General features: G+C 48.0%; 2 protein-coding genes across 7 annotated transcripts in view; both read left to right on the forward strand.

Annotated features, from left to right (window-relative positions):
• The window catches only part of AP1G1 (adaptor related protein complex 1 subunit gamma 1), a 76,078-nt gene extending 45,294 nt beyond the window's left edge, over nt 1–30,784 (forward strand). For 3 of the 6 annotated variants that reach the window (XM_076055006.1, XM_076055007.1, XM_076055002.1), the window contains exons 13-23: nt 1,858–1,912; nt 11,574–11,696; nt 14,709–14,798; nt 15,435–15,559; nt 16,381–16,485; nt 17,559–17,724; nt 20,855–21,017; nt 24,347–24,448; nt 25,806–25,996; nt 27,233–27,331; nt 30,036–30,179. In XM_076055006.1, the coding sequence (XP_075911121.1) occupies nt 1,858–1,912; nt 11,574–11,696; nt 14,709–14,798; nt 15,435–15,559; nt 16,381–16,485; nt 17,559–17,724; nt 20,855–21,017; nt 24,347–24,448; nt 25,806–25,996; nt 27,233–27,331; nt 30,036–30,164 (1,348 nt within the window). In that variant the 3' untranslated portion in view covers nt 30,165–30,179. Of the gene's footprint in view, nt 1–1,857; nt 1,913–11,573; nt 11,697–14,708; nt 14,799–15,434; nt 15,560–16,380; nt 16,486–17,558; nt 17,725–20,854; nt 21,018–24,346; nt 24,449–25,805; nt 25,997–27,232; nt 27,332–30,035; nt 30,180–30,471 lie in introns of those variants that run through there. The other 3 variants (XM_076055005.1, XM_076055003.1, XM_076055004.1) reach the window with 3 other exon arrangements.
• Nucleotides 30,785–39,740: 8,956 nt separating this feature from the next.
• Nucleotides 39,741–121,197, forward strand: LOC142906691 (uncharacterized). The gene is made up of 3 exons (XM_076055015.1): nt 39,741–40,153; nt 113,778–114,991; nt 119,503–121,197. The coding sequence occupies exons 2-3, from the start codon at nt 113,829–113,831 to the stop codon at nt 120,833–120,835; spliced, it is 2,496 nt and encodes an 831-aa protein (XP_075911130.1). The 5' UTR covers nt 39,741–40,153; nt 113,778–113,828; the 3' UTR covers nt 120,836–121,197.
• Nucleotides 121,198–130,231: the final 9,034 nt, after the last annotated feature.

Consider the following 130,231-nt stretch of genomic DNA (forward strand, 5'->3'; position numbering starts at 1 on the left):
TGGACACGGTGAGTGTCTCTTTGTGTGGACACGGTGAGTGTCTCTGTGTGGACACTGTGTGTGTCTCTGTGTGGACACGGTGAGTGTCTCTGTGTAGACACGGTGAGTGTCTCTGTGTAGACACGGTGAGTGTCTCTGTGTAGACACGGTGAGTGTCTCTGTGTAGACACGGTGAGTGTCTACAGAGACACACACACCGTGTCTCTGTGTAGACACGGTGTGAGTGTCTCTGTGTAGACACGGTGAGTGTCTCTGGGTAGACACGGTGAGTGTTTCTGTGTAGACACGGTGAGTGTCTCTGTGTAGACACGGTGTGTGTCTCTGTGTAGACACGGTGTGTGTCTCTGTGTAGACACGGTGAGTGTCTCTGTGTGGACACGGTGAGTGTCTACATAGAGACACACACTGTGTCTCTGTGTAGACACGGTGAGTGTCTGTGTAGACACGGTGAGTGTCTGTGTAGACACGGTGAGTGTCTACATAGAGACACACACCGTGTCTCTGTGTAGACACGGTGATTGTCTCTGTGTAGACACGGTGATTGTCTCTGTGTAGACACGGTGAGTGTCTCTGTGTAGACACGGTGTGTGTCTCTGTGTGGACACGGTGAGTGTCTCTGTGTAGACACGGTGAGTGTCTCTGTGTAGACACGGTGAGTGTCTCTGTGTAGACACGGTGATTGTCTCTGTGTAGACACGGTGAGTGTCTCTGTGTAGACACGGTGAGTGTCTACAGAGACACACACACCGTGTCTCTGTGTAGACACGGTGTGAGTGTCTCTGTGTAGACACGGTGAGTGTCTCTGTGTAGACACGGTGAGTGTGTCTCTGTAGACACGGTGAGTGTCTACAGAGACACACACACCGTGTCTCTGTGTAGACACGGTGTGAGTGTCTCTGTGTAGACACGGTGAGTGTCTCTGTGTAGACACGGTGAGTGTCTCTGTGTGGACACGGTGAGTGTCTCTGTGTGCACACGGTGTGTGTCTCTGTGTGGACACGGTGAGTGTCTCTGTGTGGACACGGTGAGTGTCTCTGTGTGGACACGGTGTGTGTCTCTGTGTGGACACGGTGAGTGTCTCTGTGTGCACACGGTGTGTGTCTCTGTGTGGACACGGTGTGTGTCTCTGTGTGGACACGGTGAGTGTCTCTGTGTAGACACGGTGAGTGTCTCTGTGTAGACACGGTGAGTGTCTCTGTGTAGACACGGTGATTGTCTCTGTGTAGACACGGTGAGTGTCTCTGTGTAGACACGGTGAGTGTCTACAGAGACACACACACCGTGTCTCTGTGTAGACACGGTGTGAGTGTCTCTGTGTAGACACGGTGAGTGTCTCTGTGTAGACACGGTGAGTGTGTCTCTGTAGACACGGTGAGTGTCTACAGAGACACACACACCGTGTCTCTGTGTAGACACGGTGTGAGTGTCTCTGTGTAGACACGGTGAGTGTCTCTGTGTAGACACGGTGAGTGTCTCTGTGTGGACACGGTGAGTGTCTCTGTGTAGACACGGTGAGTGTCTCTGTGTGGACACGGTGAGTGTCTCTGTGTGGACACGGTGAGTGTCTCTGTGTAGACACGGTGAGTGTCTCTGTGTAGACACGGTGAGTGTCTCTGTGTGGACACGGTGAGTGTCTCTGTGTGGACACGGTGAGTGTCTCTGTGTAGACACGGTGAGCGTCTCTCTTGCCCCACTCGTGTAACACCCCTCCCCCCATCACCCCTCCCCCCACCCCTCCCCCCACCCCTCCCCCCACCCCTCCCCCCACCCCTCCCCCCACCCCTCCTTCCACCCCTCCCCCCACACTCCCCCCACCCCTCCCCCCACCCCTCCCCCCACCCCTCCCCCCACCGACAGGTACGCGCCCACCAAACGATGGCACATCGACACAATAATGCGCGTGCTCACCACGGTAAGTGCCTGGCACCACCACAGCCACAGCCACAACCACAGCCAGTTTAACATAACACACACTACTCACACAGAGACCCATAGACTACTCACACAGAGACACATAGACTACTCACACAGAGACCCATAGACTACTCACACAGAGACCCATAGACGACTCACACAGAGACCCATAGATTACTCACACAGAGACCCATAGACTACTCACACAGAGACCCATAGACTACTCGCACAGATACCCATAGACTACTCACACAGAGACACATAGACTACTCACACAGAGACCCATAGACTACTCACACAGAGACCCATAGACTACTCACACAGAGACCCATAGACTACTCACACAGAGACCCATAGACTACTCACACAGAGACCCATAGACTACTCACACAGAGACACATAGACTACTCACACAGAGACACATAGACTACTCACACAGAGACACATAGACTACTCACACAGAGACCCATAGACTACTCACACAGAGACCCATAGACTACTCACACAGAGACACACAGACTCACCACACAGAGACCCATAGACTACTCACACAGAGACCCATAGACTACTCACACAGAGACCCATAGACTACTCACACAGAGACCCATAGACTACTCACACAGAGACACATAGACTACTCACACAGAGACACATAGACTACTCACACAGAGACACATAGACTACTCACACAGAGACCCATAGACTACTCACACAGAGACCCATAGACTACTCACACAGAGACACACAGACTCACCACACAGAGACCCATAGACTACTCACACAGAGACCCATAGACTACTCACACAGAGACCCATAGACTACTCACACAGAGACCCATAGACTACTCACACAGAGACCCATCGACTACTCACACAGAGACCCATAGACTACTCACACAGACACACATAGACTACTCACACAGAGACCCATAGACTACTCACACAGAGACACATAGACTACTCACACAGACCCATAGACTACTCACTACACAGAGACCCATAGACTACTCACACAGAGACCCATAGACTACTCACACAGAGACCCATAGACTACTCACACAGAGACACATAGACTACTCACACAGAGACACATAGACTACTCACACAGAGACCCATAGACTACTCACACAGAGACCCATAGACTACTCACACAGAGACCCATACACTACTCACACAGAGACCCATAGACTACTCACACAGAGACACTACATTCACACAGAGACCCATAGACTCATCACTACACAGAGACCCATAGACTACTCACACAGAGACCCATAGATTACTCACACAGAGACCCATAGACTACTCACACAGAGACCCATAGACTACTCACACAGAGACCCATAGACTACTCACACAGAGACCCATAGACTACTCACACAGAGACCCATAGACTACTCACACAGAGACCCATAGACTACTCACACAGAGACACATAGACTACTCACACAGAGACCCATGGACTACTCACACAGAGACCCATAGACTACTCACACAGAGACCCATAGACTACTCACACAGAGACCCATAGACTACTCACACAGAGACCCATAGACTACTCACATAGAGACCCATAGACTCACACAGAGACCCGTAGACTCACCACACAGAGACCCATAGACTACTCACACAGAGACCCATAGACTACTCACACAGAGACCCATAGACTACTCACACAGAGACCCATAGACTACTCACACAGAGACCCATACACTACTCACACAGAGACCCATAGACTACTCACACAGAGACCCATAGACTACTCACATAGAGACCCATAGACTCACACAGAGACCCGTAGACTCACCACACAGAGACCCATAGACTACTCACACAGAGACCCATAGACTACTCACACAGAGACCCATAGACTACTCACACAGAGACCCATACACTACTCACACAGAGACCCATAGACTACTCACACAGAGACCCATAGACTACTCACACAGAGACCCATAGACTACTCACACAGAGACCCATAGACTACTCACACAGAGACCCATACACTACTCACACAGAGACCCATACACTACTCACACAGAGACCCATAGACTACTCACACAGAGACACATAGACTACTCACACAGAGACACATAGACTACTCACACAGAGACCCATAGACTACTCACACAGAGACCCATACACTACTCACACAGAGACCCATACACTACTCACACAGAGACCCATAGACTACTCACACAGAGACACATAGACTACTCACACAGAGACCCATAGACTACTCACACAGAGACCCATACACTACTCACACAGAGACCCATAGACTACTCACACAGAGACACACACACTACTCACACAGAGACCCATAGACTACTCACACAGAGACACATAGACTACTCACACAGAGACCCATAGACTACTCACACAGAGACCCATAGACTACTCACACAGAGACCCATAGACTACTCACACAGAGACCCATAGACTACTCACACAGAGACCCATAGACTACTCACACAGATACCCATAGACTACTCACACAGAGACCCATACACTACTCACACAGAGACCCATAGACTACTCACACAGAGACACATAGACTACTCACACAGAGACACATAGACTACTCACACAGAGACACATAGACTACTCACACAGAGACACATAGACTCACACAGAGACCCACAGACTACTCACACAGAGACCCATAGACTACTCACACAGAGACCCACAGACTACTCACACAAAGACACATAGACTACTCACACAGAGACACATAGACTACTCACACAGAGACCCATAGACTACTCACACAGAGACACATAGACTACTCACACAGAGACACATAGACTACTCACACAGAGACACATAGACTCACACAGAGACCCATAGACTACTCACACAGAGACCCGTAGACTCACACAGAGACCCATAGACTACTCACACAGAGACCCATAGACTACTCACACAGAGACCCATAGACTACTCACACAGAGACCCATAGACTACTCACATAGAGACCCATAGACTACTCACATAGAGACACATAGACTACTCACACAGAGACCCATAGACTCACACAGAGACCCATAGACTACTCACACAGAGACACATAGACTACTCACACAGAGACACATAGACTACTCACACAGAGACCCATAGACTCACCACACAGAGACCCATAGACTACTCACACAGAGACCCATAGACTACTCACACAGACACACGTAGACTACTCACACAGAGACACGTAGACTACTCACACAGAGACACATAGACTACTCACACAGAGACCCATAGACTACTCACACAGAGACCCATAGACTACTCACACAGAGACCCATAGACTGCTCACAGAGACCCATAGACTACTCACACAGAGACACATACACTACTCACACAGAGACCCATAAACTACTCACACAGAGACCCATAGACTACTCACACAGAGACCCACAGACTACTCACACAGAGACCCATAGACTACTCACACAGAGACACATAGACTACTCACACAGACACCCATAGACTCACACAGAGACACATAGACTACTCACACAGAGACCCATAGACTCACCACACAGAGACACATAGACTACTCACACAGAGACACACAGACTCACTCACATAGAGACACACAGACTACTCACACAGAGACCCATAGACTACTCACACAGAGACCCACAGACTCACTCACACAGAGACCCATAGACTACTCACACAGAGACCCATAGACTACTCACACAGAGACACATAGACTACTCACACAGAGACCCATAGACTACTCACACAGAGACACATAGACTACTCACACAGAGACCCATAGACTACTCACACAGAGACACATAGACTACTCACACAGAGACCCACAGACTCACTCACACAGAGACACATAGACTACTCACACAGAGACCCATAGACTACTCACACAGAGACCCATAGACTACTCACACAGAGACCCATAGACTACTCACACAGAGACCCATAGACTACTCACACAGAGACCCATAGACTACTCACACAGAGACCCATAGACTACTCACATAGAGACCCATAGACTACTCACATAGAGACACATAGACTACTCACACAGAGACCCATAGACTCACACAGAGACACATAGACTACTCACACAGAGACCCATAGACTACTCACACAGAGACACATAGACTACTCACACAGAGACCCATAGACTACTCACACAGAGACCCATAGACTACTCACACAGAGACCCATAGACTACTCACACAGAGACCCATAGACTACTCACACAGAGACCCATAGACTACTCACACAGAGACCCATAGACTACTCACACAGAGACCCATACACTACTCACACAGAGACCCATAGACTACTCACACAGAGACACATAGACTACTCACACAGAGACACATAGACTACTCACACAGAGACACATAGACTACTCACACAGAGACACATAGACTCACACAGAGACCCACAGACTACTCACACAGAGACCCATAGACTACTCACACAGAGACCCACAGACTACTCACACAAAGACACATAGACTACTCACACAGAGACACATAGACTACTCACACAGAGACCCATAGACTACTCACACAGAGACACATAGACTACTCACACAGAGACACATAGACTACTCACACAGAGACACATAGACTCACACAGAGACCCATAGACTACTCACACAGAGACCCGTAGACTCACACAGAGACCCATAGACTACTCACACAGAGACCCATAGACTACTCACACAGAGACCCATAGACTACTCACACAGAGACCCATAGACTACTCACATAGAGACCCATAGACTACTCACATAGAGACACATAGACTACTCACACAGAGACCCATAGACTCACACAGAGACCCATAGACTACTCACACAGAGACACATAGACTACTCACACAGAGACACATAGACTACTCACACAGAGACCCATAGACTCACCACACAGAGACCCATAGACTACTCACACAGAGACCCATAGACTACTCACACAGACACACGTAGACTACTCACACAGAGACACGTAGACTACTCACACAGAGACACATAGACTACTCACACAGAGACCCATAGACTACTCACACAGAGACCCATAGACTACTCACACAGAGACCCATAGACTGCTCACAGAGACCCATAGACTACTCACACAGAGACACATACACTACTCACACAGAGACCCATAAACTACTCACACAGAGACCCATAGACTACTCACACAGAGACCCACAGACTACTCACACAGAGACCCATAGACTACTCACACAGAGACACATAGACTACTCACACAGACACCCATAGACTCACACAGAGACACATAGACTACTCACACAGAGACCCATAGACTCACCACACAGAGACACATAGACTACTCACACAGAGACACACAGACTCACTCACATAGAGACACACAGACTACTCACACAGAGACCCATAGACTACTCACACAGAGACCCACAGACTCACTCACACAGAGACCCATAGACTACTCACACAGAGACCCATAGACTACTCACACAGAGACACATAGACTACTCACACAGAGACCCATAGACTACTCACACAGAGACACATAGACTACTCTCACAGAGACCCATAGACTACTCACACAGAGACACATAGACTACTCACACAGAGACCCACAGACTCACTCACACAGAGACACATAGACTACTCACACAGAGACCCATAGACTACTCACACAGAGACCCATAGACTACTCACACAGAGACCCATAGACTACTCACACAGAGACCCATAGACTACTCACACAGAGACCCATAGACTACTCACACAGAGACCCATAGACTACTCACATAGAGACCCATAGACTACTCACATAGAGACACATAGACTACTCACACAGAGACCCATAGACTCACACAGAGACACATAGACTACTCACACAGAGACCCATAGACTACTCACACAGAGACACATAGACTACTCACACAGAGACCCATAGACTACTCACACAGAGACCCATAGACTACTCACACAGAGACCCGTAGACTACTCACATAGAGACCCATAGACTACTCACACAGAGACACATAGACTACTCACACAGAGACCCATAGACTACTCACACAGAGACACATAGACTACTCACACAGAGACCCATAGACTACTCACACAGAGACCCATAGACTACTCACACAGAGACACATACACTACTCACACAGAGACCCATAGACTACTCACACAGAGACACATAGACTACTCACACAGAGACACATAGACTACTCACACAGAGACCCATAGACTACTCACACAGAGACACATAGACTACTCACACAGAGACCCATAGACTACTCACACAGAGACCCATAGACTACTCACACAGAGACCCATAGACTACTCAAACAGAGACCCATAGACTACTCACACAGACACCCATAGACTACTCACACAGAGACCCATAGACTACTCACACAGAGACCCATAGACTACTCACACAGAGACCCATAGACTACTCACACAGAGACCCATACACTACTCACACAGAGACCCATAGACTACTCACACAGAGACCCATAGACTACTCACATAGAGACCCATAGACTCACACAGAGACCCGTAGACTCACCACACAGAGACCCATAGACTACTCACACAGAGACCCATAGACTACTCACACAGAGGCACATACACTACTCACACAGAGACACGTAGACTACTCACACAGAGACCCACAGACTACTCACACAGAGACCCACAGACTACTCACACAGAGACCCACAGACTACTCACACAGAGACCCATAGACTACTCACACAGAGACACATAGACTACTCACACAGAGACCCATAGACTACTCACACAGAGACCCATAGACTCACCACACAGAGACCCATAGACTACTCACACAGAGACCCATAGACTACTCACATAGAGACCCATAGACTACTCACATAGAGACACATAGACTACTCACACAGAGACCCATAGACTCACACAGAGACACATAGACTACTCACACAGAGACCCATAGACTACTCACACAGAGACACATAGACTACTCACACAGAGACCCATAGACTACTCACACAGAGACCCATAGACTACTCACACAGAGACCCGTAGACTACTCACATAGAGACCCATAGACTACTCACACAGAGACACATAGACTACTCACACAGAGACCCATAGACTACTCACACAGAGACACATAGACTACTCACACAGAGACCCATAGACTACTCACACAGAGACCCATAGACTACTCACACAGAGACACATACACTACTCACACAGAGACCCATAGACTACTCACACAGAGACACATAGACTACTCACACAGAGACACATAGACTACTCACACAGAGACCCATAGACTACTCACACAGAGACACATAGACTACTCACACAGAGACCCATAGACTACTCACACAGAGACCCATAGACTACTCACACAGAGACCCATAGACTACTCACACAGAGACCCATAGACTACTCAAACAGAGACCCATAGACTACTCACACAGACACCCATAGACTACTCACACAGAGACCCATAGACTACTCACACAGAGACCCATAGACTACTCACACAGAGACCCATAGACTACTCACACAGAGACCCATACACTACTCACACAGAGACCCATAGACTACTCACACAGAGACCCATAGACTACTCACATAGAGACCCATAGACTCACACAGAGACCCGTAGACTCACCACACAGAGACCCATAGACTACTCACACAGAGACCCATAGACTACTCACACAGAGGCACATACACTACTCACACAGAGACACGTAGACTACTCACACAGAGACCCACAGACTACTCACACAGAGACCCACAGACTACTCACACAGAGACCCACAGACTACTCACACAGAGACCCATAGACTACTCACACAGAGACACATAGACTACTCACACAGAGACCCATAGACTACTCACACAGAGACCCATAGACTCACCACACAGAGACCCATAGACTACTCACACAGAGACCCATAGACTCACCACACAGAGACCCATAGACTACTCACACAGAGACCCATAGACTACTCACACAGACACATAGAATACTCACACAGAGACCCATAGACTACTCACACAGAGACACACAGACTACTCACACAGAGGCACATACACTACTCACACAGAGACACGTAGACTACTCACACAGAGACCCACAGACTACTCACACAGAGACCCATAGACTACTCACATAGAGACCCACAGACTACTCACACAGAGACCCATAGACTACTCACACAGAGACACATAGACTACTCACACAGAGACCCATAGACTACTCACACAGAGACCCATAGACTCACCACACAGAGACCCATAGACTACTCACACAGAGACCCATAGACTCACCACACAGAGACCCATAGACTACTCACACAGAGACCCATAGACTACTCACACAGACACATAGAATACTCACACAGAGACCCATAGACTACTCACACAGAGACACACAGACTACTCACACAGAGACCCGTAGACTCATCACACAGAGACACATAGACTACTCACACAGAGACCCATAGACTACTCACACAGAGACCCATAGACTACTCACACAGAGACCCATAGACTACTCACACAGACACATAGAATACTCACACAGAGACCCATAGACTACTCACACAGAGACACACAGACTACTCACACAGAGACCCGTAGACTCATCACACAGAGACACATAGACTACTCACACAGAGACCCATAGACTACTCACACAGAGACCCATAGACTACTCACACAGAGACCCATAGTTTGTTTTCCTGTCGGGGCGGTGTTGGCATCGATGGTGGCGGTGGTGATGATTGTGGTGATGACGCTGGCGGTGTTGGTGATGATGCTGGTGATGGTGGTGACGGCGGTGGTTGTGGTGACGGCGGTGGTTGTGGTGACGGTGGTCACGGTGGTGGTGGTGACTGTGGTGATGGTGATGGTGGTGGTGGTGACGGTGGTGGTGACGGTGGTGGTGGTGGTGATGACGGTGGTGGTGGTGGTGGTGACAGTGACGGTGGTGGTGGTGGTGACGGTGGTGGTGACGGTGGTGACGGTGGTGGTGGTGGTGACGGTGGTGGTGGTGGTGACGGTGGTGGTGGTGACGGTGGTGGTGGTGACGGTGGTGGTTGTGGTGACGGTGGTGGCGGTGACGGTGGTGGTGGTGACGGTGGTGGTGGTGACGGTGGTGGTGGTGACGATGGTGATGATGATGATGGTGGTGGTGGTGACGGTGGTGGTGGTGACGGTGGTGGTTGTGGTGACGGTGGTGGCGGTGACGGTGGTGATGATGATGATGGTGGTGGTGGTGACGGTGGTGGTGGTGGCGGCGGTGGTGATGGTTGTGGTGACGACGGTGGTGGTGACGGTGGTGGTGACGGTGGTGACGACGGTGGTGACGACGGTGGTGGTGGTGGTGGTGGTGGTGCTGGTGACGACGGTGGTGGTGGTGGTGGTGACGACGGTGGTGGTGACGGTGGTGGTGACGGTGGTGGGGGTGGTGACGGTGGTGGTGGTGGTGACGGTGGTGATGGTGGTGACGACGGTGGTGGTGGTGGTGGTGACGGTGGTGATGGTGGTGACGACGGTGGTGGTGACGGTGGTGGTGACGGTGGTGGTGGTGACGGTGGTGGTGGTGACGGTGGTGGTGACGGTGGTGGTGGTGGTGACGACGGTGACGGTGGTGGTGTGTGCGTGTGCAGGCCGGGAGCTACGTGCGTGACGACGCTGTCCCCAACCTCATCCAGCTGATCACCAACACCACGCAGCTGCACTCCTACACAGTGCAGCGCCTCTTCAAGGCCATGCAGGAAGACATCTCACAGGTGGTGCCTCCTCCTCATCGTCATCATCAGCCACCTCCTCCACCTCATCCTCCATCTCATCGTCATCATCAGCCACCTCCTCCACCTCCTCCTCATCGTCATCATCAGCCACCTCCTCCACCTCATCCTCCATCTCATCGTCATCATCAGCCACCTCCTCCACCTCCTCCTCCTCCTCATCGTCATCATCAGCCACCTCCTCCACCTCATCCTCCATCTCATCGTCATCATCAGCCACCTCCTCCACCTCCTCCTCCTCCTCCTCATCGTCATCATCAGCCACCTCCTCCACCTCATCCTCCATCTCATCGTCATCATCAGCCACCTCCTCCACCTCCTCCTCCTCCTCATCGTCATCATCAGCCACCTCCTCCACCTCATCCTCCATCTCATCGTCATCATCAGCCACCTCCTCCTCCTCCTCATCATCAGCCACCTCCTCCACCTCATCCTCCATCTCATCGTCATAACCAGCCACCTCCTCTACCTCATCGTCATCATCATCCTCCTACCTCCCAATCATCCTCCTCCATCTCATCGTCATCATCAGCCACCTCCTCTACCTCATCCTCCATCTCATCGTCATAACCAGCCACCTTCTCTACCTCATCGTCATCATAATCCTCCTACCTCCCAATCATCCTCCTCCATCTCATCGTCATCATCAGCCACCTCCTCCACCTCATCCTCCATCTCATCGTCATCAGCCACCTCCTCTACCTCATCGTCATCATCATCCTCCTACCTCCCAATCATCCTCCTCCATCTCATCGTCATCATCAGCCACCTCCTCCACCTCATCCTCCATCTCATCGTCATCAGCCACCTCCTCTACCTCATCGTCATCATCATCCTCCTACCTCCCAATCATCCTCCTCCATCTCATCGTCATCATCAGCCACCTCCTCCACCTCATCCTCCATCTCATCATCATCAGCCACCTCCTCTACCTCATTGTCATCATCAGCCACCACCTCCACCTCATCCTCCATCTCATCGTCATCAGCCACCTCCTCTACCTCATCATCATCATCATCCTCCTACCTCCCAATCATCCTCCTCCATCTCATCGTCATCATCAGCCACCTCCTCTACCTCATCGTCATCATCATCCTCCTACCTCCCAATCATCCTCCTCCATCTCATCGTCATCATCAGCCACCTCCTCTACCTCATCGTCATCATCAGCCACCTCCTCTACCTCATCGTCATCATCATCCTCCTATCTCCCAATCATCCTCCTCCATCTCATCGTCATCATCAGCCACCTCCTCTACCTCATCGTCATCATCATCCTCCTACCTCCCAATCATCCTCCATCTCATCGTCATCATCAGCCACCTCCTCTACCTCATCGTCATCATCATCCTCCTATCTCCCAATCATCCTCCTCCATCTCATCGTCATCATCAGCCACCTCCTCTGCCTCATCGTCATCATCATCCTCCTACCTCCCAATCATCCTCCTCCATCTCATCGTCATCATCAGCCACCTCCTCTACCTCATCGTCATCATCATCCTATCTCCCAATCATCCTCCTCCATCTCATCGTCATCATCAGCCACCTCCTCTACCTCATCGTCATCATTATCCTCCTACCTCCCAATCATCCTCCTCCATCTCATCGTCATCATCAGCCACCTCCTCTACCTCATCGTCATCATCATCCTCCTATCTCCCAATCATCCTCCTCCATCTCATCGTCATCATCAGCCACCTCCTCTACCTCATCGTCATCATCATCCTCCTACCTCCCAATCATCCTCCTCCATCTCATCGTCATCATCAGCCACCTCCTCTACCTCATCGTCATCATCATCCTATCTCCCAATCATCCTCCTCCATCTCATCGTCATCATCAGCCACCTCCTCTGCCTCATCGTCATCATCATCCTCCTACCTCCCAATCATCCTCCTCCATCTCATCGTCATCATCAGCCACCTCCTCTACCTCATCGTCATCATCATCCTCCTACCTCCCAATCATCCTCCTCCATCTCATCGTCATCATCAGCCACCTCCTCTACCTCATCGTCATCATCATCCTCCTATCTCCCAATCATCCTCCTCCATCTCATCGTCATCATCAGCCACCTCCTCTACCTCATCGTCATCATCATCCTCCTACCTCCCAATCATCCTCCTCCATCTCATCGTCATCATCAGCCACCTCCTCTGCCTCATCGTCATCATCATCCTCCTACCTCCCAATCATCCTCCTCCATCTCATCGTCATCATCAGCCACCTCCTCTACCTCATCGTCATCATCATCCTATCTCCCAATCATCCTCCTCCATCTCATCGTCATCATCAGCCACCTCCTCTACCTCATCGTCATCATTATCCTCCTACCTCCCAATCATCCTCCTCCATCTCATCGTCATCATCAGCCACCTCCTCTACCTCATCGTCATCATCATCCTCCTACCTCCCAATCATCCTCCTCCATCTCATCGTCATCATCAGCCACCTCCTCTACCTCATCGTCATCATCATCCTCCTACCTCCCAATCATCCTCCTCCCTTTGCCCCCCCACTGTGCACCCCACTCTACCCCCCCCCCCGCTGTGCTTGTTTGTAGTGCTCACACCCCCACCCGTGTCCCCCCCCCCCACGTGTCCCCCCCCCCCACGTGACCCCCCACCCCACATGTCACCCCACCCCACGTGACCCCCCACACGTCCCCCCACCCCCACCCCACGTGTCCCCCCACCCCCACCCCACGTGACCCCCCACACGTCCCCCCACCCCCACCCCACGTGTCCCCCCACCCCCACCCCACGTGACCCCCCACACGTCCCCCCACCCCCACCCCACGTGTCCCCCCACCCCCACCCCACGTGACCCCCCACTCGTCCCCCCACCCCCACCCCACGTGACCCCCCACACGTCCCCCCACCCCCACCCCACGTGTCCCCCCACCCCTCGTGTCCCCCCACCCCTCGTGTCCCCCCACCCCACGTGACCCCCCACATGTCCCCCCACCCCCTTCCCACGTGTCCCCCCCCAGCCCCCGCTGGTGCAGGTGGCTGCGTGGTGCGTGGGTGAGTACGGAGACCTGCTACTGTCGGGACACTGCGAGGAGGAGGAGCCTATAGAGGTGGGTGGAGCCACTCACACGGGGGGAGGGGCCTATATAGGTGGGTGGAGCCACTCACACGGGGGGAGGGGCCTATATAGGTGGGTGGAGCCACTCACACGGGGGGAGGGGCCTATAGAGTTTTGTGGAGCCACTCACACGGGGGGAGGAGCCTATAGAGGTGGGTGGAGCCACTCACACGGGGGGAGGGGCCTACAGAGTTTTGTGGAGCCACTCACACCGGGGGAGGGGCCTACAGAGGTGGGTGGAGCCACTAACACGGGGGGAGGGGCCTATAGAGTTTTGTGGACCCACTCACACGGGGGGAGGGGCCTATAGAGGTGGGTGGAGCCACTCACACGGGGGAGGGGCCTATATAGGTGGGTGGAGCCACTCACACGGGGGGAGGGGCCTATAGAGTTTTGTGGAGCCACTCATACCGGGGGAGGGGCCTACAGAGGTGGGTGGAGCCACGCAGAGGCAGCGAGAGTGGCCACTCTCAGTGGGAGGGGCCACGCGCAGGCATAGGGGCCACGCGCAGGGGGAGGGGCCACGCGCAGGGGGAGGGGCCACGCGCAGGGGGAGGGGCCACGCGCAGGGGGAGGGGCCACGCCCGTCCTAGCGACGCCCCCCATCGTCGTCGTCACCGTGACGCAGGTGTCGGAGGACGAGGTGCTGGACGTGCTGGAGGGGGTGCTGCAGTCCAACGTCTCCACATCCATCACCCGCGGCTACGCCCTCACCGCCACCATGAAGCTGAGCACGCGGTTCTCCAGTACCAAGTGACTCGCTCAGTACACTCACTACTACACTCACTCACTACTACACTCACTAGTACACTCACTAGTACACTCACTCACTAGTACACTCACTAGTACACTCACTCACTGGTACACTCACTAGTACACTCACTAGTACGCTCACTACTACACTCACTCACTGGTACACTCACTAGTACACTCACTAGTACACTCACTCACTAGTACACTCACTCACTAGTACACTCACTCACTAGTACACTCACTCACTAGTACACTCACTCACTAGTACACTCACTAGTACACTCACTAGTACACTCACTCACTAGTACACTCACTAGTACACTCGCTCACTGGTACACTCACTAGTACACTCACTCACTAGTACACTCACTAGTACACTCGCTCACTGGTACACTCACTAGTACACTCACTAGTACACTCACTAGTACACTCGCTCACTAGTACACTCACTAGTACACTCACTCACTAGTGAGTGTGTGTGTGTGCGTTTGTGTGACCGTACGTGTGTGTGTGTGACCGTACGTGTGTGTCTGCGTTCGTGTGCGTACGTGTGTGTGCGTGTGTGTGACCGTACGTGTGTGTGTGTGTGTGCGTGCGTGTCTGTGTGTGACGTACGTGTGTGTGTGTGACCGTACGTGTGTGTGTGTATGACCGTACGTGTGTGTGTATGACCGTACGTGTGTGTGTGTGACGTACGTGTGTGTGTGACGTGCGTGTGTATGTGTGTGACGTACGTGTGTGTGTGTGTGTGACGTACGTGTGTGTGTGACGTGCGTGTGTGTGTGTGTGACGTACGTGTGTGTGTGTGTGCGTGCATGCAGTCGTATCCGCAAGGTGGTGTCTATCTACGGCAGCAGCATCGACATGGAGTTGCAACAGCGTGCAGTCGAGTACACCACGCTCTTCCACAAGTTCGACTACATGCGGTGAGTCGTGCGGGCGAGCGGGCGGGAGGGCGAGTGGGCGAGTGGGCGAGTGGGCGGGCGGGAGGGCGAGTGGGCGAGTGGGCGGGCAGGTGGGTGAGTGAGTCCACCACGCTCTTCCACAAGTTCGACTACATGCGGTGAGTCGTGCGGGTGGGCGAGTCCACCAAGCTCTTCCACAAGGTCGACTACATGCGGTGAGTCGTGCGGGTGGGCGAGTCCACCAAGCTCTTCCACCAGGTCGACTACATGCGGTGAGTCGTGCGGGTGGGCGAGTCCACCAAGCTCTTCCACCAGGTCGACTACATGCGGTGAGTCGTGCGGGTGGGCGAGTCCACCAAGCTCTTCCACCAGGTCGACTACATGCGGTGAGTCGTGCGGGTGAGCGGGCGGGAGGGCGAGCGGGTGGGCGAGCGAGTCCACCACGCTCTTCCACAAGGTCGACCACATGCGGTGAGTCGTACAGGCGAGCGGGCGTGCGAGGGTGTAGAGAGGAGGAGGCTCGTGAAGGACGCTACTGGGCAGTGCCAGGCTAGGTGCACGTTGAGGCCACTGGGCAGCAGCAATGGCCGGAGGGTGGCAGAGGAGCGTCGCCGCTCACAACAACGAGCGGAGCGCCGGGCGGATACAACGCAGCGACCAGTTGGCACAGTGGGGGGCACGCGTGGTGGTGCACCTAGCCTGGCACAGCAGCAGTCAACCCGTGGCACCTGCTGGGTCTGTCCCCTGACCTCCTCCTCCTGCACCTAGCCTGGCACAGGCATGCGTGGTGATGTCACCTCCACTTGGTGGCGAAACAGCAGCTGTTGCCGTAGCCCGCGGTGTGACGCGGTGTGACGCGGTGTGACGCGGTGTGACGCGGTGTGACGCGGTGTGACGCGGTGTGCGCACCGCGGTGACGTCCGGCGTTGTTGGCGGTGGTGACGGCGGTGGCGGTGGCCGTGGTGTTGGTGGCTGTGGTGGCTTTGTTGACGGTGGCGGTGGTGGCGGTGGTGGCGGTGGTGGCGGTGGTGGTGGTGGTGGCCGTGGTTGTGGTGGTGGCTTGTTTGACGGCGGCGGTGGCTGCGGCGGTGCAGGCCGGCACTGCTGGAGCGCATGCCGGTGATGGAGAGGGCCACGGCCAACGGGCCCACGGACGCCAACGGCGAGACCAATGGCGACGCCGAACACGGCGAGCGCAAGAAAGCCGACCCGGCGGCGTCCGGCGTTCCACCCGCCTCCTCCTCCTCCTCCTCCTCGGAGGTGCCACACTCACTCAGTCACTCACTCAGTCACTCACACACTCACTCACTCATACACACATACACACACTCATACACTCAGTCACTCACTCATACACACACTCAGTCACTCACTCAGTCACTCACTCAGTCACTCACACACTCACTCACTCATACACACATACACACACTCATACACTCAGTCACTCACTCATACACACACTCAGTCACTCACTCAGTCACTCACTCAGTCACTCACTCAGTCACTCCTCACACACTCATACACACACTCATACACTCAGTCACTCACACATACACACACTCAGTCACTCACTCAGTCACTCACTCAGTCACTCACTCAGTCACTCACTCAGTCACTCACTCAGTCACTCCTCACACACTCATACACTCACTCAGTCACTCCTCATACACTCAGTCACTCACTCAGTCACTCACTCAGTCACTCCTCATACACTCAGTCACTCCTCACACACTCATACACTCACTCAGTCACTCAGTCACTCCTCATACACTCACACACTCACACACTCACTCAGTCACTCCTCATACACTCACACACTCACACACTCACTCAGTCACTCCTCATACACTCACACACTCACACACTCACTCAGTCACTCCTCATACACTCACACACTCACACACTCACTCAGTCACTCACTCATACACTCACACAGTCACTCCTCACACACTCACACACTCACACACTCACTCAGTCACTCCTCATACACTCATACACTCACACACACACTCATACACTCAGTCACTCACTCAGTCACTCACTCAGTCACTCCTCATACACTCACACACTCACTCAGTCACTCCTCATACACTCACTCAGTCACTCCTCACACACTCATACACTCACACACTCACTCAGTCACTCCACACACTCATACACTCACACACTCACTCAGTCACTCCTCACTCAGTCACTCCTCACTCAGTCACTCCTCACTCAGTCACTCCTCACTCAGTCACTCACTCAGTCACTCCTCACACACTCACACACTCATACACTCACTCAGTCACTCCTCACACTCATTCACTCACTCACACACTCACTCATACACTCACTCACACACTCATACACTCACTCACTCGTACACTCACTCACTCATACACTCACTCACACACTCACACAGTCACACAATCACTCCTCACACACTCATTCACTCACACACTCACTCAGACAGTCACTCACACACTCACACACGCACTCATACACTCGCACACTCACACACTCACTCCTCACACACTCACTCAGTCAATCCGTCACTCACAAACTCACTCGCACACAAACTCACTCACACACTCACAAACTAACAGACTCACTCACACTCACTCGCACACTCACACACTCGCTCACACACTCACTCACACACTCCTCGCACACTCACTCAGTCACTCCGTCACTCACAAATTCACTCGCACACAAACTCACTCACACACTCACTCACAAACTAACAGACTCACACTCACACACTCACTCACACACTCACACAGTCACTCACGCCACTCACACACTCACTCAGTCACTCCTCATACACTCACACACTCACACACTCACTCAGTCACTCCTCATACACTCACACACTCACACACTCACTCAGTCACTCACTCATACACTCACACAGTCACTCCTCACACACTCACACACTCACACACTCACTCAGTCACTCCTCATACACTCATACACTCACACACACACTCATACACTCAGTCACTCACTCAGTCACTCACTCAGTCACTCCTCATACACTCACACACTCACTCAGTCACTCCTCATACACTCACTCAGTCACTCCTCACACACTCATACACTCACACACTCACTCAGTCACTCCACACACTCATACACTCACACACTCACTCAGTCACTCCTCACTCAGTCACTCCTCACTCAGTCACTCCTCACTCAGTCACTCCTCACTCAGTCACTCACTCAGTCACTCCTCACACACTCACACACTCATACACTCACTCAGTCACTCCTCACACTCATTCACTCACTCACACACTCACTCATACACTCACTCACACACTCATACACTCACTCACTCGTACACTCACTCACTCATACACTCACTCACACACTCACACAGTCACACAATCACTCCTCACACACTCATTCACTCACACACTCACTCAGACAGTCACTCACACACTCACACACGCACTCATACACTCGCACACTCACACACTCACTCCTCACACACTCACTCAGTCAATCCGTCACTCACAAACTCACTCGCACACAAACTCACTCACACACTCACAAACTAACAGACTCACTCACACTCACTCGCACACTCACACACTCGCTCACACACTCACTCACACACTCCTCGCACACTCACTCAGTCACTCCGTCACTCACAAATTCACTCGCACACAAACTCACTCACACACTCACTCACAAACTAACAGACTCACACTCACACACTCACTCACACACTCACACAGTCACTCACGCCACTCAAGCACTCACACAGTCACTCACTCACACAGTCACTCACGCCACTCACACACTCACAAACTAACAGACTCACTCACACACTCACTCACACACTCGCTCACACACTCACACCACACACTCACTCACACCACTCACACAGTCACTCACTCACACAGTCACTCACGCCACTCACACACTCACACACTCACTCTGACACTCACAAACTCACTCGCACACAAACTCACACACTTACTCTCATTCACACAGTCACACACTCTCATTCACTCACTCACTCACACAGGCCGTGGGTAGCGATGGTGAGTGGTGGTGGTGGTAATGGCGGCAGTGTTGGTAGCTGTGGTGGTGGTAGTGGTGATAGCGGTGCGGGTAGTGGTGGTGGTGGTAGTAGTTGTGGTGGTAGTGATGGTGGTGGTGATGGTAGTGGTGGTGATGGTAGTGGTGGTGGTAGTAGTGGTGGTAGTGATAGTGGTAATGATGGTAGTAGTAGTGATGGTGGTAGTGATGGTAGTGATGATAGTGATGGTAGTGATGGTAGTAGTAGTGGTGATGGGTAATTACCCACAATTCCGTGCGCATCAATGCGTGCCCCCCCCCCCCTTAAACCACCGCCTCCCCCTTCCCCCACCCCCCCCACCTACCCTGGTTGCCCCAGGTGACGGATCTGCTCGACCTATTGGGGGGCAGCACCACGCCCGGCCCCCCACTCCCAAACTCCTCCCTCCCCTCGAAGCAGCCCCTCCCCTCGGTGGCGGCGGCAGGAGGCGGTGGTGGCGGTGGCGGTGACCTCCTCAACCTCCTCGGACTCGACATCTCTGGTACGCACGCCGGCCGGTGTGTCAGTGGTGGTGTGTCAGTGGTGGTGTGTCAGTGGTGGTGTGTCAGTGTGATAGTGTGTCAGTGGTGGTGTGAGTGTGATGGTGTGTCAGTGAGTGTGATGGTGTGTGAGTGATGGTGTGTCAGTGATGGTGTGTCACTGATGGTGTGTCAGTGATGGTGTGTCAGTGATGGTGTGTCAGTGGTGGTGTGAGTGTGATGGTGTGTCAGTGATGGTGTGTCAGTGATGGTGTGTCACTGATGGTGTGTCAGTGGTGGTGTGTCAGTGGTGGTGTGAGTGTGATAGTGTGTCAGTGGTGGTGTGAGTGTGATGGTGTGTCAGTGAGTGTGATGGTGTGAGTGTGATGGTGTGTGAGTGATGGTGTGTCACTGATGGTGTGTCAGTGGTGGTGTGTCAGTGGTGGTGTGTCAGTGATGGTGTGTCAGTGATGGTGTGTCAGTGGTGGTGTGAGTGTGATGGTGTGTCAGTGGTGGTGTGTCAGTGGTGGTGTGAGTGTGATGGTGTGTGAGTGGTGGTGTGTCAGTGATGGTGTGTCAGTGATGGTGTGTCAGTGGTGGTGTGAGTGTGATGGTGTGTGAGTGGTGGTGTGTCAGTGATGGTGTGTCAGTGATGGTGTGTCAGTGGTGGTGTGAGTGTGATGGTGTGTCAGTGGTGGTGTGTCAGTGATGGTGTGTCAGTGGTGGTGTGTCAGTGGTGGTGTGAGTGTGATGGTGTGTCAGTGGTGGTGTGTCAGTGATGGTGTGTCAGTGGTGGTGTGTCAGTGAGTGTGATGGTGTGTCAGTGATGGTGTGTCAGTGATGGTGTGTCAGTGGTGGTGTGTGAGTGGTGGTGTGTCAGTGGTGGTGTGTCAGTGTAATAGTGTCAGTGGTGGTGTGAGTGTGATGGTGTGTCAGTGAGTGTGATGGTGTGAGTGTGATGGTGTGTGAGTGATGGTGTGTCAGTGATGGTGTGTCACTGATGGTGTGTCAGTGATGGTGTGTCAGTGTGATGGTGTGAGTGTGATGGTGTGTCAGTGTGATAGTGTGTCAGTGAGTGTGATGGTGTGTCAGTGATGGTGTGTCAGTTTTGGTGTGTCAGTGATGGTGTGTGAGTGGTGGTGTGTCAGTGATAGTGTGTCAGTGATGGTGTGTCAGTGATGGTGTGTCAGTGATGGTGTGTGAGTGGTGGTGTGTCAGTGTGATAGTGTGTCAGTGAGTGTGATGGTGTGTCAGTGGTGGTGTGTCAGTGGTGGTGTGTCAGTGATGGTGTGTCAGTGATGGTGTGTCAGTGAGTGTGATGGTGTGTCAGTGAGTGTGATGGTGTGTCAGTGTGATGGTGTGTCAGTGTGATGGTGTGTCAGTGAGTGTGATGGTGTGTCAGTGTGATGGTGTGTCAGTGTGATGGTGTGAGTGTGATGGTGTGAGTATGATGGTGTGTCAGTGAGTGTGCTGGTGTGTCAGTGGTGGTGTGTCAGTGGTGGTGTGTCAGTGATGGTGTGTCAGTGAGTGTGATGGTGTGTCAGTGATGGTGTGAGTGTGATTGTGAGTGATGGTGTGAGTGAGTGATGGTGTGAGTGTGAGTGAGTGATGGTGTGAGTGAGTGATGGTGTGAGTGAGTGATGGTGTCAGTGTGAGTGAGTGATGGTGTGAGTGAGTGATGGTGTGAGTGATGGTGTGAGTGAGTGATGGTGTGAGTGAGTGATGGTGTGAGTGTGAGTGAGTGATGGTGTGAGTGAGTGATGGTGTGAGTGTGATGGTGTGAGTGAGTGATGGTGTGAGTGTGAGTGAGTGATGGTGTGAGTGTGAGTGAGTGATGGTGTGAGTGTGAGTGAGTGATGGTGTGAGTGAGTGATGGTGTGAGTGTGATGGTGTGAGTGAGTGATGGTGTGAGTGTGAGTGAGTGTGGTGTGAGTGTGAGTGAGTGTGGTGTGAGTGTGAGTGAGTGAGTAATAGTGTGAGTGTGAGTGAGTGATGGTGTGAGTGTGATAGTGTGAGTGAGCGATGGTGTGAGTGTGAGTGAGTGTGAGTGAGTGATGGTGTGAGTGAGTGATGGTGTGAGTGTGAGTGAGTGATGGTGTGAGTGAGTGATGGTGTGAGTGAGTGATGGTGTGAGTGTGAGTGAGTGATGGTGTGAGTGTGAGTGAGTGATGGTGTGAGTGTGAGTGAGTGATGGTGTGAGTGAGTGATGGTGTGAGTGTGATGGTGTGAGTGTGATGGTGTGAGTGAGTGATGGTGTGAGTGTGAGTGAGTGATGGTGTGAGTGTGAGTGAGTGATGGTGTGAGTGTGGTGTGAGTGAGTGAGTAATAGTGTGAGTGTGAGTGAGTGATGGTGTGAGTGTGATGGTGTGAGTGTGAGTGAGCGATGGTGTGAGTGTGAGTGAGTGTGAGTGAGTGAGTGTAATGGTGTGAGTGATGCTGTGGATGGTATGAGTGAGTGATGGTGTGAGTGAGTGAGTGTGATGGTTTGGGTGTGAGTGAGTGAGGGTGTGAGTGAGTGTGTGTGATTGTGATGATGTGAGTGTGAGTGAGTGTGTGAGTGATGGTGTGAGAGTGAGTGAGTGTGATGGTGTGAGTGATGCTGTGGATGGTATGAGTGAGTGATGGTGTGAGTGAGTGAGTGTGAGGGTGTGAGTGACTGAGTGTGATGGTGTGTGTGTGTGAGTGATAGTGAGTGGTAGTGATGGTGAGTGTGTGAGTGATGGTGAGTGTGTGAGTGATAGTGTGTGAGTGTGACTGAGTGATGGTGTGAGTGATAGTGAGTGATAGTGAGTGGTAGTGATGGTGAGTGTGTGAGTGATGGTGAGTGTGTGAGTGATGGTGAGTGTGTGAGTGATAGTGTGTGAGTGAGTGTGATGGTGTGTGTGAGTGATAGTGAGTGGTAGTGATGGTGAGTGTGTGAATGATGGTGAGTGTGTGAGTGATAGTGTGTGAGTGTGACTGAGTGATGCTGTGAGTGTGTGAGTGATAGTGAGTGAATGATGGTGAGTGTATGAGTGATGGTGAGTGTGTGAGTGATGGTGAGTGTGTGAGTGATGGTGTGTGAGTGATGGTGAGTGTGTGAGTGATAGTGTGTGAGTGAGTGTGATGGTGTGTGTGAGTGATGGTGTGTGAGTGATGGTGAGTGTGTGAGTGATGGTGTGTGAGTGATGGTGAGTGTGTGAGTGATGGTGAGAGTGTGAGTGATGGTGAGTGTGTGAGTGATAGTGAGTGAATGATGGTGTGAGTGTTTGTAGCGAGTTGCAGCTACTGCTGCTACTCGCTACTAACAGCACTTGCCCCTACGCCTTGTTAAGGCTACACGGGACACCTTTGTCTGTGTGTGGGGGTGCAGGCCCCCCCCCAGTGTCCACGCTGCAGGGACCCCCTCCTGCGTTTCTTCTCGACAGCCTGGGGCCCGTAGCCAGCGAGACGCCCTTCAACAACGCCCTGCATGGTGAGACACTCGCTCACTCGCTCGCTCACTCGCTCGCTCACTCGCTCACTCGCTCACTCGCTCACTCTCTGTCGCTCACTCAGTCACTCACTCAGTCGCTCACTCGCTCGCTCGCTCGCTCACTCAGTCGCTCACTCGCTCACTCACTTTCTGTCGCTCACTCACTCTGTCACTCAGTCGCTCACTCGCTCACTTACTCTCGCTCACTCGCTCGCTCACTCGCTCACTCACTCAAGTCGCTCACTTACTCTGTCGCTCACTCACTCGCTCGCTCACTCGCTCACTCGCTCACTCACTCAGTCGCTCACTCGCTCACTTACTCTGTCGCTCACTCACTCGCTCACTCTCTGTCGCTCACTCGCTCACTCAGTCACTCACTCAGTCGCTCACTCGCTCGCTCGCTCGCTCACTCAGTCGCTCACTCGCTCACTCACTTTCTGTCGCTCACTCACTCTGTCACTCAGTCGCTCACTCGCTCACTTACTCTCGCTCACTCGCTCGCTCACTCGCTCACTCACTCAAGTCGCTCACTTACTCTGTCGCTCACTCACTCGCTCGCTCACTCGCTCACTCGCTCACTCACTCAGTCGCTCACTCGCTCACTTACTCTGTCGCTCACTCACTCGCTCACTCTCTGTCGCTCACTCGCTCACTCAGTCACTCACTCAGTCGCTCACTCGCTCGCTCGCTCGCTCACTCAGTCGCTCACTCGCTCACTCACTTTCTGTCGCTCACTCACTCTGTCACTCAGTCGCTCACTCGCTCACTTACTCTCGCTCACTCGCTCGCTCACTCGCTCACTCACTCAAGTCGCTCACTTACTCTGTCGCTCACTCACTCGCTCGCTCACTCGCTCACTCGCTCACTCACTCAGTCGCTCACTCGCTCACTTACTCTGTCGCTCACTCACTCGCTCACTCACTCAGTCGCTCACTCGCTCACTCGCTCACTCACTCTGTCGCTCACTTACTCTGTCGCTCACTCACTCACTCAGTCACTCACTCGCTCACTCACTCAGTCACTCACTCACTCATCCACTCACTCTGCCACTACGCCACTGTACACTACGCTACTGTACACTACGCCACTGTACACTACACCACTGTACACCACGCCACTGTACACTACTCCACTGTACACCACGCCACTGTACACTACTCCACTGTACACCGCACTACTGCACACTGCACTACTGTACACCGCACTACTGTACACTACACTGCACTACTGTACACTACTTCCACCCCCCGCCCCTCCCCTCGGTCCCCTCCACCCCCCCACCCCCTGCCCCCCTCCACCCCTCCCCCCCTCCCCCCCGCCCCTCCCCCCGCCCCTCCCCCCGCCCCTCCCCCCGTAGTAGGAGGTGGTGGTGGTGTAGGCGTCGCCATCCCCACGATGGTGGCGTTTGAGAAGGGCGGCCTCCGTGTGGAGTTTGCGTTTGAGAGGGGGGCCCCGGCGGGGGGGGGGCTCACCACCATCTCCCTGCGCGCCACCAACTCCAGCGACGCCGACATGGGAGACTTTGTCTTCCAGGCAGCCGTGCCCAAGGTGACGGTGGTGACGGTGGTGGTGGTAGTGAGGGTGGTGGTGGTGGTGGTGATGGTGGTGGTGGTGGTGACGGTGGTGGTGGTGGTGGCGGTGGTGACGGTGGTGGTGGTGGTGGTGACGGTGGTGGTGGTGGTGGTGGTGGTGACGGTGGTGGTGGTGGTGACGGTGGTGGTGGTGGCGGTGACGGTGGTGGTGGTGATGGTGGTGGTGACGGTGGTGGTGGTGATGGTGGTGGTGGTGACGGTGGTGGTGGTGGTGGTGACGGTGGTGGTGGTGGTGACGGTGGTGGTGGTGATGGTGGTGGTGGTGGTGACGGTGGTGGTGGTGACGGTGGTGGTGGTGGTGACGGTGGTGACGGTGGTGGTGGTGGTGGTGGTGGCGGTGATGGTGGTGGTGATGGTGGTGGTGGCGGTGACGGTGGTGGTGTGGTGGTGGTGATGGTGGTGATGGTGATGGTGGTGTGGTGGTGGTGGTGGTGATGGTGGTGGTGGTGGTGGTAGTGGTGGCGGTGGTGGTGGTGATGGTGGTGATGGTGGTGGTGGTGATGGTGGTGATGGTGGTGGTGGTGATGGTGGTGATGGTGGTGATGGTGGTGATGGTGATAGTGGTGATGGTGGTGATGGTGATAGTGGTGATGGTGGTGACGGTGGTGACGGTGGTGACGGTGGCGGTGGTGATGGTGGTGGTGGTGGTGATGGTGGTGGTAGTGGTGGCGGTGGTGGTGGTGATGGTGGTGGTGGTGATGGTGGTGATGGTGGTGATGGTGATGGTGGTGGTAGTGGTGGTGGTGGAGTGGTGGTGGTGGGTTAGTGGTGCTGTGTCTCCGTGTGTGTGTCCGTGTGTGTCTGTGTGTGCGTGTGTGTCTGTGTGTGTGAGTCTCTGTGTGTGAGTGTCTGTGTGCGTGTGTCTGTGTGTGACTGTGTGTGACTGTGTGCGTGTGTGACTGTGTGTGTGTATGTATGCGTGTGTTTGACTCTATGTGTGTGTATGTGTGTGACTGACTATGTGTGTGTGACTGTGTGTATGTATGACTGTGTGTGTGACTGTGTATGTGTGTGTTACTGTGTGTGTATGTGTATGTGTCTGTGTGTGTGTCTGTGTGTGTGTGACTGTGTGTGTATGTGTGACTGTGTGTAAGTGTGACTGTATGTGTGTGTGTGTGACTGTATGTGTGTGTGTGACTGTGTGTGTGTGTGACTGTGTGTGTATGTGTGTATGTGTCTGTGTGTGTGTCAGACGTTCCAGCTCCAGCTGCTGTCTCCCAGCAGCAGCTCGGTGCCAGCGCACGGAGCTGGCACCGTGACCCAGCTCATGCGAGTCCTCAACCCCAACAAGGTGCCAGCCTCTCACTCACTCACCACTCGCCCTCACCATTCACTCACCCTCACCACTCACCACTCACTAACCCAGCTCATGCGAGTCCTCAACCCCAACAAGGTGCCAGCCTCACCCTCACCACTCACCCTCACCATTCACTCACCACTCACCCTCACCACTCACCCTCACCATTCACTCACCACTCACTCACCACTCACTCACCACGCACTCACCACTCACTAACCCAGCTCATGCGAGTACTCAACCCCAACAAGGTGCCAGCCTCACCCTCACTCACCACTCACCACTCTCACTCACCACTCACTCACCACTCACACTCACCACCCACTCACCACTCACTCACCACTCACACTCACCACGCACTCACCACTCACCACTCACTAACCCAGCTCATGCGAGTACTCAACCCCAACAAGGTGCCAGCCTCTCACTCACTCACTCACCACTCACTCACCACTCACTCACACTCACCCTCACCACTCACCCTCACCACTCACCACTCACCCTCACCACCCACTCACCACTCACCCAGCTCATGCGAGTCCTCAACCCCAACAAGGTGCCAGCCTCACCCTCACCACTCACCCTCACCATTCACTCACCACTCACCCTCACCACTCACTCACCACGCACTCACCACTCACCACTCACTAACCCAGCTCATGCGAGTACTCAACCCCAACAAGGTGCCAGCCTCACCCTCACTCACCACTCACTCACCACTCACACTCACCACCCACTCACCACTCACTCACCACTCACACTCACCACGCACTCACCACTCACCACTCACTAACCCAGCTCATGCGAGTACTCAACCCCAACAAGGTGCCAGCCTCTCACTCACTCACTCACCACTCACTCACCACTCACTCACACTCACCCTCACCACTCACCCTCACCACTCACCACTCACCCTCACCACCCACTCACCACTCACCCAGCTCATGCGAGTCCTCAACCCCAACAAGGTGCCAGCCTCACCCTCACCACTCACCCTCACCACTCACTCACCACTCACTCACCACTCACCCAGCTCATGCGAGTCCTCAACCCCAACAAGGTGCCAGCCTCACCACTCACCACTCACTCACCAGTCACCACTCACCACTCACTCACCAGTCACCACTCACTCACCAGTCACCACTCACCACTCACTCACCAGTCACCACTCACTCACCACTCACCCAGCTCATGCGAGTACTCAACCCCAACAAGGTGCCAGCCTCACCACTCACTCACCAGTCACCACTCACCACTCACTCACCACTCACCACACACTCACCACTCACTCACCACTCACCCAGCTCAGGCGAGTACTCAACCCCAACAAGGTGCCAGCCTCTCCCTCACCACTCACCCTCACCACTCACTCACCACTCACTCACCACTCACTCACCACTCGCTCACCACTCACCCAGCTCATGCGTGTACTCAACCCCAACAAGGTGCCAGCCTCACCACTCACCCTCACCACTCACCACTCACTCACCACTCACTCACCAGTCACTCACCACTCACACTCACCACCCACTCACCACTCACTAACCCAGCTCATGCGTGTACCCAACCCCAACAAGGTGCCAGCCTCACCCTCACCACTCACCACCCACTCACCACTCACACTCACCCTCACCACTCACTCACCACTCACTCACCACTCACTCACCACTCACTCACCACTCACCCAGCTCATGCGAGTCCTCAACCCCAACAAGGTGCCAGCCTCACCCTCACCACTCACTCACCACTCACCACTCACTCACCACTCACCCTCACCACTCACTCACCACTCACCACTCACTCACCACTCACTCACCACTCACTCACCACTCACACTCACCACTCACACTCACCACTCACACTCACCACTCACACTCACCACTCACCACTCACTCACCACTCACACTCACCACTCACCACTCACACTCACCACTCACTCACCACTCACACTCACCACTCATCCTCACCACCCACTCACCACTCACTCACCACTCACCACTCACCACCCACTCACCACTCACACTCACCACTCACTCACCACCCACTCACCACTCACTCATCACTCACCACCCACTCACCACTCACCCAGCTCATGCGAGTACTCAACCCCAACAAGGTGCCAGCCTCACCACTCACTCACACTCACCACTCACTCACCACTCACTCACACTCACCACTCACACTCACCACTCACACTCACCACTCACACTCACCACTCACACTCACCACTCACTCACTCACACTCACCACTCACACTCACCACTCACACTCACCACTCACACTCACCACTCACACTCACCACTCACACTCACTCACCACTCACTCACCACTCACTCACCACCCCCTCACCCTCACCACCCACTCACCACCCTACACGCACCGTGGTGCCAGCTGTTGTTGATGGTTGTTGTAGTTGTTGTTGTTGATTGTTGTTGTGGTTGTTGATGGTTGTTGTTGATGGTTGTTGTTGTTTCAGCACCAGCTGCGTATACGTATAAAGCTCTCCTACACGTGCTGTGGTACCAGCTGTTGTTGTTGTGGTTGTTGTTGTGGTTGTTGTTGTGGTTGTTGTGGTTGTTTTTGTTGATGTTTGTTGTTGTTTCAGCACCAGCTGCGTATAAAGCTCTCCTACACGCACCGTGGTACAAGCTGTTGCCGTTGTTGTTGTTGTTGTTGATGTTTGTTGTTGTTGTTTCAGCACCAGCTGCGTATGCGTATAAAGCTCTCCTACACGCACCGTGGTACCAGCTGTTGTTGTTGTTGTGGTTGTTGCTGTGGTTGTTGTTGGTTGTTGTTGTTGGTTGTTGTTGTTGGTTGTTGTTGTTGATGGTTGTTGTTTGTTGATGGTTGTTCTTGTTGTTGTTTCAGCACCAGCTGCGTATGCGTATAAAGCTCTCCTACACACACCGTGGTACCAGCTGTTGTTGTTGTTGATGGTTGTTGTTGTTGTTTATGGTTGTTTGTTGTTGTGGTTGTTGTTTGTTGTTGTTTATGGTTGTTGTTGTTTCAGCACCAGCTGCGTATGTGTATAAAGCTCTCCTACATACACCGTGGTACAAGCTGTTGTTGTTGTTGTTGGTTGTTGTTGTGGTTGTTGTTGCTGTTGTTGTTGATGTTTGTTGTTGTTGTTTCAGCACCAGCTGCGTATGCGTATAAAGCTCTCCTACACGCACCGTGGTGCCAGCGTGACGGAGCAGGGGGAAGTCAACAACTTCCCTCCGCAGACCTACCAGTGACTCGCTACCACCACGGCAACAACAGCAGCAGCAGCAGCGGCAACAACAACAACATCAACAACAACATCGTCAACAACGTCAGCAACCACAACAGCAACAACGTCAACAACAGCAACAACGTCAACAACGTCAACAACATGCACATCAACAACGTCAACAACATGCACATCAACAACGTCAACAACATGCACATCAACAACAACAACCACTACGTCAACAACAAGCATCAACGTCAACAACAACCATGACAACCACGTCAACACCAACCACGTCAACAACATCAACAACAACAACGTCAACAACGTCAACAACATGCACATCAACGACGTCAACAACATGCACATCAACAACAACAACCACTACGTCAACAAACAAGCAACAACGTCAACAACAACCATGACAACCACGTCAACAACAACCACGTCAACAACGTCAACAACCACCACAACAACAACGTCAACAACAAGCATCTACCACAACAACAACGTCAACAACAACAAGCATCTACAGCGACAACAACGTCAACAACATCACGGCTACAACAACAACAACGTCAACAACATCACCGCTACAACAACAACAAGCATCTACCACAACAACAACGTCAACAACAACAAGCATCTACAGCGACAACAACGTCAACAACATCACGGCTACAACAACAACAACATCACCGCTACAACAACAACAAGCATCAACGTCAACAACAACGTCAACAACAAGCATCTACAACAACAACGTCAACAACACGCATCTACCGCTACAACGTCAACAACATCACCACCACCAACAACGTCAACAACAAGCATCTACCACAACAACAACGTCAACAACAACAAGCATCTACAACAACAACGTCAACAACAACAAGCATCTACAACAACAACGTCAACAACACGCATCTACCGCTACAACAACGTCAACAACATCACCACCACAACAACAACGTCAACAACAAGCATCTACCACAACAACAACGTCAACAACAACAAGCATCTACAACAACAACGTCAACAACACCATCACCGCTACAACAACAACGTCAACAACACCATCACCGCTACAACATCAACAAGCATCTACAACAACAACAACGTCAACAACACCATCACCGCTACAACAGCAGCTGCAACCGGAGAAGTGGGGGGGGGGGCGTGGTCATAGTGGGGGGCGTGGTCATGGTGGGAGGGGGGCGTGGTCATAGTGGGGGCGTGGTCATAGTGGGGGTGGGAGGGGGCGTGGTAATAGTGGGGGTGGTAGAGGTGGGCGTGGTCATAGTGGGGGCGTGGTCATACTGGGGGGCGTGGTCATAGTGGGGGTGGTAGTGGTGGGGGTGGGCGTGGTCATAGTGGGGGGCGTGGTCATAGGGGGGTGGGAGTGGGAGGGGGCGTGGTAATAGTGGGGTGGTAGTGGGGGGGGTGGTAGTGGGGGTGGGTGTGGTAGTGGGGGGGCGTGGTAGTGGGGGGGGCGTGGTAGTAGTGGGGGGAGTGGACAGGCACGTGGGTTGATGTTGCGATGCAACGACCTTGCAATAGAGAGGTTACCCCCCTCTCTCTCTCTCTCGTTGTTGTTGTTGTTGGTTGTTGACGAAGGGGGTGGGGTGGGCGATGTTGATTTTGGGGGGCCGGGGCTTACAGCGACTACGTAACCACGGAAACGGGCGGGCGGGTGAGCAGGTGGGTGAGCAGGCGGGTGAGCAGGCGGGTGAGCGTACAATCGGTGGGTGAGTGGTGGGTGAGCGTACGACTGGGTGGGTGAGTGTTAGGTGAGCGGGTGGGTGAGTGAGTGAGTGAGCAGGCGAGTGAGTGAGCGGGTGAGTGAGTGAGTGAGCGAGTGGGTGAGTGAGTGAGCAGGCGAGTGAGTGAGCAGGTGAGTGAGTGTGTGTGTGGCGTGAGTGTGTGAGTGTGTGTTGGTGTGTGTGGTGTGTGTGTGTGGCGTGAGTGTGTGAGTGTCCGTGTGTGTGTGGGGAGCACGTGGTTGTGAACCCAACTGCACCAGCTCACCAGGGTTGCGCCTAGGTCCACTCGGCCTCAAACGACGAACCCCGTGGCGGAACGTTGGCCAGTGGCGGAGACTCACCCAGCACTCACCACTCACTCACCCACTTACTCACCCACTCACCACTCACCCACTCACTCGCCCACTCACTCACTCGCCACTCACCCACTCACTCAGTCACCCACTCACTCGCCCACTCACTCACTCGCCCACTCACTCACCCACTCACTCACCCACTCACTCACCCACTCACTCACCCACTCACCACTCACTCAATCACCTACTCACTCACCCACCACTCACTCACTCACCCACTCACTCACCACTCACCACCCACTCACCCACCCACCACTCACTCACCCACCCACCACTCACTCACCCACCCACCACTCACCCACCCCTCACTCACCCACCACTCACTCACCCACCACTCACCCACCACTCACTCACCCACCACTCACCCACCACTCACTCACCACTCACCCACTCACCACTCACCTACCCAGTCACTCACTCACCCACTCACCCAGTCACCCACCCACTCACCACTCACCAACCACTCACCCACTCACTCACCCACTCACCCACCCACCCACTCACTACTCACCCACCACTCACCCACCACTCACCCACCACTCACTTACTCACTCACCCACCCACTCACCACTCACCCACCCACTCACCCACCCATGCACTCACCCATCCATGCACTCACCCATCCATGCACTCACCCATCCATGCACTCACCTACTCACCCACCCACCCATGCATTCACCCACCACTCGCTCACCACTCGCTCACCACTCACTCACCACTCGCTCACCACTCGCTCACCACTCACCACTCGCTCACCACTCACCCACACCACTCACCACCGACCGTCCATCTGCTACTCGCTCGCTAGCAGCACTTGCCCCTACAGGCTGTTAGAGGCTGCACGGGGGAGCTTTGTCTGTGTGTCTATAGGCACTGCTGCTGCTACTCGCTAGCAGCACTTGCCCCTACAACCTGTTAGAGGCTACACGGGGGACCTTTGTTTGTCTAGGGGACTGCGGCTACTTCGCCACTAGCAGCAGGCTACACCAGGGGAGTCATCTTTGTCGTGTATGTGGTGTGTGTGGTGTTGGTGTGTGTGTGGTGTGTGTGTGGTGTGTGTGTACGTGTGTGTGTGTGGTGTGTGTGGTGCGTGTGGTGTTGGTGTGTGTGGTGTGCGTGTGTGGTGTGTATATGTGGTGTGTATATGTGGTGTGTGTGGGGTGTATATGTGGTGTGTGTGGTGTATCGTGTGTGTGTGTGGTATGTGTGGTGTGTGTGGTGTGTGTGGTTGATGTATATGTGTGGTTGGTGTGTGTGATGTATGTTTTGTGTGGTGTGTGTTTGTGGGGTGTGTGGTGTATGTGTGGTGTGTTGTGTATGTGTGGTCTGTGTGTTGTATGTGGTGTGGTGTGTGTGTGTGGGTGGTGTGTGTGATGTGTGTGTGTGGGTGTGTGTGGTGTGTGTGGTGTATGTGGTGTGTGTATGTGATGCGTGTGGTGTGTGTTGTGTATGTGTTGTGTGTGTGTGGTGTGTGTGTTGTGTGTGTGTGGTGTATGTGGTGTGTGTGGTGTATGTGGTGTGTGTATGTGGTGTGTGTATGTGGTGTATGTATGTGATGTTTGTGGTGTGTGTGGTGTGTGTGGTGTATGTGGTGTGTGTATGTGATGTGTGTGTGTGGTGTGTGTGTGTGTGGTGTGTGTGTGTGGTGTGTGTGTGTGGTGTGTGTGTGTGGTGTGTGTGTGTGGTGTGTGTGTGTGTGTGGTGTGTGTTGTGTGTGTGTGGTGTGTGTGTTGTGTGGTGTGGTGTGTGTGGTGTATGTGTGGTGTGTATGGTGTATGTGGTGTGTGTGTGGTGTATGTGTTGTGTGTGTGTTGTGTGTGTGTGTGTGGTGTATGTGGTGTGTGTATGTGATGTGTGTGGTGTGTGTATGTGATGTGTGTGGTGTGTGTGTGTTGTGTGTATGTGGTGTGTGTGTGGTGTATGTGATGTGTGTGTGTGTGGTGTGTGTATGTGATGTGTGTGGTGTGTGTATGTGGTGTGTGTGTGTATGTGGTGTGTGTGTGTATGTGGTGTGTGTGTGGTGTATGTTGTGTGTATGTGATGTGTGTTGTGTGGTGTGATCGTAACGTCTCGCTTTAGGAAGGGGCGGGGGGGAGGCTTTAATGGGTGGTTGGAGAATATAATAAAATAATAATGATTAAAATAATCGATGGTAAATTAATAGAACGATATATGTGTGTGTGTGTGCACCCGTGTGCGGATAAGGAAATTAAAAGAAGAATAATTGATGTTGAAAAGTTAATGATTTGTAAAAAAAAACCGCGCTCGGATAATGTTCGGTGTATGGGTCTCGGGGTGGGGTGAGGGGGGAGGTTTTTGAGTTTGACAGAACCATTAAAAGATCTCTTTGAACAAGAAAAGGTTAACGAGGTGCAGTAGAGACTTTCAGGAGCGGCTCTGGCGCGTGTGTGTGCGGTAAAAACCAGTGGGCACGGTGCCGCTGCGGTGATGGCGAGCGATTTCCTTGGGAGGGGGGGGGGGGGAATTTCTCACCCACCCACTAACTCTCCCACTCACCCACTAACGCACCCACTCACCCACCCACTCTCCCACTCACCCATTCACCCACCCACTCACTCGCCCACTCACCCATTCACCCACCCACTCACTCGCCCACTCAACCATTCACCCACTCACCCAATCAATCACCACTCACCCACCCAATCACCACTCACTCGCCCACTCACCCAATCAATCACCACTCACTCGCCCACTCACCCAATCAATCACCACTCACCCACCCAATCACCACTCGCCCACTCACCTAATCAATCACCACTCACCCACCCAATCACCACTCACTCGCCCACTCACCCAATCAATCACCACTCACCCACCCAATCACCACTCACTCGCCCACTCACCCAATCAATCACCACTCACCCACCCAATCACCACTCGCCCACTCACCCACTTCCCCACTCACCCAATCAATCACCACTCACCCACCCAATCACCACTCACTCGCCCACTCACCCACTCGCCCACTCACCCATCCACCCACCCAATCACCACTCACCCATCCATTCACCCACCCACTCGCCCACTCAACCACCCACCCACTCACTCGCCCACTCACCCATTCACCCATCCACTCACTAGCCCATTCACCCATTCACCCATCCACTCACTCGCCCACTCACCCATTCACCCACCCAATCACCACTCACCCATCCGTTCACCCACCCACTCGCCCACTCACCCACTCAATCACCACTCACCCACCCAATCACTCGCCCACTCACCACTCACTCGCCCACTCACCCACCCAATCACCACTCACCCACCCAATCATCACTCACCCATTCATTCACCCACCCACTCACCCATTCACCCACCCACTCACCACTCACCCATTCACCCACCCACCCACTCGCCCACTCACCCATTCACCCACCCACTCGCCCATTCACCCACCCACTCGCCCACTCACTCGGCCACTCACCCATTCACCCACCCATTCACCCGGCCATTCACCCGCCCACTCGCCCACTCACCCATTCACCCACCCACTCACTCGCCCACTCACCCATTCACCCACGCACTCACCCACCCATTCACGCAACCACCCATTCACGCACCCACTCAACCACCCATTCACGCACCCACTCAACCACCCATTCATGCATCCACTCACCCATTCACGCACCCACTCACCCATTCACGCACCCACCCACTCACCAACCCATTCACACATCCACTCACCCACTCACCCACTCTGTTACTCACCCACTCACCTACTCTGTTACTCACCCACTCACCGACTCACCAACTCTGTTACTCACCCACCCAGTCACCTACTCATCCACTCTGTTACTCACCCACCCAGTCACCTCACCCATTCTGTTACCCACCCACCCAGTCACCTACTCACCCACTCTGTTACTCACCCACCCAGTCACCTACTCACCCACCCAGTCACCCACTCACCCACTCTGTTACTCACCCACCCAGTCACCTACTCACCCACCCACTCACCTACTCACCCACCCACTCACCTACTCACCCACCCAGTCACCTACTCACCCACCCACTCACCTACTCACCCACCCAGTCACCTACTCACCCACCCAGTCACCTACTCACCCACTCTGTTACTCACCCACCCACTCACCTACTCACCCACTCTGTTACTCACCCACTCACCGACTCACCCACTCTGTTACTCACCCACCCAGTCACCTACTCACCCACTCTGTTACTCACCCACCCACTCACCTACTCACCCACTCTGTTACTCACCCACCCAGTCACCTACTCACCCACTCTGTTACTCACCGACTCACCCACTCTGTTACTCACCCACCCAGTCACCTACTCACCCACTCTGTTACTCACCCACCCACTCACCTACTCACCCACTCTGTTACTCACCCACCCAGTCACCTACTCACCCACTCTGTTACTCACCCACTCACCGACTCACCCACTCTGTTACTCACCCACCCAGTCACCTACTCATCCACTCTGTTACTCACCCACCCAGTCACCTACTCACCCACCCAGTCACCTACTCACCCACTCTGTTACTCACCCACCCACTCACCTACTCACCCACTCTGTTACTCACCCACCCAGTCACCTACTCACCCACTCTGTTACTCACCCACTCACCGACTCACCCACTCTGTTACCCACCCAGTCACCTACTCACCCACTCTGTTACTCACCCAGTTACCTACTCACCCACTCTGTTAATCACCCACCCAGTCACCTACTCATCCACTCTGTTACTCACCCACCCAGTCACCTACTCACCCACTCTGTTACTCACCCACCCACTCACCTACTCACCCACTCTGTTACTCACCCACCCAGTCACCTACTCACCCACTCTGTTACTCACCCACCCACTCACCTACTCACCCACTCTGTTACTCACCCACCCATTCACCTACTCACCCACTCTGTTAGTCACCCACCCACTCACCTACTCACACACCAACCCCCAACCTCCCTTGTTGGTGCCGGACGGTACCGCTCTGGTGGATGAAAGCATTTGGGTGGGTGGAAGGGCCAATTCCATTCGGCTTTTCCCCTCATGGCGTTTGTAGCCACCAAAGCGGCCAATGGAAATGCGAGGGGCTGGTAACCCCGTCCACCTTCAATTAATTACCACAAAACCACGTGTTAAAAATCTAACTAAGCTTGTGCCGGAGGCCCCGGTGGGGGACAGGCGTCTATGACGTCTCCTGGCCTAACCCTTATTTGGCAACTTCGCGTGGCCACGTGGAATGTTCGAACGCTCGCTGCGGAGGAGGAGAGGCTGCCGCGCCTCTTGTCAGGAGCTGGACCGGTACCGCCTGGATCCCTGCGGGCATTCAGGAGGTCCCGTGGACCGGCTCCGGCTCCTGCCACCACGAGGGGTGGACAGTCCTCTACTGTGGGGCAGCAGACTGCCAAACCGCAGGGAGTGGAATCTTTGATTTTAAGCTTTTGTGACTGAACGAATTCACACTCTGCGGGTCTCCGGGTGAAGTCATCGCGTGGCAGGTGTGAGCAATCACAGGTGGCGACGCAGCAATCGACAACAACCACAGCATGAAAAGACTCCCAGTGAGCCGGGTACTGTCGCTGGGTCCACTATCTACCCCCCCCCCCCACCACCTCTCTCTCCCCCCTGCATCTGAGGCCTGCTATGTCACGGCAGAGATCTCGATCATCACCTGATGACGATTGCTGTGCGTTGCGATCGGAACGTCGTGGTCTGTGATTGTAGTGCCTACTAACTACCGTGATGACTTTACCCGGAGAGCCACAGAACACGGGAGTGGCTCTTCTCCTGAACAAAAATCATGAAGGGAGCGTGCGTGGGCGGTGAGGTGTGGGAAGCTGTAAGCCCCAGGCTACTTTGGGCTCCCCTTCCCATCAACCAGAAGTGAGGAGAGTGGTGGTCGTGGTTATGCCCCCACCGAAGACGGACATCGGTCAAGATCGAATCGGCATGCTCCACTTGGGATCCTGACGATGATCGATTCGCGTGACATTCTCCAACCACTGGAGGCTGCTACATATGGCCGGCATCAGGTCCCCCTATGCAACATGGCCGTCTCGACGTCCCCCTATGCAACATAGCCGTCTGTCTCCCAATACAGCAGCCATCTCCCTATGCAACATGGCCGCCACGACGTCGTCCCCCACATGCACCATGGCCGCCACGACATCCCTCCCTTCTCCATGCAACATGGCCCTCTCCTTATGCAAAATGGCCGCCATGACGCGCGCTCCCCCCATGCAACATGGCCGTCACGACGTCCCCCCCCCCACGCAACATGACCGCCTCGCCGTACCCCATGCAACATGGCCGCCATGATGTCGTCGTCCCCCTGCAACACGGTCGTCTCCCCATGCAACATGGCCGTCTCGACGTCCCCCTATGCAACGTAGCCATCTCCCTATGCAACATGGCCGCCACGAAGTCCGCCGATGCAACGTTGCCATCCCCTATGCAACATGGCCGCCACGATGTCCCTCCCATGTAACATGGCCATCTCGCCGTCTCCCTATGCAACATGGCCGCCACGAAGTCCGCCGATGCAACGTTGCCATCCCCTATGCAACATGGCCGCCACGATGTCCCTCCCATGTAACATGGCCATCTCGCCGTCTCCCTATGCAACATGGCCGCCACGACGTCCCTCCCTTCTCCATGTAACATGGCCCTCTCCTTATGCAAAATGGCCGCCATTTCGCTTCCCCCCCCCCATGCAACATGGCCGCCACGACGTTCCCCCCCCCCCCACGCAACATGACCGTCTCGCCGTACCCCATGCAACATGGCCGCCACAACGTCAACCCCCCCCCCCCCTGCAACATGGTCATCTCCCTATGCAACATGGCCGCCACGACGTCCCCCCCATGTAACATGGCCATCTCGCCGTCTCCCTATGTAACATGGCCGCCACGAAGTCCGCCGATGCGACATTGCCATCCCCTATGCACCATAGCCGCCACGACATGCCTCCCTTCTCCATGCAACATGGCCCTCTCCTTATGCAAATGGACGCCATGACGCTTCCCCCCCATGCAACATGGCCGCCACAACGTCCCCCCCCCCTGCAACATGGTCATCTCCCCATGCAAACATGGCCGTCTCGACGTCCCCCTATGTAACATGGCCGCCACAAAGTCCCCCGATGCAACATGGCAATCTCCCTATGCAACATGGCCGCCGCGACGTCCCCCCTATGTAACATGGCCATCTCGCCGTCTCCCTATGTAACATGGCCGCCACGACGTCCCCCCCCATGTAACATGGCCATCTCGCCGTCTCCCTATGTAACATGGCCGCCACGACGCTTCCTTCCCCCATCTCATTCTCCCCCACGGTCTCCTTGCAATGGCGGCGGCCGCCGCTCCCCTTTGTGTCTGCAGCGCGCGACGTGAGCACGGGGGTTGGTGGAGCACCAGCTGAGTGGTGGTGGTGGAGCACCAGCTGAGTGGTGGTGGTGGAGCACCAGCTGAGTGGTGGAGCACCAGCTGAGTGGTGAGTGGTGGGGGTGGAGCACCAGCTGAGTGGTGGGGGTGGTGGTGGAGCACCAGCTGAGTGGTGGTGAGTGATGGTTGGTGAGTGGTGGTGGTGGTGGTGAGTGGTGGTGGGGGTTGGTGAGTGGTGGTGGGGGTTGGTGAGTGGTGGTGGTGGTGAGTGGTGGTGGGGGTTGGTGAGTGGTGGTGGTGAGTGGTGGTGAGTGGTGGTGGTGGGGGTGGGTGGAGCACCAGCTGAGTGGTGGTGGTGGTGAGTGGTGGTGGGGGTGGTGGTGGTGAGTGGTGGTGGGGGTTGGTGAGTGGTGGTAAGTGGTGGTGAGTGGTGGTGGGGGTGGATGGATCACCAGCTGAGTGTTGAGAAAGAAAATCTAGAAAGTTGTTCTCTCTGATGTGGACCAATCAGCTTCACAGACGATGCATCATCACAGACCACCACTACCACTCACCACCACAGGTCACCAACCACAACCACCAGCACCACAACCACCACTACCACCACTCACCACCACCACAGGTCACCCACCACAACCACCACAGGTCACCCACCACAACCACCACAGGTCACCCACCACAACCACCACCACCACAACCACCACCACAGGTCACCAACCACCACCACCACAGGTCACCAACCACCACATCCACCACCACCACAACCACCACTCACCACCACAGGTCACCCACCACAACCACCACCACAACCACCACCACTCACCACCACCACAGGTCACCAGCCACCACCACAACCACTCACCACCACTCACCACCACCCACCACCACCACTCACCACCACAGGTCACCAACCACCACCACAGGTCACGTGTTTTATCGCCAGAGAGGGTAAACACAGCCCTAATTCTTAGATTCTCTTAAGTATCGACCTTGATGGGGCTGGCCTCGTCCCCCTCTAGGTCCACTCGGCCTCAACTGAGTAAACTTGCTGGTGCGGGGATGGTGTCCTGTGGTAGCAGCAATGCCGGATGATACTCGTAGCACAAATAGCTGCTGCTACACGTGTAGCGACTGTAGTAGTAGCTACACGTGTAGCTGTAGCTGCACGTGTAGCTGTAGCTGCACGTGTAGCAGTCGCTACACGTGTAGTTGTAGCTACACTGTGTGTGTGAACACACACACACTGTGAACACACACTATGAACACACACACACACTGAACACACAGACACTGTGAACACACACACTGTGAACACACACACACTGTGAACACACACACTATGAACACACACACTATGAACACACACACACTATGAACACACACACACACTATGAACACACACACACTATGAACACACACACACACTGTGAACACACACACTGTGAACACACACACTCTGAACACACACTGTGAACACACACACACTGTGAACACACACACACACTGTGAACACACACACACACTGTGAACACACACACACTATGAACACACACACACTATGAACACACACACTATGAACACACACACACACTATGAACACACACACACACACTATGAACACACACACACTATGAACACACACACTATGAACACACACACTATGAACACACACACACACTGTGAACACACACACACACTATGAACACACACACTATGAACACACACTGTGAACACACACACACTGTGAACACACACACTATGAACACACACACTATGAACACACACACACTATGAACACACACACACACTATGAACACACACACACTATGAACACACACACACACTGTGAACACACACACTGTGAACACACACACTCTGAACACACACTGTGAACACACACACACTGTGAACACACACACACACTGTGAACACACACACACACTGTGAACACACACACACTATGAACACACACACACTATGAACACACACACTATGAACACACACACACTATGAACACACACACTATGAACACACACACACACTATGAACACACACACTATGAACACACACACTGTGAACACACACACACACTATGAACACACACACTATGAACACACACTGTGAACACACACACTATGAACACACTGTGAACACACACACACTATGAACACACTGAACACACACACACTATGAACACACTATGAACACACACACACTATGAACACACATACACTGTGAACACACACACACTATGAACACACACACACTATGAACACACACACACACTGTGAACACACACGCTGTGAACACACACACTGTGAACACACACTATGAACACACTGTGAACACACACACACTATGAACACACTGTGAACACACACACACTATGAACACACTATGAACACACACACACTATGAACACACACACACTATGAACACACATACACTGTGAACACACACACACACTATGAACACACACACACTGTGAACACACACTATGAACACACACTGAACACACACAATATGAACACACATACACTGTGAACACACACACACTATGAACACACACACACTATGAACACACACACGTGTAGTAGTAGCTACTACTGCACGTGTAGCAGTAGCTACTACTACTACTGCACGTGGAGTAGTAGCTACTACTACACGTGCAGTAGTAGCTACTACTACACGTGCAGTAGTAGCTACTGCTACACGTGCAGTGATTTAATGATTTAATATTTAAGCGTGTTTAAAACAAATCTGGGGCCCCTTTATAACATCCGCTGCAGGCCCCCGATTAATCCGGCAGGGGTTATCGGTGTTGGTGGCTGAGGAGCGGCAGGGTCAGAGATGGGCGGCAAGTCGCCGCCTCTACGCTCACGGCCACCACCGGAGTTGGATTCCCGCTCACGGCCACCCACAACGGCGGTCGTCTGAACCTGCAAACCTTCACCACCACCACCTTCACCACCACCACCTTCACCACCACCACCACCTCCACCACCACCTCCACCACCACCTCCAGCTGCGTCGACTGGAGAGGGCCCAACGAAACTGAATTCACGGTTTCAGCCAAAAACCGGAGCCAGACCCAAAGTTAGAAATGGACATTCGGTCAAAACCGGAACCAGACCCAAAGTTAGAAATGGACTTTCGACCGAAAAATAAACGATGCCGAAAGTTAGAAATGGACTTTCGACCGAAACCGGAACGATACCGAAAGTTAGAAATGGACTTTCGGCTGAAACCGAAACCAGACCGAAAGTTAGAAATGGACTTTCAGCCAAAACCGGAACCGGACCCAAAGTTAGAAATGGACTTTCGACCGAAAACTAAACGATGCCGAAAGTTAGAAATGGACTTTCAACCGAAACCGGAACGATGCCGAAAGTTGGAAATGGACTTTCGGCTGAAATTGAAACCAGACCAAAAGTTAGAAATGGACTTTCGACCGAAAAATAAAAGATGCCGAAAGTTAGAAATGGACTTTCAACCGGAACCAGACCCAAAGTTAGAAATGGACTTTCAGCCAAAACCGGAACCGGACCCAAAGTTAGAAATGGACTTTCGACCGAAAACTAAATGATGCCGAAAGTTAGAAATGGACTTTCAACCGAAACCGGAACGATGCCGAAAGTTAGAAATGGACTTTCGGCTGAAACCGAAACCAGACCAAAAGTTAGAAATGGACTTTCGACCGAAAAATAAAAGATGCCGAAAGTTAGAAATGGACTTTCAACCGGAACCAGACCCAAAGTTAGAAATGGACTTTCGGTCAAAACCGGAACCAGACCGAAAGTTAGAAATGGACTTTCGGCCGAAACCGAAACCAGACCCAAAGTTAGAAATGGACTTTCGACCAAAAACTAAACGATGCCGAAAGTTAGAAATGGACTTTCGACCAAAACCGAAAGCAGACCGAAAGTTAGAAATGGACTTTCGACCGAAACCAGAACGATGCCGAAAGTTAGAAATGGACTTTCGATTGAAACCGAAACCAGACCGAAAGTTAGAAATGGACTTTCGACCGAAACCGGAACGATGCCGAAAGTTAGAAATGGACTTTTGACCGAAACCAAAACCAGACCGAAAGTTAGAAATGGACTTTCAACCGAAACCGGAACGATGCCGAAAGTTAGAAATGGACTTTCGACCGAAACCGAACCCCGACCGAAAGTTAGAAATGGACTTTCAGCCAAAACCAGAACCAGACCCAAAGTTAGAAATGGACTTTCAACCGAAACCGGAACGATGCCGAAAGTTAGAAATGGACTTTCGGCTGAAACCGGAACCAGACCCAAAGTTAGAAATGGACTTTCAACCGAAACCGGAACGATGCCGAAAGTTAGAAATGGACTTTTGACCGAAACCAAAACCAGACCGAAAGTTAGAAATGGACTTTCAACCGAAACCGGAACGATGCCGAAAGTTAGAAATGGACTTTCGACCGAAACCGAACCCCGACCGAAAGTTAGAAATGGACTTTAGACCGAAACCGAAACCAGGCCGAAAGTTAGAAATGGACTTTCAATAGAAAACTAAACCAGACCGAAAGTTAGAAATGGACTTTCGACCGAAACTGGAACGATGCCAAAAGTTAGAAATGGACTTTCGACCGAAAACTAAACAATGCCGAAAGTTAGAAATGGACTTTCGACCGAAAACGAAACCAGACTGAAAGTTAGAAATGGACTTTCGACCGAACCGAAACCAAACCGAAAGTTAGAAATGGACTTTTGGCCAAAACCGGAACCAGACCGAAAGTTAGAAATGGACTTTCGACTGAAACCGAAACCAGACCCAAAGTTAGAAATGGACTTTCGGCTGAAACCGGAACGATGCCAGAGGTTAGAAATGGACTTTCGGCCAAAACCGGAACCAGACCGAAAGTTAGAAATGGACTTTCGACTGAAAACTAAACGATGCCGAAAGTTAGAAATGGACTTTCGAATGAAACCGAAGCCCGACCGAAAGTTAGAAATGGACTTTCGAACAAAACCGAAACCAAACCGAAAGTTAGAAATGGACTTTCAACCGAAACCAGAACGATGCCGAAAGTTAGAAATGGACTTTCCACTGAAACCGAAACCAGACCCAAAGTTAGAAATGGACTTTCAACCGAAACCGGAATGATGCCGAAAGTTAGAAATGGACTTTCGACCGAAACCGGAACGATGCCGAAAGTTGAAAATGGACTTTCGACCGAAACCGAAACCAGACCGAAAGTTTGAAATGGACTTTCGACCGAAAACTAAACAATGCCGAATGTTAGAAATGGACTTTCAGCCAAAACCGGAATGGGACCCACAGTGAGAAATGGACTTTCAACCGAAACCGGAACGATTCCGAAAGTTAGAAATGGACTTTCAACCGAAACCGGAACGATGCCGAAAGTTAGAAATGGACTTTCGACTGAAACCGAAACCAGCCCGAAAGTTAGAAATGGACTTTCAACCGAAACCGGAACGATGGCAAAAGTTAGAAATGGACTTTCAACCGAAACCGAAACCAGACCGAAAGTTAGAAATGGACTTTCAGCCAAAACCGGAACCAGACCGAAAGTTAGAAATGGACTTTCAACCGAAACCGGAACGATGCCGAAAGTTAGAAATGGACTTTCGGCTGAAACCGAAACCAGACCAAAAGTTAGAAATGGACTTTTGACCGAAAACTAAACGATGCCGAAAGTTAGAAATGGACTTTCAGCCAAAACCAGAACCAGACCCAAAGTTAGAAATGGATTTTCAACCGAAACCGGAACGATGCCGAAAGTTAGAAATGGACTTTCGGCTGAAACCGGAACCAGACCCAAAGTTAGAAATGGACTTTCAACCGAAACCGGAACGATGCCGAAAGTTAGAAATGGACTTTTGACCGAAACCAAAACCAGACCGAAAGTTAGAAATGGACTTTCAACCGAAACCGGAACGATGCCGAAAGTTAGAAATGGACTTTCGACCGAAACCGAACCCCGACCGAAAGTTAGAAATGGACTTTAGACCGAAACCGAAACCAGGCCGAAAGTTAGAAATGGACTTTCAATAGAAAACTAAACCAGACCGAAAGTTAGAAATGGACTTTCGACCGAAACTGGAACGATGCCAAAAGTTAGAAATGGACTTTCGACCGAAAACTAAACAATGCCGAAAGTTAGAAATGGACTTTCGACCGAAAACGAAACCAGACTGAAAGTTAGAAATGGACTTTCGACCGAACCGAAACCAAACCGAAAGTTAGAAATGGACTTTTGGCCAAAACCGGAACCAGACCGAAAGTTAGAAATGGACTTTCGACTGAAACCGAAACCAGACCCAAAGTTAGAAATGGACTTTCGGCTGAAACCGGAACGATGCCAGAGGTTAGAAATGGACTTTCGGCCAAAACCGGAACCAGACCGAAAGTTAGAAATGGACTTTCGACTGAAAACTAAACGATGCCGAAAGTTAGAAATGGACTTTCGAATGAAACCGAAGCCCGACCGAAAGTTAGAAATGGACTTTCGAACAAAACCGAAACCAAACCGAAAGTTAGAAATGGACTTTCAACCGAAACCAGAACGAGGCCGAAAGTTAGAAATGGACTTTCCACTGAAACCGAAACCAGACCCAAAGTTAGAAATGGACTTTCAACCGAAACCGGAACGATGCCGAAAGTTAGAAATGGACTTTCGACCGAAACCGAACCCCGACCGAAAGTTAGAAATGGACTTTAGACCGAAACCGAAACCAGGCCGAAAGTTAGAAATGGACTTTCAATAGAAAACTAAACCAGACCGAAAGTTAGAAATGGAATTTCGACCGAAACTGGAACGATGCCAAAAGTTAGAAATGGACTTTCGACCGAAAACTAAACAATGCCGAAAGTTAGAAATGGACTTTCGACCGAAAACGAAACCAGACTGAAAGTTAGAAATTGACTTTCGACCGAACCGAAACCAAACCGAAAGTTAGAAATGGACTTTTGGCCAAAACCGGAACCAGACCGAAAGTTAGAAATGGACTTTCGACTGAAACCGAAACCAGACCCAAAGTTAGAAATGGACTTTCGGCTGAAACCGGAACGATGCCAAAGGTTAGAAATGGACTTTCGGCCAAAACCGGAACCAGACCGAAAGTTAGAAATGGACTTTCGACTGAAAACTAAACGATGCCGAAAGTTAGAAATGGACTTTCGAATGAAACCGAAGCCCGACCGAAAGTTAGAAATGGACTTTCGAACAAAACCGAAACCAAACCGAAAGTTAGAAATGGACTTTCAACCGAAACCAGAACGATGCCGAAAGTTAGAAATGGACTTTCCACTGAAACCGAAACCAGACCCAAAGTTAGAAATAGACTTTCAACCGAAACCGGAACGATGCCGAAAGTTAGAAATGGACTTTCGACCGAAACCGGAACGATGCCGAAAGTTGGAAATGGACTTTCGACCGAAACCGAAACCAGACCGAAAGTTTGAAATGGACTTTCGACCGAAAACTAAACAATGCCGAATGTTAGAAATGGACTTTCAGCCAAAACCGGAACGAGACCCAAAGTGAGAAATGGACTTTCAACCGAAACCGGAACGATTCCGAAAGTTAGAAATGGACTTTCAACCGAAACCGGAATGATGCCGAAAGTTAGAAATGGACTTTCGACTGAAACCGAAACCAGACCGAAAGTTAGAAATGGACTTTCAACCGAAACCGGAACGATGGCAAAAGTTAGAAATGGACTTTCAACCGAAACCGAAACCAGACTGAAAGTTAGAAATGGACTTTAAGCCAAAACCGGAACCAGACCGAAAGTTAGAAATGGTCTTTCAACCGAAACCGGAACGATGCCGAAAGTTAGAAATGGACTTTCGGCTGAAACCGAAACCAGACCAAAAGTTAGAAATGGACTTTTGACCGAAAACTAAACGATGCCGAAAGTTAGAAATGGACTTTCAGCCAAAACCAGAACCAGACCCAAAGTTAGAAATGGACTTTCAACCGAAACCGGAACGATGCCGAAAGTTATAAATGGACTTTCGACTGAAACCGAAACCAGACCCAAAGTTAGAAATGGACTTTCGGCTGAAACCGGAACGATGCCAAAGGTTAGAAATGGACTTTCGGCCAAAACCGGAACCAGACCAAAAGTTAGAAATGGACTTTCGACTGAAAACTAAACGATGCCGAAAGTTAGAAATGGACTTTCGAATGAAACCGAAGCCCGACCGAAAGTTAGAAATGGACTTTCGAACAAAACCGAAACCAAACCGAAAGTTAGAAATGGACTTTCAACCGAAACCAGAACGAGGCCGAAAGTTAGAAATGGACTTTCCACTGAAACCGAAACCAGACCCAAAGTTAGAAATGGACTTTCAACCGAAACCGGAACGATGCCGAAAGTTAGAAATGGACTTTCGACCGAAACCGAACCCCGACCGAAAGTTAGAAATGGACTTTAGACCGAAACCGAAACCAGGCCGAAAGTTAGAAATTGACTTTCAATAGAAAACTAAACCAGACCGAAAGTTAGAAATGGACTTTCGACCGAAACTGGAACGATGCCAAAAGTTAGAAATGGACTTTCGACCGAAAACTAAACAATGCCGAAAGTTAGAAATGGACTTTCGACCGAAAACGAAACCAGACTGAAAGTTAGAAATGGACTTTCGACCGAACCGAAACCAAACCGAAAGTTAGAAATGGACTTTTGGCCAAAACCGGAACCAGACCGAAAGTTAGAAATGGACTTTCGACTGAAACCGAAACCAGACCCAAAGTTAGAAATGGACTTTCGGCTGAAACCGGAACGATGCCAAAGGTTAGAAATGGACTTTCGGCCAAAACCGGAACCAGACCGAAAGTTAGAAATGGACTTTCGACTGAAAACTAAACGATGCCGAAAGTTAGAAATGGACTTTCGAATGAAACCGAAGCCCGACCGAAAGTTAGAAATGGACTTTCGAACAAAACCGAAACCAAACCGAAAGTTAGAAATGGACTTTCAACCGAAACCAGAACGATGCCGAAAGTTAGAAATGGACTTTCCACTGAAACCGAAACCAGACCCAAAGTTAGAAATAGACTTTCAACCGAAACCGGAACGATGCCGAAAGTTAGAAATGGACTTTCGACCGAAACCGGAACGATGCCGAAAGTTGGAAATGGACTTTCGACCGAAACCGAAACCAGACCGAAAGTTTGAAATGGACTTTCGACCGAAAACTAAACAATGCCGAATGTTAGAAATGGACTTTCAGCCAAAACCGGAACGAGACCCAAAGTGAGAAATGGACTTTCAACCGAAACCGGAACGATTCCGAAAGTTAGAAATGGACTTTCAACCGAAACCGGAACGATGCCGAAAGTTAGAAATGGACTTTCGACTGAAACTGAAACCAGACCGAAAGTTAGAAATGGACTTTCAACCGAAACCGGAACGATGCCGAAAGTTAGAAATGGACTTTCGGCTGAAACCGAAACCAGACCAAAAGTTAGAAATGGACTTTCGACCGAAAAATAAAAGATGCCGAAAGTTAGAAATGGACTTTCAACCGGAACCAGACCCAAAGTTAGAAATGGACTTTCGGTCAAAACCGGAACCAGACCGAAAGTTAGAAATGGACTTTCGGCCGAAACCGAAACCAGACCCAAAGTTAGAAATGGACTTTCGACCAAAATCTAAACGATGCCGAAAGTTAGAAATGGACTTTCGACCAAAACCGAAAGCAGACCGAAAGTTAGAAATGGACTTTCGACCGAAACCAGAACGATGCCGAAAGTTAGAAATGGACTTTCGAATGAAACCGAAACCAGACCGAAAGTTAGAAATGGACTTTCGACCGAAACCGGAACGATGCCGAAAGTTAGAAATGGACTTTTGACCGAAACCAAAACCAGACCGAAAGTTAGAAATGGACTTTCAACCGAAACCGGAACGATGCCGAAAGTTAGAAATGGACTTTCGACCGAAACCGAACCCCGACCGAAAGTTAGAAATGGACTTTCAGCCAAAACCAGAACCAGACCCAAAGTTAGAAATGGACTTTCAACCGAAACCGGAACGATGCCGAAAGTTAGAAATGGACTTTCGGCTGAAACCGGAACCAGACCCAAAGTTAGAAATGGACTTTCAACCGAAACCGGAACGATGCCGAAAGTTAGAAATGGACTTTTGACCGAAACCAAAACCAGACCGAAAGTTAGAAATGGACTTTCAACCGAAACCGGAACGATGCCGAAAGTTAGAAATGGACTTTCGACCGAAACCGAACCCCGACCGAAAGTTAGAAATGGACTTTAGACCGAAACCGAAACCAGGCCGAAAGTTAGAAATGGACTTTCAATAGAAAACTAAACCAGACCGAAAGTTAGAAATGGACTTTCGACCGAAACTGGAACGATGCCAAAAGTTAGAAATGGACTTTCGACCGAAAACTAAACAATGCCGAAAGTTAGAAATGGACTTTCGACCGAAAACGAAACCAGACTGAAAGTTAGAAATGGACTTTCGACCGAACCGAAACCAAACCGAAAGTTAGAAATGGACTTTTGGCCAAAACCGGAACCAGACCGAAAGTTAGAAATGGACTTTCGACTGAAACCGAAACCAGACCCAAAGTTAGAAATGGACTTTCGGCTGAAACCGGAACGATGCCAGAGGTTAGAAATGGACTTTCGGCCAAAACCGGAACCAGACCGAAAGTTAGAAATGGACTTTCGACTGAAAACTAAACGATGCCGAAAGTTAGAAATGGACTTTCGAATGAAACCGAAGCCCGACCGAAAGTTAGAAATGGACTTTCGGCTGAAACCGGAACGATGCCAGAGGTTAGAAATGGACTTTCGGCCAAAACCGGAACCAGACCGAAAGTTAGAAATGGACTTTCGACTGAAAACTAAACGATGCCGAAAGTTAGAAATGGACTTTCGAATGAAACCGAAGCCCGACCGAAAGTTAGAAATGGACTTTCGAACAAAACCGAAACCAAACCGAAAGTTAGAAATGGACTTTCAACCGAAACCAGAACGATGCCGAAAGTTAGAAATGGACTTTCCACTGAAACCGAAACCAGACCCAAAGTTAGAAATGGACTTTCAACCGAAACCGGAATGATGCCGAAAGTTAGAAATGGACTTTCGACCGAAACCGGAACGATGCCGAAAGTTGAAAATGGACTTTCGACCGAAACCGAAACCAGACCGAAAGTTTGAAATGGACTTTCGACCGAAAACTAAACAATGCCGAATGTTAGAAATGGACTTTCAGCCAAAACCGGAATGGGACCCACAGTGAGAAATGGACTTTCAACCGAAACCGGAACGATTCCGAAAGTTAGAAATGGACTTTCAACCGAAACCGGAACGATGCCGAAAGTTAGAAATGGACTTTCGACTGAAACCGAAACCAGCCCGAAAGTTAGAAATGGACTTTCAACCGAAACCGGAACGATGGCAAAAGTTAGAAATGGACTTTCAACCGAAACCGAAACCAGACCGAAAGTTAGAAATGGACTTTCAGCCAAAACCGGAACCAGACCGAAAGTTAGAAATGGACTTTCAACCGAAACCGGAACGATGCCGAAAGTTAGAAATGGACTTTCGGCTGAAACCGAAACCAGACCAAAAGTTAGAAATGGACTTTTGACCGAAAACTAAACGATGCCGAAAGTTAGAAATGGACTTTCAGCCAAAACCAGAACCAGACCCAAAGTTAGAAATGGATTTTCAACCGAAACCGGAACGATGCCGAAAGTTAGAAATGGACTTTCGGCTGAAACCGGAACCAGACCCAAAGTTAGAAATGGACTTTCAACCGAAACCGGAACGATGCCGAAAGTTAGAAATGGACTTTTGACCGAAACCAAAACCAGACCGAAAGTTAGAAATGGACTTTCAACCGAAACCGGAACGATGCCGAAAGTTAGAAATGGACTTTCGACCGAAACCGAACCCCGACCGAAAGTTAGAAATGGACTTTAGACCGAAACCGAAACCAGGCCGAAAGTTAGAAATGGACTTTCAATAGAAAACTAAACCAGACCGAAAGTTAGAAATGGACTTTCGACCGAAACTGGAACGATGCCAAAAGTTAGAAATGGACTTTCGACCGAAAACTAAACAATGCCGAAAGTTAGAAATGGACTTTCGACCGAAAACGAAACCAGACTGAAAGTTAGAAATGGACTTTCGACCGAACCGAAACCAAACCGAAAGTTAGAAATGGACTTTTGGCCAAAACCGGAACCAGACCGAAAGTTAGAAATGGACTTTCGACTGAAACCGAAACCAGACCCAAAGTTAGAAATGGACTTTCGGCTGAAACCGGAACGATGCCAGAGGTTAGAAATGGACTTTCGGCCAAAACCGGAACCAGACCGAAAGTTAGAAATGGACTTTCGACTGAAAACTAAACGATGCCGAAAGTTAGAAATGGACTTTCGAATGAAACCGAAGCCCGACCGAAAGTTAGAAATGGACTTTCGAACAAAACCGAAACCAAACCGAAAGTTAGAAATGGACTTTCAACCGAAACCAGAACGATGCCGAAAGTTAGAAATGGACTTTCCACTGAAACCGAAACCAGACCCAAAGTTAGAAATGGACTTTCAACCGAAACCGGAATGATGCCGAAAGTTAGAAATGGACTTTCGACCGAAACCGGAACGATGCCGAAAGTTGAAAATGGACTTTCGACCGAAACCGAAACCAGACCGAAAGTTAGAAATGGACTTTCGACCGAAACTGGAACGATGCCAAAAGTTAGAAATGGACTTTCGACCGAAAACTAAACAATGCCGAAAGTTAGAAATGGACTTTCGACCGAAAACGAAACCAGACTGAAAGTTAGAAATGGACTTTCGACCGAACCGAAACCAAACCGAAAGTTAGAAATGGACTTTTGGCCAAAACCGGAACCAGACCGAAAGTTAGAAATGGACTTTCGACTGAAACCGAAACCAGACCCAAAGTTAGAAATGGACTTTCGGCTGAAACCGGAACGATGCCAGAGGTTAGAAATGGACTTTCGGCCAAAACCGGAACCAGACCGAAAGTTAGAAATGGACTTTCGACTGAAAACTAAACGATGCCGAAACTTAGAAATGGACTTTCGAATGAAACCGAAGCCCGACCGAAAGTTAGAAATGGACTTTCGAACAAAACCGAAACCAAACCGAAAGTTAGAAATGGACTTTCAACCGAAACCAGAACGAGGCCGAAAGTTAGAAATGGACTTTCCACTGAAACCGAAACCAGACCCAAAGTTAGAAATGGACTTTCAACCGAAACCGGAACGATGCCGAAAGTTAGAAATGGACTTTCGACCGAAACCGAACCCCGACCGAAAGTTAGAAATGGACTTTAGACCGAAACCGAAACCAGGCCGAAAGTTAGAAATTGACTTTCAATAGAAAACTAAACCAGACCGAAAGTTAGAAATGGACTTTCGACCGAAACTGGAACGATGCCAAAAGTTAGAAATGGACTTTCGACCGAAAACTAAACAATGCCGAAAGTTAGAAATGGACTTTCGACCGAAAACGAAACCAGACTGAAAGTTAGAAATGGACTTTCGACCGAACCGAAACCAAACCGAAAGTTAGAAATGGACTTTTGGCCAAAACCGGAACCAGACCGAAAGTTAGAAATGGACTTTCGACTGAAACCGAAACCAGACCCAAAGTTAGAAATGGACTTTCGGCTGAAACCGGAACGATGCCAAAGGTTAGAAATGGACTTTCGGCCAAAACCGGAACCAGACCGAAAGTTAGAAATGGACTTTCGACTGAAAACTAAACGATGCCGAAAGTTAGAAATGGACTTTCGAATGAAACCGAAGCCCGACCGAAAGTTAGAAATGGACTTTCGAACAAAACCGAAACCAAACCGAAAGTTAGAAATGGACTTTCAACCGAAACCAGAACGATGCCGAAAGTTAGAAATGGACTTTCCACTGAAACCGAAACCAGACCCAAAGTTAGAAATAGACTTTCAACCGAAACCGGAACGATGCCGAAAGTTAGAAATGGACTTTCGACCGAAACCGGAACGATGCCGAAAGTTGGAAATGGACTTTCGACCGAAACCGAAACCAGACCGAAAGTTTGAAATGGACTTTCGACCGAAAACTAAACAATGCCGAATGTTAGAAATGGACTTTCAGCCAAAACCGGAACGAGACCCAAAGTGAGAAATGGACTTTCAACCGAAACCGGAACGATTCCGAAAGTTAGAAATGGACTTTCAACCGAAACCGGAACGATGCCGAAAGTTAGAAATGGACTTTCGACTGAAACTGAAACCAGACCGAAAGTTAGAAATGGACTTTCAACCGAAACCGGAACGATGCCGAAAGTTAGAAATGGACTTTCGGCTGAAACCGAAACCAGACCAAAAGTTAGAAATGGACATTCGACCGAAAAATAAAAGATGCCGAAAGTTAGAAATGGACTTTCAACCGGAACCAGACCCAAAGTTAGAAATGGACTTTCGGTCAAAACCGGAACCAGACCGAAAGTTAGAAATGGACTTTCGGCCGAAACCGAAACCAGACCCAAAGTTAGAAATGGACTTTCGACCAAAAACTAAACGATGCCGAAAGTTAGAAATGGACTTTCGACCAAAACCGAAAGCAGACCGAAAGTTAGAAATGGACTTTCGACCGAAACCAGAACGATGCCGAAAGTTAGAAATGGACTTTCGAATGAAACCGAAACCAGACCGAAAGTTAGAAATGGACTTTCGACCGAAACCGGAACGATGCCGAAAGTTAGAAATGGACTTTTGACCGAAACCAAAACCAGACCGAAAGTTAGAAATGGACTTTCAACCGAAACCGGAACGATGCCGAAAGTTAGAAATGGACTTTCGACCGAAACCGAACCCCGACCGAAAGTTAGAAATGGACTTTCAGCCAAAACCAGAACCAGACCCAAAGTTAGAAATTGACTTTCAACCGAAACCGGAACGATGCCGAAAGTTAGAAATGGACTTTCGGCTGAAACCGGAACCAGACCCAAAGTTAGAAATGGACTTTCAACCGAAACCGGAACGATGCCGAAAGTTAGAAATGGACTTTTGACCGAAACCAAAACCAGACCGAAAGTTAGAAATGGACTTTCAACCGAAACCGGAACGATGCCGAAAGTTAGAAATGGACTTTCGACCGAAACCGAACCCCGACCGAAAGTTAGAAATGGACTTTAGACCGAAACCGAAACCAGGCCGAAAGTTAGAAATGGACTTTCAATAGAAAACTAAACCAGACCGAAAGTTAGAAATGGACTTTCGACCGAAACTGGAACGATGCCAAAAGTTAGAAATGGACTTTCGACCGAAAACTAAACAATGCCGAAAGTTAGAAATGGACTTTCGACCAAAAACGAAACCAGACTGAAAGTTAGAAATGGACTTTCGACCGAACCGAAACCAAACCGAAAGTTAGAAATGGACTTTTGGCCAAAACCGGAACCAGACCGAAAGTTAGAAATGGACTTTCGACTGAAACCGAAACCAGACCCAAAGTTAGAAATGGACTTTCGGCTGAAACCGGAACGATGCCAGAGGTTAGAAATGGACTTTCGGCCAAAACCGGAACCAGACCGAAAGTTAGAAATGGACTTTCGACTGAAAACTAAACGATGCCGAAAGTTAGAAATGGACTTTCGAATGAAACCGAAGCCCGACCGAAAGTTAGAAATGGACTTTCGAACAAAACCGAAACCAAACCGAAAGTTAGAAATGGACTTTCAACCGAAACCAGAACGATGCCGAAAGTTAGAAATGGACTTTCCACTGAAACCGAAACCAGACCCAAAGTTAGAAATGGACTTTCAACCGAAACCGGAATGATGCCGAAAGTTAGAAATGGACTTTCGACCGAAACCGGAACGATGCCGAAAGTTGAAAATGGACTTTCGACCGAAACCGAAACCAGACCGAAAGTTTGAAATGGACTTTCGACCGAAAACTAAACAATGCCGAATGTTAGAAATGGACTTTCAGCCAAAACCGGAATGGGACCCACAGTGAGAAATGGACTTTCAACCGAAACCGGAACGATTCCGAAAGTTAGAAATGGACTTTCAACCGAAACCGGAACGATGCCGAAAGTTAGAAATGGACTTTCGACTGAAACCGAAACCAGCCCGAAAGTTAGAAATGGACTTTCAACCGAAACCGGAACGATGGCAAAAGTTAGAAATGGACTTTCAACCGAAACCGAAACCAGACCGAAAGTTAGAAATGGACTTTCAGCCAAAACCGGAACCAGACCGAAAGTTAGAAATGGACTTTCAACCGAAACCGGAACGATGCCGAAAGTTAGAAATGGACTTTCGGCTGAAACCGAAACCAGACAAAAAGTTAGAAATGGACTTTTGACCGAAAACTAAACGATGCCGAAAGTTAGAAATGGACTTTCAGCCAAAACCAGAACCAGACCCAAAGTTAGAAATGGATTTTCAACCGAAACCGGAACGATGCCGAAAGTTAGAAATGGACTTTCGGCTGAAACCGGAACCAGACCCAAAGTTAGAAATGGACTTTCAACCGAAACCGGAACGATGCCGAAAGTTAGAAATGGACTTTTGACCGAAACCAAAACCAGACCGAAAGTTAGAAATGGACTTTCAACCGAAACCGGAACGATGCCGAAAGTTAGAAATGGACTTTCGACCGAAACCGAACCCCGACCGAAAGTTAGAAATGGACTTTAGACCGAAACCGAAACCAGGCCGAAAGTTAGAAATGGACTTTCAATAGAAAACTAAACCAGACCGAAAGTTAGAAATGGACTTTCGACCGAAACTGGAACGATGCCAAAAGTTAGAAATGGACTTTCGACCGAAAACTAAACAATGCCGAAAGTTAGAAATGGACTTTCGACCGAAAACGAAACCAGACTGAAAGTTAGAAATGGACTTTCGACCGAACCGAAACCAAACCGAAAGTTAGAAATGGACTTTTGGCCAAAACCGGAACCAGACCGAAAGTTAGAAATGGACTTTCGACTGAAACCGAAACCAGACCCAAAGTTAGAAATGGACTTTCGGCTGAAACCGGAACGATGCCAGAGGTTAGAAATGGACTTTCGGCCAAAACCGGAACCAGACCGAAAGTTAGAAATGGACTTTCGACTGAAAACTAAACGATGCCGAAACTTAGAAATGGACTTTCGAATGAAACCGAAGCCCGACCGAAAGTTAGAAATGGACTTTCGAACAAAACCGAAACCAAACCGAAAGTTAGAAATGGACTTTCAACCGAAACCAGAACGAGGCCGAAAGTTAGAAATGGACTTTCCACTGAAACCGAAACCAGACCCAAAGTTAGAAATGGACTTTCAACCGAAACCGGAACGATGCCGAAAGTTAGAAATGGACTTTCGACCGAAACCGAACCCCGACCGAAAGTTAGAAATGGACTTTAGACCGAAACCGAAACCAGGCCGAAAGTTAGAAATGGACTTTCAATAGAAAACTAAACCAGACCGAAAGTTAGAAATGGACTTTCGACCGAAACTGGAACGATGCCAAAAGTTAGAAATGGACTTTCGACCGAAAACTAAACAATGCCGAAAGTTAGAAATGGACTTTCGACCGAAAACGAAACCAGACTGAAAGTTAGAAATGGACTTTCGACCGAACCGAAACCAAACCGAAAGTTAGAAATGGACTTTTGGCCAAAACCGGAACCAGACCGAAAGTTAGAAATGGACTTTCGGCTGAAACCGGAACGATGCCAAAGGTTAGAAATGGACTTTCGGCCAAAACCGGAACCAGACCGAAAGTTAGAAATGGACTTTCGACTGAAAACTAAACGATGCCGAAAGTTAGAAATGGACTTTCGAATGAAACCGAAGCCCGACCGAAAGTTAGAAATGGACTTTCGAACAAAACCGAAACCAAACCGAAAGTTAGAAATGGACTTTCAACCGAAACCAGAACGATGCCGAAAGTTAGAAATGGACTTTCCACTGAAACCGAAACCAGACCCAAAGTTAGAAATAGACTTTCAACCGAAACCGGAACGATGCCGAAAGTTAGAAATGGACTTTCGACCGAAACCGGAACGATGCCGAAAGTTGGAAATGGACTTTCGACCGAAACCGAAACCAGACCGAAAGTTTGAAATGGACTTTCGACCGAAAACTAAACAATGCCGAATGTTAGAAATGGACTTTCAGCCAAAACCGGAACGAGACCCAAAGTGAGAAATGGACTTTCAACCGAAACCGGAACGATTCCGAAAGTTAGAAATGGACTTTCAACCGAAACCGGAACGATGCCGAAAGTTAGAAATGGACTTTCGACTGAAACCGAAACCAGACCGAAAGTTAGAAATGGACTTTCAACCGAAACTGGAACGATGGCAAAAGTTAGAAATGGACTTTCAACCGAAACCGAAACCAGACTGAAAGTTAGAAATGGACTTTAAGCCAAAACCGGAACCAGACCGAAACTTAGAAATGGTCTTTCAACCGAAACCGGAACGATGCCGAAAGTTAGAAATGGACTTTCGGCTGAAACCGAAACCAGACCAAAAGTTAGAAATGGACTTTTGACCGAAAACTAAACGATGCCGAAAGTTAGAAATGGACTTTCAGCCAAAACCAGAACCAGACCCAAAGTTAGAAATGGACTTTCAACCGAAACCGGAACGATGCCGAAAGTTATAAATGGACTTTCGACTGAAACCGAAACCAGACCCAAAGTTAGAAATGGACTTTCGGCTGAAACCGGAACGATGCCAAAGGTTAGAAATGGACTTTCGGCCAAAACCGGAACCAGACCGAAAGTTAGAAATGGACTTTCGACTGAAAACTAAACGATGCCGAAAGTTAGAAATGGACTTTCGAATGAAACCGAAGCCCGACCGAAAGTTAGAAATGGACTTTCGAACAAAACCGAAACCAAACCGAAAGTTAGAAATGGACTTTCAACCGAAACCAGAACGAGGCCGAAAGTTAGAAATGGACTTTCCACTGAAACCGAAACCAGACCCAAAGTTAGAAATGGACTTTCAACCGAAACCGGAACGATGCCGAAAGTTAGAAATGGACTTTCGACCGAAACCGAACCCCGACCGAAAGTTAGAAATGGACTTTAGACCGAAACCGAAACCAGGCCGAAAGTTAGAAATTGACTTTCAATAGAAAACTAAACCAGACCGAAAGTTAGAAATGGACTTTCGACCGAAACTGGAACGATGCCAAAAGTTAGAAATGGACTTTCGACCGAAAACTAAACAATGCCGAAAGTTAGAAATGGACTTTCGACCGAAAACGAAACCAGACTGAAAGTTAGAAATGGACTTTCGACCGAACCGAAACCAAACCGAAAGTTAGAAATGGACTTTTGGCCAAAACCGGAACCAGACCGAAAGTTAGAAATGGACTTTCGACTGAAACCGAAACCAGACCCAAAGTTAGAAATGGACTTTCGGCTGAAACCGGAACGATGCCAAAGGTTAGAAATGGACTTTCGGCCAAAACCGGAACCAGACCGAAAGTTAGAAATGGACTTTCGACTGAAAACTAAACGATGCCGAAAGTTAGAAATGGACTTTCGAATGAAACCGAAGCCCGACCGAAAGTTAGAAATGGACTTTCGAACAAAACCGAAACCAAACCGAAAGTTAGAAATGGACTTTCAACCGAAACCAGAACGATGCCGAAAGTTAGAAATGGACTTTCCACTGAAACCGAAACCAGACCCAAAGTTAGAAATAGACTTTCAACCGAAACCGGAACGATGCCGAAAGTTGGAAATGGACTTTCGACCGAAACCGAAACCAGACCGAAAGTTTGAAATGGACTTTCGACCGAAAACTAAACAATGCCGAATGTTAGAAATGGACTTTCAGCCAAAACCGGAACGAGACCCAAAGTGAGAAATGGACTTTCAACCGAAACCGGAACGATTCCGAAAGTTAGAAATGGACTTTCAACCGAAACCGGAACGATGCCGAAAGTTAGAAATGGACTTTCGACTGAAACTGAAACCAGACCGAAAGTTAGAAATGGACTTTCAACCGAAACCGGAACGATGGCAAAAGTTAGAAATGGACTTTCAACCGAAACCGAAACCAGACTGGAAGTTAGAAATGGACTTTAAGCCAAAACCGGAACCAGACCGAAAGTTAGAAATGGACTTTCAACCGAAACCGGAACGATGCCGAAAGTTAGAAATGGACTTTCGGCTGAAACCGAAACCAGACCAAAAGTTAGAAATGGACTTTTGACCGAAAACTAAACGATGCCGAAAGTTAGAAATGGACTTTCAGCCAAAACCAGAACCAGACCCAAAGTTAGAAATGGACTTTCAACCGAAACCGGAACGATGCCGAAAGTTAGAAATGGACTTTCGGCTGAAACCGGAACCAGCCCCAAGGTTAGAAATGGACTTTCAACCGAAACCGGAACGATGCCGAAAGTTAGAAATGGACTTTTGACCGAAACCAAAACCAGACCGAAAGTTAGAAATGGACTTTCAACCGAAACCGGAACGATGCCGAAAGTTATAAATGGACTTTCGACCGAAACCGAACCCCGACCGAAAGTTAGAAATGGACTTTAGACCGAAACCGAAACCAGGCCGAAAGTTAGAAATGGACTTTCAATAGAAAACTAAACCAGACCGAAAGTTAGAAATGGACTTTCGACCGAAACTGGAACGATGCCAAAAGTTAGAAATGGACTTTCGACCGAAAACTAAACAATGCCGAAAGTTAGAAATGGACTTTCGACCGAAAACGAAACCAGACTGAAAGTTAGAAATGGACTTTCGACCGAACCGAAACCAAAACGAAAGTTAGAAATGGACTTTTGGCCAAAACCGGAACCAGACCGAAAGTTAGAAATGGACTTTCGACTGAAACCGAAACCAGACCCAAAGTTAGAAATGGACTTTCGGCTGAAACCGGAACGATGCCAGAGGTTAGAAATGGACTTTCGGCCAAAACCGGAACCAGACCGAAAGTTAGAAATGGACTTTCGACTGAAAACTAAACGATGCCGAAAGTTAGAAATGGACTTTCGAATGAAACCGAAGCCCGACCGAAAGTTAGAAATGGACTTTCGAACAAAACCGAAACCAAACCGAAAGTTAGAAATGGACTTTCAACCGAAACCAGAACGATGCCGAAAGTTAGAAATGGACTTTCCACTGAAACCGAAACCAGACCCAAAGTTAGAAATGGACTTTCAACCGAAACCGAAACCAGACTGGAAGTTAGAAATGGACTTTAAGCCAAAACCGGAACCAGACCGAAAGTTAGAAATGGACTTTCAACCGAAACCGGAACGATGCCGAAAGTTAGAAATGGACTTTCGGCTGAAACCGAAACCAGACCAAAAGTTAGAAATGGACTTTTGACCGAAAACTAAACGATGCCGAAAGTTAGAAATGGACTTTCAGCCAAAACCAGAACCAGACCCAAAGTTAGAAATGGACTTTCAACCGAAACCGGAACGATGCCGAAAGTTAGAAATGGACTTTCGGCTGAAACCGGAACCAGACCGAAAGTTAGAAATGGACTTTCAACCGAAACCGGAACGATGCCGAAAGTTAGAAATGGACTTTCGACCGAAACCGAACCCCGACCGAAAGTTAGAAATGGACTTTAGACCGAAACCGAAACCAGGCCGAAAGTTAGAAATGGACTTTCAATAGAAAACTAAACCAGACCGAAAGTTAGAAATGGACTTTCGACCGAAACTGGAACGATGCCAAAAGTTAGAAATGGACTTTCGACCGAAAACTAAACAATGCCGAAAGTTAGAAATGGACTTTCGACCGAAAACGAAACCAGACTGAAAGTTAGAAATGGACTTTCGACCGAACCGAAACCAAAACGAAAGTTAGAAATGTACTTTTGGCCAAAACCGGAACCAGACCGAAAGTTAGAAATGGACTTTCGACTGAAACCGAAACCAGACCCAAAGTTAGAAATGGACTTTCGGCTGAAACCGGAACGATGCCAGAGGTTAGAAATGGACTTTCGGCCAAAACCGGAACCAGACCGAAAGTTAGAAATGGACTTTCGACTGAAAACTAAACGATGCCGAAAGTTAGAAATGGACTTTCGAATGAAACCGAAGCCCGACCGAAAGTTAGAAATGGACTTTCGAACAAAACCGAAACCAAACCGAAAGTTAGAAATGGACTTTCAACCGAAACCAGAACGATGCCGAAAGTTAGAAATGGACTTTCCACTGAAACCGAAACCAGACCCAAAGTTAGAAATAGACTTTCAACCGAAACCGGAACGATGCCGAAAGTTAGAAATGGACTTTCGACCGAAACCGGAACGATGCCGAAAGTTGGAAATGGACTTTCGACCGAAACCGAAACCAGACCGAAAGTTTGAAATGGACTTTCGACCGAAAACTAAACAATGCCGAATGTTAGAAATGGACTTTCAGCCAAAACCGGAACGAGACCCAAAGTGAGAAATGGACTTTCAACCGAAACCGGAACGATTCCGAAAGTTAGAAATGGACTTTCAACCGAAACCGGAACGATGCCGAAAGTTAGAAATGGACTTTCGACTGAAACCGAAACCAGACCGAAAGTTAGAAATGGACTTTCAACCGAAACTGGAACGATGGCAAAAGTTAGAAATGGACTTTCAACCGAAACCGAAACCAGACTGAAAGTTAGAAATGGACTTTAAGCCAAAACCGGAACCAGACCGAAACTTAGAAATGGTCTTTCAACCGAAACCGGAACGATGCCGAAAGTTAGAAATGGACTTTCGGCTGAAACCGAAACCAGACCAAAAGTTAGAAATGGACTTTTGACCGAAAACTAAACGATGCCGAAAGTTAGAAATGGACTTTCAGCCAAAACCAGAACCAGACCCAAAGTTAGAAATGGACTTTCAACCGAAACCGGAACGATGCCGAAAGTTATAAATGGACTTTCGACTGAAACCGAAACCAGACCCAAAGTTAGAAATGGACTTTCGGCTGAAACCGGAACGATGCCAAAGGTTAGAAATGGACTTTCGGCCAAAACCGGAACCAGACCGAAAGTTAGAAATGGACTTTCGACTGAAAACTAAACGATGCCGAAAGTTAGAAATGGACTTTCGAATGAAACCGAAGCCCGACCGAAAGTTAGAAATGGACTTTCGAACAAAACCGAAACCAAACCGAAAGTTAGAAATGGACTTTCAACCGAAACCAGAACGAGGCCGAAAGTTAGAAATGGACTTTCCACTGAAACCGAAACCAGACCCAAAGTTAGAAATGGACTTTCAACCGAAACCGGAACGATGCCGAAAGTTAGAAATGGACTTTCGACCGAAACCGAACCCCGACCGAAAGTTAGAAATGGACTTTAGACCGAAACCGAAACCAGGCCGAAAGTTAGAAATTGACTTTCAATAGAAAACTAAACCAGACCGAAAGTTAGAAATGGACTTTCGACCGAAACTGGAACGATGCCAAAAGTTAGAAATGGACTTTCGACCGAAAACTAAACAATGCCGAAAGTTAGAAATGGACTTTCGACCGAAAACGAAACCAGACTGAAAGTTAGAAATGGACTTTCGACCGAACCGAAACCAAACCGAAAGTTAGAAATGGACTTTTGGCCAAAACCGGAACCAGACCGAAAGTTAGAAATGGACTTTCGACTGAAACCGAAACCAGACCCAAAGTTAGAAATGGACTTTCGGCTGAAACCGGAACGATGCCAAAGGTTAGAAATGGACTTTTGGCCAAAACCGGAACCAGACCGAAAGTTAGAAATGGACTTTCGACTGAAAACTAAACGATGCCGAAAGTTAGAAATGGACTTTCGAATGAAACCGAAGCCCGACCGAAAGTTAGAAATGGACTTTCGAACAAAACCGAAACCAAACCGAAAGTTAGAAATGGACTTTCAACCGAAACCAGAACGATGCCGAAAGTTAGAAATGGACTTTCCACTGAAACCGAAACCAGACCCAAAGTTAGAAATAGACTTTCAACCGAAACCGGAACGATGCCGAAAGTTGGAAATGGACTTTCGACCGAAACCGAAACCAGACCGAAAGTTTGAAATGGACTTTCGACCGAAAACTAAACAATGCCGAATGTTAGAAATGGACTTTCAGCCAAAACCGGAACGAGACCCAAAGTGAGAAATGGACTTTCAACCGAAACCGGAACGATTCCGAAAGTTAGAAATGGACTTTCAACCGAAACCGGAACGATGCCGAAAGTTAGAAATGGACTTTCGACTGAAACTGAAACCAGACCGAAAGTTAGAAATGGACTTTCAACCGAAACCGGAACGATGGCAAAAGTTAGAAATGGACTTTCAACCGAAACCGAAACCAGACTGGAAGTTAGAAATGGACTTTAAGCCAAAACCGGAACCAGACCGAAAGTTAGAAATGGACTTTCAACCGAAACCGGAACGATGCCGAAAGTTAGAAATGGACTTTCGGCTGAAACCGAAACCAGACCAAAAGTTAGAAATGGACTTTTGACCGAAAACTAAACGATGCCGAAAGTTAGAAATGGACTTTCAGCCAAAACCAGAACCAGACCCAAAGTTAGAAATGGACTTTCAACCGAAACCGGAACGATGCCGAAAGTTAGAAATGGACTTTCGGCTGAAACCGGAACCAGCCCCAAGGTTAGAAATGGACTTTCAACCGAAACCGGAACGATGCCGAAAGTTAGAAATGGACTTTTGACCGAAACCAAAACCAGACCGAAAGTTAGAAATGGACTTTCAACCGAAACCGGAACGATGCCGAAAGTTAGAAATGGACTTTCGACCGAAACCGAACCCCGACCGAAAGTTAGAAATGGACTTTAGACCGAAACCGAAACCAGGCCGAAAGTTAGAAATGGACTTTCAATAGAAAACTAAACCAGACCGAAAGTTAGAAATGGACTTTCGACCGAAACTGGAACGATGCCAAAAGTTAGAAATGGACTTTCGACCGAAAACTAAACAATGCCGAAAGTTAGAAATGGACTTTCGACCGAAAACGAAACCAGACCGAAAGTTAGAAATGGACTTTCGACTGAAACCGAAACCAGACCCAAAGTTAGAAATGGACTTTCGGCTGAAACCGGAACGATGCCAGAGGTTAGAAATGGACTTTCGGCCAAAACCGGAACCAGACCGAAAGTTAGAAATGGACTTTCGACTGAAAACTAAACGATGCCGAAAGTTAGAAATGGACTTTCGAATGAAACCGAAGCCCGACCGAAAGTTAGAAATGGACTTTCGAACAAAACCGAAACCAAACCGAAAGTTAGAAATGGACTTTCAACCGAAACCAGAACGATGCCGAAAGTTAGAAATGGACTTTCCACTGAAACCGAAACCAGACCCAAAGTTAGAAATGGACTTTCAACCGAAACCGAAACCAGACTGGAAGTTAGAAATGGACTTTAAGCCAAAACCGGAACCAGACCGAAAGTTAGAAATGGACTTTCAACCGAAACCGGAACGATGCCGAAAGTTAGAAATGGACTTTCGGCTGAAACCGAAACCAGACCAAAAGTTAGAAATGGACTTTTGACCGAAAACTAAACGATGCCGAAAGTTAGAAATGGACTTTCAGCCAAAACCAGAACCAGACCCAAAGTTAGAAATGGACTTTCAACCGAAACCGGAACGATGCCGAAAGTTAGAAATGGACTTTCGGCTGAAACCGGAACCAGCCCCAAGGTTAGAAATGGACTTTCAACCGAAACCGGAACGATGCCGAAAGTTAGAAATGGACTTTTGACCGAAACCAAAACCAGACCGAAAGTTAGAAATGGACTTTCAACCGAAACCGGAACGATGCCGAAAGTTAGAAATGGACTTTCGACCGAAACCGAACCCCGACCGAAAGTTAGAAATGGACTTTAGACCGAAACCGAAACCAGGCCGAAAGTTAGAAATGGACTTTCAATAGAAAACTAAACCAGACCGAAAGTTAGAAATGGACTTTCGACCGAAACTGGAACGATGCCAAAAGTTAGAAATGGACTTTCGACCGAAAACTAAACAATGCCGAAAGTTAGAAATGGACTTTCGACCAAAAACGAAACCAGACTGAAAGTTAGAAATGGACTTTCGACCGAACCGAAACCAAACCGAAAGTTAGAAATGGACTTTTGGCCAAAACCGGAACCAGACCGAAAGTTAGAAATGGACTTTCGACTGAAACCGAAACCAGACCCAAAGTTAGAAATGGACTTTCGGCTGAAACCGGAACGATGCCAGAGGTTAGAAATGGACTTTCGGCCAAAACCGGAACCAGACCGAAAGTTAGAAATGGACTTTCGACTGAAAACTAAACGATGCCGAAAGTTAGAAATGGACTTTCGAATGAAACCGAAGCCCGACCGAAAGTTAGAAATGGACTTTCGAACAAAACCGAAACCAAACCGAAAGTTAGAAATGGACTTTCAACCGAAACCAGAACGATGCCGAAAGTTAGAAATGGACTTTCCACTGAAACCGAAACCAGACCCAAAGTTAGAAATGGACTTTCAACCGAAACCGGAATGATGCCGAAAGTTAGAAATGGACTTTCGACCGAAACCGGAACGATGCCGAAAGTTGAAAATGGACTTTCGACCGAAACCGAAACCAGACCGAAAGTTTGAAATGGACTTTCGACCGAAAACTAAACAATGCCGAATGTTAGAAATGGACTTTCAGCCAAAACCGGAATGGGACCCACAGTGAGAAATGGACTTTCAACCGAAACCGGAACGATTCCGAAAGTTAGAAATGGACTTTCAACCGAAACCGGAACGATGCCGAAAGTTAGAAATGGACTTTCGACTGAAACCGAAACCAGCCCGAAAGTTAGAAATGGACTTTCAACCGAAACCGGAACGATGGCAAAAGTTAGAAATGGACTTTCAACCGAAACCGAAACCAGACCGAAAGTTAGAAATGGACTTTCAGCCAAAACCGGAACCAGACCGAAAGTTAGAAATGGACTTTCAACCGAAACCGGAACGATGCCGAAAGTTAGAAATGGACTTTCGGCTGAAACCGAAACCAGACCAAAAGTTAGAAATGGACTTTTGACCGAAAACTAAACGATGCCGAAAGTTAGAAATGGACTTTCAGCCAAAACCAGAACCAGACCCAAAGTTAGAAATGGATTTTCAACCGAAACCGGAACGATGCCGAAAGTTAGAAATGGACTTTCGGCTGAAACCGGAACCAGACCCAAAGTTAGAAATGGACTTTCAACCGAAACCGGAACGATGCCGAAAGTTAGAAATGGACTTTTGACCGAAACCAAAACCAGACCGAAAGTTAGAAATGGACTTTCAACCGAAACCGGAACGATGCCGAAAGTTAGAAATGGACTTTCGACCGAAACCGAACCCCGACCGAAAGTTAGAAATGGACTTTAGACCGAAACCGAAACCAGGCCGAAAGTTAGAAATGGACTTTCAATAGAAAACTAAACCAGACCGAAAGTTAGAAATGGACTTTCGACCGAAACTGGAACGATGCCAAAAGTTAGAAATGGACTTTCGACCGAAAACTAAACAATGCCGAAAGTTAGAAATGGACTTTCGACCGAAAACGAAACCAGACTGAAAGTTAGAAATGGACTTTCGACCGAACCGAAACCAAACCGAAAGTTAGAAATGGACTTTTGGCCAAAACCGGAACCAGACCGAAAGTTAGAAATGGACTTTCGACTGAAACCGAAACCAGACCCAAAGTTAGAAATGGACTTTCGGCTGAAACCGGAACGATGCCAGAGGTTAGAAATGGACTTTCGGCCAAAACCGGAACCAGACCGAAAGTTAGAAATGGACTTTCGACTGAAAACTAAACGATGCCGAAACTTAGAAATGGACTTTCGAATGAAACCGAAGCCCGACCGAAAGTTAGAAATGGACTTTCGAACAAAACCGAAACCAAACCGAAAGTTAGAAATGGACTTTCAACCGAAACCAGAACGAGGCCGAAAGTTAGAAATGGACTTTCCACTGAAACCGAAACCAGACCCAAAGTTAGAAATGGACTTTCAACCGAAACCGGAACGATGCCGAAAGTTAGAAATGGACTTTCGACCGAAACCGAACCCCGACCGAAAGTTAGAAATGGACTTTAGACCGAAACCGAAACCAGGCCGAAAGTTAGAAATGGACTTTCAATAGAAAACTAAACCAGACCGAAAGTTAGAAATGGACTTTCGACCGAAACTGGAACGATGCCAAAAGTTAGAAATGGACTTTCGACCGAAAACTAAACAATGCCGAAAGTTAGAAATGGACTTTCGACCGAAAACGAAACCAGACTGAAAGTTAGAAATGGACTTTCGACCGAACCGAAACCAAACCGAAAGTTAGAAATGGACTTTTGGCCAAAACCGGAACCAGACCGAAAGTTAGAAATGGACTTTCGGCTGAAACCGGAACGATGCCAAAGGTTAGAAATGGACTTTCGGCCAAAACCGGAACCAGACCGAAAGTTAGAAATGGACTTTCGACTGAAAACTAAACGATGCCGAAAGTTAGAAATGGACTTTCGAATGAAACCGAAGCCCGACCGAAAGTTAGAAATGGACTTTCGAACAAAACCGAAACCAAACCGAAAGTTAGAAATGGACTTTCAACCGAAACCAGAACGATGCCGAAAGTTAGAAATGGACTTTCCACTGAAACCGAAACCAGACCCAAAGTTAGAAATAGACTTTCAACCGAAACCGGAACGATGCCGAAAGTTAGAAATGGACTTTCGACCGAAACCGGAACGATGCCGAAAGTTGGAAATGGACTTTCGACCGAAACCGAAACCAGACCGAAAGTTTGAAATGGACTTTCGACCGAAAACTAAACAATGCCGAATGTTAGAAATGGACTTTCAGCCAAAACCGGAACGAGACCCAAAGTGAGAAATGGACTTTCAACCGAAACCGGAACGATTCCGAAAGTTAGAAATGGACTTTCAACCGAAACCGGAACGATGCCGAAAGTTAGAAATGGACTTTCGACTGAAACCGAAACCAGACCGAAAGTTAGAAATGGACTTTCAACCGAAACTGGAACGATGGCAAAAGTTAGAAATGGACTTTCAACCGAAACCGAAACCAGACTGAAAGTTAGAAATGGACTTTAAGCCAAAACCGGAACCAGACCGAAACTTAGAAATGGTCTTTCAACCGAAACCGGAACGATGCCGAAAGTTAGAAATGGACTTTCGGCTGAAACCGAAACCAGACCAAAAGTTAGAAATGGACTTTTGACCGAAAACTAAACGATGCCGAAAGTTAGAAATGGACTTTCAGCCAAAACCAGAACCAGACCCAAAGTTAGAAATGGACTTTCAACCGAAACCGGAACGATGCCGAAAGTTATAAATGGACTTTCGACTGAAACCGAAACCAGACCCAAAGTTAGAAATGGACTTTCGGCTGAAACCGGAACGATGCCAAAGGTTAGAAATGGACTTTCGGCCAAAACCGGAACCAGACCGAAAGTTAGAAATGGACTTTCGACTGAAAACTAAACGATGCCGAAAGTTAGAAATGGACTTTCGAATGAAACCGAAGCCCGACCGAAAGTTAGAAATGGACTTTCGAACAAAACCGAAACCAAACCGAAAGTTAGAAATGGACTTTCAACCGAAACCAGAACGAGGCCGAAAGTTAGAAATGGACTTTCCACTGAAACCGAAACCAGACCCAAAGTTAGAAATGGACTTTCAACCGAAACCGGAACGATGCCGAAAGTTAGAAATGGACTTTCGACCGAAACCGAACCCCGACCGAAAGTTAGAAATGGACTTTAGACCGAAACCGAAACCAGGCCGAAAGTTAGAAATTGACTTTCAATAGAAAACTAAACCAGACCGAAAGTTAGAAATGGACTTTCGACCGAAACTGGAACGATGCCAAAAGTTAGAAATGGACTTTCGACCGAAAACTAAACAATGCCGAAAGTTAGAAATGGACTTTCGACCGAAAACGAAACCAGACTGAAAGTTAGAAATGGACTTTCGACCGAACCGAAACCAAACCGAAAGTTAGAAATGGACTTTTGGCCAAAACCGGAACCAGACCGAAAGTTAGAAATGGACTTTCGACTGAAACCGAAACCAGACCCAAAGTTAGAAATGGACTTTCGGCTGAAACCGGAACGATGCCAAAGGTTAGAAATGGACTTTCGGCCAAAACCGGAACCAGACCGAAAGTTAGAAATGGACTTTCGACTGAAAACTAAACGATGCCGAAAGTTAGAAATGGACTTTCGAATGAAACCGAAGCCCGACCGAAAGTTAGAAATGGACTTTCGAACAAAACCGAAACCAAACCGAAAGTTAGAAATGGACTTTCAACCGAAACCAGAACGATGCCGAAAGTTAGAAATGGACTTTCCACTGAAACCGAAACCAGACCCAAAGTTAGAAATAGACTTTCAACCGAAACCGGAACGATGCCGAAAGTTGGAAATGGACTTTCGACCGAAACCGAAACCAGACCGAAAGTTTGAAATGGACTTTCGACCGAAAACTAAACAATGCCGAATGTTAGAAATGGACTTTCAGCCAAAACCGGAACGAGACCCAAAGTGAGAAATGGACTTTCAACCGAAACCGGAACGATTCCGAAAGTTAGAAATGGACTTTCAACCGAAACCGGAACGATGCCGAAAGTTAGAAATGGACTTTCGACTGAAACTGAAACCAGACCGAAAGTTAGAAATGGACTTTCAACCGAAACCGGAACGATGGCAAAAGTTAGAAATGGACTTTCAACCGAAACCGAAACCAGACTGGAAGTTAGAAATGGACTTTAAGCCAAAACCGGAACCAGACCGAAAGTTAGAAATGGACTTTCAACCGAAACCGGAACGATGCCGAAAGTTAGAAATGGACTTTCGGCTGAAACCGAAACCAGACCAAAAGTTAGAAATGGACTTTTGACCGAAAACTAAACGATGCCGAAAGTTAGAAATGGACTTTCAGCCAAAACCAGAACCAGACCCAAAGTTAGAAATGGACTTTCAACCGAAACCGGAACGATGCCGAAAGTTAGAAATGGACTTTCGGCTGAAACCGGAACCAGCCCCAAGGTTAGAAATGGACTTTCAACCGAAACCGGAACGATGCCGAAAGTTAGAAATGGACTTTTGACCGAAACCAAAACCAGACCGAAAGTTAGAAATGGACTTTCAACCGAAACCGGAACGATGCCGAAAGTTATAAATGGACTTTCGACCGAAACCGAACCCCGACCGAAAGTTAGAAATGGACTTTAGACCGAAACCGAAACCAGGCCGAAAGTTAGAAATGGACTTTCAATAGAAAACTAAACCAGACCGAAAGTTAGAAATGGACTTTCGACCGAAACTGGAACGATGCCAAAAGTTAGAAATGGACTTTCGACCGAAAACTAAACAATGCCGAAAGTTAGAAATGGACTTTCGACCGAAAACGAAACCAGACTGAAAGTTAGAAATGGACTTTCGACCGAACCGAAACCAAAACGAAAGTTAGAAATGGACTTTTGGCCAAAACCGGAACCAGACCGAAAGTTAGAAATGGACTTTCGACTGAAACCGAAACCAGACCCAAAGTTAGAAATGGACTTTCGGCTGAAACCGGAACGATGCCAGAGGTTAGAAATGGACTTTCGGCCAAAACCGGAACCAGACCGAAAGTTAGAAATGGACTTTCGACTGAAAACTAAACGATGCCGAAAGTTAGAAATGGACTTTCGAATGAAACCGAAGCCCGACCGAAAGTTAGAAATGGACTTTCGAACAAAACCGAAACCAAACCGAAAGTTAGAAATGGACTTTCAACCGAAACCAGAACGATGCCGAAAGTTAGAAATGGACTTTCCACTGAAACCGAAACCAGACCCAAAGTTAGAAATGGACTTTCAACCGAAACCGAAACCAGACTGGAAGTTAGAAATGGACTTTAAGCCAAAACCGGAACCAGACCGAAAGTTAGAAATGGACTTTCAACCGAAACCGGAACGATGCCGAAAGTTAGAAATGGACTTTCGGCTGAAACCGAAACCAGACCAAAAGTTAGAAATGGACTTTTGACCGAAAACTAAACGATGCCGAAAGTTAGAAATGGACTTTCAGCCAAAACCAGAACCAGACCCAAAGTTAGAAATGGACTTTCAACCGAAACCGGAACGATGCCGAAAGTTAGAAATGGACTTTCGGCTGAAACCGGAACCAGACCGAAAGTTAGAAATGGACTTTCAACCGAAACCGGAACGATGCCGAAAGTTAGAAATGGACTTTCGACCGAAACCGAACCCCGACCGAAAGTTAGAAATGGACTTTAGACCGAAACCGAAACCAGGCCGAAAGTTAGAAATGGACTTTCAATAGAAAACTAAACCAGACCGAAAGTTAGAAATGGACTTTCGACCGAAACTGGAACGATGCCAAAAGTTAGAAATGGACTTTCGACCGAAAACTAAACAATGCCGAAAGTTAGAAATGGACTTTCGACCGAAAACGAAACCAGACTGAAAGTTAGAAATGGACTTTCGACCGAACCGAAACCAAAACGAAAGTTAGAAATGGACTTTTGGCCAAAACCGGAACCAGACCGAAAGTTAGAAATGGACTTTCGACTGAAACCGAAACCAGACCCAAAGTTAGAAATGGACTTTCGGCTGAAACCGGAACGATGCCAGAGGTTAGAAATGGACTTTCGGCCAAAACCGGAACCAGACCGAAAGTTAGAAATGGACTTTCGACTGAAAACTAAACGATGCCGAAAGTTAGAAATGGACTTTCGAATGAAACCGAAGCCCGACCGAAAGTTAGAAATGGACTTTCGAACAAAACCGAAACCAAACCGAAAGTTAGAAATGGACTTTCAACCGAAACCAGAACGATGCCGAAAGTTAGAAATGGACTTTCCACTGAAACCGAAACCAGACCCAAAGTTAGAAATAGACTTTCAACCGAAACCGGAACGATGCCGAAAGTTAGAAATGGACTTTCGACCGAAACCGGAACGATGCCGAAAGTTGGAAATGGACTTTCGACCGAAACCGAAACCAGACCGAAAGTTTGAAATGGACTTTCGACCGAAAACTAAACAATGCCGAATGTTAGAAATGGACTTTCAGCCAAAACCGGAACGAGACCCAAAGTGAGAAATGGACTTTCAACCGAAACCGGAACGATTCCGAAAGTTAGAAATGGACTTTCAACCGAAACCGGAACGATGCCGAAAGTTAGAAATGGACTTTCGACTGAAACCGAAACCAGACCGAAAGTTAGAAATGGACTTTCAACCGAAACTGGAACGATGGCAAAAGTTAGAAATGGACTTTCAACCGAAACCGAAACCAGACTGAAAGTTAGAAATGGACTTTAAGCCAAAACCGGAACCAGACCGAAACTTAGAAATGGTCTTTCAACCGAAACCGGAACGATGCCGAAAGTTAGAAATGGACTTTCGGCTGAAACCGAAACCAGACCAAAAGTTAGAAATGGACTTTTGACCGAAAACTAAACGATGCCGAAAGTTAGAAATGGACTTTCAGCCAAAACCAGAACCAGACCCAAAGTTAGAAATGGACTTTCAACCGAAACCGGAACGATGCCGAAAGTTATAAATGGACTTTCGACTGAAACCGAAACCAGACCCAAAGTTAGAAATGGACTTTCGGCTGAAACCGGAACGATGCCAAAGGTTAGAAATGGACTTTCGGCCAAAACCGGAACCAGACCGAAAGTTAGAAATGGACTTTCGACTGAAAACTAAACGATGCCGAAAGTTAGAAATGGACTTTCGAATGAAACCGAAGCCCGACCGAAAGTTAGAAATGGACTTTCGAACAAAACCGAAACCAAACCGAAAGTTAGAAATGGACTTTCAACCGAAACCAGAACGAGGCCGAAAGTTAGAAATGGACTTTCCACTGAAACCGAAACCAGACCCAAAGTTAGAAATGGACTTTCAACCGAAACCGGAACGATGCCGAAAGTTAGAAATGGACTTTCGACCGAAACCGAACCCCGACCGAAAGTTAGAAATGGACTTTAGACCGAAACCGAAACCAGGCCGAAAGTTAGAAATTGACTTTCAATAGAAAACTAAACCAGACCGAAAGTTAGAAATGGACTTTCGACCGAAACTGGAACGATGCCAAAAGTTAGAAATGGACTTTCGACCGAAAACTAAACAATGCCGAAAGTTAGAAATGGACTTTCGACCGAAAACGAAACCAGACTGAAAGTTAGAAATGGACTTTCGACCGAACCGAAACCAAACCGAAAGTTAGAAATGGACTTTTGGCCAAAACCGGAACCAGACCGAAAGTTAGAAATGGACTTTCGACTGAAACCGAAACCAGACCCAAAGTTAGAAATGGACTTTCGGCTGAAACCGGAACGATGCCAAAGGTTAGAAATGGACTTTTGGCCAAAACCGGAACCAGACCGAAAGTTAGAAATGGACTTTCGACTGAAAACTAAACGATGCCGAAAGTTAGAAATGGACTTTCGAATGAAACCGAAGCCCGACCGAAAGTTAGAAATGGACTTTCGAACAAAACCGAAACCAAACCGAAAGTTAGAAATGGACTTTCAACCGAAACCAGAACGATGCCGAAAGTTAGAAATGGACTTTCCACTGAAACCGAAACCAGACCCAAAGTTAGAAATAGACTTTCAACCGAAACCGGAACGATGCCGAAAGTTGGAAATGGACTTTCGACCGAAACCGAAACCAGACCGAAAGTTTGAAATGGACTTTCGACCGAAAACTAAACAATGCCGAATGTTAGAAATGGACTTTCAGCCAAAACCGGAACGAGACCCAAAGTGAGAAATGGACTTTCAACCGAAACCGGAACGATTCCGAAAGTTAGAAATGGACTTTCAACCGAAACCGGAACGATGCCGAAAGTTAGAAATGGACTTTCGACTGAAACTGAAACCAGACCGAAAGTTAGAAATGGACTTTCAACCGAAACCGGAACGATGGCAAAAGTTAGAAATGGACTTTCAACCGAAACCGAAACCAGACTGGAAGTTAGAAATGGACTTTAAGCCAAAACCGGAACCAGACCGAAAGTTAGAAATGGACTTTCAACCGAAACCGGAACGATGCCGAAAGTTAGAAATGGACTTTCGGCTGAAACCGAAACCAGACCAAAAGTTAGAAATGGACTTTTGACCGAAAACTAAACGATGCCGAAAGTTAGAAATGGACTTTCAGCCAAAACCAGAACCAGACCCAAAGTTAGAAATGGACTTTCAACCGAAACCGGAACGATGCCGAAAGTTAGAAATGGACTTTCGGCTGAAACCGGAACCAGCCCCAAGGTTAGAAATGGACTTTCAACCGAAACCGGAACGATGCCGAAAGTTAGAAATGGACTTTTGACCGAAACCAAAACCAGACCGAAAGTTAGAAATGGACTTTCAACCGAAACCGGAACGATGCCGAAAGTTAGAAATGGACTTTCGACCGAAACCGAACCCCGACCGAAAGTTAGAAATGGACTTTAGACCGAAACCGAAACCAGGCCGAAAGTTAGAAATGGACTTTCAATAGAAAACTAAACCAGACCGAAAGTTAGAAATGGACTTTCGACCGAAACTGGAACGATGCCAAAAGTTAGAAATGGACTTTCGACCGAAAACTAAACAATGCCGAAAGTTAGAAATGGACTTTCGACCGAAAACGAAACCAGACCGAAAGTTAGAAATGGACTTTCGACTGAAACCGAAACCAGACCCAAAGTTAGAAATGGACTTTCGGCTGAAACCGGAACGATGCCAGAGGTTAGAAATGGACTTTCGGCCAAAACCGGAACCAGACCGAAAGTTAGAAATGGACTTTCGACTGAAAACTAAACGATGCCGAAAGTTAGAAATGGACTTTCGAATGAAACCGAAGCCCGACCGAAAGTTAGAAATGGACTTTCGAACAAAACCGAAACCAAACCGAAAGTTAGAAATGGACTTTCAACCGAAACCAGAACGATGCCGAAAGTTAGAAATGGACTTTCCACTGAAACCGAAACCAGACCCAAAGTTAGAAATGGACTTTCAACCGAAACCGAAACCAGACTGGAAGTTAGAAATGGACTTTAAGCCAAAACCGGAACCAGACCGAAAGTTAGAAATGGACTTTCAACCGAAACCGGAACGATGCCGAAAGTTAGAAATGGACTTTCGGCTGAAACCGAAACCAGACCAAAAGTTAGAAATGGACTTTTGACCGAAAACTAAACGATGCCGAAAGTTAGAAATGGACTTTCAGCCAAAACCAGAACCAGACCCAAAGTTAGAAATGGACTTTCAACCGAAACCGGAACGATGCCGAAAGTTAGAAATGGACTTTCGGCTGAAACCGGAACCAGCCCCAAGGTTAGAAATGGACTTTCAACCGAAACCGGAACGATGCCGAAAGTTAGAAATGGACTTTTGACCGAAACCAAAACCAGACCGAAAGTTAGAAATGGACTTTCAACCGAAACCGGAACGATGCCGAAAGTTAGAAATGGACTTTCGACCGAAACCGAACCCCGACCGAAAGTTAGAAATGGACTTTAGACCGAAACCGAAACCAGGCCGAAAGTTAGAAATGGACTTTCAATAGAAAACTAAACCAGACCGAAAGTTAGAAATGGACTTTCGACCGAAACTGGAACGATGCCAAAAGTTAGAAATGGACTTTCGACCGAAAACTAAACAATGCCGAAAGTTAGAAATGGACTTTCGACCGAAAACGAAACCAGACTGAAAGTTAGAAATGGACTTTCGACCGAACCGAAACCAAAACGAAAGTTAGAAATGGACTTTTGGCCAAAACCGGAACCAGACCGAAAGTTAGAAATGGACTTTCGACTGAAACCGAAACCAGACCCAAAGTTAGAAATGGACTTTCGGCTGAAACCGGAACGATGCCAGAGGTTAGAAATGGACTTTCGGCCAAAACCGGAACCAGACCGAAAGTTAGAAATGGACTTTCGACTGAAAACTAAACGATGCCGAAAGTTAGAAATGGACTTTCGAATGAAACCGAAGCCCGACCGAAAGTTAGAAATGGACTTTCGAACAAAACCGAAACCAAACCGAAAGTTAGAAATGGACTTTCAACCGAAACCAGAACGATGCCGAAAGTTAGAAATGGACTTTCCACTGAAACCGAAACCAGACCCAAAGTTAGAAATGGACTTTCAACCGAAACCGGAATGATGCCGAAAGTTAGAAATGGACTTTCGACCGAAACCGGAACGATGCCGAAAGTTGGAAATGGACTTTCGACCGAAACCGAAACCAGACCGAAAGTTTGAAATGGACTTTCGACCGGAAACTAAACAATGCCGAATGTTAGAAATGGACTTTCAGCCAAAACCGGAACGGGACCCACAGTGAGAAATGGACTTTCAACCGAAACCAGAACGATTCCGAAAGTTAGAAATGGACTTTCAACCGAAACCGGAACGATGCCGAAAGTTAGAAATGGACTTTCGACTGAAACCGAAACCAGACCGAAAGTTAGAAATGGACTTTCAACCGAAACCGGAACGATGGCAAAAGTTAGAAATGGACTTTCAACCGAAACCGAAACCAGACCGAAAGTTAGAAATGGACTTTCAGCCAAAACCGGAACCAGACCGAAAGTTAGAAATGGACTTTCAACCGAAACCGGAACGATGCCGAAAGTTAGAAATGGACTTTCGGCTGAAACCGAAACCAGACCAAAAGTTAGAAATGGACTTTTGACCGAAAACTAAACGATGCCGAAAGTTAGAAATGGACTTTCAGCCAAAACCAGAACCAGACCCAAAGTTAGAAATGGACTTTCAACCAAAACCGAAACCAGGCCGAAAGTTAGAAATGGACTTTCAATAGAAAACTAAACCAGACCGAAAGTTAGAAATGGACTTTCGACCGAAACTGGAACGATGCCAAAAGTTAGAAATGGACTTTCGACCGAAAACTAAACAATGCCGAAAGTTAGAAATGGACTTTCGACCGAAAACGAAACCAGACTGAAAGTTAGAAATGGACTTTCGACCGAACCGAAACCAAACCGAAAGTTAGAAATGGACTTTTGGCCAAAACCGGAACCAGACCGAAAGTTAGAAATGGACTTTCGACTGAAACCGAAACCAGACCCAAAGTTAGAAATGGACTTTCGGCTGAAACCGGAACGATGCCAGAGGTTAGAAATGGACTTTCGGCCAAAACCGGAACCAGACCGAAAGTTAGAAATGGACTTTCGACTGAAAACTAAACGATGCCGAAAGTTAGAAATGGACTTTCGAATGAAACCGAAGCCCGACCGAAAGTTTGAAATGGACTTTCGACCGAAAACTAAACAATGCCGAATGTTAGAAATGGACTTTCAGCCAAAACCGGAACGAGACCCAAAGTGAGAAATGGACTTTCAACCGAAACCGGAACGATTCCGAAAGTTAGAAATGGACTTTCAACCGAAACCGGAATGATGCCGAAAGTTAGAAATGGACTTTCGACCGAAACCGGAACGATGCCGAAAGTTGAAAATGGACTTTCGACCGAAACCGAAACCAGACCGAAAGTTTGAAATGGACTTTCGACCGAAAACTAAACAATGCCGAATGTTAGAAATGGACTTTCAGCCAAAACCGGAATGGGACCCACAGTGAGAAATGGACTTTCAACCGAAACCGGAACGATTCCGAAAGTTAGAAATGGACTTTCAACCGAAACCGGAACGATGCCGAAAGTTAGAAATGGACTTTCGACTGAAACCGAAACCAGCCCGAAAGTTAGAAATGGACTTTCAACCGAAACCGGAACGATGGCAAAAGTTAGAAATGGACTTTCAACCGAAACCGAAACCAGACCGAAAGTTAGAAATGGACTTTCAGCCAAAACCGGAACCAGACCGAAAGTTAGAAATGGACTTTCAACCGAAACCGGAACGATGCCGAAAGTTAGAAATGGACTTTCGGCTGAAACCGAAACCAGACCAAAAGTTAGAAATGGACTTTTGACCGAAAACTAAACGATGCCGAAAGTTGGAAATGGACTTTCAGCCAAAACCAGAACCAGACCCAAAGTTAGAAATGGATTTTCAACCGAAACCGGAACGATGCCGAAAGTTAGAAATGGACTTTCGGCTGAAACCGGAACCAGACCCAAAGTTAGAAATGGACTTTCAACCGAAACCGGAACGATGCCGAAAGTTAGAAATGGACTTTTGACCGAAACCAAAACCAGACCGAAAGTTAGAAATGGACTTTCAACCGAAACCGGAACGATGCCGAAAGTTAGAAATGGACTTTCGACCGAAACCGAACCCCGACCGAAAGTTAGAAATGGACTTTAGACCGAAACCGAAACCAGGCCGAAAGTTAGAAATGGACTTTCAATAGAAAACTAAACCAGACCGAAAGTTAGAAATGGACTTTCGACCGAAACTGGAACGATGCCAAAAGTTAGAAATGGACTTTCGACCGAAAACTAAACAATGCCGAAAGTTAGAAATGGACTTTCGACCGAAAACGAAACCAGACTGAAAGTTAGAAATGGACTTTCGACCGAACCGAAACCAAACCGAAAGTTAGAAATGGACTTTTGGCCAAAACCGGAACCAGACCGAAAGTTAGAAATGGACTTTCGACTGAAACCGAAACCAGACCCAAAGTTAGAAATGGACTTTCGGCTGAAACCGGAACGATGCCAGAGGTTAGAAATGGACTTTCGGCCAAAACCGGAACCAGACCGAAAGTTAGAAATGGACTTTCGACTGAAAACTAAACGATGCCGAAACTTAGAAATGGACTTTCGAATGAAACCGAAGCCCGACCGAAAGTTAGAAATGGACTTTCGAACAAAACCGAAACCAAACCGAAAGTTAGAAATGGACTTTCAACCGAAACCAGAACGAGGCCGAAAGTTAGAAATGGACTTTCCACTGAAACCGAAACCAGACCCAAAGTTAGAAATGGACTTTCAACCGAAACCGGAACGATGCCGAAAGTTAGAAATGGACTTTCGACCGAAACCGAACCCCGACCGAAAGTTAGAAATGGACTTTAGACCGAAACCGAAACCAGGCCGAAAGTTAGAAATGGACTTTCAATAGAAAACTAAACCAGACCGAAAGTTAGAAATGGACTTTCGACCGAAACTGGAACGATGCCAAAAGTTAGAAATGGACTTTCGACCGAAAACTAAACAATGCCGAAAGTTAGAAATGGACTTTCGACCGAAAACGAAACCAGACTGAAAGTTAGAAATGGACTTTCGACCGAACCGAAACCAAACCGAAAGTTAGAAATGGACTTTTGGCCAAAACCGGAACCAGACGGAAAGTTAGAAATGGACTTTCGACTGAAACCGAAACCAGACCCAAAGTTAGAAATGGACTTTCGGCTGAAACCGGAACGATGCCAAAGGTTAGAAATGGACTTTCGGCCAAAACCGGAACCAGACCGAAAGTTAGAAATGGACTTTCGACTGAAAACTAAACGATGCCGAAAGTTAGAAATGGACTTTCGAATGAAACCGAAGCCCGACCGAAAGTTAGAAATGGACTTTCGAACAAAACCGAAACCAAACCGAAAGTTAGAAATGGACTTTCAACCGAAACCAGAACGATGCCGAAAGTTAGAAATGGACTTTCCACTGAAACCGAAACCAGACCCAAAGTTAGAAATAGACTTTCAACCGAAACCGGAACGATGCCGAAAGTTAGAAATGGACTTTCGACCGAAACCGGAACGATGCCGAAAGTTGGAAATGGACTTTCGACCGAAACCGAAACCAGACCGAAAGTTTGAAATGGACTTTCGACCGAAAACTAAACAATGCCGAATGTTAGAAATGGACTTTCAGCCAAAACCGGAACGAGACCCAAAGTGAGAAATGGACTTTCAACCGAAACCGGAACGATTCCGAAAGTTAGAAATGGACTTTCAACCGAAACCGGAACGATGCCGAAAGTTAGAAATGGACTTTCGACTGAAACCGAAACCAGACCGAAAGTTAGAAATGGACTTTCAACCGAAACTGGAACGATGGCAAAAGTTAGAAATGGACTTTCAACCGAAACCGAAACCAGACTGAAAGTTAGAAATGGACTTTAAGCCAAAACCGGAACCAGACCGAAACTTAGAAATGGTCTTTCAACCGAAACCGGAACGATGCCGAAAGTTAGAAATGGACTTTCGGCTGAAACCGAAACCAGACCAAAAGTTAGAAATGGACTTTTGACCGAAAACTAAACGATGCCGAAAGTTAGAAATGGACTTTCAGCCAAAACCAGAACCAGACCCAAAGTTAGAAATGGACTTTCAACCGAAACCGGAACGATGCCGAAAGTTATAAATGGACTTTCGACTGAAACCGAAACCAGACCCAAAGTTAGAAATGGACTTTCGGCTGAAACCGGAACGATGCCAAAGGTTAGAAATGGACTTTCGGCCAAAACCGGAACCAGACCGAAAGTTAGAAATGGACTTTCGACTGAAAACTAAACGATGCCGAAAGTTAGAAATGGACTTTCGAATGAAACCGAAGCCCGACCGAAAGTTAGAAATGGACTTTCGAACAAAACCGAAACCAAACCGAAAGTTAGAAATGGACTTTCAACCGAAACCAGAACGAGGCCGAAAGTTAGAAATGGACTTTCCACTGAAACCGAAACCAGACCCAAAGTTAGAAATGGACTTTCAACCGAAACCGGAACGATGCCGAAAGTTAGAAATGGACTTTCGACCGAAACCGAACCCCGACCGAAAGTTAGAAATGGACTTTAGACCGAAACCGAAACCAGGCCGAAAGTTAGAAATTGACTTTCAATAGAAAACTAAACCAGACCGAAAGTTAGAAATGGACTTTCGACCGAAACTGGAACGATGCCAAAAGTTAGAAATGGACTTTCGACCGAAAACTAAACAATGCCGAAAGTTAGAAATGGACTTTCGACCGAAAACGAAACCAGACTGAAAGTTAGAAATGGACTTTCGACCGAACCGAAACCAAACCGAAAGTTAGAAATGGACTTTTGGCCAAAACCGGAACCAGACCGAAAGTTAGAAATGGACTTTCGACTGAAACCGAAACCAGACCCAAAGTTAGAAATGGACTTTCGGCTGAAACCGGAACGATGCCAAAGGTTAGAAATGGACTTTCGGCCAAAACCGGAACCAGACCGAAAGTTAGAAATGGACTTTCGACTGAAAACTAAACGATGCCGAAAGTTAGAAATGGACTTTCGAATGAAACCGAAGCCCGACCGAAAGTTAGAAATGGACTTTCGAACAAAACCGAAACCAAACCGAAAGTTAGAAATGGACTTTCAACCGAAACCAGAACGATGCCGAAAGTTAGAAATGGACTTTCCACTGAAACCGAAACCAGACCCAAAGTTAGAAATAGACTTTCAACCGAAACCGGAACGATGCCGAAAGTTGGAAATGGACTTTCGACCGAAACCGAAACCAGACCGAAAGTTTGAAATGGACTTTCGACCGAAAACTAAACAATGCCGAATGTTAGAAATGGACTTTCAGCCAAAACCGGAACGAGACCCAAAGTGAGAAATGGACTTTCAACCGAAACCGGAACGATTCCGAAAGTTAGAAATGGACTTTCAACCGAAACCGGAACGATGCCGAAAGTTAGAAATGGACTTTCGACTGAAACTGAAACCAGACCGAAAGTTAGAAATGGACTTTCAACCGAAACCGGAACGATGGCAAAAGTTAGAAATGGACTTTCAACCGAAACCGAAACCAGACTGGAAGTTAGAAATGGACTTTAAGCCAAAACCGGAACCAGACCGAAAGTTAGAAATGGACTTTCAACCGAAACCGGAACGATGCCGAAAGTTAGAAATGGACTTTCGGCTGAAACCGAAACCAGACCAAAAGTTAGAAATGGACTTTTGACCGAAAACTAAACGATGCCGAAAGTTAGAAATGGACTTTCAGCCAAAACCAGAACCAGACCCAAAGTTAGAAATGGACTTTCAACCGAAACCGGAACGATGCCGAAAGTTAGAAATGGACTTTCGGCTGAAACCGGAACCAGCCCCAAGGTTAGAAATGGACTTTCAACCGAAACCGGAACGATGCCGAAAGTTAGAAATGGACTTTTGACCCAAACCAAAACCAGACCGAAAGTTAGAAATGGACTTTCAACCGAAACCGGAACGATGCCGAAAGTTAGAAATGGACTTTCGACCGAAACCGAACCCCGACCGAAAGTTAGAAATGGACTTTAGACCGAAACCGAAACCAGGCCGAAAGTTAGAAATGGACTTTCAATAGAAAACTAAACCAGACCGAAAGTTAGAAATGGACTTTCGACCGAAACTGGAACGATGCCAAAAGTTAGAAATGGACTTTCGACCGAAAACTAAACAATGCCGAAAGTTAGAAATGGACTTTCGACCGAAAACGAAACCAGACTGAAAGTTAGAAATGGACTTTCGACCGAACCGAAACCAAAACGAAAGTTAGAAATGGACTTTTGGCCAAAACCGGAACCAGACCGAAAGTTAGAAATGGACTTTCGACTGAAACCGAAACCAGACCCAAAGTTAGAAATGGACTTTCGGCTGAAACCGGAACGATGCCAGAGGTTAGAAATGGACTTTCGGCCAAAACCGGAACCAGACCGAAAGTTAGAAATGGACTTTCGACTGAAAACTAAACGATGCCGAAAGTTAGAAATGGACTTTCGAATGAAACCGAAGCCCGACCGAAAGTTAGAAATGGACTTTCGAACAAAACCGAAACCAAACCGAAAGTTAGAAATGGACTTTCAACCGAAACCAGAACGATGCCGAAAGTTAGAAATGGACTTTCCACTGAAACCGAAACCAGACCCAAAGTTAGAAATGGACTTTCAACCGAAACCGGAATGATGCCGAAAGTTAGAAATGGACTTTCGACCGAAACCGGAACGATGCCGAAAGTTGGAAATGGACTTTCGACCGAAACCGAAACCAGACCGAAAGCTTGAAATGGACTTTCGACCGGAAACTAAACAATGCCGAATGTTAGAAATGGACTTTCAGCCAAAACCGGAACGGGACCCACAGTGAGAAATGGACTTTCAACCGAAACCAGAACGATTCCGAAAGTTAGAAATGGACTTTCAACCGAAACCGGAACGATGCCGAAAGTTAGAAATGGACTTTCGACTGAAACCGAAACCAGACCGAAAGTTAGAAATGGACTTTCAACCGAAACCGGAACGATGGCAAAAGTTAGAAATGGACTTTCAACCGAAACCGAAACCAGACCGAAAGTTAGAAATGGACTTTCAGCCAAAACCGGAACCAGACCGAAAGTTAGAAATGGACTTTCAACCGAAACCGGAACGATGCCGAAAGTTAGAAATGGACTTTCGGCTGAAACCGAAACCAGACCAAAAGTTAGAAATGGACTTTTGACCGAAAACTAAACGATGCCGAAAGTTAGAAATGGACTTTCAGCCAAAACCAGAACCAGACCCAAAGTTAGAAATGGACTTTCAACCGAAACCGGAACGATGCCGAAAGTTAGAAATGGACTTTCGGCTGAAACCGGAACCAGCCCCAAGGTTAGAAATGGACTTTCAACCGAAACCGGAACGATGCCGAAAGTTAGAAATGGACTTTTGACCGAAACCAAAACCAGACCGAAAGTTAGAAATGGACTTTCAACCGAAACCGGAACGATGCCGAAAGTTAGAAATGGACTTTCGACCGAAACCGAACCCCGACCGAAAGTTAGAAATGGACTTTAGACCGAAACCGAAACCAGGCCGAAAGTTAGAAATGGACTTTCAATAGAAAACTAAACCAGACCGAAAGTTAGAAATGGACTTTCGACCGAAAACTAAACAATGCCGAAAGTTAGAAATGGACTTTCGACCGAAAACGAAACCAGACTGAAAGTTAGAAATGGACTTTCGACCGAACCGAAACCAAAACGAAAGTTAGAAATGGACTTTTGGCCAAAACCGGAACCAGACCGAAAGTTAGAAATGGACTTTCGACTGAAACCGAAACCAGACCCAAAGTTAGAAATGGACTTTCGGCTGAAACCGGAACGATGCCAGAGGTTAGAAATGGACTTTCGGCCAAAACCGGAACCAGACCGAAAGTTAGAAATGGACTTTCGACTGAAAACTAAACGATGCCGAAAGTTAGAAATGGACTTTCGAATGAAACCGAAGCCCGACCGAAAGTTAGAAATGGACTTTCGAACAAAACCGAAACCAAACCGAAAGTTAGAAATGGACTTTCAACCGAAACCAGAACGATGCCGAAAGTTAGAAATGGACTTTCCACTGAAACCGAAACCAGACCCAAAGTTAGAAATGGACTTTCAACCGAAACCGGAATGATGCCGAAAGTTAGAAATGGACTTTCGACCGAAACCGGAACGATGCCGAAAGTTGGAAATGGACTTTCGACCGAAACCGAAACCAGACCGAAAGTTTGAAATGGACTTTCGACCGGAAACTAAACAATGCCGAATGTTAGAAATGGACTTTCAGCCAAAACCGGAACGGGACCCACAGTGAGAAATGGACTTTCAACCGAAACCAGAACGATTCCGAAAGTTAGAAATGGACTTTCAACCGAAACCGGAACGATGCCGAAAGTTAGAAATGGACTTTCGACTGAAACCGAAACCAGACCGAAAGTTAGAAATGGACTTTCAACCGAAACCGGAACGATGGCAAAAGTTAGAAATGGACTTTCAACCGAAACCGAAACCAGACCGAAAGTTAGAAATGGACTTTCAGCCAAAACCGGAACCAGACCGAAAGTTAGAAATGGACTTTCAACCGAAACCGGAACGATGCCGAAAGTTAGAAATGGACTTTCGGCTGAAACCGAAACCAGACCAAAAGTTAGAAATGGACTTTTGACCGAAAACTAAACGATGCCGAAAGTTAGAAATGGACTTTCAGCCAAAACCAGAACCAGACCCAAAGTTAGAAATGGACTTTCAACCGAAACCGGAACGATGCCGAAAGTTAGAAATGGACTTTCGGCTGAAACCGGAACCAGACCCAAAGTTAGAAATGGACTTTCAACCGAAACCGGAACGATGCCGAAAGTTAGAAATGGACTTTTGACCGAAACCAAAACCAGACCGAAAGTTAGAAATGGACTTTCAACCGAAACCGGAACGATGCCGAAAGTTAGAAATGGACTTTCGACCGAAACCGAACCCCGACCGAAAGTTAGAAATGGACTTTAGACCGAAACCGAAACCAGGCCGAAAGTTAGAAATGGACTTTCAATAGAAAACTAAACCAGACCGAAAGTTAGAAATGGACTTTCGACCGAAACTGGAACGATGCCAAAAGTTAGAAATGGACTTTCGACCGAAAACTAAACAATGCCGAAAGTTAGAAATGGACTTTCGTCCGAAAACGAAACCAGACTGAAAGTTAGAAATGGACTTTCGACCGAACCGAAACCAAACCGAAAGTTAGAAATGGACTTTTGGCCAAAACCGGAACCAGACCGAAAGTTAGAAATGGACTTTCGACTGAAACCGAAACCAGACCCAAAGTTAGAAATGGACTTTCGGCTGAAACCGGAACGATGCCAGAGGTTAGAAATGGACTTTCGGCCAAAACCGGAACCAGACCGAAAGTTAGAAATGGACTTTCGACTGAAAACTAAACGATGCCGAAAGTTAGAAATGGACTTTCGAATGAAACCGAAGCCCGACCGAAAGTTAGAAATGGACTTTCGAACAAAACCGAAACCAAACCGAAAGTTAGAAATGGACTTTCAACCGAAACCAGAACGATGCCGAAAGTTAGAAATGGACTTTCCACTGAAACCGAAACCAGACCCAAAGTTAGAAATGGACTTTCAACCGAAACCGGAATGATGCCGAAAGTTAGAAATGGACTTTCGACCGAAACCGGAACGATGCCGAAAGTTGGAAATGGACTTTCGACCGAAACCGAAACCAGACCGAAAGTTTGAAATGGACTTTCGACCGGAAACTAAACAATGCCGAATGTTAGAAATGGACTTTCAGCCAAAACCGGAACGGGACCCACAGTGAGAAATGGACTTTCAACCGAAACCAGAACGATTCCGAAAGTTAGAAATGGACTTTCAACCGAAACCGGAACGATGCCGAAAGTTAGAAATGGACTTTCGACTGAAACCGAAACCAGACCGAAAGTTAGAAATGGACTTTCAACCGAAACCGGAACGATGGCAAAAGTTAGAAATGGACTTTCAACCGAAACCGAAACCAGACCGAAAGTTAGAAATGGACTTTCAGCCAAAACCGGAACCAGACCGAAAGTTAGAAATGGACTTTCAACCGAAACCGGAACGATGCCGAAAGTTAGAAATGGACTTTCGGCTGAAACCGAAACCAGACCAAAAGTTAGAAATGGACTTTTGACCGAAAACTAAACGATGCCGAAAGTTAGAAATGGACTTTCAGCCAAAACCAGAACCAGACCCAAAGTTAGAAATGGACTTTCAACCGAAACCGGAACGATGCCGAAAGTTAGAAATGGACTTTCGGCTGAAACCGGAACCAGACCCAAAGTTAGAAATGGACTTTCAACCGAAACCGGAACGATGCCGAAAGTTAGAAATGGACTTTTGACCGAAACCAAAACCAGACTGAAAGTTAGAAATGGACTTTCAACCGAAACCGGAACGATGCCGAAAGTTAGAAATGGACTTTCGACCGAAACCGAACCCCGACCGAAAGTTAGAAATGGACTTTAGACCGAAACCGAAACCAGGCCGAAAGTTAGAAATGGACTTTCAATAGAAAACTAAACCAGACCGAAAGTTAGAAATGGACTTTCGACCGAAACTGGAACGATGCCAAAAGTTAGAAATGGACTTTCGACCGAAAACTAAACAATGCCGAAAGTTAGAAATGGACTTTCGACCGAAAACGAAACCAGACTGAAAGTTAGAAATGGACTTTCGACCGAACCGAAACCAAACCGAAAGTTAGAAATGGACTTTTGGCCAAAACCGGAACCAGACCGAAAGTTAGAAATGGACTTTCGACTGAAACCGAAACCAGACCCAAAGTTAGAAATGGACTTTCGGCTGAAACCGGAACGATGCCAGAGGTTAGAAATGGACTTTCGGCCAAAACCGGAACCAGACCGAAAGTTAGAAATCGACTTTCGACTGAAAACTAAACGATGCCGAAAGTTAGAAATGGACTTTCGAATGAAACCGAAGCCCGACCGAAAGTTAGAAATGGACTTTCGAACAAAACCGAAACCAAACCGAAAGTTAGAAATGGACTTTCAACCGAAACCAGAACGAGGCCGAAAGTTAGAAATGGACTTTCCACTGAAACTGAAACCAGACCCAAAGTTAGAAATGGACTTTCAACCGAAACCGGAACGATGCCGAAAGTTAGAAATGGACTTTCGACCGAAACCGAACCCCGACCGAAAGTTAGAAATGGACTTTAGACCGAAACCGAAACCAGGCCGAAAGTTAGAAATGGACTTTCAATAGAAAACTAAACCAGACCGAAAGTTAGAAATGGACTTTCGACCGAAACTGGAACGATGCCAAAAGTTAGAAATGGACTTTCGACCGAAAACTAAACAATGCCGAAAGTTAGAAATGGACTTTCGACCGAAAACGAAACCAGACTGAAAGTTAGAAATGGACTTTCGACCGAACCGAAACCAAACCGAAAGTTAGAAATGGACTTTTGGCCAAAACCGGAACCAGACCGAAAGTTAGAAATGGACTTTCGGCTGAAACCGGAACGATGCCAGAGGTTAGAAATGGACTTTCGGCCAAAACCGGAACCAGACCGAAAGTTAGAAATGGACTTTCGACTGAAAACTAAACGATGCCGAAAGTTAGAAATGGACTTTCGAATGAAACCGAAGCCCGACCGAAAGTTAGAAATGGACTTTCGAACAAAACTGAAACCAAACCGAAAGTTAGAAATGGACTTTCAACCGAAACCAGAACGAGGCCGAAAGTTAGAAATGGACTTTCCACTGAAACCGAAACCAGACCCAAAGTTAGAAATGGACTTTCAACCGAAACCGGAACGATGCCGAAAGTTAGAAATGGACTTTCGACCGAAACCGAACCCCGACCGAAAGTTAGAAATGGACTTTAGACCGAAACCGAAACCAGGCCGAAAGTTAGAAATGGACTTTCAATAGAAAACTAAACCAGACCGAAAGTTAGAAATGGACTTTCGACCGAAACTGGAACGATGCCGAAAGTTAGAAATGGACTTTCGAATGAAACCGAAGCCCGACCGAAAGTTAGAAATGGACTTTCGAACAAAACTGAAACCAAACCGAAAGTTAGAAATGGACTTTCAACCGAAACCAGAACGAGGCCGAAAGTTAGAAATGGACTTTCCACTGAAACCGAAACCAGACCCAAAGTTAGAAATGGACTTTCAACCGAAACCGGAACGATGCCGAAAGTTAGAAATGGACTTTCGACCGAAACCGAACCCCGACCGAAAGTTAGAAATGGACTTTAGACCGAAACCGAAACCAGGCCGAAAGTTAGAAATGGACTTTCAATAGAAAACTAAACCAGACCGAAAGTTAGAAATGGACTTTCGACCGAAACTGGAACGATGCCAAAAGTTAGAAATGGACTTTCGACCGAAAACTAAACAATGCCGAAAGTTAGAAATGGACTTTCGGCCGAAAACGAAACCAGACTGAAAGTTAGAAATGGACTTTCGACCGAACCGAAACCAAACCGAAAGTTAGAAATGGACTTTTGGCCAAAACCGGAACCAGACCGAAAGTTAGAAATGGACTTTCGACTGAAACCGAAACCAGACCCAAAGTTAGAAATGGACTTTCGGCTGAAACCGGAACGATGCCAAAGGTTAGAAATGGACTTTCGGCCAAAACCGGAACCAGACCGAAAGTTAGAAATGGACTTTCGACTGAAAACTAAACGATGCCGAAAGTTAGAAATGGACTTTCGAATGAAACCGAAGCCCGACCGAAAGTTAGAAATGGACTTTCGAACAAAACCGAAACCAAACCGAAAGTTAGAAATGGACTTTCAACCGAAACCAGAACGATGCCTAAAGTTAGAAATGGACTTTCCACTGAAACTGAAACCAGACCCAAAGTTAGAAATAGACTTTCAACCGAAACCGGAACGATGCCGAAAGTTAGAAATGGACTTTCGACCGAAACCGGAACGATGCCGAAAGTTGGAAATGGACTTTCGACCGAAACCGAAACCAGACCGAAAGTTTGAAATGGACTTTCGACCGAAAACTAAACAATGCCGAATGTTAGAAATGGACTTTCAGCCAAAACCGGAACGAGACCCAAAGTGAGAAATGGACTTTCAACCGAAACCGGAACGATTCCGAAAGTTAGAAATGGACTTTCAACCGAAACCGGAACGATGCCGAAAGTTAGAAATGGACTTTCGACTGAAACCGAAACCAGACCGAAAGTTAGAAATGGACTTTCAACCGAAACCGGGACGATGGCAAAAGTTAGAAATGGACTTTCAACCGAAACCGAAACCAGACCGAAAGTTAGAAATGGACTTTCAGCCAAAATCGGAACCAGACCGAAAGTTAGAAATGGACTTTCAACCGAAACGGAACGATGCCGAAAGTTAGAAATGGACTTTCGGCTGAAACCGAAACCAGACCAAAAGTTAGAAATGGACTTTTGACCGAAAACTAAACGATGCCGAAAGTTAGAAATGGACTTTCAGCCAAAACCAGAACCAGACCCAAAGTTAGAAATGGACTTTCAACCGAAACCGGAACGATGCCGAAAGTTAGAAATGGACTTTCGGCTGAAACCGGAACCAGCCCCAAGGTTAGAAATGGACTTTCAACCGAAACCGGAACGATGCCGAAAGTTAGAAATGGACTTTTGACCGAAACCAAAACCAGACCGAAAGTTAGAAATGGACTTTCAACCGAAACCGGAACGATGCCGAAAGTTAGAAATGGACTTTCGACCGAAACCAAACCCCGACCGAAAGTTAGAAATGGACTTTAGACCGAAACCGAAACCAGGCCGAAAGTTAGAAATGGACTTTCAATAGAAAACTAAACCAGACCGAAAGTTAGAAATGGACTTTCGACCGAAACTGGAACGATGCCAAAAGTTAGAAATGGACTTTTGACCGAAAACTAAACAATGCCGAAAGTTAGAAATGGACTTTCGACCGAAAACGAAACCAGACTGAAAGTTAGAAATGGACTTTCGACCGAACCGAAACCAAACCGAAAGTTAGAAATGGACTTTTGGCCAAAACCGGAACCAGACCGAAAGTTAGAAATGGACTTTCGACTGAAACCGAAACCAGACCCAAAGTTAGAAATGGACTTTCGGCTGAAACCGGAACGATGCCAGAGGTTAGAAATGGACTTTCGGCCAAAACCGGAACCAGACCGAAAGTTAGAAATGGACTTTCGACTGAAAACTAAACGATGCCGAAAGTTAGAAATGGACTTTCGAATGAAACCGAAGCCCGACCGAAAGTTAGAAATGGACTTTCGAACAAAACCGAAACCAAACCGAAAGTTAGAAATGGACTTTCAACCGAAACCAGAACGATGCCGAAAGTTAGAAATGGACTTTCCACTGAAACCGAAACCAGACCCAAAGTTAGAAATGGACTTTCAACCGAAACCGGAATGATGCCGAAAGTTAGAAATGGACTTTCGACCGAAACCGGAACGATGCCGAAAGTTGGAAATGGACTTTCGACCGAAACCGAAACCAGACCGAAAGTTTGAAATGGACTTTCGACCGAAAACTAAACAATGCCGAATGTTAGAAATGGACTTTCAGCCAAAACCGGAACGAGACCCAAAGTGAGAAATGGACTTTCAACCGAAACTGGAACAATTCCGAAAGTTAGAAATGGAGTTTCAACCGAAACCGGAACGATGCCGAAAGTTAGAAATGGACTTTCGACTGAAACCGAAACCAGACCGAAAGTTAGAAATGGACTTTCAATCGAAAACTAAACGATGCCGAAAGTTAGAAATGGACTTTCAACCGAAAACTAAGCGATGCCGAAAGCTAGAAATGGACTTTCGACCCAAACCCAAACCAAACCGAAAGTTAGAAATGGACTTTCGACCGAAAACTAAACTATGTCGAAAGTTAGAAATGGACTTTCGACCGAAACCGAAAGCAGACCGAAAGTTAGAAATGGACATTCGACCGAAAACTAAACGATGCCGAAAGTTAGAAATAGACTTTCAGCCAAAACCGGAACCAGACCCAAAGTTAGAAATGGACTTTCAACCGAAACCGGAACGATGCCGAAAGGTAGAAATGGACTTTCGGCTGAAACCGGAACCAGACCCAACGTTAGAAACGGACTTTCGAACTAAACCGAACCCCGACCGAAAGTTAGAAATGGACTTTAGACCGAAACCGAAACCAGGCCGAAAGTTAGAAATGGACTTTCGACCGAAACCGAAACCAGACCGAAAGTTAGAAATGGACATTCGACCGAAAGCTAAACGATGCCGAAAGTTAGAAATGGACTTTTGGCTGAAACTGAAACCAGACCGAAAGTTAGAAATGGACTTTGGAACTAAACCGGAACGATGCCGAAAGTTAGAAATGGACTTTCGACCGAAACCGAAACCAGACCGAAAGTTAGAAATGGACATTCGACCAAAAACTAAACGATGCCGAAAGTTAGAAATGGACTTTCGGCTGAAACCGGAACCAGACCCAAAGTTATAAATGGACTTTCGACCGAAACCGGAACGATGCCGAAAGTTAGAAATGTACTTTCAACCCAAACCGAAACCAGACCGAAAGTTAGAAATTGACTTTCGAACTAAACCGGAACAATGCCGAAAGTTAGAAATGGACTTTCAGCCAAAACCGGAACCAGACCCAAAGTTAGAAATGGACTTTTGGCCAAAACCGGAACGATGCCGAAAGTTAGAAATGGACTTTCGGCTGAAACCGGAACCAGACCCAAAGATAGAAATAGACTTTCAACCGAAACCGGAACGATGCCGAAAGTTAGAAATGGACTTTTGACCGAAACCGGAACGATGCCGAAAGTTAGAAATGGACTTTCAACCGAAACCGGAACGATGCCGAAAGTTAGAAATGGACTTTTGAATGAAACCGGAAACACACCCAAAGTTAGAAATGGACTTTCAACCGAAACCGGAACGATGCCGAAAGTTAGAAATGGACTTTCGACCGAAAACTAAACGATGCCGAAAGTTAGAAATGGACTTTCGACTGAAACCGAAACCAGACCGAAAGTTAGAAATGGACTTTTGACCGAAACCGGAACGATGCCGAAAGTTAGAAATGGACTTTCGACTGAAACCGAAACCAGACCGAAAGTTAGAAATGGACATTCGACCGAAAACTAAACGATGCTGAAAGTTAGAAATGGACTTTCGGCTGAAACCGAAACCAGACGGAAAGTTAGAAATGGACTTTCGACCGAAAACTAAACGATGCCGAAAGTTAGAAATGGACTTTCAGCCAAAACCGGAACCAGACCCAAAGTTAGAAATGGACTTTCAACCGAAACCGGAACAATGCCGAAAGTTAGAAATGGACTTTCGGCTGAAACCGGAACCAGACCCAAAGTTGGAAATGGACTTTCGACCGAAATCAGAAACAGACCGAAAGTTAGAAATGGACTTTCGATCGAAAACTAAACGATGCCGAAAGTTAGAAATGGACTTTCGACTGATACTGAAACCCGACCGAAAGTTAGAAATGGACTTTCGACCGAAACCGGAACGATGCCGAAAGTTAGAAATGGACTTTCGACCGAAACCGAAACCCGACCGAAAGTTAGAAATGGACATTCGACCGAAAGCTAAACGATGCCGAAAGTTAGAAATGGACTTTCGGCTGAAACTGAAACCAGACCGAAAGTTAGAAATGGACTTTGGAACTAAACCGGAACGATGCCGAAAGTTAGAAATGGACTTTCGACCGAAACCGGAACGATGCCGAAAGTTAGAAATGGACTTTCGGCTGAAACCGGAACCAGACCCAAAGTTAGAAATGGACCTTCAACCGAAACCGGAACGATGCCGAAAGTTAGAAATGGACTTTCGACCGAAAACTAAACGATGCCGAAAGTTAGAAATGGACTTTCGACTGAAACCGAAACCAGACCGAAAGTTAGAAATGGACTTTTGACCGAAACCGGAACGATGCCGAAAGTTAGAAATGGACTTTCGACTGAAACCGAAACCAGACCGAAAGTTAGAAATGGACATTCCACCGAAAACTAAACGATGCTGAAAGTTAGAAATGGACTCTCGGCTGAAACCGAAACCAGACGGAAAGTTATAAATGGACTTTCGACCGAAAACTAAACGATGCCGAAAGTTAGAAATGGACTTTCAGCCAAAACCGGAACCAGACCCAAAGTTAGAAATGGACTTTCAACTGAAACCGGAACGATGCCGAAAGTTAGAAATTGACTTTCGGCTGAAACCGGAACCAGACCCAAAGTTAGAAATGGACTTTCAACCGAAACCGGAACGATGCCGAAAGTTAGAAATGGACTTTCGACCGAAACCAGACCCAAAGTTAGAAATGGACTTTCGACTGAAACCGGAACGATGCCGAAAGTTAAAAATGGACTTTTGACCGAAACCGAAACCAGGACGAAAGTTAGAAATAGACTTTCAACCGAAAACTAAACGATGCCTTAAGTTAGAAATGGACTTTCGACTGAAACCGAAACCAGACCGAAAGTTAGAAATGGACTTTCGACCGAAAACTAAACGATGCCGAAAGTTAGAAATGGACTTTCGACCGAAAACTAAACGATGCCGAAAGTTAGAAATGGACTTTCGACCGAAAACTAAACGATGCCAAAAGTTAGAAATGGACTTTCGACCGAAACCCAAACCAAACCGAAAGTTAGAAATGGACTTTCGACCGAAACCGGAACGATGCCTAAAGTTAGAAATGGACTTTCGGCTGAAACCGAAACCAGACGAAAAGTTAGAAATGGACTTTCGACCGAAAACTAAACGATGCCGAAAGTTAGGAATGGACTTTCGACCAAAAACTAAACGATGCCGAAAGTTAGAAATGGACTTTCGTCCGAAACCGAAACCAGACCGAAAGTTAGAAATGGACATTCGACCGAAAATTAAACGATGCCGAAAGTTAGAAATGGACTTTCGGCTGAAACCGAAACCAGACGGAAAGTTAGAAATGGACTTTCGACCGAAAACTAAATGATGCCGAAAGTTAGAAATGGACTTTCGGCTGAAACCGAAACCAGACGAAAAGTTAGAAATGGACTTTCGACCGAAAACTAAACGATGCCGAAAGTTAGAAATGGACTTTCAGCCAAAACCGGAACCAGACCCAAAGTTAGAAATGGACTTTCAACCGAAACCGGAACGATGCCGAAAGTTAGAAATGGACTTTCGGCTGAAACCGGAACCAGACCCAAAGTTAGAAATGGACTTTCAACCGAAACCGGAACGATGCCGAAAGTTAGAAATGGACTTTCGACCGAAACCAGACCCAAAGTTAGAAATGGACTTTCGACTGGAACCGGAACGATGCCGAAAGTTAAAAATGGACTTTTGACCGAAACCGAAACCAGGACGAAAGTTAGAAATAGACTTTCAACCGAAAACTAAACGATGCCGAAAGTTAGAAATGGACTTTCAACTGAAACCGAAACCAAACCGAAAGTTAGAAATGGACTTTCGACCGAAAACTAAACGATGCCGAAAGTTAGAAATGGACTTTCGACCGATAACTAAACGATGCCAAAAGTTAGAAATGGACTTTCGACCGAAACCCAAACCAAACCGAAAGTTAGAAATGGACTTTCGACCGAAAACTAAACGATGCCGAAAGTTAGAAATGGACTTTCGACCGAAACAGAAACCAGACCGAAAGTTAGAAATGGACATTTGACCGAAAGCTAAACGATGCCGAAAGTTAGAAATGGACTTTTGGCTGAAACCGAACCAGACGGAAAGTTAGAAATGGACTTTCGACCGAAAACTAAACGATGCCGAATGTTAGAAATGGACTTTCAGCCAAAACCGGAACCAGACCCAAAGTTAGAAATGGACTTTTGGCCAAAACCGGAACGATGCCGAAAGTTAGAAATGGACTTTCGGCTGAAACCGGAACCAGACCCAAAGATAGAAATAGACTTTCAACCGAAACCGGAACGATGCCGAAAGTTAGAAATGGACTTTTGACCGAAACCGGAACGATGCCGAAAGTTAGAAATGGACTTTCAACCGAAACCGGAACGATGCCGAAAGTTAGAAATGGACTTTTGAATGAAACCGGAACCAGACCCAAAGTTAGAAATGGACTTTCAACCGAAACCGGAACGATGCCGAAAGTTAGAAATGAACTTTCGACCGAAAACTAAACGATGCCGAAAGTTAGAAATGGACTTTCGACTGAAACCGAAACCAGACCGAAAGTTAGAAATGGACTTTTGACCGAAACCGGAACGATGCCGAAAGTTAGAAATGGACTTTCGACTGAAACCGAAACCAGACCGAAAGTTAGAAATGGACATTCGACCGAAAACTAAACGATGCTGAAAGTTAGAAATGGACTCTCGGCTGAAACCGAAACCAGACGGAAAGTTATAAATGGACTTTCGACCGAAAACTAAACGATGCCGAAAGTTAGAAATGGACTTTCAGCCAAAACCGGAACCAGACCCAAAGTTAGAAATGGACTTTCAACTGAAACCGGAACGATGCCGAAAGTTAGAAATTGACTTTCGGCTGAAACCGGAACCAGACCCAAAGTTAGAAATGGACTTTCAACCGAAACCGGAACGATGCCGAAAGTTAGAAATGGACTTTCGACCGAAACCAGACCCAAAGTTAGAAATGGACTTTTGACCGAAACCGGAACGATGCCGAAAGTTAGAAATAGACTTTCAACCGAAAACTAAACGATGCCTTAAGTTAGAAATGGACTTTCGACTGAAACCGAAACCAGACCGAAAGTTAGAAATGGACTTTCGACCGAAAACTAAACGATGCCGAAAGTTAGAAATGGACTTTCGACCGAAAACTAAACGATGCCGAAAGTTAGAAATGGACTTTCGACCGAAAACTAAACGATGCCAAAAGTTAGAAATGGACTTTCGACCGAAACCCAAACCAAACCGAAAGTTAGAAATGGACTTTCGACCGAAACCGGAACGATGCCTAAAGTTAGAAATGGACTTTCGGCTGAAACCGAAACCAGACGAAAAGTTAGAAATGGACTTTCGACCGAAAACTAAACGATGCCGAAAGTTAGGAATGGACTTTCGACCAAAAACTAAACGATGCCGAAAGTTAGAAATGGACTTTCGTCCGAAACCGAAACCAGACCGAAAGTTAGAAATGGACATTCGACCGAAAATTAAACGATGCCGAAAGTTAGAAATGGACTTTCGGCTGAAACCGAAACCAGACGGAAAGTTAGAAATGGACTTTCGACCGAAAACTAAACGATGCCGAAAGTTAGAAATGGACTTTCGGCTGAAACCGAAACCAGACGAAAAGTTAGAAATGGACTTTCGACCGAAAACTAAACGATGCCGAAAGTTAGAAATGGACTTTCAGCCAAAACCGGAACCAGACCCAAAGTTAGAAATGGACTTTCAACCGAAACCGGAACGATGCCGAAAGTTAGAAATGGACTTTCGGCTGAAACCGGAACCAGACCCAAAGTTAGAAATGGACTTTCAACCGAAACCGGAACGATGCCGAAAGTTAGAAATGGACTTTCGACCGAAACCAGACCCAAAGTTAGAAATGGACTTTCGACTGGAACCGGAACGATGCCGAAAGTTAAAAATGGACTTTTGACCGAAACCGAAACCAGGACGAAAGTTAGAAATAGACTTTCAACCGAAAACTAAACGATGCCGAAAGTTAGAAATGGACTTTCAACTGAAACCGAAACCAGACCGAAAGTTAGAAATGGACTTTCGACCGAAAACTAAACGATGCCGAAAGTTAGAAATGGACTTTTGACCGATAACTAAACGATGCCAAAAGTTAGAAATGGACTTTCGACCGAAACCGAAACCAAACCGAAAGTTAGAAATGGACTTTCGACCGAAAACTAAACGATGCCGAAAGTTAGAAATGGACTTTCGACCGAAACCGAAACCAGACCGAAAGTTAGAAATGGACATTTGACCGAAAGCTAAACGATGCCGAAAGTTAGAAATGGACTTTTGGCTGAAACCGAACCAGACGGAAAGTTAGAAATGGACTTTCGACCCAAAACTAAACGATGCCGAATGTTAGAAATGGACTTTCAGCCAAAACCGGAACCAGACCCAAAGTTAGAAATGGACTTTCAACCGAAACCGAAACGAAGCCGAAAGTTAGAAATGGACTTTCGGCTGAAACCGGAACCAGACCCAAAGTTATAAATGGACTTTCGACCGAAACCGGAACGATGCCGAAAGTTAGAAATGGACTTTCGACCAAAACCGAAACCAGACCGAAAGTTAGAAATTGACTTTCAACCGAAACCGGAACGATGCCGAAAGTTAGAAATGGACTTTCGACCGAAACCGAAACCAGACCGAAAGTTAGAAATGGACTTTCAACCGAAACTGAAACCAGACCGAAAGTTAGAAATGGACTTTCAGCCGAAACCGGAACCAGACCCAAAGTTAGAAATGGACTTTCAACTGAAACCGGAACGATGCCGAAAGTTAGAAATGGACTTTCGGCTGAAACCGAAACCAGACGGAAAGTTATAAATGGACTTTCGACTGAAAACTAAACGATGCCGAAAGTTAGAAATGGACTTTCAGCCAAAACCGGAACCAGACCCAAAGTTAGAAATGGACTTTCAACCGAAACCGGAACGATGCCGAAAGTTAGAAATTGACTTTCGGCTGAAACCGGAACCAGACCCAAAGTTAGAAATGGACTTTCAACCGAAACCGGATCGATGCCGAAAGTTAGAAATGGACTTTTAGCCGAAACCGGAACCAGACCCAAAGTTAGAAATGGACTTTCAACTGAAACCGGAACGATGCCGAAAGTTAGAAATGGACTTTCGGCTGAAACCGAAACCAGACGGAAAGTTATAAATGGACTTTCGACTGAAAACTAAACGATGCCGAAAGTTAGAAATGGACTTTCAGCCAAAACCGGAACCAGACCCAAAGTTAGAAATGGACTTTCAACCGAAACCGGAACGATGCCGAAAGTTAGAAATTGACTTTCGGCTGAAACCGGAACCAGACCCAAAGTTAGAAATGGACTTTCAACCGAAACCGGAACGATGCCGAAAGTTAGAAATGGACTTTCGACCGAAACCAGACCCAAAGTTAGAAATGGACTTTCGACTGAAACCGGAACGATGCCGAAAGTTAAAAATGGACTTTTGACCGAAACCGAAACCAGGACGAAAGTTAGAAATAGACTTTCAACCGAAAACTAAACGATGCCGAAAGTTAGAAATGGACTTTCGACCGAAACCGAAACCAGACCGAAAGTTAGAAATGGACTTTCGACCGAAAACTAAACGATGCCGAAAGTTAGAAATGGACTTTCGACCGAAAACTAAACGATGCCAAAAGTTAGAAATGGACTTTCGACCGAAACCCAAACCAAACCGAAAGTTAGAAATGGACTTTCGACCGAAACCGGAACGATGCCTAAAGTTAGAAATGGACTTTCGGCTGAAACCGAAACCAGACGAAAAGTTAGAAATGGACTTTCGACCGAAAACTAAACGATGCCGAAAGTTAGAAATGGACTTTCGTCCGAAACCGAAACCAGACCGAAAGTTAGAAATGGACATTCGACCGAAAATTAAACGATGCCGAAAGTTAGAAATGGACTTTCGGCTGAAACCGAAACCAGACGGAAAGTTAGAAATGGACTTTCGACCGAAAACTAAACGATGCCAAAAGTTAGAAATGGACTTTCGACCGAAACCCAAACCAAACCGAAAGTTAGAAATGGACTTCCGACCGAAACCGGAACGATGCCTAAAGTTAGAAATGGACTTTCGGCTGAAACCGAAACCAGACGAAAAGTTAGAAATGGACTTTCGACCGAAAACTAAACGATGCCGAAAGTTTGAAATGGACTTTCGGCCAAAAACTAAACGATGCCGAAAGTTAGAAATGGTCTTTCGTCCGAAACCGAAACCAGACCGAAAGTTAGAAATGGACATTCGACCGAAAATTAAACGATGCCGAAAGTTAGAAATGGACTTTCGGCTGAAACCGAAACCAGACGGAAAGTTAGAAATGGACTTTCGACCGAAAACTAAACGATGCCGAAAGTTAGAAATGGACTTTCGGCTGAAACCGAAACCAGACGAAAAGTTAGAAATGGACTTTCGACCGAAAACTAAACGATGCCGAAAGTTAGAAATGGACTTTCAGCCAAAACCGGAACCAGACCCAAAGTTAGAAATGGACTTTCAACCGAAACCGGAACGATGCCGAAAGTTAGAAATGGACTTTCGGCTGAAACCGGAACCAGACCCAAAGTTAGAAATGGACTTTCAACCGAAACCGGAACGATGCCGAAAGTTAGAAATGGACTTTCGACCGAAACCAGACCCAAAGTTAGAAATGGACTTTCGACTGGAACCGGAACGATGCCGAAAGTTAAAAATGGACTTTTGACCGAAACCGAAACCAGGACAAAAGTTAGAAATAGACTTTCAACCGAAAACTAAACGATGCCGAAAGTTAGAAATGGACTTTCAACTGAAATCGAAACCAGACCGAAAGTTAGAAATGGACTTTCGACCGAAAACTAAACGATGCCGAAAGTTAGAAATGGACTTTCGCCCGATAACTAAACGATGCCAAAAGTTAGAAATGGACTTTCGACCGAAACCCAAACCAAACCGAAAGTTAGAAATGGACTTTCGACCGAAAACTAAACGATGCCGAAAGTTAGAAATGGACTTTCGACCGAAACCGAAACCAGACCGAAAGTTAGAAATGGACATTCGACCGAAAGCTAAACGATGCCGAAAGTTAGAAATGGACTTTTGGCTGAAACCGAACCAGACGGAAAGTTAGAAATGGACTTTCGACCGAAAACTAAACGATGCCGAATGTTAGAAATGGACTTTCAGCCAAAACCGGAACCAGACCCAAAGTTAGAAATGGACTTTCAACCGAAACCGAAACGATGCCGAAAGTTAGAAATGGACTTTCGGCTGAAACCGGAACCAGACCCAAAGTTATAAATGAACTTTCGACCGAAACCGGAACGATGCCGAAAGTTAGAAATGGACTTTCGACCAAAACCGAAACCAGACCGAAAGTTAGAAATTGACTTTCAACCGAAACCGGAACGATGCCGAAAGTTAGAAATGGACTTTCGACCGAAACCGAAACCAGACCGAAAGTTAGAAATGGACTTTCAACCGAAACTGAAACCAGACCGAAAGTTAGAAATGGACTTTCAGCCGAAACCGGAACCAGACCCAAAGTTAGAAATGGACTTTCAACTGAAACCGGAACGATGCCGAAAGTTAGAAATGGACTTTCGGCTGAAACCGAAATCAGACGGAAAGTTATAAATGGACTTTCGACCGAAAACTAAACGATGCCGAAAGTTAGAAATGGACTTTCGACCGAAAACTAAACGATGCCAAAAGTTAGAAATGGACTTTCGACCGAAACCCAAACCAAACCGAAAGTTAGAAATGGACTTTCGACCGAAACCGGAACGATGCCTAAAGTTAGAAATGGACTTTCGGCTGAAACCGAAACCAGACGAAAAGTTAGAAATGGACTTTCGACCGAAAACTAAACGATGCCGAAAGTTAGAAATGGACTTTCGTCCGAAACCGAAACCAGACCGAAAGTTAGAAATGGACATTCGACCGAAAATTAAACGATGCCGAAAGTTAGAAATGGACTTTCGGCTGAAACCGAAACCAGACGGAAAGTTAGAAATGGACTTTCGACCGAAAACTAAACGATGCCAAAAGTTAGAAATGGACTTTCGACCGAAACCCAAACCAAACCGAAAGTTAGAAATGGACTTCCGACCGAAACCGGAACGATGCCTAAAGTTAGAAATGGACTTTCGGCTGAAACCGAAACCAGACGAAAAGTTAGAAATGGACTTTCGACCGAAAACTAAACGATGCCGAAAGTTTGAAATGGACTTTCGGCCAAAAACTAAACGATGCCGAAAGTTAGAAATGGTCTTTCGTCCGAAACCGAAACCAGACCGAAAGTTAGAAATGGACATTCGACCGAAAATTAAACGATGCCGAAAGTTAGAAATGGACTTTCGGCTGAAACCGAAACCAGACGGAAAGTTAGAAATGGACTTTCGACCGAAAACTAAACGATGCCGAAAGTTAGAAATGGACTTTCGGCTGAAACCGAAACCAGACGAAAAGTTAGAAATGGACTTTCGACCGAAAACTAAACGATGCCGAAAGTTAGAAATGGACTTTCAGCCAAAACCGGAACCAGACCCAAAGTTAGAAATGGACTTTCAACCGAAACCGGAACGATGCCGAAAGTTAGAAATGGACTTTCGGCTGAAACCGGAACCAGACCCAAAGTTAGAAATGGACTTTCAACCGAAACCGGAACGATGCCGAAAGTTAGAAATGGACTTTCGACCGAAACCAGACCCAAAGTTAGAAATGGACTTTCGACTGGAACCGGAACGATGCCGAAAGTTAAAAATGGACTTTTGACCGAAACCGAAACCAGGACAAAAGTTAGAAATAGACTTTCAACCGAAAACTAAACGATGCCGAAAGTTAGAAATGGACTTTCAACTGAAATCGAAACCAGACCGAAAGTTAGAAATGGACTTTCGACCGAAAACTAAACGATGCCGAAAGTTAGAAATGGACTTTCGCCCGATAACTAAACGATGCCAAAAGTTAGAAATGGACTTTCGACCGAAACCCAAACCAAACCGAAAGTTAGAAATGGACTTTCGACCGAAAACTAAACGATGCCGAAAGTTAGAAATGGACTTTCGACCGAAACCGAAACCAGACCGAAAGTTAGAAATGGACATTCGACCGAAAGCTAAACGATGCCGAAAGTTAGAAATGGACTTTTGGCTGAAACCGAACCAGACGGAAAGTTAGAAATGGACTTTCGACCGAAAACTAAACGATGCCGAATGTTAGAAATGGACTTTCAGCCAAAACCGGAACCAGACCCAAAGTTAGAAATGGACTTTCAACCGAAACCGAAACGATGCCGAAAGTTAGAAATGGACTTTCGGCTGAAACCGGAACCAGACCCAAAGTTATAAATGAACTTTCGACCGAAACCGGAACGATGCCGAAAGTTAGAAATGGACTTTCGACCAAAACCGAAACCAGACCGAAAGTTAGAAATTGACTTTCAACCGAAACCGGAACGATGCCGAAAGTTAGAAATGGACTTTCGACCGAAACCGAAACCAGACCGAAAGTTAGAAATGGACTTTCAACCGAAACTGAAACCAGACCGAAAGTTAGAAATGGACTTTCAGCCGAAACCGGAACCAGACCCAAAGTTAGAAATGGACTTTCAACTGAAACCGGAACGATGCCGAAAGTTAGAAATGGACTTTCGGCTGAAACCGAAATCAGACGGAAAGTTATAAATGGACTTTCGACCGAAAACTAAACGATGCCGAAAGTTAGAAATGGACTTTCAGCCAAAACCGGAACCAGACCCAAAGTTAGAAATGGACTTTCAACCGAAACCGGAACGATGCCGAAAGTTAGAAATTGACTTTCGGCTGAAACCGGAACCAGACCCAAAGTTAGAAATGGACTTTCAACCGAAACCGGAACGATGCCGAAAGTTAGAAATGGACTTTCGACCGAAACCAGACCCAAAGTTAGAAATGGACTTTCGACTGAAACCGGAACGATGCCGAAAGTTAAAAATGGACTTTTGACCGAAACCGAAACCAGGACGAAAGTTAGAAATAGACTTTCAACCGAAAACTAAACGATGCCGAAAGTTAGAAATGGACTTTCGACTGAAACCGAAACCAGACCGAAAGTTAGAAATGGACTTTCGACCGAAAACTAAACGATGCCGAAAGTTAGAAATGGACTTTCGACCGAAAACTAAACGATGCCAAAAGTTAGAAATGGACTTTCGACCGAAACCCAAACCAAACCGAAAGTTAGAAATGGACTTTCGACCGAAACCGGAACGATGCCTAAAGTTAGAAATGGACTTTCGGCTGAAACCGAAACCAGACGAAAAGTTAGAAATGGACTTTCGACTGAAAACTAAACGATGCTGAAAGTTAGAAATGGACTTTCGACAAAAAACTAAACGATGCCGAAAGTTAGAAATGGACTTTCGTCCGAAACCGAAACCAGACCGAAAGTTAGAAATGGACATTCGACCGAAAATTAAATGATGCCGAAAGTTAGAAATGGACTTTCGGCTGAAACCGAAACCAGACGGAAAGTTAGAAATGGACTTTCGACCGAAAACTAAACGATGCCGAAAGTTAGAAATGGACTTTCGGCTGAAACCGAAACCAGACGGAAAGTTAGAAATGGACTTTCGACCGAAAACTAAACGATGCCGAAAGTTAGAAATGGACTTTCGGCTGAAACCGAAACCAGACGAAAAGTTAGAAATGGACTTTCGACCGAAAACTAAACGATGCCGAAAGTTAGAAATGGACTTTCAGCCAAAACCGGAACCAGACCCAAAGTTAGAAATGGACTTTCAACCGAAACCGGAACGATGCCGAAAGTTAGAAATGGACTTTCGGCTGAAACCGGAACCAGACCCAAAGTTAGAAATGGACTTTCAACCGAAACCGGAACGATGCCGAAAGTTAGAAATGGACTTTCGACCGAAACCAGACCCAAAGTTAGAAATGGACTTTCGACTGGAACCGGAACGATGCCGAAAGTTAAAAATGGACTTTTGACCGAAACCGAAACCAGGACAAAAGTTAGAAATAGACTTTCAACCGAAAACTAAACGATGCCGAAAGTTAGAAATGGACTTTCAACTGAAACCGAAACCAGACCGAAAGTTAGAAATGGACTTTCGACCGAAAACTAAACGATGCCGAAAGTTAGAAATGGACTTTCGCCCGATAACTAAACGATGCCAAAAGTTAGAAATGGACTTTCGACCGAAACCCAAACCAAACCGAAAGTTAGAAATGGACTTTCGACCGAAAACTAAACGATGCCGAAAGTTAGAAATGGACTTTCGACCGAAACCGAAACCAGACCGAAAGTTAGAAATGGACATTCGACCGAAAGCTAAACGATGCCGAAAGTTAGAAATGGACTTTTGGCTGAAACCGAACCAGACGGAAAGTTAGAAATGGACTTTCGACCGAAAACTAAACGATGCCGAATGTTAGAAATGGACTTTCAGCCAAAACCGGAACCAGACCCAAAGTTAGAAATGGACTTTCAACCGAAACCGAAACGATGCCGAAAGTTAGAAATGGACTTTCGGCTGAAACCGGAACCAGACCCAAAGTTATAAATGAACTTTCGACCGAAACCGGAACGATGCCGAAAGTTAGAAATGGACTTTCGACCAAAACCGAAACCAGACCGAAAGTTAGAAATTGACTTTCAACCGAAACCGGAACGATGCCGAAAGTTAGAAATGGACTTTCGACCGAAACCGAAACCAGACCGAAAGTTAGAAATGGACTTTCAACCGAAACTGAAACCAGACCGAAAGTTAGAAATGGACTTTCAGCCGAAACCGGAACCAGACCCAAAGTTAGAAATGGACTTTCAACTGAAACCGGAACGATGCCGAAAGTTAGAAATGGACTTTCGGCTGAAACCGAAACCAGACGGAAAGTTATAAATGGACTTTCAACCGAAACCGGAACGATGCCGAAAGTTAGAAATTGACTTTCGGCTGAAACCGGAACCAGACCCAAAGTTAGAAATGGACTTTCAACCGAAACCGGAACGATGCCGAAAGTTAGAAATGGACTTTCGACCGAAACCAGACCCAAAGTTAGAAATGGACTTTCGACTGAAACCGGAACGATGCCGAAAGTTAAAAATGGACTTTTGACCGAAACCGAAACCAGGACGAAAGTTAGAAATAGACTTTCAACCGAAAACTAAACGATGCCGAAAGTTAGAAATGGACTTTCGACTGAAACCGAAACCAGACCGAAAGTTAGAAATGGACTTTCGACCGAAAACTAAACGATGCCGAAAGTTAGAAATGGACTTTCGACTGAAAACTAAACGATGCCAAAAGTTAGAAATGGACTTTCGACCGAAACCCAAACCAAACCGAAAGTTAGAAATGGACTTTCGACCGAAACCGGAACGATGCCTAAAGTTAGAAATGGACTTTCGGCTGAAACCGAAACCAGACGAAAAGTTAGAAATGGACTTTCGACTGAAAACTAAACGATGCTGAAAGTTAGAAATGGACTTTCGACCAAAAACTAAACGATGCCGAAAGTTAGAAATGGACTTTCGGCTGAAACCGAAACCAGACGAAAAGTTAGAAATGGACTTTCGACCGAAAACTAAACGATGCCGAAAGTTAGAAATGGACTTTCGACCGAAAACTAAACGATGCCAAAAGTTAGAAATGGACTTTCGACCGAAACCCAAACCAAACCGAAAGTTAGAAATGGACTTTCGACCGAAACCGGAACGATGCCTAAAGTTAGAAATGGACTTTCGGCTGAAACCGAAACCAGACGAAAAGTTAGAAATGGACTTTCGACTGAAAACTAAACGATGCTGAAAGTTAGAAATGAACTTTCGACCAAAAACTAAACGATGCCGAAAGTTAGAAATAGACTTTCGTCCGAAACCGAAACCAGACCGAAAGTTAGAAATGGACATTCGACCGAAAATTAAATGATGCCGAAAGTTAGAAATGGACTTTCGGCTGAAACCGAAACCAGACGGAAAGTTAGAAATGGACTTTCGACCGAAAACTAAACGATGCCGAAAGTTAGAAATGGACTTTCGGCTGAAACCGAAACCAGACGGAAAGTTAGAAATGGACTTTCGACCGAAAACTAAACGATGCCGAAAGTTAGAAATGGACTTTCGGCTGAAACCGAAACCAGACGAAAAGTTAGAAATGGACTTTCGACCGAAAACTAAACGATGCCGAAAGTTAGAAATGGACTTTCAGCCAAAACCGGAACCAGACCCAAAGTTAGAAATGGACTTTCAACCGAAACCGGAACGATGCCGAAAGTTAGAAATGGACTTTCGGCTGAAACCGGAACCAGACCCAAAGTTAGAAATGGACTTTCAACCGAAACCGGAACGATGCCGAAAGTTAGAAATGGACTTTCGACCGAAACCAGACCCAAAGTTAGAAATGGACTTTCGACTGGAACCGGAACGATGCCGAAAGTTAAAAATGGACTTTTGACCGAAACCGAAACCAGGACAAAAGTTAGAAATAGACTTTCAACCGAAAACTAAACGATGCCGAAAGTTAGAAATGGACTTTCAACTGAAACCGAAACCAGACCGAAAGTTAGAAATGGACTTTCGACCGAAAACTAAACGATGCCGAAAGTTAGAAATGGACTTTCGCCCGATAACTAAACGATGCCAAAAGTTAGAAATGGACTTTCGACCGAAACCCAAACCAAACCGAAAGTTAGAAATGGACTTTCGACCGAAAACTAAACGATGCCGAAAGTTAGAAATGGACTTTCGACCGAAACCGAAACCAGACCGAAAGTTAGAAATGGACATTCGACCGAAAGCTAAACGATGCCGAAAGTTAGAAATGGACTTTTGGCTGAAACCGAACCAGACGGAAAGTTAGAAATGGACTTTCGACCGAAAACTAAACGATGCCGAATGTTAGAAATGGACTTTCAGCCAAAACCGGAACCAGACCCAAAGTTAGAAATGGACTTTCAACCGAAACCGAAACGATGCCGAAAGTTAGAAATGGACTTTCGGCTGAAACCGGAACCAGACCCAAAGTTATAAATGAACTTTCGACCGAAACCGGAACGATGCCGAAAGTTAGAAATGGACTTTCGACCAAAACCGAAACCAGACCGAAAGTTAGAAATTGACTTTCAACCGAAACCGGAACGATGCCGAAAGTTAGAAATGGACTTTCGACCGAAACCGAAACCAGACCGAAAGTTAGAAATGGACTTTCAACCGAAACTGAAACCAGACCGAAAGTTAGAAATGGACTTTCAGCCGAAACCGGAACCAGACCCAAAGTTAGAAATGGACTTTCAACTGAAACCGGAACGATGCCGAAAGTTAGAAATGGACTTTCGGCTGAAACCGAAACCAGACGGAAAGTTATAAATGGACTTTCAACCGAAACCGGAACGATGCCGAAAGTTAGAAATTGACTTTCGGCTGAAACCGGAACCAGACCCAAAGTTAGAAATGGACTTTCAACCGAAACCGGAACGATGCCGAAAGTTAGAAATGGACTTTCGACCGAAACCAGACCCAAAGTTAGAAATGGACTTTCGACTGAAACCGGAACGATGCCGAAAGTTAAAAATGGACTTTTGACCGAAACCGAAACCAGGACGAAAGTTAGAAATAGACTTTCAACCGAAAACTAAACGATGCCGAAAGTTAGAAATGGACTTTCGACTGAAACCGAAACCAGACCGAAAGTTAGAAATGGACTTTCGACCGAAAACTAAACGATGCCGAAAGTTAGAAATGGACTTTCGACCGAAAACTAAACGATGCCAAAAGTTAGAAATGGACTTTCGACCGAAACCCAAACCAAACCGAAAGTTAGAAATGGACTTTCGACCGAAACCGGAACGATGCCTAAAGTTAGAAATGGACTTTCGGCTGAAACCGAAACCAGACGAAAAGTTAGAAATGGACTTTCGACTGAAAACTAAACGATGCTGAAAGTTAGAAATGGACTTTCGACCAAAAACTAAACGATGCCGAAAGTTAGAAATGGACTTTCGTCCGAAACCGAAACCAGACCGAAAGTTAGAAATGGACATTCGACCGAAAATTAAATGATGCCGAAAGTTAGAAATGGACTTTCGGCTGAAACCGAAACCAGACGGAAAGTTAGAAATGGACTTTCGACCGAAAACTAAACGATGCCGAAAGTTAGAAATGGACTTTCGGCTGAAACCGAAACCAGACGAAAAGTTAGAAATGGACTTTCGACCGAAAACTAAACGATGCCGAAAGTTAGAAATGGACTTTCAGCCAAAACCGGAACCAGAACCAAAGTTAGAAATGGACTTTCAACCAAAACCAGAACAATGCCGAAAGTTAGAAATGGACTTTCGGCTGAAACCGGAACCAGACCCAAAGTTAGAAATGGACTTTCAACCGAAACCGGAACGATGCCGAAAGTTAGAAATGGACTTTCGACCGAAACCAGACCCAATGTTAGAAATGGACTTTCGACTGGAACCGGAACGATGCCGAAAGTTAAAAATGGACTTTTGACCGAAACCGAAACCAGGACGAAAGTTAGAAATAGACTTTCAACCGAAAACTAAACGATGCCGAAAGTTAGAAATGGACTTTCAACTGAAACCGAAACCAGACCGAAAGTTAGAAATGGACTTTCGACCGAAAACTAAACGATGCCGAAAGTTAGAAATGGACTTTCGACCGAAAACTAAACGATGCTAAAAGTTAGAAATGGACTTTCGACCGAAACCCAAACCAAACCGAAAGTTAGAAATGGACTTTTTCGACCAAAAACTAAACGATGCCGAAAGTTAGAAATGGACTTTCGACCGAAACCGAAACCAGACCGAAAGTTAGAAATGGACATTTGACCGAAAGCTAAACGATGCCGAAAGTTAGAAATGGACTTTCGGCTGAAACCGAACCAGACGGAAAGTTAGAAATGGACTTTCGACCGAAAACTAAACGATGCCGAATGTTAGAAATGGACTTTCTGCCAAAACCGGAACCAGACCCAAAGTTAAAAATGGACTTTCAACCGAAACCGAAACGATGCCGAAAGTTAGAAATGGACTTTCGGCTGAAACCGGAACCAGACCCAAAGTTATAAATGGACTTTCGACCGAAACCGGAACGATGCCGAAAGTTAGAAATGGACTTTCAACCAAAACCGAAACCAGACCGAAAGTTAGAAATTGACTTTCAACCAAAACCGGAACGATGCCGAAAGTTAGAAATGGACTTTCGACCGAAACCGAAACCAGACCGAAAGTTAGAAATGGACTTTCAACCGAAACTGAAACCAGACCGAAAGTTAGAAATGGACTTTCAACCGAAACCGAAACCAGACCCAAAGTTAGAAATGAACTTTCAACTGAAACCGGAACGATGCCGAAAGTTAGAAATGGACTTTCGGCTGAAACCGAAACCAGACGGAAAGTTAGAAATGGACTTTCGACCGAAAACTAAACGATGCCGAAAGTTAGAAATGGACTTTCAGCCAAAACCGGAACCAGACCCAAAGTTAGAAATGGACTTTCAACTGAAACCGGAACGATGCCGAAAGTTAGAAATGGACTTTCGGCTGAAACCGGAACCAAACCCAAAGTTAGAAATGGACTTTCAACCGAAACCGGAACGATGCCGAAAGTTAGAAATGGACTTTCGACCGAAACCAGACCCAAAGTTAGAAATGGACTTTCGACTGGAACCGGAACGATGCCGAAAGTTAAAAATGGACTTTTGACCGAAACCGAAACCAGGACGAAAGTTAGAAATAGACTTTCAACCGAAAACTAAACGATGCCGAAAGTTAGAAATGGACTTTCAACTGAAACCGAAACCAGACCGAAAGTTAGAAATGGACTTTCGACCGAAAACTAAACGATGCCGAAAGTTAGAAATGGACTTTCGACCGAAAACTAAACGATGCTAAAAGTTAGAAATGGACTTTCGACCGAAACCCAAACCAAACCGAAAGTTAGAAATGGACTTTTTCGACCGAAAACTAAACGATGCCGAAAGTTAGAAATGGACTTTCGACCGAAACCGAAACCAGACCGAAAGTTAGAAATGGACATTTGACCGAAAGCTAAACGATGCCGAAAGTTAGAAATGGACTTTCGGCTGAAACCGAACCAGACGGAAAGTTAGAAATGGACTTTCGACCGAAACCGATACGATGCCGAAAGTTAGAAATGGACTTTCGGCTGAAACCGGAACCAGACCCAAAGTTAAAAATGGACTTTCGACCGAAACCGGAACGATGCCGAAAGTTAGAAATGGACTTTCGACCAAAACCGAAACCAGACCGAAAGTTAGAAATTGACTTTCAACCAAAACCGGAACGATGCCGAAAGTTAGAAATGGACTTTCGACCGAAACCGAAACCAGACCGAAAGTTAGAAATGGACTTTCAACCGAAACTGAAACCAGACCGAAAGTTAGAAATGGACTTTCAACCGAAACCGAAACCAGACCCAAAGTTAGAAATGGACTTTCAACTGAAACCGGAACGATGCCGAAAGTTAGAAATGGACTTTCGGCTGAAACCGAAACCAGACGGAAAGTTAGAAATGGACTTTCGACCGAAAACTAAACGATGCCGAAAGTTAGAAATGGACTTTCAGCCAAAACCGGAACCAGACCCAAAGTTAGAAATGGACTTTCAACTGAAACCAGAACGATGCCGAAAGTTAGAAATGGACTTTCCGCTGAAACCGGAACCAGACCCAAAGTTAGAAATGGACTTTCAACCGAAACCGGAACGATGCCGAAAGTTAGAAATGGACTTTCGACCGAAACCAGACCCAAAGTTAGAAATGGACTTTCGACTGAAACCGGAACGATGCCGAAAGTTAAAAATGGACTTTTGACCGAAACCGAAACCAGGACGAAAGTTAGAAATAGACTTTCAACCGAAAACTAAACGATGCCGAAAGTTAGAAATGGACTTTCGACTGAAACCGAAACCAGACCGAAAGTTAGAAATGGACTTTCGACCGAAAACTAAACGATGCCGAAAGTTAGAAATGGACTTTCGACCGAAACCCAAACCAAACCGAAAGTTAGAAATGGACTTTCGACCGAAAACTAAACGATGCCGAAAGTTAGAAATGGACTTTCGGCTGAAACCGAACCAGACGGAAAGTTAGAAATGGACTTTCGACCGAAAACTAAACGATGCCGAATGTTAGAAATGGACTTTCAGCCAAAACCGGAACCAGACCCAAAGTTAGAAATGGACTTTCAACCGAAACCGAAACGATGCCGAAAATTAGAAATGGACTTTCGACCGAAACCGAAACCAGACCGAAAGTTAGAAATGGACTTTCGGCTGAAACCGGAACCAGACCCAAAGTTAGAAATTGACTTTCGGCTGAAACCGAAACCAGACCAAAAGTTAGAAATGGACTTTCAACTCAAATCGGAACGATGCCGAAAGTTAGAAATGGACTTTCAACCGAAACCGGAACGATGCCGAAAGTTAGAAATGTACTTTCGACCGAAGCCGAAACCAGACCGAAAGTTAGAAATGGACTTTCAACCGAAACCGAAACCAGACCCAAAGTTAGAAATGGACTTTCAACTCAAATCGGAACGATGCCGAAAGTTAGAAATGGACTTGCGACCGAAATCGAAACCAGACCGAAAGTTAGAAATGGACTTTCGACCGAACACTAAACGATGCCGAAAGTTAGAAATGGACTTTCGACCGAAACCGGAACGATGCCGAATGTTAGAAATGGACTTGCGACCGAAATCGAAACCAGACCGAAAGTTAGAAATGGACTTTCGACCGAATCCGGAACGATGCCGAAAGTTGCCACGTGCCAACCTTGTGTGGGCCTCTGGACGGCTCGGTATGAGCGGTTCCTGGTGCGGCCGTGTCTAAGCGCACTCTGCGGCTCTCCGGGTAAAGTCATCGCGTAGCAGGTGTGAGCAATCACAAGTCTCCCAGTGACCCGGGTGCTGTCGCTGGGTCCACTATCTACCCCCCCACCACTTCTCTCTCTCCCCCCTGCATCTGAGGCCTGCTATGTCGCCTCGTGGTCACGGCAGAGGTCTCGACTACTGCAGCAGTAGCACAGCAATCATCGTCATCACCTGACTATGATTGCTGTGCGTTGCGATCGGAACGTCGTGGTCTGCGATTGTTGTGCCGACTACCGTGATGACTTTACCCGGAGAGCCACTGAGTGTGGATTCCTGCAGTCACGAAAGCTGCAAAATTGTGATTTTGTGTGTGAGTGGTGAACGTCTCCACTGGGGAGAGACAAAGGCGGCCGGGCGTGGTGCTGGCCACCCACCCCTTCTGTGTGTGCCACAGTGCCGGTAACCTTCACAGGCGCTGCTGCTTGCTAACGGCACTTGCGTCGACAGTCTGTTAAGGCTACACGGGGGGTCTTTGTCTGTGTGTCTATAGGGCATTGCTGCTGCTACTCGTGACTAACAGCACTTGTCCCTAACGAGCTTTGTCTCCCGTGTCTCCCCGTGTCTCCCCGTGTCTCTGTCTCCCCGTGTCTCCCCGTGTCTCTGTCTCCCCGTGTCTCCCCGTGTCTCCCCGTGTCTCCTTGTGTCTCTGTGTCCCCATGTATCCCGTGTCTCCCCGTGTCTCCCCGTGTCTCCCCGTGTCTCCCCGTGTCATCCCCGTGTCTCCCCGTGTCTCTGTGTCCCCGTGTCTCCCCGTGTCATCCCCGTGTCTCCCCGTGTTTCCCCGTGTCTCCCAGTGTCTCCCCGTGTCTCCCCGTGTCTCTGTGTCCCCGTGTCTCACCGTGTCTCCCCGTGTCTCCCCGTGTCTCCCCGTGTCATCCCCGTGTCTCCCCGTGTCTCCCAGTGTCTCCCCGTGTCTCCCCGTGTCTCTGTGTCCCCGTGTCTCACCGTGTCTCCCCGTGTCTCCCGTGTCTCCCCGTGTCTCCCCGTGTCTCCCCGTAGTACCCCCCCCCCCCGCCACCGGGTTGGTCCAGACGCAGGCCCAGTGGAGCCATGTCGCCCAGGAAGAAGTCGACTCACCGCAAGAAGAAATCCGGCACCGCCGATGCCGCCGCCACCGCCGCCGCCGCCGCCGTGAGCAACGCGGAGGGGGACTCCTCGGCTGACGACGCCGGCGACGACCGCGTGGCCGTGCCGGGGCTGCGTCACCGCGTGCCGCGCCGGCTGCTGGCGGCGCACGTCCTGCTGGAGCGCGTGCCGGCGCCGGCGCCGGCGTCGGCGTCGGCGTCGTCGGAGTCGTCGGAGTCGGAGTCGTCCGGCAGAGCCCTCTCGCCCAGCGTCGGCGGCTCCGCCAGCCTCCGGGCCGGCGCCAACAGCCGAGCCGGCGGCGGCGGCGGCGGCGGCGGCGCGGCGGCGGCGGTGGGCAGCCCCCCGCCCTGCGGCCCGCCGGAGGGCGAGGGCCTGCGCGCGGTGCGGGTGCGGCGGGCGCCGGACGCGGCGCTGCAGGCCACCGTGGCCGTGCCGTTCCGCTACTCGAGCTACGACGGAGCCCTGGACGTGAACGCGAGGCTCATCCGCGCCTTCGGCGCCTTCCCGTACCCGACGCGCGAGCGAGCCCTGGCGCTGGCGCGCCGGGTCGGCGCCGCCGTCGCCGGCGTGCGGGCGTGGTTCGAGGCCCAGCGCCTCAAGCACGGCATCAGCTGGACGCCGGAGGAGGTGCTGGAGGCCCGGCTGCGGCTGCGCGCCGACGACGACGCCGCCGCCGACGACGACGACGACGACGACGACTCGGACGACGCCGGAGGCGGTGACGTGGAGCCGGAGGAGCTCGGCACCGGACAGCCCGGCGACTCCGGCCTGGGTCTCGGTGCGGCGGCATCAAAAGGCGGCGGCGCCCACGGCGGCCGCGCCGGCGGGGGCTACGGCGCGGCCGCCGGCGTGGACGCCGGCGGTGCCGCCGTAGTCCCCGCCGGCGCCGCCGCCGGCGCCGCCGCCGGCACCGTCGCCTACGACGTCAAGCAGAAGATCCTGTGGGAGAGCTTCGGGCGGTCGGCGTACGTGGACCCGGCGGAGTGCCGGCGGCTGTCCCGGGAGACGGGGATGATCCCGCAGGCGGTGCAGAGGTGGTTCAAGAAGAAGCGAGCTTACAGCGCCCGCGCCTGGCAACAGCTCCCACGGAGCAAGAGGGCACCATGGCATCGGAACGTCAGCGGGAGGCAAGGCCACACCCCACCGCCGCTAGCGCCGGCCATGCCGGAGACGCTGAGAGTCTGGGTTCACTCCCTGGGTCTGGGTGTCTCTCTCTCAGTGGGGTTCACTAAGCCAGAGACACTGAGGGTCTGGGTTCAATCCCTGGGTCTGGGTGTCTCTCTCTCAGTGGGGTTCACTAAGCCAGAGACACTGAGAGTCTGGGTTCACTCCCTGGGTCTGGGTGTCTCTCTCTCTCAGTGGGGTTCACTAAGCCAGAGACACTGAGAGTCTGGGTTCAATCCCTGGGTCTGGGTGTCTCTCTCAGTGGGGTTCACTAAGCCAGAGACACTGAGAGTCTGGGTTCACTCCCTGGGTCTGGGTGTCTCTCTCAGTGGGGTTCACTAAGCCAGAGACACTGAGAGTCTGGGTTCACTCCCTGGGTCTGGGTGTCTCTCTCTCAGTGGGGTTCACTAAGCCAGAGACACTGAGAGTCTGGGTTCACTCCCTGGGTCTGGGTGTCTCTCTCTCAGTGGGGTTCACTAAGCCAGAGACACTGAGAGTCTGGGTTCAATCCCTGGGTCTGGGTGTCTCTCTCTCTCAGTGGGGTTCACTAAGCCAGAGACACTGAGAGTCTGGGTTCAATCCCTGGGTCTGGGTGTCTCTCTCTCAGTGGGGTTCACTAAGCCAGAGACACTGAGAGTCTGGGTTCAATCCCTGGGTCTGGGTGTCTCTCTCTCTCTCAGTGGGGTTCACTAAGCCAGAGACACTGAGAGTCTGGATTCAATCCCTGGGTCTGGGTGTCTCTCTCAGTGGGGTTCACTAAGCCAGAGACACTGAGGGTCTGGGTTCAATCCCTGGGTCTGGGTGTCTCTCTCAGTGGGGTTCACTAAGCCAGAGACACTGAGAGTCTGGGTTCAATCCCTGGGTCTGGGTGTCTCTCTCTCAGTGGGGTTCACTAAGCCAGAGACGCTGAGGGTCTGGGTTCACTCCCTGGGTCTGGGTGGAGATCCGGAGTGGTCTCTACGTAACTGCATCTCTATGGGTCTCTGTGTCTGTATCTCTATGGGTTTCTACGTTTCTCTGTGGGTCTATTTGGGTCTCTATGTGTCTGTGTATCTTTATGGGTTTCTGGGTCTTTATGTGTCTATGTGTATCTCTGTGTATCTCTGTGGGTCTCTGTGGGTCTCTATGTGTCTATGTGTATCTCTGTGTATCTCTGTGTATCTCTATGGGTCTTTATGTGTCTCTGATTTTGTCCCACTCCTCTTTGCAGATCTTCTCCAAGTCATGAAGGTTTCGAGGCTGACGTTTGGCAACTCGAACTTTCAGCTCCCTCCACAGATTTTCTATGGGATTAAGGTCTGGAGACTGGCTAAGCCACTCCAGGACCTTAATGTGCTTCTTCTTGAGCCACTCCTTTGTTTCCTTGGCCGTATGTTTTGGGTCATTGTCATGCTGGAATACCCATCCACGACCCAATTTCAATGCCTTGGCTGAGGGAAGGAGGTTCTCACCCAAGATTTGACGGTACATGGCCCCGTCCATCGTCCCTTTCATGTGGTGAAGTTGTCCTGTCCCCTTAGCAGAAAAAACACCCCCAAAACATAATGTTTCCACCTCCATGTTTGACAGTGGGGATGGTGTTCTTGGGGTCATAGGCAACATTCCTCCTCCAAACACGGCGAGTTGAGTTGATGCCAAAGAGCTCCATTTTGGTCTCATCTGACCACAACACTTTCACCCAGTTGTCCTCTGAATCATTCAGATGTTCATTGGCAAACTTCAGACGGGCATGTATATGTGCTTTCTTGAGCAGGGGGACCTTGCGGACGCTGCAGGATTTCAGTCCTTCACGGCGTAGTGTGTTACCAATTGTTTTCTTGGTGACTATGGTCCCAGCTGCCTTGAGATCATTGACAAAATCCTCCCGTGTCGTTCTGGGCTGATTCCTTACCGATCATTGCAACTCCACGAGGTGAGATCTTGCATAGAGCCCCAGGCCGAGGGAGATTGACAGTTCTTTTGTGTTTCTTCCATTTGCGAATAATCGCACCAACTGTTGTCACCTTCTCACCAAGCTGCTTGGCAATGGTCTTGTAGCCCATTCCAGCCTCGTGTAGGTCTACAATCTTGTCCCTGACATCCTTGGAGAGCTCTTTGGTTTTGGCCATGGTGGAGAGTTTGGAATCTGATTGATTGATTGCTTCTGTTGACAGGTGTCTTTTATACAGGTAACAAGCTGAGATTAGGAGCACTCCCTTTAAGAGTGTGCTCCTAATCTCAGCTCGTTACCTGTATTAAAGACACCTGGGAGCCAGAAATCTTTCTGATTGAGAGGGGGTCAAATACTTATTCCCCTCATTAAAATGCAAATCAATTTATAACATTTTTGACATGCATTTCTAGATTTAAAGCTTTCGTGACTGCAAGGATCCATACTCTTTGGTTCTATTGGGTAAAGTCACGTAGGTAAAAAATGAAATAACAAAAATCACGACGTTTCGGCCACAACACAAGCGGCCTTCATCAGGTGAAAGGACGAGACTGACTGAAGGCCGCTTGTGTTGTGGCCGAAACGTCGTGATTTTTGTTATTTTATTTTTTACCTACGTGACTTTACCCAATAGAACCAAAGAGTATTTTTGACATGCGTTTTTCTGGATTATAATTGTTGTTATTCTGACTCTCACTGTTCAAATAAACCTACCATTAAAATTATAGACTGATCATTTCTTTGTCAGTGGGCAAACGTACAAAATCAGCAGGGGATCAAATACTTGTTTCCCTCACTGTATCTCTATGTGTCTCTATGTGTATCTCTATGGGTCTCTATGTGTCTGTATGGGTCTCTATGTATCTGTATGGGTCTCTGTATCTCTACGGGTCTCTATGTGTCTCTATGTGTATCTCTATGGGTCTCTATGTATCTCTATGGGTCTCTGTATCTCTATGGGTCTCTATGTATCTCTATGGGTCTCTATGTATCTCTATGGGTCTCTATGTGTCTATGTGTATCTCTGTGGGTCTCTATGTATCTCTATGGGTCATTATGTGTCTATGTGTGTCTCTATGTATCTCTGTGTTTCTCTATGGGTCTCTATGTATCTCTATGTATCTCTGTGTATCTCTATGGGTCTCTATGTATCTCTGTGTATCTCTATGGGTCTGTATGTGTATCTCTATGTATCTATGTGTATCTCTATGGGTCTCTATGTGTGTCTCTATGTATCTCTGTGTATCTCTATGGGTTTCTATGTGTGTCTCTATGTATCTCTGTGTATCTCTATGTATCTCTATGTATCTCTGTGTATCTCTATGGGTCTCTATGTGTATCTCTATGTATCTCTGTGTATCTCTATGGGTCTCTATGTGTGTCTCTATGTATCTCTGTGTATCTCTATGGGTCTCTATGTGTGTCTCTATGTATCTCTGTGTATCTCTATGTATCTCTATGTATCTCTGTGTATCTCTATGGGTCTCTATGTGTCTCCATGTATCTCTATGTATCTCTGTGTGTCTCTATGTATCTCTGTGTATCTCTATGTGTCTCTCTGTGTATCTCTATGTATCTCTATGGGTCTCTGTGTATCTCTATGGGTCTCTGTGTGTCTCTATGTGTCTCTATGTATCTTTATGTGTGTCTCTATGTATCTCTGTGTATCTCTATTTATCTCTATGGGTCTCTATGTGTGTCTCTATGTATCTCTATGTATCTCTGTGTATCTCTATGTATCTCTATGTATCTCTGTGTATCTCTATGTGTCTCTATGTATCTCTGTGTATCTCTATGGGTCTCTGTGTATCTCTATGGGTCTCTATGTATCTCTATGGGTCTTTATGTGTATCTCTGTGTATCTCTATGTATCTCTATGTATCTCTATGGGTCTCTATGTGTATCTCTATGTATCTCTATGTATCTCTATGGGTCTCTATGTGTATCTCTATGTGTCTCTATGTATCTCTATGTGTATCTCTATGGGTCTCTATGTGTATCTCTATGTATGTCTATGTATCTCTATGTGTGTCTCTATGTATCTCTACGGGTCTCTATGTGTATCTCTATGTATCTCTGTGTATCTCTATGTATCTCTATGGGTCTCTATGTGTACCTCTATGTATGTCTATGTATCTCTATGTATCTCTGTGTGTCTCTGTGTATCTCTGTGTATCTCTATGTATCTCTATGTATCTCTATGTGTCTCTATGTATCTCTGTGTATCTCTATGTATCTCTGTGTATCTCTATGTATCTATATGTATCTCTGTGTATCTCTATGTGTCTCTATGTATCTCTGTGTGTCTCTATGGGTCTTTGTGTATCTCTATGTATCTCTATGGGTCTCTATGTGTATCTCTATGTATGTCTATGTATCTCTGTGTATCTCTGTGTGTCTCTATGTATCTCTGTGTATCTCTGTGGGTCTCTGTGTATCTCTGTGTATCTCTATGTATCTCTGTATCTCTATGTATCTCTGTGTATCTCGGCAAGCCGAGAGAACTTCCTCCTGACTTTGTCTCCGTCCGTCGCTCCACCGCAGGTTCATCCGAGCCGAGGAGGCCGGAACCCTCCCGGCAAACGGCGATCGGAGCGGACCGCCGGCTCCGGCGGCTCCGCCGGCCCCGTCGCCGTCGGCGGCTGCGCCGGCGGCGCCGGCGACGGGCAAGCGGTGGTCGTGGACGCAGCAGAAATCGGCACGCACGACGTGGCAGCGGGAGCTGCTGCAGGTGAACTACGCGGCAAACCCCTACCCCTCGGAGGAGACCATCGCCTGCCTCGCCAACGAGGTCGGCCTCAAGCCGCACCAGGTCAAGAAGTACTTCTCCAACCGCCGCTACACCCTCAAGCTCGCCAGGGAGTCCGGCGCCGGCGGCGGCACCGGCGGCGGCACCGGCGGCACTGGCGGCGGTGGTTTTGGTGGCCGCCGCGGTGGCGGCGGCGGTGCCGGCGGTCACTCCGGTGGTGGCGGTCACTCCGGCACCGTGGGTCACGCCGTGGGTCACGCCGGTGGTGGCGGTGATTTTGGCACCGTGAGTCACGCCGTGAGTCACTTCGGTGGTGGCGGTGACTCCGGCACCGTGAGTCACTTCGGCACCGTGAGTCACGCCGTGGGTCACTTCGGCAATGTGAGTCACTCCGGTGGTGACGGTGACTTCGGCGCCGTGAGTCACTCCGGTGGTGGCGGTGACTTCGGCGCCGTGAGTCACGCCGTGAGTCACGGCACCGGCACCGTGAGTCACGTCTCCGGCGCCGGCGACGGCAGCCGGGGACGCCGGTCGCGCCGCACCAAGAACTACATCGGCGGCAAGAAGACGTCCGAGCAGCTGCTGATCCTGAACCGGGCGTTTGCCGAGTCGCGGTCGCCCTCGCCGGCGCTCTGCGCCAGCCTGGCGCGGGAGACGCGCCTGCCGCTGGCCACGGTGCGGAACTTCTTCAACAAGAAGCGCTACAAGCAGATGCACGCCAAGAGCCGCACCCGGCGACGGCACGCCTGGTGGGGAGGCGGGGGGGGGGCATCGCGGGGAGGGGGCCCGGCGGGCGGCGGCGACGGTGGTGGCGATGATGGCGGTGATGGCGGTGATGGCGGTGATGGCGGCGGTGATGGCGGCGGTGATGGCGGTGAACTCGGCGGGAGCGCCGAGTTCGCCACGGTCGCCCAGCCGGGCAGCGTCGTCACCCTGCCGGGCGTCGTTGCCATGGTCACCCAGCCGGGCGTCGTTGCCATGGTCACCCAGCCGGGCGTCGTTGCCATGGTCACCCAGCCCGGCAGCGTCGTCACCGCCGCCGCCGCCACGGTGGCCCGCTGGCACGAGTCCAGCGGGCGAGACGGAGTGCTCGTCATGGACACGGGGAGTGGCGGCGGCGGCCGATGAGGGAGCGGCCCCCCACAGAGACGGAGGATTGGGGGGGGGGGGGCAGAGTGATGGGGGGGGCAAAATGGGGAGAGGAGGGGAGGGAGGGCGGGGGGGCTGGGGGTTGCGTTGCCGTTCCGGGTTGCGTGCGGGTTGCGTGCGGGTTGCGTTGCGTGTGGGTTGCGTGCGGATTGCGTGCGGGTTGCATTGTCGTTCCGGGTTGCGTGCGGGTTGCGTGCGGGTTGCATTGTCGTTCCGGGTTGCGTGCGGGTTGCGTTGCGTGCGGGTTGCGTTGCCGTTCTGGGTTGCGTGCGGGTTGCGTGCGGGTTGCGTTGTCCTTCCGGGTTGCGTTCCAATAAATGGGCAGTTTCTTTTAATTTCCACCTAAATTTTACCGCTCATTACCTCAAGCTAAACGAGTTTTCTTAGTCAATTACCTCCTCGTGCACCTAGCCTGGCACAGCAGTCAACTCATGGCACCTGCTGGGTCTCTCACGTGACCTCCTGCCAGCAGCAGAGAGCCTTTGACCACCTCACGTCGTGACGGCCTCAAAGTGCACCTAGCCTGGCACGAGAGCCGCGGTGACGTCACCGGTTGGTGCGAGCAAAGTGGCTCCAGCCATACTCTTTGGTTCTATTGGGTAAAGTCACGTAGGTAAGAGCTTTTAACAGACAACGGGACAAGAAGTCACAGCTCATTGAGACGCTGACCTTCCTCAAAAGATGCCGTGATCACAAGGTAATACCCATCGCTTTCACACTCACTTCTGCTGCTGTATCTTCTCCAAATTCTAAACAGATTCTGCTGAAGGCCAGCCTATCTTCAATCTCAGAGAGGATAAGGCTACTCCGATTTGAACTCGATACTTTAGACAGGACTCTCCTACAAGCTCATTTAATGTTAACACAAAAAATGTCACCTTCTGATTGGAATCATGTAGACAACATGACTGCTTCTTCTGCTGAGTCACTGTCAGTCAAATGTAAAGCTAACCTGATTTCTAAATTCAACCACCTATCAAAGAAGAACCCAGTTCCACATATAACAAAACTAGATGTTAACAAAATCGTCATTAATCAGAGTAGCACCCCGATTTCGGACAATCTGAAAACAGTACTGGCTAGGGGACTAAATTTTGCTGTCACCCCAAAACACATACCAGTAGATAATATCATCTCTCAGGTCGATGTAGCCCTCAAAGGCGTAGGACACATCCAAGCAGACGTTGCGAGAGCTGAAATAGCCACTATTCTTAAGAATGCTAAGAAACCCATTAGTAACATCAGCAAAAATGAACGCTTTGAACTCGCGAATTTAAAAAAACAGAAGTGATATAGACATCCTCTCAGCCGATAAAGGCAACGCTACTGTTATTATGGATAAAGATTCATACAACAACAAAATCCAGAATCTGCTCAACGATGGAAGTTGCTCAAAAATAAAAAAAAATGACCCTACCAATAGCCTAGCGATAAAAACCAACAAGATCATCACAAGTTCGACCTCCCTAATCGACCCAGCTAAACATCCCTCCCTAAAACCTTCTGCTGCAAGACCCCCTAGATTCTATGGTCTCCCCAAGATTCATAAAGAATGCACCCCACTTCGACCCATCGTATCCACGATCAACTCCCCTACCTATAGACTAGCCCGTTTTCTGTCAGATACCTTGCTGCCTTTCACTGGCAAGACCGCCTCAGCAGTACTTAACTCAGCCCAATTGGTCTCTATGGTCAAAGATGTTGTACTGTCCCCTGACGATATCCTTGTCAGCTTCGATGTGGTCTCTTTGTTCACCAAGGTCCCAGTACCTGATACCATTGAAATAATTGAAAATTTGGTCCAACATGGACTAGACCCCGACACACCTGCACTGGTTAGGCACTGCCTCAACAATATCTACTTTACTTGGAATGGCTCCTTCTACAAACAAAATGAGGGTACCCCCATGGGATCCCCCTTGTCACCAGTGATAGCCAATATTATTTATGGAGAAATTTGAATCAGACGCCATCCAGACTTCCACCCTCAGAGCTTCCCTGTGGAAGAGATATGTGGATGACACTTTCGTCATTTGGCCACATGGCCTCCCAGATCTGAACCTTTTCCTACACCACATCAATTCCAGACATCCCGCCATCAAATTCACCATGGACGTGGAGAAAGATGTCAAGCTACCATTCTTAGATGTTCTGTTTGAGAGGAGACCTGATGGCTCATTGGGGCATTCTGTCTACAGGAAACCCACCCACACAGATTCCTACTTGAAACCTGATTCCCACCACCCAGCCCAAAAGAATTCTCTCATCAAAACTTTATACCATAGGGCTCATTGCATTTCGGACCAACACCACCTGACCAGTGAATTGAAACATGTACACCTGGCCCTCAAAAGGAATGGTTACTCTGACCGTACCATCCGCCAAGCTGTTTCTCCCTCCATACAGAAACAACCACTTGATACTCCGGTCAAAACCATCACACTACCATATGTAGCAGGCGTTACTAAAATTTTTTCCAAAATTCTAAACAAACACAAGATCCAGGTCCGGTTCAATACAGCACACAAAATTCGTGATCTGATCCCATCCGTGAAGGATGTCTTTCCTGACTTACAGTACCCCGGGGTTTACAAATTGAGTTGTACCTGCGGTGATTGCTATATCGGGGAGACAAAGCGACATGTCTCTGACCGAATTCGCGAGCACAAATCAGATTTGAAACACGGCAAAACGAATTCTTCTGCCGTGGCTGATCACTGTTACAACACTGTGGGTGATCACGATATAATTTTCTCCGATACCAAGGTTCTTTGCAAACCCACGGGTTTTTATCAGAGATTTGTTCACGAGGCAAGTCAGATCTACAAACACATACACAATTTCAACCGAGAAGATGGTTTCAAATTAAGCAACCATTGGAAAGATGTTCTAAATCGAACTAAACATTAAACTAATTTCAATGGTACAGTATATTTTTTCAAGTAGTGGTACCCCAAACTTTTGCAGCTCTTATAAATTCCCTTTTCACACCATTAATAGGTAAACTCCCCCCCCCCCCCCCCGCGCCAAATGGCAAGTCCACTGGCACGTACACCATCTCTTTTCTAAAATCAGCCAATCAAATGCTAATTTTTATGGTAATTTCTTTGTCAGGACACCTTGTTTGCTCGCACACAGCTTAAAGGTCCGCGGTCTGAGCGTGGTTGTGTTTCGCTAAATTCTCCTGTTTGATGAGTACTAGGTGCCTCGGTGAATGTATATGCTCTGACTTTAACATAGCCATTTCTGTGACCAGTTACAAGCTAATCACTCAGCTATTTCAATGCTAAATTCTATGCTAATTCCTTTGTCAAGGGGTGCCTTTGCGGATGTGTATGCTTTAACTTTAACATAGCCATTTCTGTGACCAGTCACAAGCTAATCACTCAGCCATTTCAATACTAAATTATATGCTAATTCCTTTGTCAAGGCGCTTTGTTTCTTCTCACACAGCTTAAAGGTCGTGATCTGAGTGTGGCTTTTTTCAGTCCAGCGCTGTCCTCCAGAACAGTCTCGTCCCTTCACCTGATGAAGGCCGCTTGTGTTGTGGCCGAAACGTCGTGATTTTTGTTATTTTATTATTTTACCTATGTGACTTTACCCAATAGAACCAAAGAGTATGGCTCCAGCCACCTTTGGGGGGGGGAGGGGTACCGTGACGTCAGACGCGCCATGCTGCGTGACGTCAAATTTCTGGTATGCTGGCATAGCATGACGTCACTTCCTGCACCGCGCAGGGTGATGCCGTGACGTCATCGCGCCCATAAATGACGTCACGCACCTAGAGAGGGGGGGGGGGTCAGACATTTGTGACGATGTGTGACGAGGGGGGGAGGGGGTTTGAGAAATGTGACGTCACATCAAAATGCGCAACTTTAAAACGCATTCCTGCGGAGGGAGGAGCTGGTAGGAACATCGGGTTGCTCGGTCAATGGCCAGGGTCAGCAACAACAACAACGCTGGCACCACGTGGTGCATTCAGCACAATATGCCCGACTGTGAGGGCGGGCACAAGCCGGCGTGAGTAGGTTACACGTTGAGTTTTATAAGGGGGGCACCACGGGGTGACCAGCCCCTCCCCACCCAGCCCCTCCCCACCCAGCCCCTCCCACCCCCTACACAGCCCCCACCCAGCCCCTCCCCACCCAGCCCCTCCCCACCCTCCCCACCCCTCCCACCCCCTACACAGCCCCTCCCCACCCTGCCCACCCAGCCCCTCCCCTCCCCACCCAGCCCCTCCCCACCCTCCCCACCCCTCCCACCCCCTACACAGCCCCTCCCAACCCAGCCCCTCCCCACCCAGCCCCTCCCCTCCCATGTTTGGATGCACGACGTACGGACGGACACAACAACAATCCCCTGTGGACTGCTGGTGGTGTAGTAACCAGGAGGCTGCTACCACTATAAATATAGACACAACACGTTCTACTGAATTAAATAGACTTTTTAATTAATGTTTTCTCCTACAACATCAGAGTACAGCGCCGCAATGACAATCGTTTAAAGCGATTTGAAGCAGAGGCATGTTTTATTTGGGGGGGCGGGGGGGGGGCAGAGCTTTTTGACGTCATATTGGAGAGGGGGGGGGGTCAGAAATCGTCCAAAATCGCGTGACGTCATTTATGGACGGCCCCTAAGGGTCACCGCCACTTTGCCCCGCGATGTTTTCCAGGCCGAGGGAGTTCTCCTCTCCCCCGAGACCTCGCAGAAATTCTCGGCCAATCTGCAAAGCTAAAGTCACGTAGGTGAAAATAAAATAACAAAAAAAATTACCAAAAAATCACGACGTTTCGGCCACAACACAAGCGGCCTTGATCAGGTGAAGGGACGAGACTGTCATCAGGTGAAGGGACGAGACTGTCTGGAGCTCCAGCGCTGTCCTCCAGACAGTCTCGTCCCTTCACCTGATGAAGGCCGCTTGTGTTGTGGCCGAAACGTCGTGACTTTTTGGTAATTTTTTTGTTATTTTATTTTCACCTACGTGACTTTACCCAATAGAACCAAAGAGTATGGATCCTAGCAGTCACGAAAGCTTTAAATCTAGAATCTGCAAAGCTGTTCCTGGGGGGGGGGGGGAGGTCGGAGATCGGATCACCGTTCTAAGCCCCAACGACGGTGATGAACGTGTGGTGGTGCAGATTGCTCTTTCTGATGGAGTAAAATAGTGTTGAGGAGTACATATACTTAGTTCTTTCGGTAAAGTCACGTTGAAGGGAAACAACAAAATAATTAAATATATATAAAACAATAAAAATTCTCACGACGTTTCGACCATAACACAAATGGTCGAAACGTCGTGAGAATTTGTATTATTTTATATATATTTTATTATTTTGTTGTTTCCCTTCAACGTGACTTTACCGAAAGAACTAAGAATATGAATTGCTGCAGTCACGAAAGCTTTAAATCAAAATTTGTTGAGGAGTCGTCGCTGATGAATCGGACACGGCTCAAAGGCTAAGGGCTTTCGCCGTAAGTTTTTTATTAAAGATATCTCAAAACACGAGGGTATACAACTCCCAGGGGTTCGGGGTTCTACACTGAGTCCTGGTCCCAGCCCTGCTAGCTCTGGTCTCTCTCTCTCTCTCGTGTCGGATCGGGGACTCTGCCAACTCCACCGACCGGAGAGAGAAGCACCTCCAACGGCCACCACCGGCTTCTCTCGAGACTCTCCACTCGATCCCTCTCTACCGCTGGTGCTCGCTTCACCCTTCCTACTCTCACCGTACCCACAGTGACCCCGCTTTCGTCACGGGGTCCCCCCCTAAATACTAGAGGTAGACGTGACGTCATTGCCCCCGCCCAGCGTGCGTGACGTCACGCACTGGACGGCACACATGACGTCACGTCCCCATTTGACTCCTCTACAATCCGCGACCACCACCCATTCCTTGCAGCGCCGCACGGCTCTCCGAACCTCCGAGCGAAGGCTGCGGTAAGCCTCCTCGTTCTCCGACGTGGGATGCTGCAGACGATGACAGTGGGCCTATCGCTTTTTCTGAGCCCTCCTGAACACCTCCTCTGTCAGCCAGGGTCTCTGGGGAGGTCTGGACCGTGTACCCAAAGCAGCCATTGCAGCTGCATGAGTCACAGTCCTAAACCTCGCCCATTTACCCTCGACATCAGGAGGAGTGGGGGACGATGCCAACCCCAGCCACAGGCGATGATTAAATTCTCGCTTGCAACTTTCATCAGCTAGCTGAGACCAGGCCACTATGGGTTTGAATGGGGTCCTGGGTGTACACCCACCACCGGAGTGGAAGAATGGCAGGCGCATCTTACAGATGACTAGTCGATGGTCAGTGGACAGATCAGCTCCACAGTAGGTCCTGGTGTCAAGGACATGGGCCCGCATCAGCTGTTCCATCTGGTCTGACCCATACCTTCCAATCACTTCAGCCCAGGTGACAGCATCCCAAGGGGCCACTTTAGCCAGCACCTGTGACAGAAGATCATTGAAGGCATCTGACTCATCGGCCTTGCCTGTATCCCCACACTGATGTTTGTCTTCGGTGGGGGGATAAGTAACCACGACCACCACTCCTCGCCTCTGGTTGATGGGAAAGTGAGCCCAAAATAGCCTGGGGCTTACAGCTTCCCACACCTCACCACCACGCTCCCACACCCACTTCATTCTTTTGTTCATAAGAGCCATTCCCCGTTGTTTGGCAGTCTCCTACCCCAGTGGAGGACTCCGCCCCTCATGGTGGCAGGAGCCAGAGCCAGGCCACTGGACCTCCTGACTACCGCAGAGATCCAGGTGGTACCGGTCCAGCTCCCAACAGAGGAGTGGCAGCCTTACCTCCGCAGTGAGTCTTCCAGCATTCCATGTGGTCACTCGCGGTGGCTTTTTTACATTTCCTGAAGAACCCTGAGGGTAAGGATTCAGTTTCCTGGCTCCGCAAAATGGGGTTTGGCTAGAAGATGTCATAGACGCCTGTCCCCCCCGGGGCCTCTGGTACAAGCGTAGCTAGATATGTTTTACATGGTTTTGTAGTAATCATTTGAAGGTGGAGGGGTTACCAGGCCCTCGCACCTATCCAGAGCCCCCACTTGGCCCCTGCGGTGGCAACAAGCGCCGTGAAGGGGAATAGCCGATTTTGGAATTGGCCTCCCCTCCATGGGATAATTCACATCCATCACTCGAACACATAGACATGAGTTATTCAAAATATCACAGCTGGATCCATGCTTGATCCATCGCTCGAACACATAGGCACCTTTATTCAAAATGTTATAGCCATGCTTGACCCATGCTTGAACCCATACACGCAGGCATTCAAAATATCAAAGGCATGATTGATCTATCCTCAACACATACACGCAGGTACACAAACTATCACAGCTGGATCCGTGCTTGATCCATGCTCGAACACATAGACAGAGGTAACTCAAACTATCACAGCTAGTTCCATGTGTAGTGGGTTCACGGGACACAGAGACGGTGTAGTAGAGGCAGCACTGTTTATTCAACTTGAAGGGGTAACGGCCCCTTCACCCGTATTCACACTGGGACACCCTCTAGTCTTAACAGCCTCACTATTCGACTCCAAGGTCCTCCGCTACAGGCGCTAGAGGAGGCTATCTGACCTGGCCCTGGTCATGGCACAGGTCACGGCACCCGTCCAGACAGACCGACCCTTGAAAGGACTTCGGCTCTGAGGCTCCGGGGCCGCACCACCGGCCTGCGGTGCCCGGTCCTCAGAAGGACAGCGGGTCAGGGTAGTCCCAGGGTCTATCTAGCCGGCCTTCAGTCTTCACTGGTTCTTTGCTCTTGGCTCCCCAACACACTGCCACGAGCTCTCTGGCTCCCCGACTTTTATACCAATTTGCCACCGAGGGGCGGGGCTGTGAGGGATCGAAACATCCCCCCCGCAGCCCCCCCCCCCCCCCCCACCGGGTTGGTGGCTGTAGCGGCGCTATGTAACTGTGTGTTTCCCTCCCACAACACCCTTACACATGCTTGATCCATGTGTAGTGAGTCCAACTGAGTCGCAGACATTGCTTTTAGAGGCAACACATTTATTTGTAATACGTTAACACAACGGGGTAACTGCCCCTTCACCAGGCACAGCCTAGGGGGGTGACCACCCGGCTAACTACTCGATACAGAGGAGTTACTGCTACGATGGGTCGGGTCCCTACTCGGGTCCACGACCACGAGTTTGCCTCGAAGACGTGGGGCTTGCAGTTTGAGATGTGGGGCTTCAGCCAGGTGGACGTGGAGCTTGCAGCTTGAGATGTGGGGCTTCAGGCTGGTGGACGTGGAGCTTGCAGCTTGAGATGTGGGGCTTCAGCTGGTGGACGTGGAGCTTCCAGCTTGAGATGTAGAGCTTCAGTTGGTGGACGTGGAGCTTGCAGCTTGAGATGTGGGGCTTCAGCTGGTGGACGTGGAGCTTCCAGCTTGAGATGTGGGGCTTCAGCAGGTGGACGTGGAGCTTGCAGCTTGAGATGTGGGGCTTCAGCCAGGTGGACGTGGAGCTTGCAGCTTGAGATGTGGGGCTTCAGCTGGTGGACGTGGAGCTTGCAGCTTGAGATGTAGAGCTTCAGTTGGTGGACGTGGAGCTTGCAGCTTGAGATGTGGGGCTTCAGTTGGTGGACGTGGAGCTTGCAGCTTGAGATGTGGGGCTTCAGGCTGGTGGACGTGGAGCTTGCAGCTTGAGATGTGGGGCTTCAGCTGGTGGGCGTGGAGCTTGCAGCTTGAGATGTGGGGCTTCAGGCTGGTGGACGTGGAGCTTGCAGCTTGAGATGTAGGGCTTCAGTTGGTGGACGTGGAGCTTGCAGGTTGAGATGTGGGGCTTCAGGCTGGTGGACGTGGAGCTTGCAGCTTGAGATGTGGGGCTTCAGTTGGTGGACGTGGAGCTTGCAGCTTGAGATGTGGGGCTTCAGCCAGGTGGACGTGGAGCTTGCAGCTTGAGATGTGGGGCTGCAGCTGGTGGACGTGGAGCTTGCAGCTTGAGATGTGGGACTTCAGCCAGGTGGACGTGGAGCTTGCAGCTTGAGATGTGGGGCTTCAGCAGGTGGACGTGGAGCTTGCAGCTTGAGATGTGGGGCTTCAGTTGGTGGACGTGGAGCTTGCAGCTTGAGATGTGGGGCTTCAGCCAGGTGGACGTGGAGCTTGCAGCTTGAGATGTGGGGCTTCAGTTGGTGGACGTGGAGCTTGCAGCTTGAGATGTGGGGCTTCAGCAGGTGGACGTGGAGCTTGCAGCTTGAGATGTGGGGCTTCAGCAGGTGGACGTGGAGCTTGCAGCTTGAGATGTGGGGCTTCAGCTGGTGGACGTGGAGCTTGCAGCTTGAGATGAAGAGCTTCAGCTGGTGGACGTGGCGCTTGCAGTTTGAGATGTGGGGCTTCAGTTGGTGGACGTGGAGCTTGCA

Source organism: Petromyzon marinus, chromosome 69 (genome assembly GCF_048934315.1).
Source record: "Petromyzon marinus isolate PM22_M1 ecotype Great Lakes invasive population chromosome 69, UKy_Petmar_22M1.pri1.0, whole genome shotgun sequence".
In the NCBI taxonomy this organism is placed as follows: Eukaryota; Metazoa; Chordata; class Hyperoartia; order Petromyzontiformes; family Petromyzontidae; genus Petromyzon; species Petromyzon marinus.

Coding starts and splice junctions, on each gene's coding strand:
- LOC142906691 (XM_076055015.1), top strand. CDS start 113,829: ATGTCGCCCAGGAAGAAGTCGACTCACCGCAAGAAGAAATCCGGCACC. Junction 114,992..119,502: donor CATCGGAACGTCAGCGGGAG/GCAAGGCCACAC, acceptor GCTCCACCGCAG/GTTCATCCGAGCCGAGGAGG.